The sequence below is a fragment of the Triturus cristatus genome, chromosome 7, assembly GCF_964204655.1.
Source record: "Triturus cristatus chromosome 7, aTriCri1.1, whole genome shotgun sequence".
Taxonomy (NCBI): domain Eukaryota; kingdom Metazoa; phylum Chordata; class Amphibia; order Caudata; family Salamandridae; genus Triturus; species Triturus cristatus.
In genome coordinates this window covers 1,867,052,927-1,867,197,105 of record NC_140590.1, presented here as the reverse complement: position 1 = coordinate 1,867,197,105, position 144,179 = coordinate 1,867,052,927, and the positions used below count along the sequence as shown (strand labels likewise).

The window sequence follows — 144,179 nt, the reverse complement described above, 5'->3', positions numbered from 1 at the left end:
TCTTCGACCATGGACTCGCTGCACAAGAAGATTCCTCTGTCACCAGAAGTCAGATGCAGACTTTGGTGGTTAGATACCAAAAATCTATCCCAAGGATATAAATAAAGATGCAACTAGAATACAAAAAATTCTTGCTAACAAGTCAAGAAGTTTCAGTTCTATTTAGGACAGTGATTATACTTCCCTTTCTTTACTGTGAAATTCTCAGCAGCCAGTCAAAATACTTGAAACTTTAAACTGCATATCCCATGAGCCCCAGCAGCACAATGTCCCATCCAATTACAGGGATCATGCCCCCTATATCTGTTGGTATCAATATAGTCCTTCCTCTTTGCGAACATCAACAGAAAGTCTGAAAACGTCCAAGACGAAACTTTGATCGAAGCAACATCTCCAATTCACAGGAGTAGCCGAACATGGCCAGCAAAGATGAACGTCTGTCGCAGCAGAACAGCTAGCCGACCCTCAGCCACACGATATCCAGCTTCAAGCCGTAGAACATCTGCTCCTGAGACGAAAACACCGCAGGTCATAGCCAATGCCGTAGAGACAGTTCAACCAATCACGGGTGGGCAATAAGACAAGAGCACCAGGAAGAAGCAATGCATAACAGAAAGCATAATAACATGCAGAAATAACTTGTACAATGAACAACCATAAAAAGGTGATGTAAAGTCCCAGGGTGGGATAATCCTTGCCTCTGTGTCCTTAATAGATATGAAAACTCTTGATGACATTTCTTTATTCGAAGGTAGGAATGGAGTCTTCGGATTAGGCTAGTTTAAAGTTCAGCTACCACCACTGATGCAACATCCACAATAGACTTATGATAAAAGACCTTCAATGTGGAATCAGAACACAGGCCTGCCGCAGCCATAACGTCCTCCAAACCAGAACCAGTAGAATAAGCTTTAGAAGCCACGGCTCCTCTCACAGAATGAGGTCAATACCAGCTTCAGCTAACAACCATTTATCCCATCTGGCCAAGGTTTCCCAAAGAGACTTTTAAAGAAAGTTTAAGGGTACATTACTCATATGCTTTGAGGCATTTAACCACACACAAACTCTAATGATGAGTAAAAGCAGGATAAGTTATACAGATCGATGCAGATTTCGTACATCTCAAAATAATAAAAGACACCCCGAAGGGAGTAAATTACCTGTTAAATCCAGAGCCCTCACATTCAAAACACATCTACAGGAAACTAGACACAAGAGAAGCATCAGCTTAGCAGACAACTGTTTACAAGAAAGATCCTCATTAGCGGGCTAAGATCTGAGAAATCGCAGAACTACATCAACATCCCACAACAAAGAGTACTTCAGTTGAGGGTGGTGGACCATCCAAATACACCTAAGTAACTTGCACACCAACGGATGTCCACCTACTGGTTTATCATCCAAATAGGGATGTCAAGCAATAATAGCAGAACAGAAATTGTTAATTGTTCTATAGGTGAGACCTTGACCGGCCAATTGAGATAGGAATTTCAAAATCATATGGCCTCATATCGCTTGTGTGTACTGGGAGCCCAAGACTGCGACAAGAAGAGCATAGCATCTTAGGAAACTCCTGGCACTTGCCAGCATCTCCTTAAAGTCTCCACGCCATGAGTGACAAGAGCCCTTCAGATGGATGCAGAAGACCCATCGGGTCAGAGAAGGAGATCTGGAAAGGGAAGAAACCACACCGGCGGTATGCAAGACAGCAACATCGCTACAGGAAACCAAGATTGGGCCTTCCAACAAGGTGTCACTCAGATCAATTCCGCCATCAGCCGGCTGACCTGCGATAGTACCCACTGGATAATCAGGAAGGGAGGAACCGCGTAGAGGAGACCTGTCATCCAGGACTGAAGAAAGGCATCAGAGGGTCCGGCCTCCAACTGCAGAAGATTAGATGTGTATTCAGGCGGCATGCAAATAGATTCATTGTGCATGGACCCCATTGCCAATTCAGCAAGTGAAACATCTGTGAATGGTGTTTCCAATCACTGAAATCACATAGAAAATGAGAATTCCAGTCCGCAATCACATTTGACTGGCCCAGAAAATATTCCGCCATCTGATGTTGGAGAGAATAATGCTAGAAATCCTTGGCAATCTCCACCAAAAGACGAGATCTCATCCCGCTCAGATGTAACGTACCGCCAACAAGTTGTCCACTCTGAGGGGAATGCAACAACTTGTTTTACGCGGGGACAGAGTGCGAACTACTAAGGATCCTGCCTACAGTTCGAGACAGTAGATATGGAGGTGACATTCGTCTGGGAACCACCTGTACCCGTCTCCGCCGGACCACATCGAGCCCTCAACCCCAAGGTCTGCCTACGGATTCTTTGATCACCTCAGGAACTGATGCGAAGATCGCCATATTCATCCTGGCTTCCTCCAATAACACTATTTGCTTTGAATAGGACAACTCATAGCGAAGGTGTACATTTTTCAATCTCTGAAGGGCCCGATAATGCAGGGGACTGTGAAAGATCGCTACGAAGGAAGACGCCAAGAGGCCCCCTAGGTGAGCCAAGATCCTCAATGGTATAGTAAGAGAGGCAAGCGTTCTTCTTAACTCTTTCTTGATAGCCATCCTTTTCTTCAACGGTAACTGGAGTTGGGCCATGACAGAATCCACTTGAAAACCCAGGCATTTTAGAGTCTGGGAATGAATCATAACCGATTTCTCAGATTTACTGACAAATCCCAGATCCTCAAGGAGCTGGACTGCCTAAGAGAATTGAAGAAGAACCTTGCCCCCGCTCTGCGCCATGACAAGAAGGTCGTCTAGATAAATAATAAACCTGACTCCCTGATCCCGGAGATACTGGAGAACTGGTCGAAGTAACTTGGTGAAACACCAAGGAGCCGAGGATAGGGCATGGTGGTGAAATCATACCAATGATGGCACCAACGCAATTGGAGAACACACCGATGGGGGAGGTCTAAACGAACCATCTAATCTCACTCTTGTAAAAGATCGCGGAGCAGGTGTATGCCCTCCATTGAAGTGGCGATACACTATGCAAGAGTTGAACTGCTTGAGGTTCAGGACCAGTCGAAAGCCACGGTCCTTTTTCTGAACCAAGAAGATTGTAATGACAAAGCCCTTTGGGTGAGGAACAGTCCACACTATAGCCCTTTTTGAATTAGCGCACAAATTTCTTTGTCTATGAAATTGCTGTCTGTTTAGCGGAAAAAATAAGAGGAGTGGGATGCCTCCTTATTGGGGGGTGGAGTAAAGCTCCAATCTGAACCCCTGAACTGTATGCAACACCGACGGATCCTGAGTGATAGCCTCCCAATTGTGCAGGTACAACTGTATCCTTCCACCCTTCAAGGCCGGAATAACTTTTGCCTGAGTGAGTGGCATCGGCGGCGTTGTTACCACCCCGATATCCACCTCGCTGAGCAGCAACGGCTTCCTTTAGTACAGGTGGGGTAGAAGTTGGAGGTTCCGGAGGGAGCACCTCATCCTCTCTGATAATAACCTCTGGAACCAAGGCAGAGCTTGTGGCGATGTATTCCCTTGGTCTTTGACAAATTTGTCTCCAAGGGGCATATGTATGAACAAGCATTTGCAATGCAATAGGTCTCGCATTTATACGAGTTTGAGCTATTGGCATTGTAAATGACAATGCTTTTTATTTAAGTTTGGTTTTTTGAAAACATAAATAAAAGGCACTGTCATTTACAATGCCAATAGCTCAAACTCGTATAACTGCGAGACCTATTGCATTGCAAATGCTTGTTTTCCTATGTGTTTACTTTTGTAAAAGCCCCTTTAAACATGTTAAAAGCTAATGCGCTGGTCCTGCGATTGCTGCAAACGTAAAGAAATAGACAAAAAAAATTATATTTCTTTACTTTTGAAGCAATCACACTACGTTTTAGCTTAACTGCCTTAACATGTTTAAAGGTAAAGCGCGAAGCCCCGAATAATGTTTTGCTATTTAATTACTGATCCGAGTTCTAACTAAAATGAAATCTAAGTGCAAAAACGTTTTTTTTAATGAAAACTGGTTTGTAAAGCACCCGCTTTAGCTTACAATGTTTACGCGTAAAGCGCTGGTGCCGCCAATGTAAAAAAAAAGTTAATAGATAGGAAAAAAAAAGGCATGCGTCCGAGTTCAGCAATCGCATGGAATAAAAGAAAAGCGCGGCCACCATTATTAGTGCTCAGGCGTGCCGTGCTGGTTAAATAAAAAAAAAAGTAAGAGTTGGCATGCTTGGAACTTTTGGCTGAAAGTTGCGAGGCGAGTTGTGGACTGCTACTTGAGTAGTGTCGTTAGTGACAAATGTTTACCCCCATGTAGCAGGCTCCTCCTTGTCTGTGTGCTTTGGGTTGCACGCTTCGCTGCAATGCTCCTTCAAAGGCCTAGACTGCACTTCACACAGCTGTGTGCGTCTCAGTACAAACATCAGAAGTTTCACACCTCCGTGTTTGTCTCCCCACAACATGTGTTCCTCGCCTGTCCCTTTCTTTCTGGAAAACTCTATCACCTTAACAACACTGTACATTAACCCACTTGGAGATAAGAGACCTAGAAACTTGACCCAAGATCCCTCTAGGAAATATTGTCCCGATAGACATGAAATCAGCGCCTTGTCAAAAGCAAAGGGATGATTATTATTAGAAAAGATCTCGAACATATTTCCCAGTGTGCATTTTAAGATACATTAGCATGCTGGGTAACCGGAGTCTTGTCGATTTAACACAGCACACTTCACCTAAATATTGTACAGATACAAATAAAAACAAGCATTTGCAATGCAATAGGTCTCGCATTTATACGAGTTTGAGCTATTGGCATTGTAAATGACAGTGCCTTTTATTTAAGTTTGTTTTTTTAAAAACAGAAATAAAAGGCACTGTCATTTACAATGCCAATAGCTCAAACTCATATAAATGCGAGACCTATTGCATTGCAAATGCTTGTTTCTTCTGCTGCCACAAAGGCAGCCGCAGTGAGGAGGGAGGCAGGGAGCCTGGTTTCCTCCACCTCAGTTCTCGAACCTCCAACTCTTCCAACTGCTCCCCTACAATATTACAACAGCATACAGCAACACAACTGGTCACTCGCCATCCCTCACAGCCCCTCATAGAAGTCACAAGTGGGCCAATCTAGTCTCTGTTGCTCCCCACAAGCCCCTAAAGTCTTCAGCCCTAGCATTACCTCCCCAGCCATATGAAGAAAAGGCTTTTCACCCATCTGCCACCAACCAATCTCGGAAAAAACCCATTGCTGCTCCAGACTCCGAGCAGCCATCTGCAGATAGCAGTCTCTTCTGTTTAACGCTTTATCAAGTAAGCATTTAATCAAGCAAGTACGCAGTCGCAGTTACAGCTGTCTAGGACTAATTAAGGATATACCAAGTTCCAACTATACAAGACCACCACAGCACACCATGAGATCAGGCCGCAGGAGGAGGTCCAACTCTCAAAAGCAATTTAAACTAGCGCAAAACAAAGCCTCAGACATCAGAAGGCTCTGTGGACGAACCACAGCCCAAAATCAGGCGAGACCTACAGTGATACTGCTCTTTAATTAAAATAGACTCTGACAATACCTACTCAAGTGGCGCCTCTACAAGAATGGAAAAAGCGAAAATCCTAAAACGTTGTCCAACCCTCCTTCAGCCAAAGATCCACATGAAATTTCACTTTTTAAAAAATGCGGGCAATACTCTCCTCTCAAGCACCACAGCAGCCCAGGGCCTCCAGACACCCCTCTAGCCACTTCAACTATCCCGTTCACAGGGTAGTAGCAACAATAGGGAAATCCCAGACATTGGGGCTGACAAATCCACGTTCGCCGTCTCAGGACAGACTCCATAGTGCCAAACTAAACTCGGGCCACAGAACCCCCAAATTCTGGTCAAGCCGTTGGTGGCTGATGTAACGGCAATCCGAGAGTACGCACCTAAGGGCAATTCTCCCCTGGAGGGCCTGGAGATCATGTATCAGAGATACCCACCACTGGAACCACGTTTCAAAGTAAAAACAAAGGAGGCAACTGCACTACAACTGAGGTACTAACTATATGTGAGCTGGAAAGCCTGCTGTAGGACAGCACACCACATAAACCCACTAAAGACATGAAACCCAAACCTGCACCATCAAGATAAGATTCGGAGATAGAACATAAAGCATCACCATCATTACTAACCAAATTAGAGAGGTCACAAAGAATTGAGTCAGAGGATCCTGAACAACTCTCATACCTTGGAAAGGAAGACTGGGAGGGTCTCCTGGCAACCTATACTCAGGGCTCCCCAGCTAAGTATGAGAACGACTCTCCTGCAAAATCAACAGCTGAGGGGCACCAGAAAATTGGGGCGATCCAAGCAGCGGGCAATCCAATCACAGACACAGGAACAGGAGGACCACCAGGAAAGGGGCCCAAACCAGACCCTGGAAGTGCCTGAACAAGCTTGTTAAAAATAGTGCAACTCCCATCTCCTGGTGGAGGCCCTCCAATACCAATCTGATAAAATGTACATACAGCTAACCTTACTGAACACCCTGGCAGTTTCGTGGTTGCCATTGATGGGAAGCTAGGTGTGTTAAACACATTTCTACAAAACATACAGGACCACACACAAGCTAACAATTTAAGCTGTGGATGTGGCCCGGTTGTTAGTAAACTAGCTTCACTTCCATCCATGCTGAGTAACTTGTGCACACAACTCAAAAGGGCATCCCAACGCTCGAATACACTGCCTCCAGACAACAAATCCACTACTGCAATGGGAGGGATGCGAGGGGGGTCGTTTTGGGAAGTTAGATTAGAGTTAAATTTCGACGATTACAGGAGCGAATGTCGTGAGAATGCCGTACAATGTGGGACTAATTTCCATAGTTTTTGTTTATTCTTGAACTGGAGAATGGGAAGAAGAGACGCTTCCATGCATAGAATGCTTAAAAAACTTGCATATTACATGTTGGTTCCTTGCTCTCTCTGATTGTATGTATCATTCTGTGGAAATGTGCACGATGTGTGTTTGAACAGACAATAAAGTTTGTTTAAAAAAAGAATAAATCCACTACTGCGCTTCAAGAATCCACAGCAACACACCAGACCACAACCCTGATAGAAGACGTTCCTTCCATCGAGACAATATCAAAACATAACATAATAATATACGAGGGCTGCAAAACTGAACCAACATCAAGCCAACTGGCCGGCTCTTTCCCAAAAGACCAGCTGGACAATAAAACGAATGCAATGCAAAGACGCGCACAAAGACTGAAAGGCCGAAACCAAAAACCGGGCTCAAATCAGGAAGGCATCCTGCGCTTCTGCAGGTCAACATCAGCTCAAAACGAGACAAATAAAAAAATGGTTCGGGGCACACTCGCACACAAACCGTGCAGAACAAAAGGAAAGGCGCAGCCCGCCATATGCAAAGCTACTGCTCGGCATGCTGTGCTCCCTCAAGTTGCCATTGTGCAAATCAAAGAAAAACCAGCACAGAATCTTGCCAAATTGCATAACGGGAGCTTGTTAAAGTGCGGCCGCGAAAGTGAAAGTGATCAAACATCAAAGCGGCCGAGCGGCCGCGAAAGTGAAAGACAACGAGTGCTTTCAGGCTGCCAAATGGTGCGCGCGCCCGGAGCACATGCACTGTAGTTGGCGGCCTGAAAGCACTCGTTTGCACTTCCAAAAGTGCTTACTATAAGTCTCGCCAGAGCAGCGCTAAAGCGCTGTCTCAGGCGAGACCTAAATAGGCTCTTTTTCATGCACAAATGTATGGTTTTTAGTAACAAGCTAGCTAATGTTTATTTGTGGGATATTTGGTCCAGCAGAGTCAGATTTCTGGCCAGGGTGTATTTGAGCCTACACTACTGTTTATCGCTGTGACAGTATTGCTTCGTCCCCAGGCACTCTTTTATGTAAACTTTCAGTAAGTGGAATCAGGCTGAAGTTGCCAGACTTTGTTGAATCCTAACACATGCATTCAGTATTCTTTGGAGAGGACAATGAGGGTAAACTCCCTGGCCAGAGCAAACAATGGTGATCATAACACATCAAAGGCCAGATAATCTGATTACCCCCAACAAATCCGCTGAAACATGAAATTGTGGATACAACTGGCCTGTAGCAACCCTGATGCAGGTCATGGCTCTGGTAAAGGTGGGTATTGTATATTCCCAGAAATCTCGGAGATTGTGGCACCATCCTCTCCAGGTCCCAGACTATACTCTGATTGTTTTGTGTTGATGTGCTTATACTACGGAACGATCCCTAAACAAACACCTAGCACTTTTTTGATCTTTAAAATCTTCAGCAAGAGCCCATGTTGTTTAAGTTTGCATCTACTATTTCAACCTATCAGTAAATTGTTAGGCCTGACAATAAATTCTATATGGTGCAAAGATGGACTCTGGTTACGGCTAACCTTTTATTTAAACTCAAGATGATTGCAATATGTTATGGCTGCTTCTTTCCACGTGCATAACGTGTCATTTAGTCATTATGTCCATATTTATGTCATTTGTATCACTAACGATGGAAAAGTCTGAAACGATGAAGGCAATAGTCCGAGATACCGATTTTGAATGGAAATTCGTAAATTAATAATCCAACCACAATTCTTATCCCCATAAGACATAACACAAGATCTTGTCGCCAGAACATCACTTGACTGTTCTCTGCAGCACTTATTAATGTTTTAAATAGCATTAAAGGGACAGTGTGGCAAAAATATCACTATGCAGCTGTTTGGAGATCTGGCATTGGAAAATTGGAAGAAGGCAGATTAAAATCCAGTCTAAGTGTCCGGTAATGCCAATCGCACACCACACACACACCTGGGTTGATCACGTTCTTCAATACAACTGTAGACAATGGTCCCAACCCTAGACTTACATTTTCCAAACCATTACAATCTGGTACTTTTGTTAATTATTTTCAATTATCGTGAACCAAGGCAGACCTGCTGTGGAAGGAAGGCACTGCAGGAGTGCTGATATTACTATGTTGAGTACTTGTGTTGCATAGGAGTAGTCTCAGCGTTTGTAAAGACGCTGCTGTCCCACTGGCGGCAGGAAACCCATGCTCTGATCGGCCAGTGGCCACTGTTATTGAAAATAAAATAGGCATAGTTCAAACCTAGACCTGCCCTGCTCGCTCACCATGTGGCTAATGACGGGGTCCTAGTGGAATTTCACCAGTCTCTCAACAACTCTGCAGCCTCTGGATATGTGAATCGGCTCTGGATCCGAGTGACGCTGAATCGAGACAGAGAGTAAATAAGACATAGCCACTTCTCTGAAGTGCTCATTATGCTACTAGGTGTGACCTAGAAATATATACGTGGGGCGAGGGTATTTTGCAACTCATGTAGCGCTTCCAATTAAGGGAAAGAAAGTAATCACTTGGATTCTACATAAAATAATGCTAAAGGTCTCAAACTTCCAGAGCAGGATTACAGAGTGTGCACATTTATCTGCAGGGATCAATGCTGTCAATCGCTTTCAATGTTTCAGCATGTAAAATGACTGCGCATTTATAAACTCCATTCCTAGGAAGGGTAAAATAACTCTCGCCGAGCAACATTGACTCATTACGCAGGGTCATTGAACAGCTAGTCCTCAACAAGGTTCCTTGAATTAGACGAATCCCTAGCTGAAAAGCCGCATCTTTATATATGCTGGAGCTGTCCGGGAGGTGCCTTAAGAGATGCGCAGCGCGTGCCTTTTCGGTGGCGCGTGCTGCTCTGAGGAAGGTTTTTCATGGATTCATGGCAGCTGCGCCGGCATCGAGCTTCCTCTCGCCGAGGCAATAAGGCTGGCTTTGCATTGATATTCCGCAGACTCCGAGGTTACTAACAAATGCGTGTCGGTGCGGGGGGTGATCTTGTGGAGTTCCGGCTTCTCCCGACCACAGCTAATAAAGCGCGCTGGCCGTAAAATAAGGGACTGCAGGAGTTTTCAAGTCCCCGGACGTGGACATCACTTGCTTGGGGGTGGAGAGGATTGAGGGTGGCTTTAAGGCAGTTTGGCATACTTCATTCTGCAGCAGGGGCTCTGAGGTAAATAAATAAGGGGCGAAGCGAAAGCTTCAGTGAGATTTAAGCCTTCCAAGAACAAGCGGCTGTGCGGCCGCGAAAGTGAAAGTGATCGCGATCAAACATCAAAGCGGCCGGAAAGTGAAAGCAAATGGCGTGCAGGCCTCCAAATGGTGCGCGCCCGGCCGGCGCACATGCACTGTATTTGGAGGCCTGAAAGCACTCGTTTGCACTTCCAGATCCCCTATTTACAAAAGCTCTCGCGAGAGCAGCGCTAAAGCGCTGTCTCAGGCGAGACCTAAAAAGCTGTTTTGCGAGTCCTTAATAGCGAATTTTTGCAACTCGCTATTAAGGACTTTCAATGTAGGAATTGCAATAATAATTAGATTCCTACATATTCCTTAATTGCGAATCGCAAATTGTGATTCTCAATTAAGGAATACCTTCCCATTCATTCCTATGGGCCTAGAGGCCCATAGGAATGAATGGGAAGATATTCGCAATTTGCGAGTACCCATTAGGTACTCGCAAATTGCAAATGCAATTTCAAGGGTGCAAGAGTGTCAAAAGGACACCCTGTAGCACCCCTGAAATATGTATGTGTACCACATGGCACTTTGAAAAATGCAAAAAGTGCATTTTTCAAAGAAATCGCAAATTACCAAAAACCTGAAGTTGGTGGTAATTTGTGATTTCTTAAGCCAAAATCACATAACTTGGGTGCTTCCTACATTGCATTTAAGGAATCACAATTTGCAATTCCTTAAATGCATCCGCAAAATAGGGAAGCGCAAATTTTGCGATTCCCTTTTTTGCAAGGGCCTTTTGGGATGATACATCCCAAACGGCTTTTTCCCGTTCGCAAACGGGCCGATTGTGAGAATTGTCCCGTTTGTGATCGGGAAAAGGGCTTGATACATATGTCCCCAAATTACAAGCCATTCGCTATTGTGCCTGCCCCTATAGATGCCAACTTCACTAGCTTCAGGTCAATCCTCATTAGGAACAATTTCCGGCCTTCAGTGGACATAGCACACTTAGCGTTTCCAAGGAGGCACAGTGCACTTTGGGCCCATTCAAGGGTGTCTTCCGGATCCAATTAGGAATTTGCCTTCTTCGCCTGAATGGCCAATTCCACAAGTTTAGTGAGTGGACTGGAAAGGTCTAACAACTTATCCTGACATCCGTTGCATGCCCTGTCTAGGCCTTTTTTAGGGTCCTTAGTGAACTTTTTGAAGACGGTCACCACTTTGGGATCCAATTCCAACATTTTTGCCACTTTGCTGAGAATTGATAGTCTAAGGCATTCCGACCTCAGGGTGTTGTGGAACTCGCGCTCAAAGCCTTTGCGAAGTCTGTCCTGCACATAATGTGCTGCCTCCATACAGGGGGACAATACTTTTGGATCAGACAACAAGTTTTTGTGACCTATCGGCGGTAAATCTCCAGTGGCATGGAGTGTTGGCATTTCAATGATTGCTGTAGGTTGTCCTGAAGGACGTCTGAGTCCAAAGGCTAGGGAAAAGGACATAGAAGAAAAGTGGATCAGGTGTGGTTTTGAACCCACAGAGATGCCCGAAGGGCCTTGGGGTAGTACACTCCAATATTCATGGTCCCCCAGGAAAGAGGCATGAATTTGAGAGAGAACTTCGGCAGGAGAAGAAGAAGAACCCCCACCTGAAACTCTCTGGGTGAATTCCTGCATCATTGGTTGCAACACTGCAGGAGAAGGAATCCCAGGGGGTCTCCCCAATTCTTCCTATCCAGAACGGACCAGTGGTTGAATAAAAGGCCTCAAAGCTTTAATCAGGGCTTTATTAACAGAATCCTGCACATGTGTATCAAGTGCTTCCACCAACCGCTCTTCTACCTGGAGCTCATAAGGCACTCTGTGTATTCCAGATACTCTCCACCCTTTCAGTGTAGTTGTCAAGGCTGGTCGAGTTGGGAACCAATCCTGCCCACAGGTTTAAGTTGGCAGGGTATGCTCAGACGTGAGTCCCTTGCTCACTTTGCCACTGGATTCAAGCAAGCCTGGCTGAAGACGGCTGAAATGCCAGAAACCGGTCCGAGGAAGCTTGTTTCCGGTCCAGGGAAGACATGGCTTGGCAGTTCGGGCTGGACTGTTCCCATGAGGCACAGGGTCAGACTGATTTGCATATGGCCATGTCTGAACTGGGGTGGCAGAAGCCAGCCAGCCACTAAACCTCCACTCTATGCCCATCCCGGAATCCCTACCAGCATCACTATCTTCCCTGGGCAGTGATTGCATAAGCACCTGGGCAGTAGATGGGGTTGACTGATGGCTTGGGAATCTTCAGCTGAGGTAAATAAATAGTCGATTCATGATTGGACGTTGTGGACCTGTGAGTGGTGAGTGTATTCAAGGATGCCAGGGTTGTGGAGGCACCAGACATCCAGGAGGGCCAAAGATTCAGTCCACCCTGCCAAAGGGGAGACCCTTGAGCAGTGAGGGCTAGTTCTGTTAAGGGCAGGATAGATGACTGAATTGAAGTCGCCTCCCACCACTGTCCTGCCTGCCAGGAAGGATCTGGAGCCACAGGTTAGCCAAATCACTAAGGGTACTTGCAACCGCGGGCAGGTGGGGTATGTGCTTACTATGTTCCACATTTGACCAGATATCGCCAACCACCGCCCCAACCAGTCATGAAGCGCCTCCTTCACCTAAAGTGGGAAGGATCTGTGGAGGAGAATAGCACCCCGTGGCGCTACGGATGATGCCAGCGTTGTCACCCTCAGAATAGCCACACCTGCCCAAGCACATACACTGAGTCCCCAGCTTGTGCATCTCCTGTCGCAGGAGCACGACGGGCAACTCCTTCCAGGCCCGCTGCAAACGCACTCCCCTCTTAAACTCATTAAGGCCATTGGTATCCCAGGTAAGGAATTTAAAGCTCAGTGTGCCTGACTCAAACAGATAATGCTCCTCCGAAAGGGATTAAGTGACTCCCTGTGACCCGAGTATGGGGGATAAACAAAGAAAACCATGTAGGAAAACCTCAAACACGCCCTCCCTACACTTCACCACATGAAGCATCGGTTGCCCCTAGAAACAGAAGGAGTGAACAAACATGCGGGGTATCCAATTCCCCTCCCCCAAACAAACGCAGCAGTAGTAAACATTGCAGCCGCCCCACAGTTGGGCATCTCCACAAAGACCGAGGCCCAGATTTATCAAACTTTCACACAGCGCAGCAAGGCACCTTGCTGCGCTGCGCTCCGCTGCGTGAAAGGAAGAGGGCAGGAATGCACCATATTTAACATATGGCACATTCCTGTCCTCTCCCTGCGCTAGCACACAATGTGCTGCCTTGCACCAACGCAGGCCTCATTGTCCCATGGCGCTGTAAGCAGGATTGGTTTTGTACAGAAATGGAGATCCTCCGTTACAAAAACAATCCTCTTCGGTGTTTTCCCCCAGAATGCAGCACACGTAGAACGGGGGAAATTGAGGAGAAATAAACCTATTTCTTCGTTTTACACCTCTCATGGGAAGGCGTAGCATTTTGCAGGCACAAATGATCATGTCTGGAGCGGCCGTCAAATCTCAACCTGCAGCTCCAGAACCGCCGACACCTCCCAGAGTTGCCTCACTTCCTTGGCCAACGATGAACGTAATCCTCCACACTGGAGAACTAAGTCTTGGCTTCTGCATGTCTTGACGCAAGAGGGAGAGCTCCATGCCCACTGCCCCAGTCTGCATCTCTCGTGCCTCTCTTGGCTCCCTGATGGTCTGCAGAATAGCTGCTGAGGAGATCTCATCCTTCAGCCGGACCGCACCAGACACCTCAGAAGCCGCACGGGCATCTGCATCCCTGGTGATTTGATCTTTTTTCCCCCCAAAGTCGACGAGTCCACCTAAAAGGGCGGCCCTTTAGTGCCATTTGGGCACAAACGCCACCCCTCCTGGTCTAGTGGTTGGACTCGGGGAAGGAGTCCTTCGCCTTGGAGTGCTAGGCGCGTCACTTCCAGCGCACAGAGGTTGGGGGAGGGTACTTATACCTCCCTCCGCCTCTCTGGCGTCCTCTTTGCGCCAGACACACCGTCTACAAGAGGTTTTAGGAGGAACATCTGCTGGCGCCATATAGAAACAGTTACCAAGTACACTTAGGAGGCGTTTCTAGCTCTGAAAGAAAGTTGAGACAACCCAGTAGAGTTTCAGTGCAAGGCCTCATTTGGTTGGGCAATTTCATTTGTAAAGCATTAACCAGTCAGCCCTGGGAATTAGGCAGGCATACGATTAGCTAAGATGTTTGTTCAAACCGGATAGAGCATATCAACCATAATTAATAGTGGAACAAGGAACAGCTGTAGAATGCTGGGTTGACAAGCTTCAAGGATAAGGCCCTGACCATTCAACCCCCGAGGGACCATCACTAATTTCGGGCAAGTAGGCGAGGAGCATACTAATCCCCCAGCGAGTGTATCACAAGAGGAACGGGTACACGGGAATGTGTGACCTCATGATACCCTGTCTGAGCAATCCAGGTCACACCACAGAGGGCAAAGGCAAAGCCTCGGCCCCTGATGGACTATGTTTAATTTTATTTGTGTGGGAGTGGGGCTCGCAAAATTGTCGCGTCTTGCTATGTAGGGTCGATGCAGCAAAAATCTGCCCTCTGCAAGCAGGGGCAGGTTACAGGTCACCTCAGTTAAGACATATTCACCCGCACTTTAGCCAGGGCAGCAGGCGCGTTGTGGTAGGTGGACTGCGATGCAAAATGTTTGGTAAACCCGGCATTAGCGCACAAATGACGACAAGGTATTATAGACCATTTGGCATTCCCAATATCCACACAACGGCAGGTACTTGCACATATTGTTCCACTCTGGTCCCCACAGACTTGTCTGCCACCTGGGTTATCCCTCCATGGGCTAGAACTGGAAGGGGCATCTTCTGTGACCTGTGTCTCAAATACGTCGATAGTCAACGCTGGGGTAGATATACAATGAAGGGCATGGTTACTAAGGATAATATGCACTGGTTATTCAGCGACATCATTCCCCGGAAGCACACGCGCTTCACAAAACCACAGAGCTTCAACCAGAAGGGTGCCAAGTGGCAAAAACCAGTAAATAGGTTTAATATGTGTGTCTCTGGCCTTACAGCTGTGTGGAGCCAGTCTCATTTAGAGGTACGCCCAGGTGAAGATTGGGTGCTTCTTAAGGTTCTCATGACCAATGCGGTTTGTGGTATCTCCCAGCGGATCCTCTGAAGGTGTACTGTAGCTAACATGAAACTGAGAATTCGACACTTTTGCGGGTTTAAGCATCCAGGGGCAGAGATGGTTTGCAGGTACTGTGCATCTGTGATGCGACAGCAGTTAAGCAAGCGGGGTGCACTGCGTAAGTTGTCACTACACGGAAGGGTGAGGTGTCGCCAACAGTGGGCACAATACACATATTGTTTCAAACCAGATTTGTCACCAATAAGGTGTTCACCAGGGTTTAGCAATCAAAGGGGTCTGTGCAATTGTCTGGTCAACGGGGCGAAGTAAGTGCACCCCAGAACCAAGGGTAGATAACATGTTGCTGCAGTTAAGCTCTAATGCCCCGCCCGGTTAGCTATATTAGCCACGCTGGGTGGGGACGCTGTCAGCCAACATAGTGTGCTGCTGTCCCAATAAATGGGATAACAGGGTGTCAAGCACAAAAGGCTACTAGGTAAAAAAAACATTTGGCACGTCCAGGATTTCACAAAAATTAAAATTTAACGAGGCAGGACAATTTTCCACTGCTTGGGCTGCACAGGGTGGGCAGTGTGAACCCCACCCCCATTTGGGAATATTCTAGGATGGGGTAAAGTAGGACTTAGTCAATCCTTAATGTTAGTCACCATATGACAAACAGCGCGCACTGTATTAAAGCAGACGATTCTCTAAGCTGGTATGCCTAGGGGGTTTCATCACAGAGGCAGCTGGGTGGGCGAAATTCCCATAAGGAATAAGGGATGCATGGCAAGGGCAGGAGGGCACCCTTGCTCATTGTCACACACTTCTAGTTCCTGGGTATCATGATTTAGAAAGCAAAGGGACTGCAAAGGTTAAGGGTAATCCTCCTCGCCTGATTAGCCAAGTAGGCAGGCGGGGGTGGGAGCGGTTACCTAACAAGTGGGCTGCTGTCCCATAGATGGGGGGACACAGGGGTTCAGGCACACATGATGCTAGAAGGGCAGCAGCTAGGTGGGATCAGCAAATAGATGGGGCAATGTGAGCCATGGTGTCTGAAACAGTCCCGCCCGAGGTTGGCACCGGGCTGAGTCTTGTGAGGCAGTGAAACTTTCCCGCCGAGGGTGAATAGTTCTTGGCACAGGTTTCACAGGCCAGAAGGGTCTTTGGTTTCATCGGACACCAGCTGATCCAGGCTAACGTCAAGGGCTATTGTGATATAGATGGGGTTCATCCATCACCAGTAGGGAGGTATCTCTTCCCTTAGATCTGCAGGAGGCCTGGAAATGAGAGGTTGCAGGTGAGAAATGAGCTGCTTTGGTGGGGGGGCTCTGGCGGCGACGGGGGTCGCCTCCAGAGCTGTGGCAGAGTTACATGGCAATCTGGAAGCAGAAGGGTACCTCTGCGGCAAACGGGTACAGTAAGTGTACCTCTGCACGGCACAATAGGGGTGCCAGAGCCAAAGACCAGGAGCCTTAAGGAAAACTGCGACGGTGCCCCGTTAGTCCTTTGGGCGGTTGGGGGCCTAACCAACCGGGGGTTTGCCCTGCTACGCTCCGCTCTGAAAGGGGCGTGAGTAATAAGGGACCAATGTGTCACGTGATCCGGAGGAGGATCACCCAAAGGTGTAGTACTGATTGGGTTTCCCACAGTGCTGGCTCATCAGGCGGGCGGGGCAGCATAGGTTGGTAAAGCTGCCTGCCCTTGCATCGCCCATAAGTTAACCCACCATATTGCATACTTTTGTATGGAATAAACCTGCAGCAATATTTTTCCATAACAAAAGTTGTCTTGTGTATTTATTTATTCATGTATGCTCAGACTGTGGGTGGGTATGTTGCCAATAGTGGCACTATGCAGCTGCCAGCGGCCCCCGCAGGGGGCCACCTAAAAGGGTGGCCCTTTAGTGCCATTTGGGCACAAACGCCACCCCTCCTGGTCTAGTGGTTGAACTCGGGGAAGGAGTCCTTCGCCTTGGCGCGCTAGGCGCGTCACTTCCGGCGCACAGAGGTTGGGGGAGGGTACTTATACCTCCCTCCGCCTCTCTGGCATCATCTTTGCACCAGACACGCCGTCTCCCATCCTACTGTTTACCCAGCGTGGGGTTGGCAGACAAAGTACATAGAACGTTGCAATGTTTTCTTTTTTAGTTGCAGGCCAAGTTACAGGGCGATCTGGAAGCAGATGGGTACAGTAAGGGTACCTCTGCGGCAGACGGTTACAGTAAGGGTACCTCTGCACGGCACAATAGGGGTGCCAGAGCCAAAGACCAGGAGCCTCAGGGCAGGTTCCTGGAAAACTGCGACGGTGCCTGAATAGTCCTTCGGACGGTTGGGGGCCGGACGAACCAGGGCTTTGCCCTGCTACGTTCCGTCCTGAAAGGGGCGTGAGTAATAAGGGACCAATGTGTCACGTGATCCGGAGGAGGATTACCCAAAAGGTGTAGCACTGATTGGGTTTCCCACAGTACTGGCTCATCAGGCGGGCGGGGCAGCATAGGTTGGTACAGCTGCCTGTCCTTGGATCGCCCGCAAGATAACCCACCATATTGCATATTTATATGGAATAAACCTGCAGCAATATTTTCCCATAACAAAAGTTATCTTGTGTATTTATTTATTCATGCATGCTCAGACTGTGGGTGGGGATGTTGCCAATAATGGCACTATTGTCCTTGCCCATTATGGCAGGGGGAGAGCAAGGGGAGATGAAGAGGGAGGAGTACCCAAACACAGCTGAGCATTGCTGCAACCTTGAGGCTCCTGTGTTCGCGATCTCTGCTTGTGAGGGGGGGGGGCTCCCTCTGTGGTCTTCAAGGCACAGCACGGGGCCCTTTGGTTGCCCTGCCACCAGGAGTGAAACCCGCTCATCAGGCCAGGCTGTCCACCAGATCACCGGCTCCTGCAGCCGCACTGATTGGGTGTCCTGGCACTTGTCCCTCGTAGTGGGCTGAGGAGGGAGCCCAGCTAGGCTGCGCTCAGCTCCTCCAGCTATGGCTCCAGTGGTGAGCCGGGGGCCTCTGTGCGTCCTCTCCGGTGATCCACACTCACTTCACCGACTGCCCAGCAGTTATTCAGGCAGTCTAGCACCTCAGTAAGCACAGGGCACATGGCAGGGCACATGGCGGGCCACTGCCAGTCCACTCAGCCCTGCTCCAGTCCCCCAGGGGCCTCGTCCACTGTACCCAGGGTTGGGCATTGGAAGATGGTGTTTTTCTTGCTGCCCGTCCTTAAACCTCAGCCGAGGCCTGGGTCACAGCAGGTTCCTTGATGTGTGCACTGCACCAAGCCTCCGATGGTAGGCCATGACCGCACCGGTTAGCTTATCCTCAGCACCGTCAAATTACCGCCACTCTTGTCCCCAGCACCAGGAGAGGAATGGAGGGGCCATACGACCAGTCTTCATGTCCAGGATTCAAAAGGATTTATCGGGGGATCAGCGGAGCTCTAGATCTGTGAGGCAGCGATCTTAGGCGTCCGGCGATTTTCGAAGGAATGTGGCACAATCAGCATATAGTGTAGAAGAATCAACCTCAGGCCATTTAGAGAGAGGCACCTCAACACATTTGGTTCCAATATAGTGCGGAATTAACATGCAAAGATCCAACTCCAAGGGGTGTCAGGACAGGTGACAGTGGGGTCAGGTGCCAGGGGTGAAGCAAACAAGACTGCCTGGGAAGTGGTTGCAAGACACATGCAGTGAGTCTCACTTGGATTGATGGACAAAGCTCAGGCGAAGTGTGGCCTAGAAGACGTGTGGGGCATGTTGGGCTGTCTCAGAGTCGGTGAGGGCCCATCCTGGACATGGGAACCAGCAAGAAAAGCGATGGAGAAATGGCACATGAGCCGCGGGCAGGTGTGTTAGGGTGGCAGAAGATCTAACATAGAGAGTCCACCAGGGCGACAACAGCAGAAGGGAACAAAGTGATCCCGTACTTGTCGCCACAATGTGTTTGTGGTAACAACTGAAGCCAAAGTGGAGAGCGCTTCAACTTATTGTACTGCATGTGACAGCTCCACACAGTGACCTGATGTTTACCCCAACTGACCACCATTCCACCAACATTGCAAAGACAGTGTGCAAGGTATCTGAGTGCACAGGCACAAGAGGAAGGGAGCGGGGTACAAGAAAAGACGACAAGCAATAGACTACAAGATATGCTTGAACAAGTACAAAGCCCACAATAATGTAATACAATATAAGCATTACAATATTACAACATTCTTAGAGCCCTGCTCTCAGGTTCTTTAGGGTCACAGGTGGAAGAGTCTCCCTTTGGTGGCCCCTTCTCATCCCTCCTTATAATTTCTGTAGGGCATCCTTTCCTTAGCAGTCCTGAAGAGAACATATGTTCATCAGAACGACCACCCTAAATAGGCAGCACATTCTGATGTGCAATGACCAATGGTCCTTTGGTGGATGTGCCATTGATCAAAGGTCTCCTACTGGAGGAACTTCACCCTACACTCATCGAAAAACACTAAAAAAATAATCAATCTTTCACACTTTGATGTACGCAGCTATAAAGATACCATTGTCTGTTCTGTCCATTCAACCTAGGATGTTTCAAATATTACATTCAACTCATGTAACTGGCTCACCTATAGATCTGGAAACCTTAGCTGATTGGGCCCAGCGAGCTATATGCCAATTGGGCACACCGACTGTGCTATTTTGACCAAATGCAGATGGTATTCTGATGAGAATTGATCCAAGGATCACTGAACTCGCTATTGCAGAACCCGGACCAGTGGCGGAGGGTCTTTTGTGGGGAGACTCCGTTGTCAAGGCCTTGGCAAGTCTGTTAAAACATACACAGCCTTGGCAAAGGTGCAGCTTTCCTTCAAGAAGGTGTTTGTAACTAAACTTTTTCTGCGGGCTGTACAATCCTGGGGTCGATCAACATGCCGTTCAGCCTTCCAGAGCCCCCAGAGAGGATACCAGTATCAACAAAGTGGTGCATGGTCAGACAGTTCAAGGGAAGGAAACCATCTTCCCTTCCAGATACAGAGAGGGTCAAAATGGATACCCCAGAAAGGGATGTCGAAATACGCAGACAGGTGGAACAGGATCCGTATTTACAGGTACACATTTTACCATTACCATTCGTGAGATTGGGGAGCAGAATACATTTGTTCCTACTCAGTTGGTAAACACTTGCACAAGAATCTTGTGTACTCGAGGCCGGGTTTCACTCTGGAGATCAATAGTAATCCCCAACAAGAAGTCTCACCCCGTTAGCTACATTTGTCCCACCCAGTGTAGAATTTCATAGATGTGGAACCTGAGACTGTCATGAGAAAACAAGGCCTATGCCTAACAGACCCTCAGTCAAGACGATTCTGCAGCAATAGCTTCTTGGTTCAAAAGAAAGGAGAAGAGTTCACTTTAGACTTGACCTTGCGAGGTTTTAATCATTGCATTGTTTACAGGCAGTTCAAGATTAAGGGAATCAATCTTTTGCAAGATCTCTTTCAGCCTCAACATTGGATAGCCATCAAAAATGCTTATTTTACCATTCCAAACTTTGCACCCCAAAGGAGTTTCTACGGTTTCACTGGAAAGGCCACTCGTAGTAGTTCAAGGTGCTTCCATTCGGGCTATCTTCAGCTCTATGGTGCTTCACCAAACTAATAAAACCTGTGGTGGAAGCCTTGAGGTCCAAAGGGGTGCGACTGATTGTGTATTTAGACAATCTAATCATTATGGTTCATGAAAAGGGTGGTAAACATGCATCTCACCTGGTTGAGTCCATTACTCCAGTAATTGGGGTTTGTGATCAATGTTGACAAATCTGTGCTGATTCCACCCTAAACCATATAATTAGTAGGCTTCCAGGTGGATTAAATTTGTGTCCAGCTATGTCTTCCTTCTCACAAAATAAAGACTATCAAGAGGGAATTACGGTCAGCTTAGCTCAGACAGACTGGGTCCTTTAGACTGTTGGCCAGGAGTGTGGGCCTACTGGCATCAATCCAAGCAATACCTCCAAGACCCGCAGTATTGTGCACTGTAATACCTGAAGATACAACACCTTCGCATGGGACTGCCGTGTTCCGAGTTGTCTTGGTGGCTTGAACACATGGATGCCTGGAATGGGTAATTTTTGGGTGCCGGCACACACTTGATTCTGGTGCCAGCAGGTATGGCTGTGAAACCCACTACGGATCCGTTTGCAGAGGAGGCAGATGGTCAACAGAGGAATTAAATCTCCAAAACAACTGTCTCAAACTCTTACCGGGTTTGTTGGGTCCATGAGGAATTTGTTGTAACATCTCAGAGGTCCAATATACCAACAGGTTTGGTGTCCCGAGATTGCAAATGCCAGTGGAGATCGGCAAGGACTTTTGGTATTGCTGTCTTCAGCATCGCATCTCTGTGATAGTGAAAATCCTCTTGGACAACAGAATGCTGACAAATTGCAGATATTTCACTGGAAGTTGTAAGTTTCCATATTTCAATCTCTCAATGTGCTGTGGGGCCCTGGCTGTTTGGATCCGTTTCCCTCCATACTGACCAATCAACTGGATGCCTTCTTCAGTTGGAGGCCGGCACCAGCCGCCTGGCAATGGATGTGCTACTGTAGGACTACAGCATGAACCTCTATTACCCTTTCCCTCTTTTCATGATAATCCAGTGAGTAGTGGCTAAGGTAAGGAGACAGAATGCGGAGATGATTCTGGTGACACTAATCTGGACAACTCAGTCATGATTCCCTTCTACAGCTCTCATGCTACGCCCCAGTGCTGCTTCTAGGTTTTCCGAAGTTATTGTTGGACCCAATAGGGCAAGCACATCTTCTAATCGTGACCGATCTTCTCAAGCTCTTTCCGTGAAGACATCTGGGAGTCGCTTTGAAGTGTCGGGACTTTTGCAACAAACAATATTCTTCGGCTTGGGGTAGATGGTTAGGTTGGTGTAACGAATGGAGCCTGAATCCCCTGGCACCAGAAATGTCAATTCTTGTTAATTTTTTGTCTGAACTGTTGACCATTGGTTTGGCATATCGATAGATTAATAATTTTAGGTCCGTTATTTCAACAGGACATCATCAGGTGGATGACAAACGGAGTGGTGAGCATCCTCTGGTGCGTAAACTCATGAGTTATTATGTTCTCGAATCCTCCATCCACCACAATATACCTCCTTAGGAGATGTGAACACTGTTCGGAGATTCTTAGACCACTGGCGGGATAATTCTGATCTTCCAAGAAAACAACTTTCAGAGAAGCTATATTATTGTGTTTGATTTCTTGTCAGAGAATATCAGACATGTTTGCTCTGGATTTGACAGATCGTTTTTTTATCCTGAGGGAGTTATCGTTCATATTTCGAAACAAATACTAAATGCATTGTATACCCAGCCTTGCCCAATAATGATAAGTAGTATTTGGTTCAATGTTTGAAGAAATAGGAGGGCCCCAGTAGGGAATTCTGACAGAATTCCACAGGTCAATCACTTATTGTTCTTCAAACCAGTGTGTCAAGAATTCCTGTCATGCGAGGGGAAGAAAACGGTAACCAGCGAAAACGGACTACATCTCCCAGGATGCTTAGCGGTTGAGCGGTTATGTAAACAGGAGAGCTGTTACATAACTCAAGGAAAACACGCCCTTAGGTAAACAGGAGAGCTGTTACATAACTCAAGGAAAACACGCCCTTATGTAAACAGGAGAGCTGTTACATAACTCAAGGAAAACACGCCCTTATGTAAACAGGAGAGCTGTTACATAACTCAAGGAAAACACGCCCTATAAAGGGAGGAACCGGGAGGTACAACGCTGTCGGATATTGTGTTTACACCGACGTACCTGCTTAGTGAAGAGCAGTGTTCCGGAGTGGTGCTCCAGTAAGGCAAGAACGGAGGTAGGTCGAGTCGTTACTCCCTGGGCCGTGTCTTGCCCCATCGTCACCTGTGAAGGACCCGGAAGCTCTACCGGATAACCATTGAGCTTCGCTTTTTGACACGGCTGAGTCAAAGCGCAGTGGCGCTTTTGCTGGTTGGAGTCGTAACTCCCAGCCCGACCAGAGATACAGGGACTGCCAGCTGTAACGCACACCAGGAGGTGTTTGCCGCGTTACAGACTCGGAAGTCCACGGGATCGATCGAGCGGCTGCTCTCGGTTCAGTCTTCTTTGCTTGTGATTGGGGTATCGGTGACGCATCACCAGGAGGTGACTCCGCGTCCCGGTGCAGTCTGAGGAAGAGGTTGAGCGGCTGCTCCCTTCAGGTAGAGACCCCGGCTGGGTGTTTCCCTGACTCCTCGATTCTCCCCAACACTCTTCGTGCCCCTCACAGCCTACCGATTGGCATTGTCGGCCATTTCATTTCTGCCCTCTGTTGGCATACGCCGGGATCGGCGTATATGCAGAGGACGGTTAGGACCATCCGTGCTGTGGGCTGGTAACGTACTTAGCCTGGAGGATTCCAGTGACTATAACCTTTGTTTATTCCTTGTATTATTTTTGCCTTCATTAAAATAACTAAACCTTCACAAGTGGTTGCGTTCTCATTATCGTGTCTGTTAAACGATCCTGAGACGTTCAGGGCGTTACACAGTGTCAGCGGCCAGGTCATTCCTTTGGCTTTTATCTGAAGATGGAATTTATGTTTCTGCTTTTGGGGTGCATTCACTATGGGGTGCTACAGCATCTAAAGTCTCTGCCCTGGCATAAGTCTGGAAGATTTCTGAAGACTGCAGATTGGTCTTCAGAGTCAACTTTTAAAACGTTCTATTAGAATCTTATTATGGATGTGGACTCTATTGTGGTGGGTCAGCTTTAAACAAGCATAATCGGAGCCTCCGGTCCGGACACAGAATAAAACTTTTCATGCCGGTTGTGTAAAGAATTTTCAATTCTTTTAAGGAGACGGAGGAGAGGATTAACACACCCATTACTTCATGCATGGTAACATGTTTATGCTGTAATATGTGACATATGTAGGTTATCTTTTGTGTTTTTATTCCCTCCCTTTGTATTGTTATGCTTAAATCTGTTTTATTGTTGTTGAAAAATGAAAGCAAAGAGTAAATATGCTTTGTGAGAGAACATCTCTCTAGAATAACACATAATGATGCAACTTTCAATTTGAGGAAATTTTCCCCCAAAACATAGGCAATATGTATAGAAACTCCCTCCCACCCAAAATCACCCCCTCCCTCTCCCTCCCTCCCACCCAACCAAGTACTTTAGACATATAGAACGACCGAACTGGGAATACAGTTGTGTTGTGTGTGATTAAGCAATAGCCAGGCGAATTAGCAGGAGATAGCGGGGGGCATATTAGTTGCCTAAATTCCTTAGTCAGCAGCTCAATGGGGAGGCTGCCATATTGCTCTAAAGGTATCGTCCCTCGACGTTAGAGAAAGGGTTAGTTTTTCCATTTCCAGCACATCCCAGAGACTTTTGAGGCACATGTCATGAGTTGGGATAACAGCAGAACCCCATAGTGCCAAGATAGTCTGGTGAGCTGCCCCCAGTGCAATGCTGATCGGACGACCCCTGAGGGAGGATAGCGGAAATGTCAGAGGATCTGGTAGCCCTAATAGAACGTATGAAGGGAATCTAGGCAACTGCGTGGAGAAGCGGGCATCAATGTCATCCACAACTGAAGTTGTGAGTTTTGGACAGTCCCAAAGGATATAACACAGTGTACCCCTGGCCCCACACTGTCTCCAGCATTCATAGCTACAAGACGGATTACCTATATGTAGGCGCACGATAGTTCGGTACCAGTAGGAAGTTATTTTGACTGCGGTTTTGGTGCTCGCCATATTGTATGTGGTGTGCCTAGCTCGGCGAAAAATATCCAGCCATTCCTTCTCTGTAAGCGAGCGGCCTATCTCAGACTCCCAGCGCTTTTGTGATGGAGATTTTGCTTTCATCTGAGGAGGTTGGAGGAGAATGTAGAGCTCTGAAATTGTGCGCCTATCCGTCTCTTTTCCCAACAACCACCTCTGGTATGAGGTCAGTGGTCTCTGCCCCTGGTCTAACCGCCTGGTGGGTCACCCAATGCCGGATCTGTAGGTATCAGAACCGTTCGGCCTCAGGGATGGAGTAATCCCTCTTAAGGTCTTCAAAGGGAACAAGTCCCTCCGCATCGAAGAGATGGCTAATTGCCCTGCAGGGTGATTCCTGCCAACTCTTGGAAGGGTGTCCCCAACCCTGGAGTAAAATCTGGGTTGTCAGCTATTGGTGTTAGGGGCGAAGGTAGGGTCATGAGTCTGCCTTTATGGAGATTTTCATCCCAGACTTTTAAGAGTGAGCTAGTAACGGAGTAGATGTAAAGGCTAGGAGCCCTGTACGTTCGGGACAGGAATGGCACCTTTGCCAATGTAGTGCCTGCCAGGGCTCTGTCCATAAACAACCACCTCTTTTCGGATTCGGGCCTGGACCACTCCACTAGATACCTAAGCTGGGCAGCCTGATAATACCTAAGAAGACAGGGGATCCACAATCCACCCTCCGCCGGTGGTAGCCAACTCCATTCCCTACTCATTCTGGGCCGTTTACCAGCCCATACAAAGTGACTCTGCGCAGCCTGGAGTGATTTGATTGTGCCTGCTGGGGGTGAAATCGGTAGTGTTTGAAAGAAAAAGAGTATTCTGGGCAAAGTAGTCATTTTTGCGTCTGCGATACGGCCCAGGAAAGAAAGCGCATAATGCCGCCACTTGTCTAGTTCAGTTCGTACTCGAGACACCAGAGACCCGAAGTTTAGGGTGTACGATTTGTCTACTGGGCTGCACAGCTGCACGCCCAGATATTAGATGGAGGTCGTAGCCCAGCTGAGAGGATGTGCTATTTTCAAGGTTCTAACTCCTGGGGAGGAATAGTGAGGTTAAGCGCCTGAGACTTTTGTAGTTTCATGCGAAACCCAGACACCCTACCAAACATCTCTATCTCAGCCAGGCATGGAGGGAGGCTCACAGCAGAGTTGTCCAGCATAACCATAACATCATCCGCATACAAACTAATGCGATGCTCCTCCCACGACATGGGGATCCCCCTAATGTGTCCATAATCTCTAATTTGCTGGACGAATGGCTCCATATTGAAAGCACACAATAGGGGTGATACGGGACAACCCTGCCTTGTGTCTCTACCAATTAAAAACCTTTCCGATCTCACCCCATTGACTCTGACTGATGCCTACAGAGACTTGTAGGTGCTAAAAACCCAGGACCGAAAACGTTCCCCAAAACCAAACTGTTTCTTCTTGGCGCTGAGGAAGGGCCAATGGACCCGATTGAAGGCCTTCTCGGGTCCACTGAAAGCAACATGCTGGGTCCTTGTTTACTGTGCGCTTTGTCTATAATGTGTAAGAGTCTTTTGGTGTTGTCTGCGTAGAGTCTTTGTGGCACAAACCCGGCCTGGTCAGCGTGTAAGAGGCCCTGCATAAAGGGATTAAGGCGAGTTGTTAATATCCCTGTGAAGAGTTCAGAATCCGTATTGAGAAGTGATATTGGGCGATAGCTTGTGCATAGTTTGGTGTCTATTCCAGGTTTCGGGAGGGCAGCCTGAATCAGCTATAGAGTTAAAAAGTCTGGTCAAGATTGGGGCGAGCTCAGGACAAAAGGTCTTGTAGAACCCGGCGGGAAACCCATCTGGGCCAGGGGATTTTAAGAGTTTCTGCCTTGAGATGGGCGAGATGACTTTCTCCGCTCAAATAGGAGAGTCGAGAAAGGACGCCAGGTCATCAGTTAGCTTGGTAACAGGAGACTTAAGCAAGTAATCTTTAATGTCTTCAGGCAGAAGTGGATTGTGCCTTTAATAAGGATGAATAGAAATTTCTATATTGTTCAGCAATGTAAGAGTCCTCTGTAAGGTCTACTCCATTCTCCGTCCGAAGTGTTCGTACAATATTGGCTAATCACTGGGCATGCAGTTTAGTGGCCAAAAGCCTACCACTTTTGTTAACATTAAGGTAGTACAAATGCTTAAGGCGAAGCAGACTGAATTCTGCCCTGTCTAGGTCTAATTGTTTTCGGGTGGATTCCAACTGGCGCCATACCCTAGGGGCCCCTGTACGTTGATAAATTCCCTCTAACTCTTTAACTTTAGCCTGGAGTTCAGCCCTTTTGAGTTTTCTTTCTTTGTTTTCGGCAGCTGCTAAGGAGATGAGTTCTCCCCAAACCACTGCTTTTAGAGCATCCCAGACAACGGCCAGAGGAACTTCCGAGTTGTCGTTGGTCTCTAGATAGTCAGTAATAACTTTCTTAATTTTCCCCTGTGTCTCTGGTATACGTAGTACAGTCTCCTTTAATCGCCACTGTCTCTGACCGAGCCTGTTAATGTAGGGGGGACCTACATTTTAAAACAAGGGCAGAATGGTCGTAAAGGGTGCGTGGCTCAATTTCTACAGAAGTGGTTAACCGAGAAGTCCTGGGAGCCCATGAAAAAATCTATTCTTGCATAGGTCTTGTGTGCATAAGAAAAGAATGTAAAATCCCTAGTTTTTGGGTGACGGGCCCTCCATAAATCTACAAGACCTGCTATTTTTAACCAAGAAATGCCCTAGCTCGAAAAGGACCCTGAACCCTCCCTCCATGTGAGCCGAACGGTCCATGAGTTTGTCCATGACTAAATTGAAATCGCCCCCTATCAGTATTAGGCAGTCATGAGAGAGAATTGAATCTGCCAGGGCTTCCCGAATTAAATGCTTCTGCCCCTTGTTTGGTGCGTATATGGTGCCCAGTGTCAAGTTTTGCGAAGCCTAGCTGAATCTGATATACCAAAAGGAGGCCCTTCAGCTCCGCCAATTTGGACCCAATGAAACCCCTGAATGTATGTGAAAATAGGTTAGCCACTCCTCCCGTCTTGTGTCCTGATGAGAAGAATAATTGTTGTGGATTTTATTTTAGATTTAAGTCGTTGGGTGTCCCCCGACAGGAGGGGAGTCTCCTGCACAAGACAAATGTCCGCCCATGAATTTACCAAATAGGAGAGGATAGCTTTCCACTTGACCGGGTTGTTTAGACACTTTACGTTAAGAGATAGAACCTTCAGCAAGCCATTTGACGCCATATCAAGTAAATGAGAATTGGCTGTGCTAAGGGGCCTTGACCCTCAAACCACCCTCCCAGTAGGGTTTCCATATAGGTGTCATGAGACCCGGAAAGCGTGATCTGATACTCTCGTAAGTATGTCAAGCATAGATACTTGTTGTGTAGGTACAAGGTGTGTGAACAAACAAAATAAAGAAGACACCCACAAACATAAGTAAACAGTATGAAGAATAAAGTCCCTGGTGGAAGGGCTTGGGAAGGGATCCCCCCTGCCCACTAGGAAAGGTCTTGATGGCCAAAGTCTGTCTAAGGGCCATTCAGCCCACAGGCCCAGACAGCAACCCATAGGCCCTCCAGGCTCCAGGGACGTGCCACGTGGAATCATTCAGTCTCTCCCGCCGAAGCTGCCCCGGTAATGTTCTCCAGTACTGCCTTTTATTTCTTGTACCATGTCCTCGTGGCTCGGCTTGGATAGTTTCTTACCCCTCCATCTTCTCCGCTGTTTCCCCCATTGACCCCCTCCTGCCCCAGCCTCATTCGTGGTCCCAGCTTGGGACTCCAGCTGTTCAATCTTGAGTAGATCACATGCTGCATTGAGAGATCGGATCTAATGAGTCTTCCCCTCCTATTCGAAGATTAAGCGAAATGGGTGACCCCACGCATGGGAAATGTCATGATTGCGGGGATATGATGTCACAGGGCGGAACTCGCGCTGCTTCTGGATGGTGATAGCGGAGAGATGCTGGAACAGTTGTATGGAATGGCCTCTAAAGATGGTATAATATGACCCCCACACTGTTCTTAGGATACGTTCCTTCATGGGCAAACTGTGGACACGGGCTAATATGTCTGGTGGTGGCCTGTTGGAGGCTCGAGGGGGCCCAACTCGATGCACTGGTCGATGCGGATCTCTGACATGGGTACGCCTCCTAAGATTTGGGCAAAGAGAGCCTGGACAAACTCCTTCACATTTCTTGCCTCCACTGATGTTGGCACGTTCCGTATTCTGATATTACGTCTGGACCTATTCTCTAGGTCTTCCGCATGTGCTTGGAGGTCAATTTGCCTTTCAGAGAGACAGATTATTTTTTGATTTTGTAGCTTTATCTCCTCACCTCTTACTGTTTCATTTGACTCCAGTGTATCCACTCTGTCCCCAATGTCTGAGACGTCTTGTGTGACTCGCTGCAGATCCTTAACCAGGTCGCCTTTGATCTGCTGGAGGTCGTCCTTTAACGACGAGAATAACAACTCCATGTAGGAGTGTGTGATGGGGGTGTCACCATCGGAACCTCCCTTGCGGGTTGATGAGTCCACTAAGGTGTCGGAGCAGTCCTGGGTTGGAAGTTTAACAAATATGTTTTTTAATGTTCGATCTTTTCTAGTCCTGGATGTTGCCATTTTGAGAAAGTCCGAGGCGAGCCCCGAAGAGTGCAAGAACGCTGGGGAGGCAGCCAATTCGGGGGGAGAGCGCAGCGTCCTGTTCAGTGAGGTATTGTGTGGTTTCCTCGGCACGCGTCCTTCAAGTTGCTGACCAGTAGCGGCCCTCAAGTGTGTCATACCCCGGGAAGGAGTCACAGAAGAAGTATCTCCTGTAGTACAGCGAGCGAGGGATAAGCGTTATGGCCTGGGCTGCTTAGGAAGAGCTGCCTCCCTGTGGTCAATTGCAATTGCAAGGGAGAGGGGTATGGCCCCGATCTTGCTGCTGTCCCTAGGCCCCCCAGGAGCAGCCGGTGCATCGATGCGAGTTTATACCTCCCCGAAGGTGGGGGCCAGTCCCGGGGCTGAATTGTGCCCTTCTGCTGCGGAGTGTGGATAGTGTCTCTGAAGGTGTGCCGGGGGAGAGCTATAACACCGGCCCCAGATGTGCTAAAGAATCACTCAGTCGGTCTGCACTTTGGTGGAGGGGGGGGGTCAGAGGCATCCCGTGCTCTTGTCGCTTTACCTGTGATGTCCAGCGAGGTTGGGCCAGGCGCTGTATGCCTCTCTTCTTTATCCAGGCCCCTGCAGGTGAAGGCCGGACCCGATGCTGCGACGGTCCTCCGCTCCACTGAGGACGCCGCTCCGACAGGCAGGCTCCGATTACTTTACAGGGGCCTGCAGGCAGTTGCCAGTCATATGGGAGCCCCACTCACTGCAGACTGGGCCTCTTCTGTTCGGTGACGCGCCAGTCGCGGCCCACCGGACCTCAATTTAGAGCATTGATAAAGCAAGACTTCATCAAGATTAAGATTTGCTTTATTTTTGTGCTTCAGAAAGACTGCATTTAAATGGCACAGATTTTGGTGCAAGTGGAAAACACAGGGCACATGAGATTATGAAATGAGGCCTAGTCAAATGCTTTTTTAAAAGGTGCACTTTGGTGCATTCAAAATGAAAGACATGAAATGAGGCCTGGTCAATGCTTTCAGTCTGAAATGCTTGTGCTGAATTAACGTGTTTTTGCAGTATAGAGAAAACTCGTGATTTTAGTCGCCTCTTTAGCTGTGAAAATAATTATTGAATGTGTTCTCTCTTCCCAGCTCACTTTCCTTGTAATCTACACTCCCTATTCTGGTCTTAAGACTTTGGCTTTGTTGCATATTTTAACAATGCATATTCAGTTCATATCACATCTTATAATGTGTGTTAATTAACCATGCACCAAACAATACACGTGGGGCTACAGCTTTTTGCATGAAAAGCTATCTAACACATAAGAGCATGTTGCTATGAGTATGTACTAACTGTGTGCGCTTCGAAAATGTACACTAGTGCATGTTTTATGCTATGTTGCACATTTTTGGATGTTGTGCACAAATAATAGAAAAGCTGCTTTAAACTAATAGCTTTTGCTGGGAAAAATAATACAAGGTATTAGTATGGGGGTGGTAAACAGAATGGGTTCTATTTAGAAAATTAATACTGTTTTTGTGTTTGTTTAATTTTTGGGCCTAAGATAAAATGGGTGCCTGTGAATCCAGCGAGGCTGAGAATGGTGCTGAATTTGAGAGCATGCGCAGATTCTACCAGCTTGCCTCGAGTGAAGACCTAGTTCAAGGCCACTGTGAACTGTAAAGTCTTACTATTCTGCCAAAGTACCAGTGTTTGTAGAATGTGCTTACCCTGCGTGCGATGTCACAGGATGCAGGAAGCTGGACTGAAACATTTTTCCTAGTAAATGTTGCTGAAATATATGATTATATTTATCATTAACGCTTCTTTTGTTGAAAACGGATTTGCAATGAGAACAGGATGGCGAGACCCTCATGTCATCTATGGTAACCAATCAAAGTGCGAATTTCTCTGAATTTGAAACAATTATTAGTATAGTCTGCCAAGAATTAGAGTATAAATAATGACCTCTTTGGGGGCGTGTGCCTTTGGCTGCTTTGCTGCTTTTAAGAGGAGGAGAGAGGAAAGGCAGCAGATGAGGCCAGACATCATATGGGTTAGGTACGTGATTGTCGCGGGTGCAGCCGGGGTGGAGATTGCGTCCGAGGAGGGACAGAGAGAGGTGGGGAGCCTTTTGCTCATATTTTTTTCAGAGAATCCTTGCACGTCATATTTTTGGCAAGGCAGATCACATTCCTCTGACGGTCTGTGAAGGAGGGGCTGTCTTACTCCTTGTGTAGCACAGAGACACAGCGGATCAGACCAGGGCAGAGAGTGCAGCTGGATAGAACAGGTTCATGCTTTGACTAATTAATTAGTTTTTTAAAAAGATTTGTCTTATGCATTTAATTCTCTTTATGGGAGATTTTTGCCATTTATTAATTACTGATCAGCCTTGCAAGACTCACTCTTTCCTTAGAAACTCTTTAATAGTTTTGACTGACATTTTGCGCCACACTTTCTTTTCTACATGTGATGCTATTATGCAGACTGTAACATGTTGTGTATTAATGCTATTTTTCCTAATTTCCAAATTCTGTAACCGGATTGATATTTGACTAATGAATAAAAGGGTCAGAAAAACGTCACTTTTAACTAAGAAAACAAAACCCTTTAAAAATACTCACAACTCTCTTTATTGGCTTAAATATTAAATGCATTTTTGATTTTTCATGTTTATGTAAAGTCTACTGAAGAGAATATACAGTGGGAAGGGTCCCGTACCTATACAGCGGTAAATTAGAGGTAATGAGGTTTTGCATTCAGAAATTACCTCGAAATTACCGCTGCATCACCCAGCCCCGCGTTCGCGGGCCCGGGCGTGCCTAACCTCCTACACCGGTATTCCACTTGAACCCATGCGACGGGCTTCAGGAGATTCTGTCGCGTCTCTCAGCTCAGCGGGTGGTGTCTAGTGCCTCAACTGCAGCCTGAGGCCCCCCCCAAGACCCTGGGGTGCAGCGAAAGAGATGCGAATATTGAGGCACAGAGCGGAGCGGCTGTGAGACACATCCGCTCACTCCGCCATCTTGGCCACGCCACCCCCTTTGTACTGTTATGAGGAATTTATGTGGAGGTGTGACTTATGAGTTCTTTTCTTTCCCCTTAGGTGGAGAGCAAAACAGTGAGTTGCTGTTCTTTGGATCTGCCCTCAAAGTGCGCTAGGTACAGATTCATGTGTAAGCCCAGAGATGGTGGTCCCGCTGGACACAAGATCTGGTTGCTATTGGTCTGGTAGTCAAGGAGTGATCGGCTGAGGACTTAATCATTCCGGTATTGCAGAAATTGAACTCTTGTGTATAAAAGATTGTGCTGTTTGACAAAGAAAGAGGCAGTTAAGATGGTACTGACTGTATTTGAAGGGTTATGTATATGGTGATTTGTGGGACAATAAGGTGTAACATGGTTCATGGGAAGTATAGTTTTTCGTTAGTATGTTTTCATTATCTCCTGTAAAATCAGTAAACTTAGAGAAGCACAATTCTCTCCTCTCTGTCCTTAATAGAATTGAAAATTTTCGACACAAATGCTAGAACATTTTTTACTCATCCGCATCTTTTTTTTTTTACAGTATTTCACAGCATGTTCCTGTCATATGATTTGGACCTTGTTTTTAAAGAGTGTTGCACTTGCACTGCTGTTGACTTGTACTTTATATAAAGAAGCCATCTGCAGGCACATTAGAAATTCTGCAAGGAAGGTGGGAGGGGGAGCTGAACACTGTGCCAAGAAATCACTTTGTAGTTCGTATTTCAACTGTCAGCTGTCAGTTGACTTTCCTTTCTGGATGGCGCTTGAAGGGGAGATGGGAGTGTGGATGGGGATTAAAGGGGGTCGGGTCTTTCAGGTGGGGTGCTTGCAGTTTTTTACTGGCTCTCAAGTAAGCTTTGAAGGGGGGGGTGCTGTAGTGTTTTCATTGTGTGCAGAGAAAAATATGAGCTTATTGTACATTTTGCGATTCTGAAAAAGCTGCATCTGGCATTTGAAAAGGAGTTGGGTAAAACCATCTGTATTCTTTTTAAACTCTGCAGTGCTTCTTCAGAGTGCTTTAAAATTACTTTGTGGATGTTTTGGACATCTCTAAAATAGGTTCAGTTATTTCTCCTTGTATTTGCTTCTGAAAGTTTAGTTTTCAAAATAGCAAAATACCACCTTTTGTTGATGTTTCATGACGGTAACCCTAGGCACTGCCGCGGCTTTCAGTAGGGGACGGACTATGACTTTTTAAGAGGGACTCGAATGGAATTTCAAGACAACATATTAAATTAGATTAAGACTGAATGGAAACGTTTAAAAGGTTTACATGCTATTAAACAATACAAGGTGGAGGGGGCTTTCCAAATAGGATGGGGCTTTCTAAATAGGATGGGCCTTTCCAGAGGTTAGGGCTGATTGAGGTTTCAGGATGGGGACCTGGATATTACATTTTAGAGGAGGAAGCGATTATGACTTGAAAGGTACTGTGGTTTTTAAGGTTTTACAGAACTTACATCAAGCTTTGAAGAGGATGTCTAGACTTGGCTTTCCAGTAGGAGTAAGGAAAAGTCTTTGTAGAGAATGTTTGGACCAGACATAGATAGTGTGTGGATAGAGATTTGTAGGGGTGTGACGATATGCCTTTTAGGCCGACTTTGCATAGGGGTCTTCATAGACGTTTGAAAGAGGGGGGGGTCAGTTGTGACTTTGAAGAAGGAACCTCCGGCGTGGCAAACAAAGATGGCAGCCAAGTGAGACGTTCATCTCCATCTCTCCGGCCCAGACGCCCATATCCATTGCCATCATTTAGCGTTTCTGCCCATGAGCGGCTGAGGAGGCTGTGCTGGGAGGCCGGCGAGTCGAGAGCAGCCTGTGAGGAAGAGTGCCAGCCTGGGCGGACCGGTCTGCGGGGGCTACCCCGCCCCATGCCTGCGGGTGGCTGCGGACTGAAAAGGGAGGGCAGCAGACCTGGCAGGTGGATCTGCCTGGGCACGAGGGAAAGGTCTGAGTGGGTGCCTTGGGCCCAGTGTGTGCCCGGCCCGTGGATGGAAGGCATTATGGGTGGAGAGAGCGCTGCGTCTGCTGGAGGTCATCTGAGTACCTCTGGCCTAGGGCCAGCCAAGACCTTTTGATGCATCTTGGGAAGAGCGTGCTGAATTAAGCTACCGCCATCCCGCTGCAGTTGAGGAGCGGGCAAGGGCCTATGGGCCTCAGACAGAACTCGAGGCACCAGGAGTGCATGGACTTGATAAGACGGCCCTGTGGTGGCGGCAGATTCGGGGTGCGAGGGCCACGGCCACTGTCTGAGCCAGGGGCCTGATCCCCCTGGGCTGACTGGTATGGGATCCCGGACCCTCGCCCTGAGTGGTACATTGCCTCATGGACAGCACTGACCTGACGGAGGTGAGGGGGTGCCCTTCCTGTTGATACACGCCGGCTGTGAACCAAGACCCTCCACCTACAGCATCCTCTGTGGTGAAGTACGGAACGAATCCCTGCGGGGAGACCCCTGGTGACATCGGGTCGACCACCTCTGTGACTCAGTGTTAGCTGCTCGCATTGCACGGCCCGCTAGGGAGCACCCCGGGTGAAGACACACGTTTGGACCTAGCATATTTACAGCCCCTAGAGGGCGGACACTTAAGGCAGGGACGAGAAGGGACATCGGTCTGAGGGACTGCCACTGCCTGGTGAATCCACTGCGGTAGCAACTGACGAGTACATACAGAACACCTTGTGACTACTGCTGGTCTGACCGGCGAGGACTACGGCCAGAACTAAGAAAGACCGCAGTGTGAAGGAGATGCTATCTAGGCCAGCGGGGGTAACTTCGGGGAATCACCCCCCTGCAGCTACCACCCCCGTGTCACATGAGGAGAATCCAGAGGAACCTGTGACACGTGCCCTCGTCGAAACCCTGTTCACATCCCGCCAGGAGGACCTTCAGGATGTCAAGAAGGTCCTCTCCAGTGATATCAGAGAACTCAGGAGGGATATAGACTACCTGAGAGATCATAGCCGCTTTGGAGGACAACGACAACAACCATGTGGAAGATGTTGCGCCGCTGCAAATGGAGATCCTTCACCTCCGTGATCAACAGGGGGACCTACAGGCACACACGGAGGATATCGAGAACAGATCTCGCCGGAATAACATCTGGATCAGGGGCCTTTACCCCAACACAGAAGGCAGAGACCGAGCTTGCTATGTCGTAGATCTCTTCTGTGCGGTCCTCAACACGCCCCGACCACAGAAATAAAGATGGACCAGGCTCACAGAGTCGACCCTACACTTGCGAAGACAGCCCCCCTAGTGGACATTCTGGTCTGCGTACACAACTTCCAACTGAAGGAGGGCATCCTGCACAAGGCCCGGGAGAAGTATCCCATCACCTTCAGAGTTAAAAAACCCACCCATTTTCAGAACCTGGTGGCATCCACCTTGCAAAAGTAACGCGCTTTCTGACCAGCGACCTCCCACCTCCAGAACATCAAGTGCCTTACTCATGGGGGCATCCTTTCCACCTCATTTTTCACTTGGAAGGGAAGCTTTTTCAGTGGCGGTCTCTGGAAGAGACATGCAAGGTGCTGGGTATCGATCTGTCAGCCGAAAGCACAGCATTCAAGATATCTCCAACCCAAGCGGCTGGCGGTCCCCCTCAGTGGCGTTCCGTGGGTCTGGCCATGATTGCCACGGGCCAACAAGTGGCACTGGACTCAATTCCTAGGGCACTAGCTAAAGCGGACTCCCCATGACACGTTGGGCAAGTATGATCACAGACTGCACTGCGGTGGTTGGGCGGTGGGTTTGGGGGGCCTGGCGTGAGGCCATAATTTGACCCCTCTGATTGCCACTTGGAAATTTGGAGTTGCTCCTCGCTTAACGAAACTTCCATGTGTATGTACGTTTGTTTACTGATTAAAGGGGGTTCTTGCCTGTTTGGGAGGTTCGCTCATGTTTACTGCTGCTACGATGCAAGGCACACATTTCAATGGCCAATTCACTGAGGCACAGCACTGGCCCCCATAAAACACAACAAACACCAATGGGGACAGCTGTACGCTCCTCCCTGTCATGCTATGTGGGACACTACTCTTAGGGTTCATTCCCTTAATGTGAAGGGACTTAACAGGTCAATTAAGTGTAGGGTGATCCTGTCCTACCTGAAAAACTCGAAGGCCGACTTATGCCTACTCCAAGAGAGACACCCCTCCCACTGGACTACCACAGACTCCATTCACCAGCTCTATGGAGAAGTGTAGCTCACTGGTCAGAGGAGGCATACCCTGAAGCAGAGGTCAGACCTGGGACCAGGGTTCGATTCCCGACGCGGCAGGGTCCGGAGCCCAATTGTCCACGGACTCGATAATTCTCGCTTCGGTGCCCACTCTAAGCACGAGTTCACACTATGCAGCTCTGGGCAACAAGCTTGCTTAATCTCCACAACGGCCCCCCTGCGGCGGGATGCCTGGCTTTCACCTTGGGGATGCCCAGTACGGGTTATCTCACAGGGAAAAACCAGGACGGGTTCCCAATGCAAGCGCCGAGATGCCCAAGGGTAAGTCGAGCGCTATATAAGAATACACATACATACATATTCCGCACATATTCTTCTCCCCGGTACACACTAAAACAGCAGGGGTGGCTCGTACTTTCAGGGGGGATATTGATCCGAAGGTGGCAGAAGCGAGGGGTCACCTTCTGGCTTACCGTCTCACTCTTAATGGCTGGTGCTTTGTGGTAGCATCCATCTATGCCCCAAATGAGGACCAGGAGACTTTCCTACGCAAGACCTTGTCAGACGTTTTTTACACTCCCAGAGAATCTTGAAATTGGCTAGAATCTGTGAATCTCAAATTTCACAGAATTTTTAAAACCTGGCTTTTTAACCTATAATCTTTGTTAAATCTTGTGGTTATTTGTTGCATGCGATTGAATGTTTGGCCTTTGTTGTTTCATTTGTATGGTAGCACCAAGAGGCACTTTGTGGAGTTCATTTTTGTGCTCCATGTATAACAATGTAACAATTATAAATATTTATCAATCCTAATTAAAGACGCTTGAAAGGCTCTTTAGCTCCACAAATGTTCTCTCGTCTCAACATCAGATCTAACCATAATCATCTCATCTTCAAAATATACTTCAGAAGTCCTATTTTCTGCCTTTTCCTAAACTAAATGACTTCTAAAATATGAATCCAATATCAACTCTAAATACAAAATTGGTTGTAAATGAAACCCACTTTGCCATCAACAGTGAGAGGCCATCTCACCCTGTATATGCTGGCGAACGTATGAAATATACATTACAATATATCATGTCATGCTTGAAATTCACGTATAGTCATCAGGTGTTCACAAGAAACACATCTTTCAGTGTGCCAGATCTGCAAGTTGTGCAGCCATAGATTATTGTTCTAAATGTTGCTATGTGGGCTTTCTATATGTTGCCTATTTTTATTAAAGAGGAGTGTCCTTTCTTCGGGACGCCATGACATCATGCTAATACACCGCCATACAAATAGGAGCTTACTAAGGTATCCACCTAATTGTTCAATAATACTTTGACTGATATACCTCTTTACAGTCTCTGACTAGGAACTATATATAGCTTCCTCCTTTCAGACAGACGCACCACGTATAGTAGAGTATATCCTATTGCACATATTCTATTGCACGGCTGGGTTACCATATCAATTCTCAAGGACAGATACAGCCTCGAGAAGACATTATCTTTTAGCTATATAAATCCATTGCATAACTGAGGAACGACTACCGAAAAATTCAGGTATCTTTATCTAGTCGGACTTCCCAGCCTGGGGACTTTCGTCAAGGGTCTCAACTATAATTTTGAAAGACACAGTTTGATGAAGGTTGACACACTGCTTCAAGTATCAGATATACCACTGTCATTTGCATCAACTCATACAGACAGGGATCTTCTACCAACCTCTAACTTCTGATGGTTTCATTATACACGTCACCTTACCAGGGGTTGACTTACATTGGAGTCTTTGTGTCTACAAAGCAAAACCGAAGGGGATGATGGACGGAGTGTTGAACAATGCAAGCACTCACCCCCAGTAACTGATCTGGGTTTAATCCATCATCATTATTTAGCCCACTCCACCACCCCAGTTCAGACATGGCCACATGCAAATCAGTCTGACCCTGTGCCTCATGGGAACAGTACAGCCGAACTGCCAGGCCAGGTCTTCCCTGGACTGAAAAAAAGCATCCTGGGACCGGTTTGTGACGAAACACGAATCAATTTTTTCCCAGTATTGAATACTAAAGATTGAGTGTCTCAATATGAACGTACTGAAGATTAAAGAATCCTTTTCTGTTCAATAAATCTTACGATCCAATCAGCAATACGAATCCTTACTGTATGGAATTTTTGATTTTCACAAATCTTCGACTGAGTGCTATGGTATCTCTTGCTGGTTAAAGATCCGATTTGTATTCACTCCTGATGCTTGGCACATCTGCTAAACCTTCCTTTATTTTCAATTCAATGTCCGAGACGATGAACCAAAACAGGTAGTTCATCTAGAGATGCTAGGAGTTAAGCTTTATGTTGTATTTTATTGTCTCTTTTAGGGGTCTGGTATCTCCCACACTCATGGACCCCACTCTTTATGTGATGTTTTATTGTCCCTTTCAGGGGTCTTGTCTCTCACACACTCATAGCCCCCACTCATCCTACATTTCCATACACCTAGACAACCAGACCCAGTCTTATAAAGCCGCAGTGTGGCAGCTGTGGAGGGAGTGGGTAGTTTGCTGTCCCTGGGTGTCTGGGTGCTGGAGGCTGGATCCCCACCCTCTGCCTCAAAACGCTTCAGAGGGCTGCTGTTGCTGAGGAAAGGTGTGGTGACTCCCTTCTGAAGCCTCGAAAGGAGCAAAACTGAGGTGGGATCTGCACATAGATGGTGCCAGTCCCAGGGAGCACATTGATGCCTGTCTTTAAAGTACTCCATGTCTGATTCTGAGCCCACCTGGTCTCTGAAGAGATGTGTTCCATCAAATGGCATTTCCATCAGGAATTTTTGCAAGTCATTAAAGAACACTGTGGAACATAACCAAGCATGATGCTGGTGTACCATGCTTGTCCACACTGCCATACCGAAACAGTCAGTAGTATCGGGGCCTGAGCAAATTACCTATTTTGCTCCGTCCTGTCCATCGTGGATAGCTTTCTGGTTCTGTGGTCCTGTGGCATGGCTGGCAAGATCTCCAAAACCATGTTCCAGAACGCAAGTGAAGAGTGACCCAGGAGGCAGTAGGAGTTGACAGTATGTACAGCAAGGCTGGCAGATGAAAACAAGAGGTTCGCAAATGTTTCCCTGCACTCTTGACTTTGTCTGGTGGGGTGCTCAGAAAGACATTTGGGTTGAGCCTGCTGGTAGTGGATTGGTGAGGGGTGTTGCAGGAGAAAAGCAGTGTCACCCAGAGAAGGTCTATGTCTCCTCACTATCTGCCTGATCACTGGTGGGAAAGATCCTGGTTTCACCCAGATGCCCAGTAGTGTACCTGTGAGGGCCCGAAGGGTAAAAGAGGTTCCTGTGAGATCTGCCCTGGCTCCAGAACGTCGTGAGGATATTTGTTTTGACTTCCTTGGTGGGTAGCTAGAGGTCAAGGACCTCTGCTGCCCTCCTTATGACCGTGGCACTGAAGGCAGACTTATCCGTGGCTGTGCCAGGAGGGGGTGAGTTTTGGTGAAGGTCCCAGGGATTCGCTTTTGAGTCTGAACGGACTATCGGCTCCTTCTCTGGCACCAGTGGTGCCAGTGCCAACGGGTATGTGCGGGGCTCTGGCATCAGCTGCGGTGCTATGTGGAGCCTAAGAGTAGGAGTTGGGCCTGAAGTTGGGGTTGATCTAACAGGCGGCGGGCACAAATGGTATCTTGGCTGAATCCACCAGTGGTAGCTCAAATGGAGGCCTTCTTGGATCCTTAGGGCCCAAATGCGCTCCAGAGGGATCCGGTAGGGTGTCAAAGATCTGCAGCATGGCCTTTTTAAATGTCTGGACCTGCTGCAGCATTGCTAATGGAGCCGGGAACTCAGGTTGGATCGGGACTGAAGCTGGGATCGGTTCAGAGGTTTGAGAAAGAGAGTGCGACTTAGAGGTACCTTGGTCGCCACATGACTCCTCATGATGCACATGGCAGGATGAGGAGGAGCCGTGTTTTTATGCTTCTTTTTCTTCAACTTACCCTATGACTTCAAATGATGTGAACGACGATCATGAGATCAGCTTCGAGCGGGACTGTGCCTTTCGGTGATGCTCTGTGACATATAGCTTGGCTAGGTTATCTCATTGAAGTTTAGGAGAGTCTATGAATTCAGACTTTTTTTAGAGGATGATAACCTGCACATATGTCTGAGCAGGGAAGTTGGTCTAATTAAGTCATTAGGTACACGGATCAGGAGTGGTGGCAACAATGCTGCATTTGTAATGCTCGCTATTAACTTGCATTCAGTGCCATGAGAATTGTGGCAAGGCAGGTCAACTTTATGCAGCTGAGTAAACTATGCACACTTTGGCCCCGATTCTGATGTCTGTCGGAGGCATTCTGACCGACATCTTCATTTTCAATTCCGTATTAAGACGACGATGGTCAGATTTGAAACCAGCCGGTCATTCCAACTGGTTTCCGATGGGCTCAAGGAGCCAGTCGGCCCACAAACTGGCACTTAATCCCTTAAGGATGGCGTTTCCGCAGCCGGGATTATGATGTCTGTTTCTCACAGGCTTTCCGACATGAAAAGCCTGCTGGAAAGCGGCTTTGGGGGCCCCTTGCAACAGCAGCCTCCGTATCAGGCCCTGTTTATTTGTTTTAGTCTGGGATTTGGAATGGACATTTGTGATCAGATGGGGTCACAGATGTTCCATACAAGGCAAGAGCAATATTTGTACTTTCTTTAGAAAACATAGTATTATGTACTGGCCGGATGTACAACAGTTTTTAGCGTTTTAAGCGGTCGCAAGTGGGTAATTAGCCCATTTGTGACTGCTAAAAAGGGATGTACCGTGTACCAAACCTATTTTTTGGGTCAGTAACCTACTACTGACTCGCAAAATATGTTTGCGAGTCGCTATTAAGAAGCGGGCGTGCCAAAGGCGTCCCTTCTTAATAGCGAGCAGCAGGGGGACCGCAAATGTGGTAGCAAAACAATCACATTTACCACCAATTTCAAATTGGTGGTAAACCATTAGCAAATGGGATAGAATCCGCAGGGGGCCCCTTCCCCTTTGTGATTGGCAGCTATAATGTTTTTTCAGAGTAGGCAATGGTCCCACGTACCACTGCCTGCTCTTAAAAAATGAAACGTTTTGTTTCTATTTTTGAAATGCATCCAGTTTTCTTTTGAAGAAAATGGGCTGCATTTTTTTTTTTAAACTGCTTTATTGAAAGAGCAGTCACATGCATGGTGGTCTGCTGACCCCAGCAGGCGTCCAACCCTGTGAGTGCCAGCCATTCCCAAGGGGTCGCAAAATGCGCTCTGCATCATGAATATTGATGAGGCGGTTCTTTTGCGACCCATTGGGAATTGCGAACAGCGTCTCAGACACTGTTGTAGATCAGTGTTTGCAAATTGCACTGAGGGTCCTGCATCTGGCCCAATGTGTGTAGACATTACAAAATAGCAAGGTATCATCGCCACATTAAGGGCCTTATTACGGTGTGGCGCGGACTCACGTCCACCCAACACCGATGCGGAATTGGGAACGACCGACTTCCGATCGGCGGTCCCGACCGCAGTATTAGGATGCGACCGCACATGGTGTGGTCGTACACTCCCATTTCTTTATGGCAGCTTGTGCTGCAGTCAGAAACCGGCCACGGCACATGCCACTATAGAGAAATGGGAGTATTCGTTAATCGCTGCAACATGGTGCCTGCAACTCTGTGCAGGGAATGATAGGGGGGCAGCTTGTGTGAAACATACATTACTTCATCTAGATACAGTCCTTTCTTTTAATACATGGCGCACCTCTTGTATTCCGTTTTCCCAGGAGATGTTTAAAACTGGTCTTCATTTGTGTTTTTACTCTGGGCTTCCATTATTTATGGCAACATCCCTGCACAGCAATACATGTACATTAGTAGTATATTGTAGATGAAACACTGGAGGCGCTCTGAGATTCAAGACTTCAAACATCAAAGACTGAATTCAAATGTGTGAGTGACCTCTGACGTAACTGCAACTTTGCACCACAATTGGCACCATTTATTTAACAATTGTTTTTTTAAAAACTTTTTATTAAGGACAATGTTATACAAAATAGACATCGTACAGACACATGTGTCCAAATGTGCTGTGCTGGCACAAAGTTAACTACAAACCTGAGTCCATAGCCTACTGCACTCAGTTTACCTTGGATCAAATTATGGCAGGTCTACCCAGGTTCACTACTCCGTCTAGGCTGCAAAGGATCACAAATTCCTCCCCTATACTCATTCCATTTGTCCCAAATGTGTGTCCATTTAATGGGACATCCTCTGGATTCGTACACAGTCCTCTCTGTCACCATGCACCAGTCCACGTCTTTTCCCCGCACACCCAGTGTTGGTGGTTCCTGTGCCCACCACAATCTGGCAATATTCCTTTTAGCAATTATCATTCCAACTGTCACACATATTCTCTCTTTAGTGTTCAAATCTGTGGGGCCCCAAATGTTCAGGAGACACTGCTTGATGACACAATCAACCTTTGTTGCCCATTACTTGCTCCATACACTCCGCCAATTCAGACCAGCACCTCTGAATAACCGTACATTCCCAGAGTACGTGCACAAAAGTGCCCTCCTGCCCGCATCCCCTCATGCATCCGGCCTCAGTGCTATAACCCATCTTTACCAACATTGGTCGCACAAGGTATATTCTGTGGAGTATCTTCAGCTGTACGAGTCTAATCCTAGAGGAGATGGCAGTCTCTCCGGGAGAAGCTTAGGCCTCAAGCCATTCCTCGTCCTCCAGGCCCGCAACATCCTATTCCCGTTTAGCTCTAAGTCGGAGAAGGGGGTCCGACCTGTTATTGATTCGTTTTCTGTATATCAACTATATGGATTTCTCCGGGGGATTTTCAACTAAGACCCTGTCTTCTAGCGGGGAGGATTCTAGTGGCATCTCTCCCTTTGTTATCGCTGCTTGCAGCGTATGTCGGATCTGTAGGTACCTACACTGTTCTGTATTAGCAAGATCATATTCCACCTGCAATTGGGCGAAGGAGACTACTCCTCCCGCCTTTCATAGATCTCCAACTTTGGAAATTCCTAGTAAATCCCAAAGGTCATAAACGTGGGTGTGTCTTATGTTGGCAAGTAGTTCAGTGTACCAGAGTGGAGAGCCCAGGCTCCTCGTGGCAGTCAGCCACACTTGGACCGCATGCCCAGTGGGTCCGACAGTTTCATTTTAGCGAGGTTATTGTATAGCGCCCTTGTAAAGCTTCCTCCTGGGAGCAGCCATCTATCCATGTGAAATCTGGGATCTCCCTGTGGCCTATATGTGCACTGATTTATCGTGGCGAGTTGAGCCACACAATAATATCTCTTGATGTCCGGGAGACCAATTCACCCATCATACACCCTCGTGTAAGCTTCTGAATAGATATTTGGGAAGATTTTCCTTCCCACAAAAGCTCTCTTAGGGCGCCTTCTATAGACTTGAAGTATTCTACTCCTACTGGACACGGCCTATTTTGGAAGACATATAAAAACCGTGGAAGGGACATCATTTTGAATAGGGCTGGGCACCCCAGTAGGGCTAGTGGGAGTGACTTCCAATGTAGGACATCACTTCAAGCCTCTGCAACAGGCGCAGGAGGTTGCATTCGTAAAATAAGCTGGCTCCTTAGAGACATGGATTCCCAAGTATTTGAAACCCGTCTCTGCTTCAGTGATAGTGAAACCCCTGGGCAAGGAAGGCAATTTACCACTGAGAACATAGATGACTGACTTGGTCCAGTTAATCCTATACCCTGCAAATCTTCCAAACACTCAGAAAATCTGCATCACTCTATTCAGGGAGGCTGCCGGGGATGCCATGTACAACAAAATATCGTTGCCATACAGTTAAATACGGTCTTCCCAGTCTTCGGCCCACCTGAGCCCTCTAAAAATGGGATCTTTCCATATCCACATTGCCAATGGCTCGAGCACAAGGGCGGAGAGCAATAGGGAGAGGGGGCAGCCCTGTCTGGTACCCCTTCCGAGTGCGAACATGGGAGACTTTCGATTAATGACTACTATTTGGGCAAGTGGTTCTTTATATAGGAGGTGGACCCATCTCAAAAAGCCCGGGCCAAATCCCAACTTCTTTAATACTGAAAACATATAGGACCATTCAATCGTGTCGAACGCCATGGCCGCATCAAGAGACACCACCACTGCGTACTCGCTGATTGTGTTAGCTCGGTCCAGCACTCCCTGTAGTCTCCGCAAATTAAGAGCGGTATTTCTGGCTGATCCGGGTGCACTCATTTTGTTATAACACGTAGTATACAAGGAGCCATTATTTTCGCCAATATCTTGGCTTCTGCATTAAACAGTGATATTGGCCTATACGAGGAACATAAATTCTTAGGTTTCCCATTATAGTTGCCAACCTCTGATCAATTGAGAGCAAGCCTGCTTCGCAACTCTCATTAAACATTCTAGTCAGATATGGTGCTATTTTACTCAGGGCGAGTTTGTATAGTTCAGTGGGCAAGCAATTTGGGCCCGTCGCCTTGCCCACTTGTAATTCTTGTATGGCCTCCTCTACCTCTGTGCTGTTCAATTCTATCTCAAGGTCCAACCGTTCTTCGTCTGTGAGCATGGGTAAAGAAATGTCTCTCAGTAGAGAGTGCACGTCTGCTTCTGTGTATGGCGTCTGGGATGTATAGATACTACGATTGTAGTCACTACTTAACAATTGATGATCTGTTTTAACAGGAAACAACGTTTTTTTTGTTAAAACCCACAAATTATGCAGGGGTATAAGGGAAAATACGCTGGCTCAGAAGTGAAGGGACCCTGCCACCTCTGCCACTAATCCCCTGGTCTGTTCTCTCTAAAAATTAAGTTGCTCCTTACCAGAGCATCAGCGGTGTGCCTTTACCAGGACTCCTTACCAGAGCATCAGCACTGCACCTTTACCAGGACTCCTTACCAGAGCATCAGCGGTGTGCCTTTACCAGGACTCCTTACCAGAGCATCAGCGGTGTGCCTTTACCAGGACTCCTTACCAGAGCATCAGCACTGCGCCTTTACCAGGACTCCTTACCAGAGCATCAGCGGTGTGCCTTTAACAGGACTCCTTACCAGACCATCAGCGGTGTGCCTTTACCAGGACTCCTTACCAGAGCATCAGCGGTTTGCCTTTAATAGGACTCCTTACAAGAGCATCAGCACTGCGCCTTTACCAGTACTAACAGGCTTCATTCGGAGGAAGCAGATTGGCTGCCCCACTCTCAACGAGCAAAACTATGTTCTAGTCAGAGTTTCTTCACAATTCTGTCCTTGGGTAAAAATCCTGATATAAAATGTGGAAATGTTGATATCTTCACACGGGAATTTGTGAAATGCTACATACTACAAGAGATGCAATTTCAGGACTTGAAATTCCAAGTCTTTTTCCAGCTTCAGAGTTTCAACTGAAGTATTGTATTATTATATATGTACAAATGAGGCACAATTTGTGACCGCTTTTGTTAAATATCAATAACATCCTCCTGTCTGTCCTCTTGGGTTTCAGCTATACTTTGCCATTCTATACATATTCTTGACATTTTCTCGTATTATCATTTACGGATGTTTTCGACCGATCTATGATGGCCGCCGTCCATGCGCCATACAATGACTGTGATCCTCAAGACTACAACTCCACGAATGATTAGTCCGTTTTCAATTGATATAATTTCTGGGTTGCCGGAAACATCACGCTTATAAATTCGGCAGTCACAGCATGCATTTTGTGGCTGAAAATACAAAGCAGAGACTTCGGAAGCGTGCCGTTACTCTAACTACAGGTCTGTTTCTCGTTTCCTACACGTCTATGAAGACGCTAAGTCGAATGGTCAGTCTGCTCGTCAAGGGGCATGACTAGAAAATATGGGGCATGGATAGGAGTTCAGACGGCTCAATATTGCTAACAAGATACTGTTTACTTATCTTTACAGGGACTTACCATGGTCCGAATTGGACGATATACTTTCTTTAGTGGTAACTATATTTTTAAAACCACAACTTCTCTTGAGATATCATGACCTAAGTTTACTACTCATGCGGACATGACATTATTGGGCCCCCTCCAAGGAGACCACTAGCTTGCTTAATTAAACCCTCCTTTAGTGCAACATACTGTTAATTGACTGCACGCCGGCCTAACACTGTCTCTCCTTTTCTCTAGCACAACAATGAAGCCATAACTTGCTCGAATTACTACTCCCGACTGATATCGTCCAAATTACGTCAAAGCAAAATTGACATCTTTTTGCCGACTTTAAAATGTAGGTGCGTATTATTACAAAGAAGCATTTAATGGTTTGTGCTCCCAACAGGACAAAAAATGTTTTCTTTTTCTTATCACAGAATACTTACTTTCAATTTCTTTTTTTTTTTAGGTTCAGGACCAGTAGGTCTTCGGTGGCAAGTGTCTGGTAAACTGATGGTCAGTGCCGGTGGGAGTCAGTATGTACAGCCCAAAACCTGATGTAAGAACCACCAGATAATACAATGCAACACATCCATGAACACGTAAACCTGGTTTGAGCACATTATTACGGCGAGGGAACCAGAGAACCCATGTGTTAGAACCTTGAGTTGAAAGACTACGAAGACAAAGAAAAAGACAGTGGTCTAACTCAGAGAGATATGTAGATGATAACCAGAGTGTGACAGTATATAACAAACTCAGATGGATGGCATCAGAAAGACCTGACAGAACCAACAAACAGCACAGTGCTGAATCCAAGACGTCTCCTAAGACAGGACTTGAAATATCTGAAAACCATGCCTACAAAATTAAACATCCATTTGAGGTTTCCAAAGTAGCAGTTTGGTTGAGCATAATTTGGTAAATTAAGTAAAATAAATGATGTTCAAACTTTTAAATTTAGAGCTCCGCCATGTCTGAAAGAATTTCATTGTAGAACTCCAAAATTCTAAACATATATTCTCACTATTATGTATAAAAATGTTAAATGCTACAAGCAAGCTAAAACATTTTAGTGGGGATTAAGGGCCCATCCTTTAAGAAATATTCAAAAAACGAATGTGCCGCAGTGCGTTTCAATTCAACACAATAAATGAAAGCAGAATGAAATATTAGCAACCCAAATCAAACATTTCAAGGGGGAGCGCGCAGTACAGGGGCATTCTAAAGGACAATAAGGCGACATTTTATCGTATTTTTTTTATAACAGAAAATCCAATATGAGAAACTGAAAATGTCACAAGCAAAAGGATCTTGTTTAAGGTAGTTTAGAGGACATAATATAAATTGCCAAAGAATGATGTTCATTCTTGCTTTATTTTAACATTTTACCATACCTAGCCGAAAACTGGCCGGTACAGGTCATGTGCGACACCTCCACCCAGTCCTGGCTTTTTAGCCGAAAGCGATTTCCATGTTGGAATTCACAAGCGGATTTTTTCAATGTTAAAATGGAAATCCCAAGTCCCGAAACACAGGGCACTGCTGGCTAACATGCCATGGGTGGCTGAAGGTGTTTCACAAGCAATGGGGCCCCTCGCCAGCTCTGAAAATATTCACCAATTGGAAGAATGCAGTGAATGGACCTCTTTTAACGGTGACCTCATATACATCATGCCAGCATGCCGCTGGCAGCGCGGTCACCCTGAACGTGTCTGCAGTCAGACCCTTCATTAGAAGTGAGGGCGTGAGATGCTGAGGGCTGTGATGAACCCTCTTGACGCTCACAGCTTCCCAGGACATGAACGGCAATAGATGGAATTGGTGGCACAATGCAGAGTGGCTCACTGCCACGTGGGCACGCAGGTTTACTTTAAATGCTCCTCTTGGCCAGAGCCAGGCGCCCTGCTCCGCCACGTCACGCCTTCCTCTCATTCCCCACAAGGGCCACACCACAGTTTGAAGATCTCTGCTCTGAGGATACACACAATTCTTCTTATTTGTTGATCAACTGGAAGAAAATAGATACTGTCTTTACATCCTATCAAGATAGGTCTACGCAGCAGCAGCGGCGGTGGGACACCGTGGGAACGGGCACCTGGCCACTGTACTTCCCTTCTCTTGGCCTCCGTTACTTATCAAGATATGTGTCATTTGTGGCTGTGCTACACCAGGTTTCATTTCTACATGTAACAATTTCCTAATGGCGCAGACTATCATAGGGCCCACTAAGCAGTAGTAAGTGCTTTAAAAGGATGGGATTTCATCAAGTGAAGTCATGGTGAGCACAGTGGTATCTTTGGTTATGTTGCCTGACCGGTAACGCCGCCCATCTTGTGTGCTCTTACTCTCTGTCATTTTATCTGCAGGGGCCTGTAATGTGCGTATCTTCGTTAACTGATACACTAATGCCTCTTGTGATATATTTGATTTATTTCAGTTTGATGCTTTTACCCCTGCAAGGGGTATCATTCCAAAGGCCTGGTTTGCTGTTTCAGATCCCTTATCCTAAGGCAGAGCGTCTCGCTCTAAGTACGTTCATAGGCTCTGTCTCTTGCTTCGACGAGTATGAATTCTGATATGTCGATTCAGATTATCTGTCCGACTAAATCTTTTGTGACAGAAAGTGCATTTATGTGGTCTTTCTCCAGTGTGCGTTCTATAATGCTTCTTTAGATTGGACTTGTTAAAGAACCTCTTTTCACACTCTGTGCACTCATAGGGCCCAACTCCAGAATACGCCATCATGTGTCTAGCGAGCTCCCTCTTCTGAAGATAGCTTCTATCGAGATCAGTAATCCTATACGCCACATGATCATACTGTGTGTTTGGAAGGTCAGTGCCAAGCAGTGGATTTCTCAAACAGTTCTCCAGGTCTTCTTTAGATCGGGGACTTCCTGGGAGAAAAGGCTTATGCTCTGAGATACTGAAAGCACTTTCCCGCTGAGAGGCTTTGCCTCTCCTTGGTTCCAGTAAAGTTTCTGACTGCTGTCTGCTTCTAGGGTTTGGTCCATGGTAAAAGTGTTGGAACGCCTTGGAGTTTCTCCCCCACATTGAACTTTCATTGGTTGCTGTTCCTGGGGCACTTTGTTTGGACTCTGCAGCCTCTATTGGTTGGTTCACGCTCACATCGCCTGTAGGATTGAAATAAGATTTAGTGATTGGATTTCAACTTGTAAGATTTTTTGTTACAGAAATGCACTATTTATACAAACAGGGCCACTGCAGAAAGAATCCGATCTGCACACACTTTGATCTTCTACTGACAAGGTGTGAGTTAAAGATCACATCAAAAATGGCCAGTCTGACTTTTTGTCTCGATTCACTTCATTGAAACAAATTGAAGGAGAAAAGGGGTGGCCTAGGTTTTTATGTGTGTATGGTAGTGCAGGGGTAGCTATCTGGAGCTCAGAGGGGTCCCGCGTTTAAAGGGCCTTCTCACCAGGCAGCTGGAGCAGGGTTGGGTTTTTAAGTACTCTGTCCTGGAAACAGTGCACCTCACTTGTGCAATACAGTGTGGGTGTTAAACAGGATACTTACATTCACCTGACAACAGGCTGAAAGGAGCATCGATGGGTTACGCAATGGAAGAGTGTTATCCCATCAAGCAGACTCTCTCCGGGGGAGTTTTATGTTTTCCCTCTTTTCCTTTTCATTATCTCTAAGGTGAGGGTAACTGGTGCTGGATTCCAATCTAGAAAGAGGCATACCCATTAAGGTAGGGATAATAGTCGGGGCACATTCACCCTGGTTGTTTGTTCGTAAGGAGACGAGACTCATAGGTACCAAAGAAGGCAATACAGGCTAAGAAACGTGGGAAAGCCATACCATAACCAGAATGCCAATTAAAGTCTGGCTATTTAATGTAAAAGTATACAACAAAGTGATGGACAGAAGGCTTCAATTCACCTTAATAATAAGAAGTTGTCCCTTTTTGTGTCCCTCACTCTAGCTATTAACAATACAAGTTAATTTTGTTAGATCTTATAAGCTCTTGATATATCCTTGCATGCAGTCACTCCTCTATGTCAACAGTGAACACAGTTATATGTAAAGATGTCTCATTTATTAAAAAATCTTTTCTGGTACCAAATGTTATTAGTGTAATTCTTATCATAAAGCATATACATGAAACTCCACATATAAAAACATCATGAATAAAGTTCATCCTTCAATATAATCATATACATCATACGTTATGTTAAAACCGATATCATAGGATTCTCTCATCTGTGGAACATCACAAAATGTCGACACTAGGTATATTTCTGCATTTTTACCTTTGTGAAGCATGTAAGGCTTCCAACTCTTGTCCCGGAACTCCCACAGACGTTCATACCCTTAGTGGCACTCTTCCCCAACTACAAACTCAGACTGAGTCATGGAATTGTTTTACATAGGATATATTACACCCCTAAGTCACTGCATGGACTGGGCTTCAGAGACAACGCGTGCTGCAGGAGATGCAGGGCCCAGAGGGCTGGGTTCCTTCACCTGGCCTGGCTCTCCCGACAGTTGCCTGCTTCTGGGCCGAGATACTACAGACCTGCCCTGAAATAACAGGGTTTACAGGCCCACCTTCTCCACTTGGACTCTACGGGGATACATGAAAGACAGAACCCATGAGTGAGGAATACACAGCCTTGGCTTTACGGGTCACTTAGCAGAGAGTGCAATACACTGGGGTCAAGGCTCACCTCCGAAAATAAGAGACTCCCAGGAGGACAGCCCGTACTGCAATGAACAATGAGATGCTTCCTGGGAATTGATGCCTGACCAACCCAGACCAGAGGATATGGGACACTGCAAACTCACCTCCTACAACATGCTGAGAGACAATCTGCGTCCACAGCGGACCAAACAACGACTGCACTTTTGTAAAATGGTTCATCGATCCCCAATACTGTTTGGTCGACTCTACTGTGCCGGTTTTTATCTGTGGTGCACAGGCCACTGTGTCATATGCTAACTGGCGACATTTCATGACATCATGTATTGACTATATCGCGATGAATGCTGTGGAAATGAAAAAGGGCTGCGGCGTTTGTTCAATGCGCACAGACGATTGCAAGGAAGGAGCTGGCTTCATGACGATCTGTTTGGGGTGGTTTATGGTGTTGTTCCTTTGCAAACGCTTTTTAAACTTTAATTATATATTTAAGCAGAAAACCCGTGGAGCAGGCAGCCTTCAGAGAAACGAGAAATAGGAGCAGAGCAATAATGACAGAAGTCATCAGTTTATAATGCGAATCATTTAGCCAAAATACCGCTGTCCCGATGGCTCACCTCGCACTATCAGCGTGTCAAGCCTTACAGACCACACTGCTGAATCTTCCAACCGCCTATTCTGTCCTAACTGCCTTTATCCGGATTTCCTCTGCAATAGCCCACTCACAAGTAATTTCTCTCCCAGGATCCCAAGCCAAACCTCAAAGCCTCATCCATCGAATAGCAACACAGCGTTTTGCCGGCACTAACCCCAGTAAAGCAATTTTATATTTGATCTTCAGCTCCTGTGGCCTGGGTATGCGACTAAGCACAGTCTCACTATGAGCGCTCTAGGAACGTATACAATGCCCACTGATTTTGACACTACTGCTCGCGAGAATGTTTGCAGGTGTGCACAGCTCAGTGTCATAGTGTTATGTAAATCAGCCCTTTCCACTTCGCATTTTGGATATGTTCTATTGGGGTAAGTCCCATGCATTCGCACAAGGGTCAGATAAGTGCGCTGTAGGTAATTAAAATGCGTCAGTTGAAACCTGGTGTTGCTGGAAATCAGCCTCACATGTTCCTGAGCAGAGCTCCATTCTGTATCTGTTAATGGTGACTCCAGATCAACATCCCATATCTGTCGGATTGAAGGAAAATGCTACTTACCAGTATGCATCTGTTCTTGGCATGTAGAGCTGTAGAGTCACATGCAGTGCATAGCCCGCCATCTAGTGTTGGGTCTGGATGTTTGCACTTTGTTTTTGCTGGAAGAAGTTTTTTCCAGTCACGAGGTAGGCGACTCCTCCTTTCTGTAATAGTGCACCTGGGCATCGACTCCATTGTTAGATTGTTTGCCGCAGAGGGTGATAATGGAGTTAGTAAGAGTAGTAAGAGATGTCCATGTATGTATGTATCTAAGTAAGATGTAACTGCAACAGGTATAGGTACCCGGGGAGGCGGGTGGGCGCATGCGACTTTACAGCTCTACATGCCAAGAACAGATGCATACTGGGGAAGTAGCATTTTCCGTTCAATGCATGCGAGCTGTAGATCACATGCTGTGTATAGACTAAAAAGCAGTTATCTCCCAAAGCGGTGGCTATCCTGTAGCTGTTGCAGTGGTTCGAAATAGTGTACATAAAAGTGCTTGGCCCACACTAGCTTGCTGTCTTGCTAACACATCTACACAATAGTGTTTTGTGTGTGGTGTAGACCATGTTGCAGCTCTGCAGATATCATATATGGGTATGTTTCCTAGAAAAGCCATAGAAGCCCCTAGTTTGCGGGTGGAGTGCGCTCGGAGAGGGGGGGGGGGGATGGGGGGGGAGGGGGGTAATTGTTAAAGTTCTTTTTGCTTTTGCGTAGCATGTCTGAATGCATTCGACTATCCACCTTGCAATGCCTGGCTTTGATATTGGATCGCCTTTATGTGGTGGAGCAAAAGCGACAAATAGTTGTTTTGTTTTTCAGAAAGGTTTTGTCCTTTCTATATAGTAAAGAATTGCTCTTTTCACATCTAAAGTGTGTAAAGCACGTTCTGCCACAGAATCTGGTTGAGGGAAGAACACAGGCAACTCAACAGATTGGTTGATATGAAAGGCAGGAATTACTTTTGGTAGAAATTTAGGGTTGATCCGCAGAACCACTTAGTTTTGGTATATTTGTAAGAATGGTTCTTCTACGGTTAGTGCCTGAACCTCACCCACTCGCCTCAGAGATGTGATAGCAATGAGAAAAGCTACCTTCCAGGTAAGAAATTGTATTTCACATTTATGCAATGGTCAAAGGGTGGACCCATTAGCCTGGTGAGGACAATGTTGAGATTCCCCACTGGAGCAGGTGGAAGTTTTGGAGGAATGATTTTTTTAAGTCCCTCCATAAATGCTTTGATGACAGGCACTCTAAAAAGAGACAGTTGTTGTCTGTTCTGCAGGTATGCAGCTATTGCAGCAAGATGTAAGCGTATGGACGAGTACGCTAAATTGGAACGCTGCAGATGTAGTAAATAGCAATTGATGTTTTGAACTGAAGAGTCCAGTGAATCTATTTGATTGTTATTGCAGCATATCACACATCGCTTCCACTTTCCTGCATAGCATGCTCTTGTGGTAGGGCGTCTAGCCTCTTTGAGAATATTAATATAGTCTGGCGGAAGATTAAAGTAGCCAGACTATAAGATTTCAGGTGCCAGATCGCAAGGTTGAGATGGCTGAGATCTGGATGTCTCATTTCTCCATGGCTCTGAGTGAGAAGATTGGGAGTGAGGTGTAGTTTTGGTGAGGAACTACTGAGAGCTCAACAGGGTTGTGCACCATGGTTGACGGGCCCATGTGGGAGCAACTAAGAGTAATGTCAGGGACGCCTGTTTGATTCCGAACCACTAATGGATGAGTGGGAGAAGCAGAAAAGCGTGGGCAAATATCCCTGACCGATTCATCCATAGTGCATTGCCTTTGGACAATGGGTGAGGATGTCTGGATGCCAAGTTTGGGCATTTTGCGTTTTAGTTTGTGGCAAACCGATCTATGTCTGGAAAGCCCTATATTTGAAAGAATGGGAGGAGAAATTAGGGTGGAGTTCCCATTTGTAGAGCTGTTGTCTTTGACGACTGAGCAGATCTGCAATCGGATTGGTTACTCCTGGAAGGTGTTCTGCCAGGAGAAACATTCTGTGATGTATGGCCCATCTCCAGATGGTCTGTGCTAGTTGTGACAGCTGGAGAGTGTGCCCCCCCCTTGTTTTTGTATGTAGTACATTGCTGTCATGTTGTCTGTACAGATCAGGACAGCTTTGCCTACTAGATGAACTTGAAACGCTTTGAGTACTAGAAAACCTTTTGGAACTCGCCGTCTATAGTTCAATGTGGATTTCCTCGACTTCTGAGGAGGCCTAAAAACACTTTTCTACAACAAGAAAGGCTATAAAATTTCCAGTGACTGCCTAGAACTTCAGCCCCAGGATAAGTCATTTTTCCCACTGACTGAGAATCCCCATCTGCCAGTAAGATGCCCACAGCTAGTAGGTGCACATAATAGCAAGTGCCGAGATAGAATAGATTAACCACATAAAACATTTCCATTGCCACATAATTTAAAAAGAGGATAGATCAAAACAGTATAAGTGAACATGAGCTGCCAGAAGACAATTCGAGGGATCAAGAGACAACACAAGGTGGCAGCGGCCAACACAAGGGAGCATAAGCTAACATGAGGGAATGGATGCCAAAACAAGGATGTGGCTACCAAGAAGCGGGAGTGGGGGCCAAGAACAAACAGCATGGGGTACCATGAGCCAACTTGAGGAAGTGCGAGCACATATGAAGGAGTAGGAGGTAAAACTATGCAACTGTATCCAACAAGAGCCAACAGAAGCACCTACAGAACATAAATTCAGTGCCCTTCTGGACCACATATGGACACCACTGTGCTATGCTCTTGGCAATGGTCTCTACCATAAAAATATTTGAGGGATCAGAGAAGTGGTATATTATTAGGGCCTCATTTAGAGTATAGTGGTCGGGTACTCTGTCACAAATGTGACGGATAGCCCATTCGCCTTATATTACAAGTGCATTATATCCTAATTCACTTGCAATAATAAGGATGGAATATCCATCTCTTATGCTACGGAGAACCCTTCCGCCAAACTCTAACTCAGGCCTTAGATCTTTACAAAAACACACAATGAAATCAAATGAATTGGCTGCTCACGGCATGTCCTGCATTCATTTGACCAGGCGATGACGTTCTATGGTGCCCGTACACACAGCGTCAGGAGTCCACAACTCTGATCTACGCGACTAACATAGCCTGTGCTATACTTTATGCTGGAAGTCTGAAGTAAAACACTTCTGTCATTAAATCATGGGACAGATATTTGGATATACAACCCTGCGGAGAAGAGTATACAGTGGAAAGAGGGCTTATGCAAAATAAACTGTGCACATCTTATGCATCAAGTGTGGAGGCCTTCAACTAGTGAATGCTATCCGTTATAACTGGCACGCCAGCGTTATTCACCTGTCAGCTCATCGCTGCTTTCGATTATCTCACAGTCCTCTTCATCCATGGAATAGACGTCATCGTCTTCGTTTACTGTTACTACTAAAACTTCAGGGACAACCACAGAGTCTGCTTACAAAAAGAAAAGGCAAAATTAAATATTATAACATACAGATGTAAAGAAGTGGCTTTGTAAGACTTTTATAAGACCAAACGACAAGCAATCACAATGTACTTTCTTTCTCGTGACAACAGAAAGATATCAGTGGCTCAGATAGATGCGAGAAACATACAAAAATAGAGGGCTGAAGTGTCTACACATACTGAAATAAATACATGCGTCTCCGGTAATTATCAGCGCTTTAGTACTCTGTTGCTGCTATTCTAAATAATCTGATTTTATTTAGGGAGGGGGGGGGGGGAAGTAGGGTAACAGCAACTGATTCAGTCTTAACCTGCATTGAATGCTTGAACAGCGTGAATTTCCCAATCCCTTGTACACAGCCGACCTTTAGAGGAAGAGCATATCCAGAGAGCCCGAGAATCTACTTACTGGCCCCTGAATGGTGCACGCCAGAGGCACGCTGACATCTAGTGGCGTAGCAAGGGGGGGCAGGGGCGGTCCGGCCCGGGCGTCATGAGTTTTTGGGGCAGCGGCTCCCCCCTGCTCGCTCTTACATGAGTTGGCCACGGGGGCGGCAAACGTAGGAAATAATGGCAGCGCCCCCCACCAGGCTCTTCAGTGCAGCAGCGGGGGCGGACACAGCAGGGACCGCCACGGACGGCCAAGTGCCTAGCTATGCCACTGCTGACATCCAACATCTCACACACTACCAAATCCCATCTAGACCTGGATATCCAGCCCGAACTGAAGTAAGCCCCACCAAGATAAAAACTAATGTTATTTACCAAGAACAAGAAATACTTGAAACCTGGCTCAATTACATGATCTTCACAGCTGCAAAACACCAATGATCACCGAATGCCAAGTCACTTGGATTCACCCTGGACACCAACCTCACCCTCACACTGCCAAGAAAACAAAGATGGCCTGGTACCAGCTCTATCTACTAAAGAAAGGAAAGCCATTTCTTCACGCCCTCAGACTCTATCATCTGGATGGTGGAAACGCCCTGCTCAATATTATCTCAGAATCCAGCCCTTAAGGGCGTCCCACACGCTGCAGGGCCTGAAGTAATGTGGTCACATCGCACCCTCCATAATGGGACTCTGACTCGCCTTCCTGGCCCACACTATCTTCCAAACCAGCTGCATCCTACACAAAACCATAATGACCAGCACCTTGCTTGTCTGCCTGATAAGCTCCCACCTCTGGTGACTCAACGCAACTTTAGCCAGACACCCCCAGACTGCAGCCTAAGGAGTGTAAAAAAGAAAAAGACAGGCCTTTTCCATTTACACCCCCAGGATCTGGAACGACATCCCGTATCGATCAGCGCTGCCACAACACAGGATAGAGTAGAAGAAGCGCCTCTTCAAACAACAGGACATCACGATGATGGAACAGGACTCTGTGGCTCCCTGAAACCAGCGAACCGTCCAATCACTCGCTGGCTGTTGTCTTGCCTCCGACACCGTAGAGTGCTCTGCTGTCGTTTGGCTACGTTAGTGCTATACAATTAACACATGCACACATTCAGAGGGGTTCAGGGTCGGCTAGGCTGTGGCGAGTGAGCTGGAAGGGTTGAGGGACGACTCGGCTAAGACAGTCTTGATCAGACTTGAATGCCAGAGCAGCAACAACAGTGCCCGCCGAGCGACGTTCGATTCCAGTGTGCCAAGTACGGAGGCCTCTGGATCACCCTTCGAAATCAAACCTAGCGAAGACTCAAATGAGAGACTTGAATATTCAGCAGAGGCGATAAATCACTTTGTCTACTACAATGCGAGCCTCAAGCAACACAAGACCCACCGGGTTAAATTCACTGCAATGGCCACATTACTCGAACATGAGAAACCACAGGGAATGAAAAACAGGCAGAGCTCCCGAAAGCCCAAATCATTTAGAAACTACTGTTTGCCTCTGGCCACTTTTTGGCCATAGAAGAAAAATATGGAATTTTGACAGGACTACCCATCAAGTTTCTTTCAGAATGAGTAACTCAAATTGATCTAATGTTTAATTTAAACTGTAATGAGCTCTCCATCAGACATAAGAAAATATTGAATGTGGCCAGATCTAGAGGGAGGTGGTATTTTGAAAGGAATGGTGCACCAGGATTGTATATCACTTTCCAATGAAATCCAAGACAATGTATCCAAACAGATTCAATCCTTTATTTTCTCCTCCGATACCAACATATAAAAATGAAAAGCGTCCAGCCAACGCGTTTCATTCTGGAAAAATAATTTTTCGAACATCCTCAGGTCTTATCAGTATCTTTGATATCAATATCTGATCTCCTGCTTCGGTAAATTTCCAAATATGTGTAATCCACGGGGAACGTGCTCCCATCAAATCAGCCCGCAAGGATATCCTGGCCCTCAGCCCGCAAGGATATCCTGGCCCTCAGCCCGCAAGGAAATCCTGGCCCTCAGCCCCCAATGATATCCTGGCCCTCAGCCCCCAATGATATCCTGGCCCTCAGCCCCCAATGATATCCTGGCCCTCAGCCCGCAAGGAAATCCTGGCCCTCAGCCCCCAATGATATCCTGGCCCTCAGCCCCCAATGATATCCTGGCCCTCAGCCCCCAATGATATCCTGGCCCTCAGCCCCCAATGATATCCTGGCCCTCAGCCCCCAATGATATCCTGGCCCTCAGCCCCCAATGATATCCTGGCCCTCAGCCCCCAATGATATCCTGGCCCTCAGCCCCCAATGATATCCTGGCCCTCAGCCCGCAAGGATATCCTGGCCCTCAGCCCGCAAGGATATCCTGGCCCTCAGCCCCCAAGGATATCCTGGCCCTCAGCCCGCAAGGATATCCTGGCCCTCAGCCCGCAAGGATATCCTGGCCCTCAGCCCGCAAGGATATCCTGGCCCTCAGCCCGCAAGGATATCCTGGCCCTCAGCCCGCAAGGATATCCTGGCCCTCAGCCCCCAATGATATCCTGGCCCTCAGCCCGCAATGATATCCTGGCCCTCAGCCCGCAATGATATCCTGGCCCTCAGCCCGCAATGATATCCTGGCCCTCAGCCCGCAATGATATCCTGGCCCTCAGCCCGCAATGATATCCTGGCCCTCAGCCCGCAATGATATCCTGGCCCTCAGCCCGCAATGATATCCTGGCCCTCAGCCCGCAATGATATCCTGGCCCTCAGCCCGCAATGATATCCTGGCCCCCAGCCCGCAATGATATCCTGGCCTTGAGCCCGCAATGATATCCTGGCCCTCAGCCCCCAATGATATCCTGGCCCTCAGCCCCCAATGATATCCTGGCCCTCAGCCCCCAATGATATCCTGGCCCTCAGCCCCCAATGATATCCTGGCCCTCAGCCCCCAATGATATCCTGGCCCTCAGCCCCCAATGATATCCTGGCCCTCAGCCCCCAATGATATCCTGGCCCTCAGCCCGCAATGATATCCTGGCCCTCAGCCCGCAATGATATCCTGGCCCTCAGCCCGCAATGATATCCTGGCCCTCAGCCCGCAATGATATCCTGGCCCTCAGCCCGCAATGATATCCTGGCCCTCAGCCCGCAATGATATCCTGGCCCTCAGCCCGCAATGATATCCTGGCCCTCAGCCCGCAATGATATCCTGGCCCTCAGCCCGCAATGATATTGTGGCCCTCAGCCCCCAATGATATCCTGGCCCTCAGCCCCCAATGATATTGTGGCCCTCAGCCCCCAATGATATCCTGGCCCTCAGCCCCCAATGATATCCTGGCCCTCAGCCCCCAATGATATCCTGGCCCTCAGCCCCCAATGATATCCTGGCCCTCAGCCCCCAATGATATCCTGGCCCTCAGCCCCCAATGATATCCTGGCCCTCAGCCCCCAATGATATCCTGGCCCTCAGCCCCCAATGATATCCTGGCCCTCAGCCCCCAATGATATCCTGGCCCTCAGCCCCCAATGATATCCTGGCCCTCAGCCCGCAATGATATCCTGGCCCTCAGCCCGCAATGATATCCTGGCCCTCAGCCCGCAATGATATCCTGGCCCTCAGCCCGCAATGATATCCTGGCCCTCAGCCCGCAATGATATCCTGGCCCTCAGCCCGCAATGATATCCTGGCCCTCAGCCCGCAATGATATCCTGGCCCTCAGCCCGCAATGATATCCTGGCCCTCAGCCCGCAATGATATCCTGGCCCTCAGCCCGCAATGATATCCTGGCCCTCAGCCCCCAATGATATCCTGGCCCTCAGCCCCCAATGATATCCTGGCCCTCAGCCCCCAATGATATCCTGGCCCTCAGCCCCCAATGATATCCTGGCCCTCAGCCCGCAAGGATATCCTGGCCCTCAGCCCGCAAGGATATCCTGGCCCTCAGCCCCCAAGGATATCCTGGCCCTCAGCCCGCAAGGATATCCTGGCCCTCAGCCCGCAAGGATATCCTGGCCCTCAGCCCGCAAGGATATCCTGGCCCTCAGCCCGCAAGGATATCCTGGCCCTCAGCCCGCAAGGATATCCTGGCCCTCAGCCCGCAAGGATATCCTGGCCCTCAGCCCGCAATGATATCCTGGCCCTCAGCCCGCAATGATATCCTGGCCCTCAGCCCGCAATGATATCCTGGCCCTCAGCCCGCAATGATATCCTGGCCCTCAGCCCGCAATGATATCCTGGCCCTCAGCCCGCAATGATATCCTGGCCCTCAGCCCGCAATGATATCCTGGCCCTCAGCCCGCAATGATATCCTGGCCCTCAGCCCGCAATGATATCCTGGCCCCCAGCCCGCAATGATATCCTGGCCTTGAGCCCGCAATGATATCCTGGCCCTCAGCCCCCAATGATATCCTGGCCCTCAGCCCCCAATGATATCCTGGCCCTCAGCCCCCAATGATATCCTGGCCCTCAGCCCCCAATGATATCCTGGCCCTCAGCCCCCAATGATATCCTGGCCCTCAGCCCCCAATGATATCCTGGCCCTCAGCCCCCAATGATATCCTGGCCCTCAGCCCGCAATGATATCCTGGCCCTCAGCCCGCAATGATATCCTGGCCCTCAGCCCGCAATGATATCCTGGCCCTCAGCCCGCAATGATATCCTGGCCCTCAGCCCGCAATGATATCCTGGCCCTCAGCCCGCAATGATATCCTGGCCCTCAGCCCGCAATGATATCCTGGCCCTCAGCCCGCAATGATATCCTGGCCCTCAGCCCGCAATGATATTGTGGCCCTCAGCCCCCAATGATATCCTGGCCCTCAGCCCCCAATGATATCCTGGCCCTCAGCCCGCAATGATATCCTGGCCCTCAGCCCCCAATGATATCCTGGCCCTCAGCCCGCAATGATATCCTGGCCCTCAGCCCGCAATGATATCCTGGCCCTCAGCCCGCAATGATATCCTGGCCCTCAGCCCGCAATGATATCCTGGCCCTCAGCCCCCAATGATATCCTGGCCCTCAGCCCCCAATGATATCCTGGCCCTCAGCCCCCAATGATATCCTGGCCCTCAGCCCGCAATGATATCCTGGCCCTCAGCCCGCAATGATATCCTGGCCCTCAGCCCGCAATGATATCCTGGCCCTCAGCCCGCAATGATATCCTGGCCCTCAGCCCGCAATGATATCCTGGCCCTCAGCCCGCAATGATATCCTGGCCCTCAGCCCGCAATGATATCCTGGCCCTCAGCCCGCAATGATATCCTGGCCCTCAGCCCACAATGATATTGTGGCCCTCAGCCCCCAATGATATCCTGGCCCTCAGCCCCCAATGATATTGTGGCCTTCCACGGCGAAATCCGTTACACATTTATAAGGAAAGACATGAAACTGTTTCATACTGCTTCGAAACGCAAAATATTGTAGTTGTTTTTATTGCACCGCTCCTGAATTCATCGTTGTTGCAAGAGAAAGCATGAGTGACTTATTGGAGAAATGTTCACTGGTGCCAAGAGTGAAGAGGGCTGTGAAGGGCTTACTAATTCACAGATGGATAGGGTACAATTCCTTATAAAGGCACCCCTGCACCGCAACACCCGCAACTCAGGAGCGATTGTATTCGTCCACACCATCAACCCCGATGAAATAATGATGTGTAAGCAAATTCATTTGCAAGTGTGAATTCACATTTGATGAAAGCATGACTTGACACACTTACATTGAGGCACTTGCACACCTAAGTTCGAATCAGGTGCACAAACACTTGTGTGCCCTGCACGGCACACTTTTCACAAAGATCAGGCAGCAGATCTGAGTGAGAAGGTTCCACTGCAGGTGTCAGGAGTATCTTTGGGTATTAGAAGTATTTTGATTCTGAAGACCAGGTGAGCCCTGCTACCTCCACCCGGCCAATCACAGGCGTAACCCTCTGAAAGAGCCTGTTCCGGCCACCAAGAGCAATCAACAAACATCGCCTACGAATTTAAATAAATCTAATTTGTCCAGTTGATGAAGCTCGGACTTGAGGCTGATGCTGTGCTACCAAAACTCCTCCCAAATGTGCTCTTGTAACAACCATAACGTAACGTGTATTTGTAAAGCGCACGTTCACCCAAGGGTATCTTGGCACTGGATAACAGATGTTTATTGTTACCCAACTCAATGCTATTCATTTTATCGACTTCAGAAGGATGAAAGGCCTGATCCTCTGACCATGAGGTCGAACACAGGCCTTACAGTGGTTCCATGAGTCCACTAAGCCACCAGACCCGGCTAAACATGAAAGATAAGACGGGGTTGCTAATGTCAAACCCTAGAGCTGTAAATCGCTGAGAAGGGACCAGTCTCAGGGAAGGGGGGCATCGACACACATACAAAACATGGAGTCACGACTCATCCGCCAGCCCCAGTACTGGTAACTTACCTCTGCTGGGCTCAGGGCCGACCTCTCGCCCAGGACGGTCCCTCGCACACACGATGCGTTGGCCTTCTCTTCTCCAGCTAAGGGCAGTACGGCCAGAAGGAAAAGCTGTTGATAGACAGAAAGTCAAGCTTAGGTTTTAATGTGTATGTTGCTGAAAATATGCTATTTGTTTTTGTTGTACATATGCAGTAAGTTCTTACTGATTGAAAGCTCTTGCTGATTGTGCTGTGAGGGGAAGAACCTGAAGTAAGAACGGAAAATGCAAATAGGGACAAACGACACACTGGTCTACAGAGGGATATGATGCACTCGGGGTGGTCAAAATATAAGTGGGACTTGAGGGGTTTTCTGCTTTCTATTCTACTGGGGCCTGAACAGAAATCCTTCACAGCCCAATGGTGTCTGTGGAAGGTATCGGCAGGGACTGTGGTGCCAGCCGACCCCAGAGATCTGGGGGGATTGTAGGGTGGAACCGTCCCTGGTGGTGCTCAGGCAGTCACGCAATCACAGACCACATACAAGCTTCAGCCAACGCTCCCTGCAGGGCTCAGAAGCAGGACTGGAGGTCACCCCAGAAGATTCTCTAAGCCCCAAAAGAGGATGGTGACCTTTTTGGGAAAAAGCTTATTAGAACAAATCATATGCAAAAGAGCATCCAGGACCTTTATCAGCTCAGCGAAGACGATTATTAGATTATATGTAAAATGCATTCCAGTCATATTGCTCCACACAACTCTGAACCATTGTACTACAATCCATACCTACGTCACCAGCAACTGAATAAAGCTACCGTAGGTTCCTAATACAAGCCAAGGCCCACACCGCCTTCCCACATACCTTCATGCCATCAGGACCTCAGTCAGAAAACAGCTTCATAACATCCTTCATGCAACTGGGCTCTCAACCTCAGCAAATGTTGCTGCCTTTTAAACCTTTCTTGTAACAAACTGGTCTATGAGGCGAGGGGGGCCGTTCACTCTGATCTTACATGGATCAGTGAAAACAATGCCTATGTTCTCATTTCAGGAAATCAAGAAGGTATCCGGGGTTAGACCCCTCTGGTTTTATATCCGAGGCACTGCTGACCAGATCAAGGCCGCCCTTTGCTGAAACACTTTACTCGGCTATTGTGCAACACGAAACCTGCCCAGAATGGAAAATCCCTTCTCTGGCTTGTTAATAGGAGTACAAGAAAAATATGTAAAAATAGAGCCCATTTATTTGTGTAATTCTGAACTACAACAAGTTCACATTAATCCAAGTCCCAAAATGGCATGTCTCATCCATTCAAAGGCAGAGAACAGGCATGCGGACATACAGCTAGGCGTGCACCTGATGTAACACTGCAACACATATAGAAAAGTGATTTATTACCCATACATCAACTTTCTTACATTGGGAATCTTTAGATTGCAGGTACGTTTTCAGTATTTTACTTTGTAGGTAAGTTGATTTAAGAAACCTAACCAAAACTATGTACACATGTACATATGGTTATGGTCAGACAACTTAACACTGTATTAGTAATTCAAATTGTAATAGTAATTTAAAATGAATTACAACTAAACAAATTAAATGGTCACAGTAAATATTATTTAAAGTAATTTGATTTAAATGAATTAAATAAGTAATTCAGTTTGAAATCATTAACATTACAATATGTATTGATTAATGTAGACACCAAAATATATGCCAACTACTGGCCTCTCGCCTATAACCGCTCTCACCTCTAGTGGTTCGACCAGACCAATCTGGCTCCATCCCGGGCAGATCGACCTCTCATCACCTGCGGACACTCTTTGCAGTATTACACTACGTGCATCCACAAGTATCCGCCATCACTGCCCTGTTGGATGCCACCAAGGCATTTCACACACCGAAGTAGTCATACCTGTTCGCTCTCTTGGCCCGTATTAGCCTTAGCACACTAGTTATACGACAAATACGACTATTATATACGGGACACACGGCACGGATCAGATTTAATAATACAGTCACCGATCCATTTGAAATTTCACGAGGCACGCAGCAGGGATGTCCGCTGTCGCTCCTGCTGTTTGCCATAGCCATGGAGCCATCGACTGATATTCGGCGGCAACATCATGCACAGAGAGGCCTGGGATTTACAACCAGAGGGCAGGTGGCATCCCTACATGCTGACGATATTACACTGTATATAGTCAACCCATCAGAAAACTTAAACCCCATGATACGGGAACTTTTGAAATTTGGCCAGTTCTCTGTGATCCTGCTAAATTTGGTCCAAGTCCAGATTACTAGCGCTTGCTGACCATACGCAGCCATTCACACTAGACTTTCCATTACACTGGGCGGGGGACCGGTCAAATACCTAGGTATGCTGATAAGCAGAGATATGAAAGAAATGTGGGAGGCAAATTATGGATGTGTTAGGTCACGGATAGAGAAGAGAATATCCCCCTGGACGAAACTGCCCATCTCACTGGCGGGACGCATAGCCACTGCGAAAATGGTAATCTTGCACAAATTACTGTCCCTATTCGTGGATCTGCCTATACCTGTAACATCAGCCTTTATTTCGATCGTGCAGATCATGAAAGACACACATAATATTTACAACGTCACAATAAAACTGTAGATAGAAATGTAGTTATATACAAGGGCTATGATACAGCAACTGCGCTGGACACTGGACAGCATGACTCGTGATAGTTACAGGTCACAAAAACTATTGTAACACATCAGTCAAGTTGCTGTAACTAACAACCATTCGAGTACGATAACCTCCATTTCATCATAATACTAAAAACATTCTAAAAGAGAAAACGTATTCACAATAACTAGAAGGACGAAATCCCGATAAAACAAAGAGCATTAAAGTGCAAGGCTGAGATCATGATTCGACATATGCATTGTTAACATCCGTTGTCGCTTGCTTCTTCAAGATGTTGGTTCGAATACTCCACATCCAGCCTAGAAATTTGGCCATGGCTAACACTATGGGCTCATGTGTGTTGGTCTTCAACATTCGAAGGGCAGTAGCACTTGACCAGGTGCCCATATTGTGCAGATTGGCTAAACCTTTTGTCCCGGAAAGACGTATACGCGGGGCAAACAAATAGAATGTGGGGAACTGTCTCATCCTGCTCAAGGCAGGATACACATTTACTATCCGAAGAGTTAGGTCACTTTTTTGTAACGGATTTAACATGGTGTGCCTGATCTGAATTGGTGGAATAATTTCCTATCACTGGGTTTAGATATGAAATCCCAATAATCTTCGTACAGAATCAGGCTTATGCTCCAAAAAATACCGGTCAAAGAGGTGTTCTTGATAGATCGTGAGCAGTTTGCTTTGACCAGAGACCAGTATGCTTCCTTAAAATCTTTTTTTGGAGGGAAATAGACTGCCAGCTGGGTCCTCCCACAAGTGGCTTAAAAAACCCATGTTCAACAATGTACACTTTATCTTTTGTAACCAGGAAATCTTGCATGATGTATCGGCATCTCTAACACCTTTTAACGTGTTCGCATAATGTGACAACTCCGGGGTTGTCCATAATCTTCTCCAGAATGCTAGAGGTCTGTATCTTGCTGCCTTCTCCAGGGTGCAACATCCCAGATCTAAGTATAGGGGCTTGAGTGGGGTAGATTGCGGGAGACCAATAACGGCTCTCACAAATTTATTCTGCGCTATAACTAAAGATGACAAATTGTCGAAGCCCCAGAGCTCGGCTCCATATAAGATGGAAGATCTAACCTTGGTGTTGTAAATCTTTAATACGGGGCCTATCAGCTTCGTTTGGGAGAGCTTCTGTTCTTTTATTAATGCTCTTGACAGTGCTTAAGGGCCATTAAGTCAATCTGGGGTTTCCAGTTTAGCTTCCCCAGGTACGTAAACATTTTGGTTTGTTCTAATTGCACCTTGTTCGTTACGACCCTCCCTTTGATTACTTTGTCTTTTGTGGAGGACCATGAATTTAGTTTTCTGCACATTAACCACCAATTCATGGTCACCACAAAAATCCTCAAAATATTTCAGTGCACTCTGCAATCCTGCTTGAGTTTTTGAAATAATTAGAGTGTCATCTGCAAACATAAGTATTGGTACCTTCGTACCTGCAAGAGAGGGGGCGTCAGCGGGGTGTGTAGAAAAGTAATTGATGACCCCGTTTATAAATAGAGAAAATAAGGTTTGGGCCAAGACACACCCTTAGCGGACCCCTTTGGATACTGGAAACCTGGTGGTAACGTTGCCCTGTGAACCCCATCGTACCTGTGCAAAATTTGACTCATGCAGTTTCACTACCAGCGTTAGTAATTCTAGAGGCATCCCTAGATCTTTTAGGACAACTCATAGCTTGTTGCGGGGAAACATATCAAATGCGGATTTGAGATCGATGAATGCCGCATAGATGGTTCCTCCTGCAATTATTACGACTCGCCAGTAGATTAATATAAACCTAAAAACCTGGTCTATATCGCTTACATGTGTATGGAAACCTGCCTGCAGGGGTAATATGTCGCCGTCTGTAATCCAGGTCTGAATTCTGCTCAGCACTAGCCTAGCCATGATCTTTTGGATTGAGTCGATTAGACTGATTGGCCTGTAGTTACTGGGGCAGGAGCAATCCCCCTTTTTAGGTCTCGCCTACGCATGCGTAGGAGGGGACCTCTTGGAATCGATCAGCTTTTTTGCCCAAAAATGTGCACGCGTTGCATTGCTTTCAATTGCAACGCGTGCACGTTTGGCGTTTCCCCTGCGGGAGCGAGCTTTGGCGACATCTGTGTGCGATTATCTTGCAAACAGATGGTGCCCCTGCTCGCTCCCGCAAGGGAAACGGTGTGTGTGTCTGGCAGGCCGTGTCAGTTTACTTTCAATTTGAGACCACTCCGTACGCTCCCCGGAAGCAGTATTTGAGACCATTCCGTACGCACCCCGGAAGCAGTAATACCTTTTTTCTCAGCAAGAATGGAATGCCTTAGCATTCAAAGAGTAGCCAGGGGCTACTATACCTGCCTCGCCACCTCCCCCACCGACACCAACCAGCCGCTGGCCAGGGGCACTCAGCCCCCGCTCGGCATCAGTGTGCAGTTTCTGCGTTCGGTTACAGTGGGCTACAGTACACAGGCTGTTAACCCGGCCTCTGTCAATATTTACAAGGATGCCATTCAGACACGACTGGCTGCCCTGGGCCCGTCAAGGCACGAAGCATGAATCTGATGCCTGGGCATGCGTGGCACAGAGGTACCTTTATATTGCTGGCCCTGTGGCGTTTTTACGCCGTTCTCGTCCTTTCCCGTGTATTCCTTTTATTCGCATAATACTTGCCTTGCTTCGGTTTGTACTGAATTCGACACGTTCGATGTAAACTTTAACTTTCCTACTGGAATTAAAATATATACATTGAGCCGCTACAGTTTGGTTTCATTTCCAGACTACATCGTTTGCACCGGTGACGGTGGTCATTTGACCTGAGGGGCATGTCGGTACAAGTGTCTTTTTTAACTTGAATGGTGGTGCAAAGCTCGGTGTGACGCTGTTCGGGTGTCATTGCTTACTATGTAACCAGGAAATGTTGGTGCAAATTCACAGCAGTGTAATCTTTACAATGTCTCAGCGGTGCTTCTTAAAAATGTCAAGCATTCTTTATGCATATATGTACAGGATTGCAAGAGAACCGCAGGTGACATCATTCGCTTTGACAAAGATCACACTGAGCTTGGTGAGCGCTGTACCCTCCCGACTTAAGGTCCAGTAATAACTGCGTCAAGTGATCTAGGGAGACAATCAATACCGACCCCACCGAACACCCAGAAAACACCCACGCGTCGCACTGTTCCGTCGCACACAAAAAAGTCACACAAGGCACCCACATGCTACACGCAATACACAAATACATACACACGCTTCAAGTAAGCACACAACCGCAAATATCCGTACACACACCTCACACACATCCCAACACAAGAAAGTATAGTAGGCAATATGCATAAACACAACAACCAAACACGCAGATTTGTAATTAACACACATATACGTTTACTGATGTAAATTATTTACAAATACAAATACATGCACTTGAACACATGTAGACCGAGAACTATAATCACACACTAAACAGTATGTGTGCGCGCACACGTATGCAAAGACAGTTAGGCTGAAGCACATACCGTTTTTTTAACTTTCATTATGATTGTAAGTGGTCGTTGTATGACTTTTACTTATATGTATTGCTTTGATGCGCCTTGAAGCTGGTGTTTTCCGGCACGGTTTTCTCTATAGAAATAGTCATGTATACAAGTATAGATGCCAAAGGGATGCAAAAGTCACCTACCAGCACATAGGGCGGTGTATCAAGCCTTGCTTCTCTCTACATCAAGGCTGTGCATTCATCTTCCCTACGTCTTACGGAAGATCCCGAAAGTGCCTCACCCGCCCCTACCCGGAGGTACCCGACCAATGATTCTCAGCCGACCCTACCAAGAGCTCCCCGATCAGTGAGTCTCAGCCGACCCTACTCGGAGCCACCCGACCATTGACCTCAGAGTGAGCGCAGTACCGATAGTTCGTCAGAATGAACTCGCAGACATCCCCCATCTCTCGACCCAGACATACAACACAATCAAAACTTCCAGATGTGCCACCGAGATACACAATTCATGGCAAATGCTATGAGGCTTCTAGGAGCTGAGCGCAGCGCCTTAAAGACACCAGGAATCAGTTATGAATACTTATGCAAATAGTATCAAGTACGTGCTCGCACAGAGCTGTACTGTAAAAACCTACGTACGTAGATCCAGACATACATTTGTGCACATTAAAGTAAACCATACATTTAAATGGACACGTAGGTGCGCGCGCTGTTTCACAGGTAAACTGCGCCACATTTGTTGTGTGAAGTGTTGGACCCGGCCTCGTAGAATGGCCCTCCGTGCCCCCGCACCACCGAAACCTGGTACCTGCAGCCCCAGCACACGGCACAGCCGACCCTTCCCACCCGGACACCCGCACCAACCCCGGACATCCCCGTCCATGGCCTCTCTCCTTTCGGCCACCCCGGGCCCGCGTGCCCACTCCATGCAACAAGATGGCCGCCCGGCCCCAGCGCGACCCGGGCCTCGAGGCGCCACTCCGGCTGGAGGACATCACGCTTCCAGGGGATGAGAGAGGGAGGAGCAGTTTCTATCGCACCTCTAACTCCCCTGGGACGATGGGTTTCGATCGGCCCTCCGGCCTCCCTGCGGGCTGGCTCCGTGCCTGCTGGGTGTCTGGGACTCCTCCCGACCCGGCCCTGAAAGGATCAAAAGACAATAGCAGGAAACCCCGACAAGCGGCCCCCAGGTGACAAGACCCCTGCCTGCACAGACTCCGGACATCAAAGAGGGGTCGACCTATAGCAAGGGGTGCTCTGAGACTGTCCGGTAGATTCAACGCTGGAACAACGAGAGCCTGCCGACGCGGTCGCGGCTCCTGGAACTTGAACCTACCTGAGCCCTGCTGAGTGACTCGCGGCTCCCTGAAGATCGTAAGACCTCCGAACTTGTACCTGAGCCCTGCTGAGTGACTCGCGGCTCCCTGAAGATCGTAAGACCTCCGAACTTGTACCTGAGCCCTGCTGAGTGACTCACGGCTCCCTGAAGATCGTAAGACCTCCGAACTTGTACCTGAGCCCTGCTGAGTGACTCGCGGCTCCCCCAGACTCTCACGGTCCCGCCGGACCCCGACTCCGACCACGCATCCCCCAGCTCGAGGATTGTGAGCTGTGCGCCGGATACGTCCCTGCTTTGAACCATTACCAGAGACAGTCCCGCTACCCCCTACCTTTCCGAGACTCTTGAGCCCGTGCTCACCTTGTACATATTTGCAGTGATACCTATTTGATAAAGCTTGTTTTCTGAGAATACCCAGTGTGGTCTCTCTGTGTCGTGTGGTGCCAGAAGTACGATCCTAGTTGCGAGTTTCCTCCCCCTGGGGAATCTCCCGCCAGTGCCCGGCTACGATACTACACGGGTGGGACTCAGGGTAGTCAGGACCCCCCTTCCGGGCTCCTCTGAGGTCACCGTCTAACATGAAGGATGAAATTGCAGCTCAATTCTAACATCCAGCAACACATTTAAAAGAGATGAGTCGCACTTCAACTCCCATTGGCTGCTTCTCTGAAGTACGCAAAGAGCTGGTAAAACCGATGTCGATGAAGGTGTGGCGGAAAATTGCCTGTCCACTTCCATCCTCTAAGCTATCGAGCTCCTGAACTCCATGGAGGGCAGCCTTCTGCGCTTCATGGGGCACCGACGCCAGGGGTTGTACCTCTCGGGCTGGGTATCTCTTTAAAGAGGACCTCAAACGCAACAAGTGATAGGGGAATGCTTGCAATTTGTCTTACCACTGGCAGTCACCCGGGTAGCACCCCAACCCGTCCTTCTTTTGTCACCAGGCCACTTCAGTTTGGACCCAGCTAAATGCAAATGAGCCTTGACGTGGGCAGTTCCGGCTGGACTGTTCCCGGGAGCAGCGGGTGCCAGTGGCTAGACAAACTGCAAGCTTTGCGCCCATCACCTTTTGTGTGTTCTGTCTACAGAGGTCTGAAACCATGTACGTGAATTTGGGGACCAAGTCCCTTTGGGGTTCTATATTAAGTAAGTACCCCCACCCCCAATGTATTCATCAAACTGTGCTGCACTCGGTTGTGTTTGACTGTGACAGGCTTGTACAGGGTGAGGCCATGACCCTTGACCTCCGACTTGGAGGAGGTCCCAGCGTCTACATGCCCACAATTCACTGCCAGTCATCCCATCTCCTCCCCGCCCTGTGGGTGAACGAGGGAATATGTTTTTTGTGTGCAGCAAGATGAAGTAGTATATAACCCCCAGATCCTGAACACCCCCCCAACACCCCGCTCCTCCCCCAAAAAAAACAAGCATTGGCATAGCCAATAGGTCTCGCCTTTGGGACCTTATAAGTGTTTAGCCATGCAACACTTGATGCTGTTGCACCAAGGATATTTTGCTGGATAACTGAACAGTTATACGGTCCCAAAGGCGAGACCTATTGGCTATGCCAATGCTTGTTGTATATTGGTAGTATTTCGGCACCACGCCAGGATTCGGGAATAGGAGTTCCACTGGCTATCGCATTTGCTAACATCTGGATATACTTTGGCCAATTTTCTTTGTCATGTAAGAATAAGTCTGCCGGGATGCAGTCCGGGCCGGGGGCCCTTCCTCTTGGTATCGCATGCGGGGCAGATTCTACCTCTCCTCTGTCAAACAACACGGCTGGGTAGTTGTAACTGGTTTTCACTGCCACTTTTAACAGCGAATTGTGCCTTGAAAAAGGAAACGTACTGGTCAGGCGCTACGCGATTGTGGGGGTTTGCCTGATTTCACCACTAGCCCGTTTCCCTAACTGCCAGAATTTTTGCATGCTTTTTCCGTTACTAGCCTGGAAAAGATCTTGCCATCCTTGTTCGTCCTATTCCTTCTTAGCTTTAAGTTGGGTGAATTTATACATTTTTCATGTGTTTTTATTGTTACCCATATCTTTTGATGTAATAGCTAGGGACAACTGCTTATAGACTTCTCTACATGCCTTATTATACCAGTTTTCGGGCTTTCGGGTGACCCTTCTCTTTGGTTTGTGGGCTTTGGCGAAAAAGGATTTGAGTTTGTCAAACTTATCCTCATGGGCTTGTGTGATGATAGCATTTGTTTCGTCCTGCGTAGTTGTATTTTGTAGGGCTGCTAGTGTGCTCTCCACCGCTGCCTTCATTTGCACTTACGAGCTGCCGTTATCAATGATCCGCGCCCATTTAACCCTCCTCATGTCATTCCATAAGATGGCATCAGCGGGCACCCTCTCGGTTATCTGTGGCTGAATTGGTAGAAGACCTGGTACCTGCATCTTTACCAGCAGTGGGTTATGATCACTTTCACTTCTATCATAGACCTCCATATCAATAAGGGAAGACCATTGCTCCAGGTTAATAAAAATGTAGTCAATACGGCTACTTCTTGGGCCATTCCAATATGTGTGGGATCGCAGTCTGTCTGAGGGGGTCCTCCCGTTGACCGCCCTGATGCCGCTTTCCAAACACAAAGCTTTCGATTGAAGCGCGGCCTCTGTCCTTCATCTTATCGGTGGTAGTTCTAGAGAAGGGATGCTCCATTCAGCATCCTCTTCAGCACAAGGGTACCATCCTCTTGGTCAAGAGGCTCAAAGGTGCAATTGAAATCACCTGCAAATCACCAAATTGCTTGTGCCTCCATTATTGTCTAGGAAGCTATCGAGTACGGAGATTGTGCTGGGTAATCTCCCTCCCGCCAACCCTCCTGCATACACATTAATCACTAATACGTCAAGAGGGTGTCTAAGATGTAGAAGAACGGCCATGATTTCAGGGCTATCAATCTCAACTTCCTCAACCCTATAGCCGGAGTGCTGTCTGACCCAAATGGTAAGCCCTCCTGAGGGTCCACCTTCTTGTCCACCAATTGCCGGTTTAAAGAAATGTAGGTATGCTGGGCAGTAAATTGGATTGAGTGACCATGTTTCTTAAAAGGTCCATATATCCTGCTCCTCTATGAATACTGTCCAATCTGCTGCTGATGATGTTTTGGAGTCCTGTCCCGCTATATTCCAAGAGGCGTAAGCGGACCGTGTCAGGGCATGTGCATTGGAAGAGATGCAGGTTTCTACCTGGATACAATTTTCCAAGGCACAGGCCTGCTGAGCTGGATTTTGGTTGACAGGAAGGGTGTTTGTGCTGGCCTTGGAGTTCTCTGTAAGCCTGACCAACCCATCCACTAAACCCAGCCCCCAGAGTCACCATTAGAAGAAGCCCTAGTTCGGCTATTGACAACACCCCATTTATGTACTACTTCCTTTCAACAGGGTGCAGAGGGGATGTTACTCAAGCATCAATCTACATTTTCTAAAGAGGAATCCTCGTTACAAACTTGGGCAGGTTTAATACAATTGTGGCTGTTTTAAGACTTGGGGGTGGTATTTTATCCTGATGTTGGTTTTCATCAGGTGGGATGTCCTTAGGTCGAACGCCACATACGTTGTCTGCTAGATCTACGGACACCAATGTAAGGCACACAAGATCTGTACTAGAGCCGATAGATGTGAGCCTTTTAGCGGAGAGCATGTCTTCCCTAATTACTGATCTACACTTCCGCACGCGTCTTAGCCATTGGATACTTTTATTAATCAAAGATTGTTCGTCTTCATTGATTAGACTAGGGGTCAGCTTAGGGATATTGGTCAGAAAAATTTGGCGCTTTGAGGAGCAAATCAGTGGCTTCTCGCTGCTGCTGTTTCCCTCTTTTAAAAATGAGCCAGAGTTCAGATTGGGATTGGAAAATGAACTAACTTCGCTTCCAGATCCCTTGCTCTGCGGTCAGGGGCCACGCTGCCTGTCTTGCGTATTATAAGCTGGGGGATACATTTTAGCCTGGCTTATATAGGATCGTTTATTGCTAACTACGTGAGGGTCTGCTGAAGCAGTATCTAAATCTCTATTTATTCTTTCAATACACGCTGTATTTTGTGCTCTATTTTTGGATTGCTTTGGCGTGGTCGGTCTGTCATTATCTAGAGGTATGTTTTTGGTAGACAATTTCATTGTGTCCGATAACATATCAAACATACCCTTCAGTGAACGAACTACCTCTGTAAGTTTGCTTGTGTGAGCCTTTTAGTCCGCTATCTGGCTAGTAAGCTGACACGGACACTTACACAGACAAAGGGAAGCTGCGGCTTGCGTTAGAACTACTGACGCTGTCCCTTCTATTTGCGGGGAAAGCAACATTTCCTCATTGAGATTCATCAAAGGGGCGAATCTATTAGAACACTCTCTTACAGACTCGAAATGAATGACATTGTCTGGATTGGAACATAGCGCTGGGGGGGGGGGGGGGGGGGGGTCTGTGGGGTGACAATGGCAGCTCTTTCAGTGATGATCTCAAACATGTCAGGGATGGATACAACAACCCTTGGGGACAAGGGGCAGTTAGTGTGGGGTACATAGGGCGTGCCGCGGTCAGAGCCCAAGGGGGCTGCTAAGATCTCCTCACAATCGCTAATTACGTTGTCTATGCAGCTCATGACACAATTACTGCCTTTATGCGTTGGATGTTTAGTCGACCTTTTTGTCTTCTTACCCTTCCCCGCTGTTCCACCCCCCCTCCCCTCCAAGGCATCCACAGCCTTTCTTTTGCCCACACTACTCTGATAAGGCTATGCAGGAACACAAGAGTGAAGAGAAATACAAACAATAAATGCAAGGGTTAGAAGTCGACAGTCCAAACAGACAAGGGTACAGGACTGGGCCAAGCACCAAATGGCCAATAAACAATCAGGAGGCTACTTAAATCGCACTGTTTCCAAGTAGGTAAGTCCTTTAGATAAAGTTGTTACACGTATGGGTATTTTGGTACTGAGAACAAGTGGCTGGGGCGAGGTTGACAGTACCTTATTGATGCCGCTGCTGAATCCTAGGACCAAATGTCAAGGGAGTGGCCCTGCCCTGCCTCTTCCTGGCAATGACGGGCAAGGATGGGCCCGCCCTTGGCCCGGGCTTTGCCCACACGCGTCCCGCGGGTGTCGAGGCAGCGCTTTGTAGCGCAATGGTCACACCTTTCCCTCAAGAGCTGCAGGTGATTATCGGCATTGCACCCTGGGACATAGAGTCCCACCAGGAAGTCGCTGGATGTTGCTGCCGTCGTTAAGTCCCCCCACCACAGGGAAGAGGCGAGAGGAACGGAATAGCCCATCGGTGTTCCCCAGGCAGTGATCCCGGCAATGGTCAGAGACTTAAATCCAACATGATCACCTTGGCCTAAGCTGGCAAACAACCCAGAATTGCCTGGGAAGTTTTGACACTGCCATTGAGCCAAGGGGGTATGGGAGCAACAGACTTCATCCTATATGCATACTGCCCACAAGCCCAATTTCTGCACTATTGTATTTGTATGTATTTGTATTTGGTTGTTGATAGAGCGCACTCTGACCGGAATGGTATCCTGGCATAGATAGCCGGGAGACTCCTCAGTAGGGACATGGGTAATGAAAAGAAGGTATTGCAATCGGAGAACCAGAGTTTCATCCCAGCAGGTCATGCGGGAAGAGTCACGTTTCAAGGACCTTCCTGAAGCTAAACAGATCTAATTGGGCTCTTGCTGAGACTGGTAGCTTGCTCCATAGCTGCGCCGCTTTCACCGTGAAGGCGCGTCCTTCCTGCTTTACTTTATTGAATTTCTTGTTCAAGGACATAATAAAGTGGAAGAACGAAGAGACCTCCTGGGGGCAGATTTCCTTAAAGTGGGCTGCAGTGACTTTGGTCCTTTGTTATGCAACGCGTTAAAAACTATACAGAGTGATTTCAAAACAACTTTCTGTTCGATGGGCGGCCAGTGGCATCTCCAGGAGCACCAGAGGCAGTGGAATCCTGGCATCTATTTAGTTTGGCTGTGACTGTATGAACGCGCTCCAATTTCTTTAGTAGATAATTAGGGGCTCACAAAAGGAGGGCATTGCAATAATCCCGTCTACTTAGTATTACGCCTCTGGAAATCAGGGACCTTGCTTGGGCAGCTAACACTGGGTACAATTTCCTGAGGCCCGAATCATGGCGAAGCAGCTCCCGCTGCTCCGTTCACATGCTCTTCAAGTGAGAGATCCTCAACCAGCACCACTCCCAGATTCCGGACCATCGCGGCGTTGCCAAGCGGGGTCTCTGTACGTAGAGGCCAGAGATTGGCAGGTACAGGTGTTGGGATTTTACTTGATTTACCTAACCCCGCACCAGCCTCATGCTGCAATAGAGAAGAACAATGCTACCCACTTCCACTCCCCACGGCCCTTTATAAGACATATACATACTCCAATGGATGGAATGGATTAAGGAAAACAGCAGGCTTAACAGTGCTATATAGCCCCCTCCATGATACGAAATCCGCACTCCCCCATGCTACACGACAGGGGTGCGAAAAGGCGCGCGGGCAGCCTCCACATCACTACTCTCGAAGATCTTTACCCAGATGAAGAATTCATGTCTCCCCCACAACTAGTGGACTGAGATCCCCCAAATTTATCAGACACCTTGCTATACTACCAACTAAGAGCCACCTGTAGGACACTACATAACACATTTCCGGCCCCACACCCCACTCTGGCACGCCGGGAGCATCTGTAGACGAACTCGTCACCACGCAAACCGATTACCCGATAGTACACCTCTGTACAGTGAGCACGTCCAACAATCCACTCGAGCGCTGGATATCTGGAACACTGATGTGGATAACCCGCTCGCAGTGGAGCAATGGCTTTATTGCTGCAGCTAGCTGCAACTACTATCCCCCAACTACGGATTAAGATGAATCCACTTCAAGCTTCTACACTGATTATATGGAACTCCTTTGCAACTTCTGAAAATGGGTTTACGGTCAGACAGCAACTGCTGGAAATGCTAGACACCAGACGCCACATTCCGACGTCTGGCATGGTATTGTCCATCAATAGCGAATTACTGGCTCAAAGATTTCAATATAGTACAAGACATCACAGGCGTGGTCATGGACTGCACACCACAGGGGGGCCTGATGGGATTTGTCAAAGAGGTTCCCACGGCTAACTGCAATGCTGCTGCTGACGCCAAACAAGAAATTGCAAAACACTGGGGGCGACACAAGGGTCCGTCCAGGGCCTCCAGGATAAAGGCGGCTGCGTTCTCTCAAGAGCAACTATCTAATTATTGGGAACTGATGTCTCCGGCCTCCAGACCAAAGGACATATGGACTCCATTACTAGACTGGCTCAGGTGAGAAGAGACAACCAACGCCAGCCCCCAGCATCCCCCGGTGGGATTGCTGCACAACGTACCCCTACGTGGCCTACATTGACACACTGCCTACTGTATAGGAGTCATTCCTAGATGCCCCCGCGAGGAGAGATAAAGGTGCTGCCAAAACAATAGAAGATGTTTAAACTGGCGACACATGCTACGTATAGTGTACACCTATAAACTGGGCAATATTGTATACCTGTAGCTGTGTGGACGTGGAGATGGTTGGAACTGATATATTGGGACACACACCTCTCGCACCCAACTGTTATGTTGAGTTAGTTTTATTTGTTTTAATTGACATATTATGCAATGGCGATACAAACATGGAAATGTCAAGGTTGACCTCTGTATGTCAACAAATTTGAAATACTAATACATTTTTTTTTTAAATAGGAAAAAACATTACAATATGTTTTCATGCTTTTAATTTTTTAAGTATATACTGAAGTAGTAACGGGTTATTAGGGTTCTGAGATGGGGAGTGTATAGAGGTAGTAAGTAGTTTTCAGGATTAAGGGGTGGATAGTTAACAGGTGCAGTAAGGGGTCTTTAGGCCTCAGAGATAGGTAGTGTATAGGCAGTGCTTAATTTGTGAAAGAATGAGTGCCGGTTCTGAGGTTTGTTCAGAAGCCCCCGGCTGGTGCTATCGAAGGTCCGCGTGCCAAAGGCAAGGACTGGGTAGTCTCCGACCCACCTCGTGTTTCTTGAATCCACCGCCGGACACTCCCTCTCTCTCTATCCCACTCTTGCAGGATCTTTTTATTCCTTTCTCACAGTGCTTCCCTTTTTCCCTTCCTCCTTTCTGGCTGTTGATCTGAGTCAGAGTATGAGGAGGGAAAAGAAGTGTTGGTCCCCAAAAATGAGTGCCGATGACTCCTACCTGCACCCACTGTTGATAGGGGTACTAATGTGTTTTAGGGCTAAGGGATGGGCAGTCAATAGGGGTACTAAAGAGGTTTTAGGGCTCATTGGTGGATGGTGAATGGGGTAGTATGCTGTTTTAGGGCTCAGGGTTGGTTAGTGAATAGGGGTAGTATGGTGTTTTAGGGCTCAGGAATTGGTAGTGAATAGGAGTAGAAAGGAGTTTTAGGGCTCAGGAATGGGTAGTGAATAGGAGTAGAAAGGAGTTTTAGGGCTCAGGAATGGGTAGTGAATAGGAGTAGTATGGGATTTTTAGGGGTGTGGCCAAGATTGATCTGTATGCGGTTGGGCTGTGTTTTCCTAACAACGTGGGACGAACTGTCCCTTTTGGGGTGTGGCCAAGATTGATCTGTATACGGTTGGCCTCTGTCTGTACTGCAATGACCAACTCAACACAAGACAAACATTAGTTCAGGCATTCCATGCATCATTTTTATGCAGCCTGTGCAGGAACGGCATGCCTAGAAATTGGTTCAGGTTTGCTGTCTACGCGGGACTCTGGTGGCACCTCACTGATAAGGGCTACAAGCCGGAACACGTTGTTGGTGCAAGTCTGTAGTGGCCAGGCAAGTTAAAAAACAATAGTTTGTAACACCAGAGGCTCAGAGTGATACGAGCATCTCTATGCGGCGCACTTTATGCTGTGTAGATGGTGATGCATTTACAGAACAAAAGTCGGTCACATCCCACTCTTTAATAAACCAAACGTAATATTAAAATCACAAACACATTCCCAAAGGCGACAGGGCGGAGGAGACGGTCAAAAACCTTAGCCTAGAGGTCCCACTCGGAGCTGTAAGATCTCAGTGGCATCTCTGCATCAGGACAAACACATTAAAGCAACTCTACGGCAGCACACAGAAGGACACCAGACTCGACTTCCACTGAACATTCTTCTTTCTTTCACTAGAAATCGACTTCAAAGAGTTTCAGTCATTGCCCGTTTGGAGAAGCTCCTCTGCTTCAGGCCACACCGCACCTGGGCTGGGAAGAGAGCTCTCAATCCTCCTCTTAGAATGAAACAATACAACAGTTTTAATCCACAGTGTGCTCACATCCATCAACCGGACACCACACTGCTAGGGGGACCCCTTGAAGGAAACTTCTGAAATAAAACAACCAATCACCGGTGCCAGTCTACCCACGGATGGAGTTTCTCCCCCTACATGCATGTGTGTTAAGTCAGTGTTGCAGGCGGAGGCTTTGTCCTCTGATGCAGAGTTGACATGAGTTGAGGTCATTAATGTGAAAAAAACAAAATGTGATGGAGGTAAATGCTGGAGTCAATTTGAGCACTGGTTACTACTTTGTGTACCATTCCATTCCATTGTTTTCTGCTGATCAGTAGCATTTGAAGACAACCACCTACACATAACTGCAATTGGATTCATTTGTTGGTGTGGCATGTTTTCCTATGCTGGGGGTTTGAGGCGTAACATTCAGACAGAATGCACTTGCCTAGGATTGCTCATCTTCCATAATGACCCTGATGGACAAAAAGCAATAGAATGGAATGCTATCCAGAGACGCTGCCAGAGATCAAGCTAGTCAAGCATCACCTCAATGACTTTTCTTTGATAGTGTGATCTACATGGACCATATGTCTTATCTGAAAGAAGAGGGGCGTGGATAATGCTCTAAGTGGGCTGTGCATAACCTTGTTGTAGTCATCTTGTAGTGTCTATGCCCTGGGAATATACACTATCTGGTTATGGGAGGTGTGCGTGGTGGATGCATCATGGAAGCCCTCCATTCAGATGTGTGCAGTGAGAGCTGGAAGAATCATTTGATCACAGATGCTTCAGGCTACCAGAAAAGGAAGAGGTCAGATTCTTGACCGGCTTCACTTGATGCAGTTTTACTCCTGCGTGGACCGGATTGGTTAAAGAGAATACATGGACCAGTGGCAGCCAGAGAAAGGAGCCGCTGTGGGAGTTCCCATCCCAGTTATCTCAGCCTCACCTCGCACTGTGGCCCATTCTTTTGTGTGGACCGATCCATGGATTTTCCAAGAGATGAAGAGAACACAAAGTCTTGGATTTCCCCACCACCAGCTTAGTCATCCAACTTTAAATCTGAAGTTTCAGATGAAAGTGCTCAGCATACAAGGGGTCTCATACTAGAAAGTAGAGTAATGGAGGATGCCTGCAGAACTGGCCATTCCAAGAATTTACAGTGGAAGAAAAGGACCCAATCATCACACAATACAAGTGCTTCCTGAAGAAATAGATCACCCATTCACGGGCTATGCCCCTTCCAACCCGTTTTTCAGCACCCCCTCATGATGTCCATGGCTAGGTGTGCCTGGTCTCCATGAAAGATCCCCCAATGCTCTCTTGATCGTCCTCAGGTCCCATGCATTCCCGTCCTTCTCACTTACCTGATGGACGAAGGGTACTCTCTCGTCGCTCAGAGTCATGACGGTTCACGAGATATGAGTCTAGCTCTTCGTCCGATTCCAAGAAAGCAGCAGAAACAATGGGAGAACCTGTCCAGATACACATGATTTTAGTTAGAAGAAGTAGGTATGTGCCTGTAGGTGAAGCTCTGGGACAAGGCGGCCGACCCGTTTCACAGCACTTGATGTTAAGGTAATGCTCGGCTATCCACTACAATTGCTTCTCACATAAAAACTACGGGTAGTGATGAGGATCCTACCTGTATGGGTGTCCCCTTACAGTGAGGGCCTCAATGAAAGGATGGCTAGCAGATGTAGCCGAGTACGCAAGAGCAGAGGAAATCAGATAACAAATGGGTTCGAGTGATACATTAGTCAACAATTTACAGATGGGAATCATGCATTAAGGATCTTTTGTACTCCTCGGATTCAATGCAACTTGAATCAACAGCAACTCCATTTGAATCTAAAACTATGTAGTGGATGCAGTTCAGATATGAACTACATGCAAGACGGCGGATGTCCCTGCAATAGGACTGCCCGTGGGTACAAAAACACTACATGCAAGACGGCGGGTGTCCCTGCAACAGGACTGCCCGCCGGTACAAAAACACTACATGCAAGACAGCGGGTGTCCCTGCAATAGGACTGCCTGCGGGTACAAAAACACTACATGCAAGACGGCGGGTGTCCCTGCAATAGGACTGCCCGCCGGTACAAAAACACTACATGCAAGACAGCGGGTGTCCCTGCAATAGGACTGCCCGCGGGTACAAAAACACTACATGCAAGACGACGGGTGTCCCTGCAACAGGACTGCCCGCGGGTACAAAAACACTACATGCAAGACGGCGGGTGTCCCTGCAATAGGACTGCCCGCCGGTACAAAAACACTACATGCAAGACAGCGGGTGTCCCTGCAATAGGACTGCCCGCGGGTACAAAAAAACTACATGCAAGACGACGGGTGTCCCTGCAACAGGACTGCCCGCCGGTACAAAAACACTACATGCAAGACAGCGGGTGTCCCTGCAATAGGATTGCCCGCGGATACAAAAACACTACATGCAAGACAGCAGATGTCCCTGCAATAGGACTGTCCGCCGGTACAAAAACACTACATGCAAGACGGCGGGTGTCCCTGCAATAGGACTGCCCGCCGGTACAAAAACACTACATGCAAGACAGCGGGTGTCCCTGCAATAGGACTGCCCGCGGGTACAAAAACAATTGTTAGCCCCCAGATTACCCACGCATTGAAAGCTGCAATACCTAAGGGAACGGTGCTACCCGCAGCTTCTCCACTGGAAGACAACTTAGACAAACAAGTATTTGCAATGCAATAGGTCTCGCATTTGCGAAAATTTGAACTACTGGTATTGTAAATGACAATGCCTTTTATTTATGTGTTTTGCAAACCTACAAGAGGTGCGTAAACACACACTTTGTATATATAGTCGTTGCTTAGGAGAAGCTAGGCTGGCAGTAACTACACCTCTTTTACTGCCAGCCTTGCTTCTCATAAGCAAGGACTACAAGTTTAAACAGTATTTAAAAACGTCTGCTTCTAGGAAACGTCGCACTACAAGCAACCTCAAAGTACTCAAAGTCTAACAGATGAAAGGCTGAGGTCAGCCCTGTGCAGATTCAAAACACTCTCAGCCATACTCAGAATCTGGCATCTGTGTTGGCCTGCGCTGTTTCAAACCACTCCCAGACATACTCCGCATCTGACAGATGAAATGCTGGCTCGGCTTGTGCAGTTTCAAACCACTCAGCATCCGACAGATGAAATGCAGGCTCTGCCTGTGCGGCTTCAAACCACTCTCAAACATACTCCGCATCTGACAGATGAAATGATAGCTCGGCTTGTGCTGTTTCAAACCTGTCAACAGCAGATACGGCAGAAATCTATACTATGCCGCAGGTGCATAAGCCCGCAGAACTATAGTACAGAGCAACTTGGTTTATCAGTAACCACGTGTATATCATTGAAACACTATTTACAATGCTGCTAGGGGAAGGCACAGGCGATCTTCCTCACGACACTCCGGGTCACGTGCAGGAGGGGTTCAAAACAAATTTCCACACAGGGCACGTCGCGATTCTCAGAAGCATGTGCACAGGACTGTAATAAGAGCATTAAACACAAAAATGCAGGCACAAGGGTGACATCCTCTGGACTGTGTATGTATACCAGAGATCAGTCATGCATGCGTGGGACATACAGATATGTTTGGTGGGGCCAGCACAGAGCAGTGTCTTCTAAACATGTATGTATTTTGTTACACAGCTGCCCTTGCACCAGAGGGCAGACTTCAGTGGGCGAAGCGCGAACAGAAAAAAACTCCCTTCTGCCTCTAGAGATAATGTGTGTTTTCTGTTACCTTGCAAATTCAACGGGGAGGGAAGCTTCACTGGGAACCGTCGATATCATAACTTTAAAAATGCTGACACGAGGGGCTTCACTGGTTTAAACTAGAAATAGGCCAGGGAAAAAGAGGTATAGCAAGAGAACGAATACAGTAATAAAGAATGAAAAATATATGAACAAAGTAACAGAAATACAATTAAAATAAAGGCTGTAGGGATGTCAAAAGTAAAGAAACAGTGAGTGGGGAAGTGAAACAAAGAAATATAGATCACCGGAAATAATTAAAAAATTAAATCTTAGAACTGTCCGGTGCCTTAAAGCACCATGTCTGGCCTTGAAAAGCTGAAACCAAAGGACGGCATCTACGCGCCACCATATTCCGGAGAAGCAGGTTCCCTCTACACTGCTGCCAAACACGGGCAATGTCATCATTTCAGCCCCCCCCCCCCCAGCTCCCTCGAGTGCCTGAACACAGAAGCCTCTGTGTTCAGGGACACGGCTCGCACTGCGCTGCTGCCGCACTGGCGTCCCCAACACTCCTGGGGAAAACCCAAGCCCTGTTGCACAAACCACAGGCGCGGACTTAAAAAATGAACATTATTCATCAAGAAAATGCAACATTTACACGGCGCGCACACCACAACCCCAACTATGCCTCAGCTGTTCAGCGACCAGTGTGCTGCCCCACTCAACATTACTTTTTTGATCAACCCTGGTACCGAGAATGTCGTGGTCAGCCCTGTCACGATGTGAGTCGGCACTCAGCAGAGCGCATACAGCCCCGCGTGGCAGGTGCAGTAGTCCACCATGCCGCCTTCAATATACTGCGGGGTCTCAAGTGGAAGTTGACCACAATCGCGGACACGAGGACAACATGTCACTTGGCGAGAACCACCTGCTATTTGCGAGGCCCCAAACACAACACAGCCACGTGACTCGAGGAGCTATTCTGCCAGACTACCCTGTCCGGACCCCGGTCTATGATCAGCTTACACACACCTCTGCAATGCATCAGCCCTGCTCAGCTCTCGGAGCGGAGAAATCATTTAAAACCAACAAAGTGCCGAGCAATATTGATGCGTGTTAGACCTGGCACCATTGGTGTGAGTCTCCCTTCCACTTTTCGCTGTGTCTCCTCTGTTTTTGCTGGTAATAGATGCTCTGGGCACTGTGCCACTGCCATTCAGTGCCACAGCGCGAATGCTCCCTGTGTAAAGATGACATGTGAATTGGTATATCCATGATTGGCTTATTTGGTTTACCTGTTAGTCCCTAGTAGCGTGGCCTATGTGTGCCCAGGGCTGGTAAACCAAATGCTGCTGGTGGGCCTGCAGCGCTGGTTTGCGCCACCCACAGAAGCAGCTTGTAAAGTGTGTCTCAGACCTGCCACTGCAGTGTCTGTGTGCAGTCCAGAACTGCCATCTTGGCTGTGAAGTACACCCACTTCCCAGCCCCTGAACCTTCCTTTGGCATCATGTAAGCCACCCCTCTGGTAGGGTGCATTGTATGTGTAAGATAGGACATGCTCTGATGTGTGTAGCATGTCCTGTTAGTGAATTACACCCAATTTCGTTTTTCACTACTGTAGGGCTACCTGGTCTCCATAGGCCAGAATGGGAGGTTTGGCTATTGCATTCTATAGTCCTAACTGACCCACAGAACATGGTAGAAAAACGAATTTAGTATGCCTGAGCTCAGAATATTAAAATACATCTTTTAGTGAAGTTTATTTTTATATTCTGTGTTTGAAAATACCACTTTTAGAAAGTAGGTATTTTCTTGCCTAAGCCTTCCAGTGTGCTCTGCTGTTATGTGTATTGGCTGTCTGGTTTTGGAGGGACAGGGCACGCGGAGTCAGACCTGGGTTGAATAGAGAGATCTACATTGGAGTATGGGGAGGGGTATCTCCTGGACCTGAATAGGGCTGTGCCTGGCAAGGTGAATGCTGGCTCCACCTCCCACTGTGCGTCTGATGGCAGACCCCCTCTTTCTGAAAGGAAGGATGCAGCCTGGTAAACAAAGTGCTCCAGGGCTGGGCAGAACTGGTTCTGGCTGGGTTCAGTGACTTGTAGCTTCTGAGAACAAAGACTTTTGGGGTATAAATATCTGTGCCCAAACCCCTACAATTTGTATTGCTCTTGGACAACAAGAAGAACCTCTGTCCGTGTAACTGAAGGAATCTGCAGGAGAAGGACTGTCCTTGTGCTTGTGTGCTGTTTCTTGGACTGGCCTGCAGTGGTTACTACTGGACTTGGAAGAAGAGGAAAAGGACTGTGAAGGAACTTTAATTTTTGCTACAGCAATCACCCAAGGGCTAGAAGAGAGCTAGCCTCCTGCAGGAGTCTCAGGCACATCAGACTCCACCACCAGCCTCCTCTTTCCTCCCAGCGAGGATTTCTATCTGCAGGTGAGGCTCCTGTGAGTTCCAGGGCCTCTAGTTCTACTGTGGAGAAGAGAGTGCTGAAAATCGTCGCTAACGCCCCTTAGCGAGCCGCTGCAGCTGAAGAGCGTGAGGAAAATCGTCGCTCTGCTGCCGCCAAGTGCTCGCTACCGGAGATCATCGCATCACCTGTCTGCGGGCTGCCAAACGCTCGCTAACCCGAAGGTTATCGCATTGCATGTTTGCGGGCCTCAAAACGCTCGATAACCAAAGATCATCGCATCGAGTTCATCGCTTCACGACATCGCAGAGCGGACGCCGAGCGTTCGCCATTTTCATTGCATCGCATCAGGATCGTTGCTCCCTCGCGGAGCACCATTTTCTTTCATCGCAACAAGATCGCACACGCAACAGGCTCGGCGCATCGTCCTCCCTTCGCGGCAAGGATTTTATCACATCGCCGGCTTAGCGTGCAGAAGTTTGTCGCTTTGTCCTGCCCACAAACCAGTGCATCATCCTCCCTTGCGGCAAGGATTCAATGCATCGCTGGTTAGCGCAAGGAAAAACATCGCTACAACTCCTTAGCGACATTTTTGTTGCTTTGCTACAGAATCCAGGTATCTTGTGAGTAAAAGGGTCGCAGAGACCACTGCCTTGAAGTGAACTCCTCTTTGGACACCTTGAACTATTCTTGCAGCATTTTAAGAGTAACCCTATTTTTCTAGTATTGTGGATTTTTACTGTTATTGGTCTTGTGTTAAGCCTATATATAAAGATACTTATTTTTTATAACTACTTGTGTGGTGTCCCTTTGTAGTGTTCTTCACTGTGTTACTGTGTATGGTCATAAATGCTTCACACACTGCCTCTGAGATAAGCCTAGCTGCTCGTGCTACGCTACCACAGGGTTGAGCAGAGGTTATCAAAGGGTGTAGTCTGCTTACTTTGACTTAGGAAGAAGGGTCCCTACTTGGACATTGGCCAGCCATTGCCAACTAGAGACCCCCATTTCTAACAATGCCCTGCTGCCGTCACTCAAGGAGCAGCGGCGGGGGCACGGGAGTACACGCTGCTTGGATTTGTTTTTATAAAAACGCAAAGGTCGTCATTCTTGTTTTTAATTTCAACTGTCGCATCACAGCGCGGGGCAGAGGCTGCCGGCAAGGCCCGCAAACTGCTTGAGGGGTTAGAAAGGCACATTCCGAGGAGCCGTGTGCGTGTGTAAGGGAGCGCGGGCGGGCGTACGTATAAGATGATCCCTTAGACTGGAGCACTAGGGGACCGGGTGGGAGAGCCAACAAATTAACAGGGGGAGCCGGGCCAAATGTCTAGCTGGGTTCTAAGAGCCCGTGCACCAGCCGAGTCATAACAAGGCGGAAGAGATGCGGCGAGACGACCTGCGCATGCACAATCAGCTGTCCCGGCAGGCACGGCAAAGAGGAATCCGGATGGGCGGGGCCAAAAGGAGACAGGAAGGGAATACTAAAGCATTACTTTCAATAGAAAGCGAGGCTGGGGGAGCTTCCACCCCACTTCCAAAGTAACCCGACAGAAAACCAACGACTATAGATCTTGCAAGTGAGCAGCGCATGCGCTGCAACACAGACGAGACCTAAAAAGTGATCTCCTTAGTGTACTGCAAAATTATAAACAACACCCCAGACCCCCTCTTAGCTCTCAGGACCCAGTGGGAGGGAGATCTGGGCACCCTCGAAGATGAGGAATGGCTGTAAGCAACGACCTCTCCCAGCGAGGTGGCCATACGCCTACGTTTTAGGTTAATGCAGCTTAAGAATCTGCATAGGACCTACTGTGCAGGTACCCACCCCCCTGATTAAAATGGGGATAATGGACCTGCTCTGCCCTAGGGGATGTAGATGGGATGGTGGGATTGCCCACCACTTTAGTAGTACTGGGCAGCAATACTGACGAACATAAGAGCAGTATATTAGGTGGAGGAGATCAAGTCACCAAGATGGTGTCTGCTGAATATATGGTGGTACTCGGACCCCACCAACAGCGAGCGTTAATGGGTGGCATTGGGATTCATGGTTGCAAAGTGTAACATTGCGCAAAGGTGGAGGGCAGTGGCGGCCTGACCAAGTGAATGGAAGGCAGATATGGGCTGGAGTATGCTTGCAGAAAGAGCGGTCTACGAGAGTAGAGGCTGCCCACAAAAATGGACTAAGATTTAGTGGAACTGGAACGAATATCGAGGGATGCTGTGCAGACCGGTTGATAGACTTAGACAAGACCAAGAAGCAATATAACTGGATGATTGGAAGGGAGAGTGGGGGGGGTAGAGAACTGAGAGAAATCAACTACTGTATGACAAATGTGCACCATTCCGCATCATACTGATGTCTCATCGAAATATTGTGATGTTAAATCTTTCATCATAAGTGGCAAGTTGTTGTTTCAATAAAAAGAATAACATTTTTTTTACCACACTTGGAAAGCTGTGTCAAACATTTTCATGCAAACAGTAGAGCCTAGAGCATCCGCGAAGAGCTATATACTAAAGAACAGCATATGCACAACGCCCTACCTTAAAAGTACTTAACACCACTTTGGGTTTGTTGTAGAAAGTTATGCTCGGTTTCTATATTTTTGTTAGGCCTTATATTAATAATGCACCTCTGGTCGTAATATAGTAAAAATGTAAACAGTAAAGGCATAATTTAAAAAGTACAGTGTGGGCATCAAACTCACATGAACTGGAAGTGTTTCTGATTTCAACATCTTCTGGGAGCTGTGTGTCGCTCCTGCAGGACTTTTCCTCCTGTGTGATTCTAAATAATATGTCAGGACTGACCGCTGGGTGAGAAGCTGTAAAGAGAAACAGAGAGCGCTGCTCACAGTGGCCCAAGCTTTAGAATACAAATGCATGCAATCCCATACATACCAACTCACTCGTGCATGCACACGCGTCTGTACATGGGCGCACATGCATGCACGACTGAAGGTAATCAGGACACATACACAGCCTAAAATCTGACAGCAGGCCCCTCTTATTTTCACATCCAGCAGAAGATGTCTTGGTTTCCTCAAACTGCCTTGTGGATTTGTGTGGAAAATTAAGGAAATGAGCAATATTTTGTCATTAGCACAAAATGCCTGAATTGTAAAGTCCTTGTGCTGGACGGAGGGGCGCACAGAGGTGCAGGCAGAGGGGTGCGCAGAGGTGCATGTATAGATCCCTGTTCCCATGTGCATAATACACAAGGTCAGAACCTTCAGAAAAGGGCAGGTAAGCAGGCCCAAGTAGGACACTTGCTCACTGTGACAAATTGCCTGACTCTTTACAATTCATTTCAAAGTGAAAAGAAGATTTGCTTCTGCAGCACCAGAATATTGTAATTAAATCAAAGTCTGACAGAATTATCAAAATATCGCCACACTGAAGATAATAAAAGAAAATCTGCAGGCAATTGAATGATATTTTTGTAAACAGTATTTATAACATATTTCTATCTGGAGATATTTCTGCTTATTACATTCTGGCAATATTGTGATGTGTGGGTATTCACTATCCAGACACAAGCCACAGGACAGTCCAACTTACATCCAATCCCCTCGTTTAGGTTTGTACTCCTGGCTTCGAAGGGTTCCTGTACACACACATCGTTCCCTTTGTAGATCCGGAGTAAAGAGTCAGGGTTGAGAATTTGATAGCCTGTTGTCAGGGACAGAGAAAAGTCACATTTTAGAATCTGGGGTGACAGAGTTCCAGGTGAAAGGGGAGAGATTTCATAAACAAGTGAGATGTCAAGGCCAAAAGAAAGATAACTCCTTCGTATATATCAAGTGTAAATATAAATCTCACGGTAATGACAATATTGCTACCAGAAAGTTAGTGGATATGCTAGTGGAGTGCCGGAAACACCTGGGGATTTTAGTACAACCTACGGGCGAATGCGGTGGTTCCGTTAGACCAGTGATACTCAAAGTACGGCCTTGTGGCCCTCTGGGCAGCAGCAGCGTGGGCTGTTTACTCAACTCTGCACTGACATGGAAAGAAATTGTAACTATACAACAAGCACTTATTTAAAGATTAATTGCAGTTAGGGAAAGGAAGTAACTAAGCCTTAACTTTAAAAGAGCACCAGCCACTAGATATACATGCTTTGCTTCCCCATCACCCCCTTTACACCCCCGCTGGCATCAGTGGGGTCCTTGGTCACACCATAGACCAAACTTTGCGGCCCCTGGGAATATGTGAGTAGCCATGCGTTAGACCATCCTAGGGTACAATACCATATGCCAGCCTCGGGAAATAGTCTATACCAGTCAGCTGGAACCACGCTGTGCCTTTACAATGTGGACACTACAGCGAACACATCGTTACCACGCTTTCCTTTACCAGGCAAGTCATTACAATGACTTGTTTTAGTGGACGACTTGTTGGACCGGCATAGGATATAAAGTCCAACACCTTCCCTACTATTGCACAGACTGGACTTAGAATAGTAAATTATATTGTTCCAAAGTCCAGCGCTCCCCCTAAGGCAGGTCAGTGTAACAACTTGCTGTGCAACAACAGCATGTGTTAACAACACATTTGTTGTATTGCCCACAGTGTAAATACATGCGTGGTACACGTATGCTTGGTCACAGCATACAAGCACCGGTCTCCCAAGCGTTTATGTACCTCCACTTTCGACGTGTCTGATGTGGATAATATGGAGACCTGACCCCTGGAGTACAGACTGCTGGAGGGCCCGATGCTCACTAAGGCGGTTAACCCCACATATCAGACACTATGAGAAACACGCAAGGTGATCTAAAGGTCAAATGTCATAGAGATGCGGGAGAGGCACAGGATGTGGACTGGGGGATACATTGCAATTCCCCAGAATAGTACCAATCAAGGCCGCTACCGCCTGATGCAGCTTAAGATAGTACATCCTGTGTACTACACTAGAGTCCTTCTGCATAAAAAGGGGAAAACTCCTGATGAGAGGTGCCCATGAGGCTGTGGTCAAAGGAGCACATTTATCCATACATTGTGGCACTGTCCGCATCTCCTCACATATTGGAAAGGGGTGGCACAATGGTTAGAGGGCGCCACAGGAATATACATAGAACTTCGGGTACGGCTAGTGCTGTTGGGGATTTGGAGTAAGACAGACGCTTCCTCCTACAAGAGACTCCTTATCAACCTAAGCTTTCTTCGAGCTAAGAGGGAACTAGCCTGTAAATGAGGTTCCACACAGATACCGAAGGTGCGAGGTTGGGAATGTGAAATTAATATTTGTTAGACAAAAGAAAAAATTATCATTAAGGGGAGACGTTTCCCCAAAAAATCTGGTAAAATATAGAATGGGTGGACGGGAGAGGACTAACGCTGTGCGTCAAGCCACAGGAGACCTGGCGGGGAAGGGCCTGGGCCATTCTTAGGCTTTACATAGAGCACACAGAAAACAGCTGTTTACAGGATGATTGGGGTGCCCACTTCTGCCATTAGGGAGATGGGTACGAAGGAAAAAGGATAGTGACCCTAGGAGGAGAGGGAAATTGTTGATTATTGTAAGAGACGGTCATGATGTTTTGAAAATCAATAAAATAAGTTTTATAAATATACATATAACCAATGGAAAGCAAACTCTTGTTCACTTGTGGGAGAAGACAGATTCCATACTATGGGCACAAGTCACAACCATTTATGCGTGTAGGTTTACCTAACGCACAGAATGTCTTCATTTACAGTGCAGGAAATCACAACATGTCTATTTGTAAATCTGATTCCCAATGTGGGGTGTCAGAAGTTGTGCCACCCTGCACATGTACCTTGTATGAGTTTCCTTCCATGAGCTTAAAAATCCTGTGTGCCCACGGAGGAGCTCCCACTGTACAGAGAGAAGACATCAGAGACTGCATTCGAGCCGTCATTTCAGGGGTTAGAATCAAAGGAGTACTTCGTTTTTGAACTTCAGGAAGTAACTGATGCTATATTAGTTAGTCAAGGGGGTAAGGCACCAGGGCCGGACGGTATTCCAGCAGATCTTTTTAAATATAACATTGAGTTGTGGGGACCGCTTTTAACATTATTTTTTAACGCATGTAGTTTGTATGGTTTCCCACCAACTTGGTTAATTTCTATTTTAGTCCCCATTTTTAAAAAAGGAGATAGAGCTAACCCGGCCTGTTACCGCCCTATTTCCCTGTTAGACTCTTCTGTGAAAATTGTTGGAAGAGTCATACTTAATAGGCTACAAGAATTGGCAGAGGATTTGGGAATAATTTGTGATACACAATATGGATTTCGCAAGGGTATGGGGACAGTGGATCGGGGTCTTAATTTAAATATTTTAATCAACAAGTACACGGAGGCAAAAAGGGGTAATTTATATTTAAGTTTTGTTGATTTATCATCAGCGTTCGATTGTGTTGTCCACACTAAGTTGTGGAAAATTTTAGAAGATTTAGGTGTGGACACTTTAATAGTTTCTTTCCTTAAACAGCTTTATGCAGGGGCCAAGGCAAGGGTACACTATGGGGTAGGGGGCCAATGTACTGCTGATTTTAAGATAGGAAAAGGAGTGAGACAGGGCTGTGTTCTCGCTCCTTTCCTTTTTACCTTATACATTAATGGCCTGGAAAAACATTTAGTACAAAATTGTAGAGACCTACCTCAGATAGAAACCAGATCTATTCCGGCATTGTTATATGCCGATGACGCCGTGTTAATGGCTCGCACGCCTCTGGCTTTACAAAGGCTAATGTCTTCTTTTGCGAATTTTATGTCAAACCTAGGTCTGTCTATAAATGTTTCCAAAACTTTTGCTATGATCAGTGGTAATAGTAAGAACAAGAGGCCAAAGAATATGTTCGTATACAATAAGTCCATTGAATACACTAAAACGTTCTCTTATCTGGGCATACTATTTGACCACAATTCTAGTTGGCATCAAGCAGTGAAAGCTAGGAGGATCCTGTTTGCTAGAACTGCGATTGCCCTTTCTAATTTTAGCAAGAAACTGGGTAGGAGGCCCCCGTTTGAGTTGCTAAAAATTTACAATGCCAAATGTGTGTCTGTTGCCACTTATGGAGCTGGTGTCTGGGGGATTGTTGATGTTACTTCTTTACAGGTCGTGGAAAACAAGTTTCTAAGTTTTTTATTGGCCGTACCAGACTCCACGGCAACATATATATGCCTCGCAGAATTGGGTATCGTTTACTTGGAGGACACTATAAAAATACAACCGATGCTAGAATGGCATAGGATCTGGACTTCGGAAAATTTGTCTCTGAATCGTTCTATTACTTTAGACCTCATGAAGCTAGAAGGGGTGTTGAGGATCAGATGTCTAGTGTATACATTAAATCCTTTTTTCAGAACCTAGACCATCAGGAGTTTTTTAATGATCCTACCACTTTACGTTTAATTGCAAGAAGGGACATGAAAAAATTGTGCATGGGCCATTTAAATGACCGTAGATTGGTAACAGAATTGAAGAAGACCTCTGTACAGGCACACCAGCTGATACTCACCCACTTAACGATTCAACCCTACATTACAATTGTTTTAGGCGATTTTGATAGATTTTTGTTAGTTCGTTTCCGCTTGGTAATTATTCATAGGCTACTAAGTTTCCCTGAGCAGAACGATTGGTCCAAATTCTTAAGTAATTGCCCATGTGATGAAGTATCGACCCAATCTACATTACATGTTATGTTCTTGTGTAAATTTTATTCTATCCCTAGGAAAAGGTGGATCCTCCCGGTTTTGAAATCTTTTGGCTTGAGGCACTGTCGACCAGCGTCAGTCTACATCATGGCCTCTGTTAGTGCATTTTTAAAGTCTATTTACAAACTTAGGAATCAATTTTAATGTAATTTGTGTATTGTTTTATGTATTGTGTACTCTTGCTTTTATGATTAATTACTTTTAATCGAATAACGCTGATTTGATTTGACATCAGAGCTACTGCCAGATGTGGAGAGGACACCTCAAGTGCACTCCTCTAGACTCCCCTTCTCCCCGACCAACAGAGTCCAACGGTGATGGCTGAAGTCTGTTATTGAGGAGAACAGCCCTGTGTGCCTGCACAATCTCAAAGCCTATCACCCCTGTGTAAAGTCTGTGCAGTTTGGCCTAACAGAGCCCCTTTGCCTCCATCATGTGTGGGACATGTATAGAGTGTCTTATATCTATGTGTTTGGATATGTCTGTGAGTTCATCATGTGCCTGGCCTACTGAATGGTCCATTAGACTCCATGTCTGCTTTCGGTGAAGCTCTCCAGGGTCTACCGTGAGCCTGCACACACACACGCTCTGCGGTCCTCCTTCCAGAAACCATCTGTGAGTCTCATGAAGAAGCACACCAGCCCTTTAAAGATGGCTGCAGCTCCATCCAGCGTGAACCCCAGACTGTCTCCAACCAAAGTCTGCATTCCAATACCCATTTTACCTAGGCCAGTTCCAACTGGTCTCAGGACGGGCTCCCTCAGGGCATGAGGGCATGAGATGATCACGCCAAAGCTGTACCACCAGGACTGGAGGACCCTCTCAGCAACTGAACATCCCAGACAACATGATTAGCGAGACCTGGACAAAAGCACGTGATCAGCACTGCTCAACACATTCTATGTTCTTGAAGGGTCACAAACCTGTTTTGTGGCTTCTTCTCCATGACTACTACAGCGCGTCATATTTTTCCTAGATATACTGTGCACAATTAAATTACAGTATATTTTAAGAAACTTGTTACTACATTACGAGTTATATATATATTGTAAAATTCCTCTTGGGACAGTGAGAAATTACCAAGTACGATCAAAGCCTGGTGAATCTCTTTCATGACATTCTTGTAAAAATCCTTCTGCCATTCCTGCAAATTCTTCCAATCCTCTTCAGAGAAACAGGCAGCAACATCGCGGAATTTAACCTGCTCCTAGAACAACAAGGTTTACATCACAAGTTAAGCAACTTCATACATTGAGAATTATGCTTTATATACTATCCCTTCCCCCTCCCCCCCGTTACGTTCTCCAGAGCTAGGATTGCTTGTGACTTATCAAAAGGCCTGCATCGCTGCAAATGGGTCTTGTTCTTAGAGAAGAAACTGAAAAGGAAATGAGGGGGCAGATAATATCATGCAGGCGGCCTGTAAACAAAGGACTCAGGCAGTGAGTGTCTTTGAAAGAGTCAGAGTGCCTGCAATATTCAGTGGAACTCATATTCAGTCTTACGAATCTACACTTCAAAGGTCCTCATTCAAGAACCGGCTGCGTCCAAACAACACAGAACGAGGAGGGCTGGGAGAACCTCCTCTTGAAGAGGTCACCAGGGCCATCTGTCTGGTAACTGTGTCCAGGATATTCAAACCCTTTTGTGGCGTGGCCAAAACGGATTTGTGTATGGGTTGTTGCCTGTCAGCAATGGTACATGCGAGCTAACAAATGCTGGCTGAGATTAATTCAAGCATTCCATTCCTTACTTTTTTGTGCTGTCTCTGTAAAGGTTATGCCAAACACTACCAGAGCAAACCCTCTTATCCGAAGGGCCATGATCTTAACTGACACAAAACAAAAAATATTTCCCCTTGTTTTCTTTTTTTTAATTTTTATTGAGAAGTACATGTCAGTATATAAACAACACATCTAAAAAGGAGAATAAGCAAATCAAATTATGGCCACACAATGAATTACTATGAAATGTTAACTTCTCAGATTTCTAAATACAAAAAAGATGACACAGATATCAAGAGATGCAATAGCTGAGATACTCCTAAAACCTGGAAAAGAAGAAAAAGGAAAGGTGGACGAGGGAGGAACCATATATTATAGAGAGTTGGAAGATAGTAGCGATAATATCATACAAATATAATATTTCAAGTGGAAATATTCCCACTAACTTAACAATTTCCAATAGGTGATCAGTAAGTCCTAATTCAAATAACAGTGTTGCTGGCTACAGCATCAACAGTCCTAATGATAACCTCAACAGCATGAATATAAATAATTATGGTAATGAATAAGGAGATGAAAAAGGAAGTGATTCGCTTATTGTAGTTCCTAATTAGAAGAAAAATCTGAAATATTACCAGAAATAGAATATTTATTAGCTAGAAAGGGGTTCCAAATTTGGATGAAAGTTCCAACATTGTCCTGCAATCTATAAATGAGTTTTTCATATGATGCTATCTTATACATTTCAATAAGCCATTCATCATATGTAGGGCATTGTGGTGTTCTCCAATGTCTTAATACACAAATTCTTCCTACAGTGAGTGCAATAGCTATCAATCGTCTTGTATGGTTTGTGAGATTCGGGAGATCAGTAACATCATGTAATAGAACTAATTTTTCCGTTAAAGGAATGGACACTTGTATAGCTTTGTGTAGAGAGACAGTTATAGAAGACCAATATTCCTTTAAAATTGGACATTGGAATAAAATGTGCAGTGTATCGCAGTCCTCCTGTGGGCACCTCCAACAGGTAGATTGGTGCAGTAAACCTGCTGTCTTGACTTTTTGTGGTGACCAGTACCAGTTATGAAGAATTTTGAAGAGAGTACATTTCATTCTGGCTTCTCCGATTCCCTTATCCATGTTCATAATAACATCCTCCCATTCCTCATCGGAATAAGCTGCAGTAATTAACTCTTGCCATTTGACGTGAAGTTGTGCTAGTAATAGGCATGAGTGTAGTTTATGCACTATGAGGTTATAAAATCCAGAAACTGCGCCTTTGAATTTCCCCCAAATGTTCAAGTATTGTACCACTGGGGAATACTCAACTATCCAAGGATATTGTCCTAGTCTATGAAATAGGGCTTGTTTTAGTTGCAAGTATTTCCCCTCTTGGGAGGCAGGGAGTTGAAATTCTATCTGAAGGATTTCAAAGGTTTCAAACTCACCTTCTAAAGTGAGTAAGTGATCCAACGTTAGAATACCTGCTCTCTCCCATATATCCCAGGATATAGTCTGTTTACCTATTCTAACATCAGCGTTATGCCATATGGGGGCCTCTCCATGTAGTCTCGGGTTACTCTCGAGGAGTTTGTGGGCATGTACCCAATCTTAAGCATAGATTGCATAATAGGGTTAGAAGTTTGTAAAGCAGGTGATTTATGAGTGTACAACATGTGCAAAGCTGAAGTTGCCTGTACCGTTTATGGGGATCATCCTGTCTGGGCCAAAGATAAACCAATTGAGATAAATGGAGGGCTGTCTAGTAATGCTCAATACACGGTAAACTAACCATATCACCTGTGAGCAATGAATTTTGATATTTTAAGTCTAGGTCTCAGGGATCCCCAAATAAAGGTTTTCATACCTTTGTCGATATCTCGCAATATTGACATTTTAACTGTCAAAGGCAACATACCTAAAACATAAGTGAAACGGGGCACTACAATCATTTTCACTGTCTGTACTCTACCCCAAAAAGACAAGTTAAGATGGGACCATTTTTCATACGCTGACTTCGTTTTGGCAATAAGTGGGTCTAAGTTATCTTGAATCATACGTTCTAAACGTCTGCTGATATAAATACTTAAATACTTCAGGCGGTCCGCTTTCCATTGAAAATTATAGCCCAAAATAGGTGCTTTCGTTGTACCCCTGGACAATGAGAGAGCCTCACTCTTATTCCAATGGACTTGGTAGCCAGAAATGATCGAGAAGCGAGAAATGGTAAACAAAAGTAATTTCCCCTTGTTTTCAAATAACACAAAGCAGTATCAACACAGTGCAAAGACTATCACAACAAGATTAAGCAAATATACATTTCACTTACTTAAAAATGTAAACCTATAAAATACATATATAGCCAGTACCAACCGACTCGCCCTTCCAGCCGGACGGTGATAAATGTAGGACTATAAATCGGATAATATTGATGTATTTACTTCACTTAGAAACAGCAGGAATGTGCTAACTAAAAAAACAAGTTATTGTTATTGAAAGATACACATAGTGTACAAATGTCTCCGATACGGGAAAAAAGAATTGAAGACAAACTGAAGACAGAAAAATTCTGGAGGGTGGGGGGAGAGAGATGGAGGAACATACAGAAGAGGGATAAAGAGATGTTGAGAGACATGAGGCGTCTGTGGGATTTCTTGATCTAGACACCCTGGATCTCATTCGAGGATCTGTGCTGTTACCGGGAGGTAATCCCACATGGGGAAATACTGCAGCAGCAAGGTTTGTTTTTAGTGCCCCTGAGTTGACACAAACACCTTTTAGCACCAGAGTTCGGATTACCACTGCCCTCGAAGGTATCAATGTGAAAACGTTTACAAAATGACACACATTTGCTAAAAATTAAGAGAGGACACTGGAACTGGAAATGCATGTCCTTGGATTTAGCTTCACAGACCATCCTTGTGCTCTGAATGAGTCGAGTCCAGCCTATGCTAGGAGGGGCTTTACTGAGAAGACAAACACACCGTGCTCTTACAGAGCACAGAATTGTCTGCTAGATTCCAGGCCAAAGTGCAACTCAAGAACACAGAGTAGCAAAGTGAAGAAATGCAGGAGGAAACAAAGTTGACAGCATTTCTCACACTACTCACTCCACCTCATATTCCCTTTAATGACATCTCCTCTCGGTCCTTCTTTGATGCCAGTTGTTCAGATCTCAGGTTCTAGTGTTGGGGGGGATCCTTGAATCCTAGATTTAGGAGAGTTTGGGCTGTGGGAGTTAGTAGCCAATGGGCAGCTAGTCCCTGCAGCTGATTTGCCCCCGAAGTGACCACATCCAGGGGTGTAGGCCACCTTTTCTACCCAGAACCTACTATTTCTGCCCTCCTAAAGATGGCAGAATTCTAATTTAGGTGTACAGATCAGGCTACTCACCCTGGAGGAGTAGCCAGCCTTTCTGGAAGTGTACACCTCCTGTATACCCAATGCAGGCCTCGCAAAATCCTAAAAATGTTACTAGACCCACAGGTCTAGTGGCTTAAATAATCTATTCGACCTAATTTTAATACTCTTGACCCATAAACTGGTTTCAAATGGTGTGACCCTGGGCAAGTATTTTAATTCACTGAGACTCCATTTTCTTCTTGATCACTTATGAAAGCTCCTTCAAATAAGTGAGTTCAGCATGTCTGCTGTACAGAAAACTCTGGTGTTTGATTTAATAGACTAAACGTTTGCTCCATGTATAATACAAATCTAGCCACGTAAAGGATACACGTGACCGCAGACTTGTCTCAGTTCGTTAACCGCATTGCCATTAGCGCAGGGGCAGGAATGTTTCTCAAATCTTTTTTTAAACGGTCACTTTTAATAAACACATACCTAAAGCATAAAGTAGCAGCACGCTATCATTTGCAATCAGCAGATTTAACAATGAAATGGCCACAGAATTTCCCGCTGACATGTAGTTTTAAAAATATATAGTGTACAATGTCTGGAAATAGAGTTGCTGCAAATATTTGTCATTTGCACATCACCAAGTAAAGTGTTCTGATTTGTTTTGCTCCTATGTAAATCTTTGTTTGCATCACACTTCTGAATTACAAAAAAAAGTTTTCATAATTTCTGATACATTTTGAAATACTTGTTCTATTCATTTACAAGTTGTTTAAATGTTGTGTTAGAAAAAAACTGATATTTTACAGCCTTTTCTTTCACAATTATTGTCAGATAACTCACTTGAGAAAAAGCAATAACTAGAATAAGAGAAAGAAAAAAAACTCCACTTTCCAAGCAACCATTAGTAAAGACAAACTGACATTTGACCTCTGTCCTTGACATTTGACCTCTGTCCTTGAAAATACAGCAAATGTGTCAAGACAAAAACAAGACTGAGCAGAATACATTTTCCTTTCAGCATAAGTTAAGTAGCCAGTAGGACGAGTAAATGCTAAAAATAGCTTGACCTGATAAAATCTCACTTGCTATTGCGATTGGATTTTTCGAGGCCTGTCATTTTCTGCCTTGCCCAGTTACAAAAGTGCCTAGGGCAAAGGGAGGGATGTGTCGACGTCAGGGTTTTTTTTTCTTTTGTTTTATAAAGCGCAAACTAGACGACCCGAGACATCGGGTATCACAGCACTTTACATAACACCAGTTTCGCTACAGAAGGACATATTCAATCAATCAGGGGTTTATAAAGCACGCTACTCACGGGTTTTAAGGGTGTGGGGGGGGGGGGGCGAGTGCAGCTCTGGTTGAGGCGAAGAGCCAGGTCTTGAGGTTCTTCCTAAAGGTGTGCAGGGTGGGGGAGTGCAGCTCTGGTGGAGGCGAAGAGCCGGGTCTTGAGGTTCTTCCTAAAGGTGTGCAGGGCGGGCGAGTGTCTGATTTTGACCGGTAGCTTTGGCTGCGACGTAGGGGAATGCTCTTCCTCCTGCTCTGGTTCTGCGGATGGTCTCTGCGAGGGCGGCGGAGCAGAGGCTCCTCTTGGGTATGTGGAAAGAGACTCTCTTGTTGAGGTACTTGGGTCCGATGTTGTGGAGGGATTTGTAGGCGTGGGTAAGAAGTTTGTAGGTCACTCTCTTCTCGACGGGGAGCCAGTGGAGGTCTCGTAGGTGTTGGGTCAAGTGTTCGTGTCATGGGGTTCCGAGGACGAGTCTGGCTGCTGTGTTCTGGATGGTTCGGAGCTTGTGTAGGAGAGTTTTATTAATTCCAGCGTAGAGGGCATTGCCGTAGTACAGTCTGCTGGTTCTGAGTGCGTGGGTGACGGTTTTTCTGCACTGGGGGGGGTATCCAATTGAAGGTCTTGCGGAGGGTCCGAAGGCAGTTGAAACTGGTGGAGGCGATGGAGTTGATCTGGCGGGTCATGGTGAGGGAAGAGTCTAGGATGATGCTGAGGTTCCGTGCGTGGTCTGCAGGATCGCCTGGTTTCTTGGAGTTCGGTGGTGAACCAGGTGGCTTTCAGGGGGCGTTGTTTGCTGGGGAGGGGTGCGAGCTTGTTGGCACATCTGGAGATCCACCGGTGAAATTCCTTGGCTGCGGAGTTGGCGTCAGTCTTGGAGCAGGGAGGGTCTAGGCAGAGGGTGGGGTTTAGGTGCTCCTCTGTGATCTATTCCAGTTTCTTTGTGGCGGTCACAGGGTGGGTTTGGGTCCTGTGGTGGCGTTGAAGGTGAAAGTGTACGCAGTGGTGGTCCATCCAGAGGGGCTGTGAAGTGTGGCTGAAGTGGATGTTTGACCCTCCAGCGAAGATGGGGTCGAGGTGTGTCCAGCTCTGTGGGTGGGGGTGGTGACGATCTGCTTCAGTCCGAAGTTGGAGAGGTTGTCGAGGAGGGTGATGGAGTCTGGGTCGCAGCGGTTGTCAAGGTGGAAATTGAGGTCTCCGAGAAGGATGTAGTCTGTAGAGGTGATGGCGTGGGGTGCGACGAGGCCGGCAATGGTGGTTGCGGACTGGGTGCGAGGTCCTGGGGGTCTGTAGGCAAGGGTCCCGCGTAGTGTCATCCTGGGGTTGGTCTGGATCTGGAAGTGGAGGTGTTCTGTGTTGGAGGTGGAGAGTCGAAGGGAGGTCTTGTGTGCGATAGCGAGTCCTCCACCGGGGCAATGGGGGTGGTCCCTTCTCTGGATCTTGTATCTGTCGGGGATGGCGGTGGTGATGTCAGGGCCGGAGGTGGCGTTTGTCCAGGTTTCGGTGATGAAAGCGACATCGGGCGAGAGGGTGTCGAGCAGGTCTCAGATCTCTATGGCGTGCCTGTGTAGGGAATGTACGTTGAGGAGGATGCATGCCAGGGCTTCGGTAGTGTGGCCGTCCAAGGAGTCTCCGGCGGTCATGGGTGCGCTGTTGATGGTGAAGGATCGTCGGCAATGTCTGCAAGAGAACTGTCCTTGGGTGGTGTAGGGTGCGGCCCTTTGGCAGGCATCGTGTCTTACGGGGTTGAGTGCGTGGAGGGTGGAGGCATTGTATAGGTGGGGCTCCGAAGATCCAGGGTTTCTGGCGCTGGCCGCAGTCGGGCAGACGGGCTTGCCTTAGGCACGCCTTCGGCATGCCAGTGGCGCGCGCGCGAGCGCGCAGCGGTTGCCATTAAGTAAGGGGGGGGGCGGGACCAGAGCTAGGGAGGCGAGAGCAGGGCTGTGTCGGGGGAGGGGCCGCAGGGGCAGCAGCGGGAAAGTGCAGTAACCAATACACAGAGGTGAGAAAAATACCACAAAGTAATCAGCAAGCACTCAGAATGCGAGAAATATTATGCACAACAATGAGGAGGAATCAGGGCGTAACCTATGAATGCACTGTGAGATGAACCTGAGCCTGGGATGTCCTCTTCCAGCTTCCGCTCCTTGTCTTTCATTATACCAGCACTGCAGAAAACAGGTTCAAGGGGTAGGATGGAGATGTATTTTAGGAAAGGAACGATATCTTGTTCTGAAAACAAACACTGGCCTACAAATGGAAATTATAGAAGACTACCTCAGCGTTAGGGTGACTGAAAGAGCCGACAGCTGTAAAAACACTACAGTCTCAGCAGTGCACGCCACAGACATTCATTTTTGTTAGGCACAGGAAGATTAAGTGATTTGCCTAGAATCGCAGGATGTTGAGCGCCGTTGCCGAGACTCTAACCCGGTTCTCCAGCTTCGAGGTCGACCGCTCTAGCCGTAAGGCTACATGCGACAGCAGAGATGCATATCAGAGGCGGTGCAGCCTCTGAAGCTCACTGCTTTTATGTGTCTCTTCACTAGCCCGCTGGGGAGAAGGCAGGTGTCACTTCCTTCCTGCCCATCCTTTGTTCCGGACTCCTGGGAGTGATCACACTGCCTGGAGGTCACAATCCTGGTTTGGTAGTAGCAGGCGCTGGAAACACGGCCTTGCCAGCCAGAGCACAGGGAAGCTGGTGTAACCAGAAGGGTAACCTCTAAGGTAGCCATATGGGTGCATGCCAGCCTTCCCTTGACACCAGATACATGTCAAGGGAGAAAAGGCCCTATGTTTGACACCAATCTCTACATATTTAGGTGTTACCATAATGGAGCTAGCAAGCCGGGTCTTCCCGGGTGTAGGTCCCATGTTACCCTATGGACTACCTATCACTGATAATGTACTTTAATGGCAAAGATACTATAGTAAAACACACAAATAACCTCTTGGGTCTGAGCGACCTTAAAACATGAGCAAGGCAAAAAGAGAAGAGAATACTGTAAATAATCTGTGTCTAGAATGACAGTGCCCTAAACAAGGAAAGGAATCCCTTTACAGGTTGAATGCCCTCACTCACTCACCAAAAGGTGACATGCTTCATCATTTGGTCTTTCTCCTCTCAGTGGGAAAACCTAGTCCCACTGAGGGCTACGACCACCGCACTAAGAGGTGGGAGCTCAGGGATGTTTTCAATAATGTGGAGAACTAGGATGCTAAAATCCCACAGAAGAGCACTTATGTGATGTGAGGGTGCAGCGCAAAAATATAGAAGAAAGGTGAATGTGATCTAAAACTGGCTAGTGCTAGTGAAAAATGATTTTTATTGGCTCATTAGCCCTGCCAGAGATAAAAAAACAGTGCAAGGCAGTAACTATTGAAAACTGCTTGGTGACAAAGATACTATAGTGAAATATAAGCTTGCACTTACATGTCTACACTCTTAGTATACTGCACCCTGCCTCCTCGGCACAGGAGGCCTCTCTTGGGGTGAATGACATATCCTAAAGCAGTGCAGTGACTTTGTTACACACGGGGAGGACAAAGTCCAAACGGAGCAGCGTTCCTTCAGTATGCAATGGCAGGCCTGCGGACATTGGCTTACCTAGGTCACTCAGGGTGGCATAAACAATGCTGCAAGCCCTGGGTACCCTTTTACCAACCCTGCACTGAGTGCCATAGGTACCACTTACCAGGGACTAATTAGTTAGGTATGGTTTCTGTCAACTGGGGATTCCATTTACACGTCAATTTTAGGGAAAGAGCACTGGTACTGGGGCCTGGTTAGCGGGCTTTAGAGCACTGTCAGAGTTAACAAGCATTTGCAATACAATAGGTCTCGCATTTGCGGGAGTTTAAGCTATTGGCACGGTAAATAGCAATGCATTTCATTTATATTTTAATAACCAACCCATAAATAAAAGGCATTGTCATTTACAATGCCAATAGCTCAAAGTCTCATAAATGCGAGACTTATTGCATTGCAAATGCTTGTTTTATTTTGCATACACATGCCACATGGTGGGGAAAAAAGGAAGATGTCATTCTGAGACCTATAAATGGTAGCTATATACTTCCAGTATAAATGTTTAATTACAATAAAAAGAAATCACCATTGCAAATAATTGTAATAATGCTCGAGGTGCTGCACGGGTCAGACATGGACATATGCAGTGGGTGGATGTGATGTGGTGCGGGCAAAAAAACTGTGGGGTGCCTATGTTTGGCAGCATAATGTCACGAGGTGAGGATATAGCGCGACTCGGATAGAGAGTGCGAGCGTAAAGGAATACAAAACGCAGGTTGTGGGGAACAGAAACCAAGACCACAATATTACCACCATGGACATTTCTTGCCACAAATTATGTTGAACACACACAAGATGTTGCATCATCTGAAAGTGGGCAAATATAGTTTGGCAATATATGCCACACCAAGAGAAAGACAGAAAAAATACATACATTCTGCTCATACGTAATTGACAAGTAAATATCATGCTCAGCTACCGTTTTCTGCAGGTTCTGATATTTATTGAATATTTCTGTCAGTATTTCCACATTGCATGTGCCAGGTAGACAAGCCTTAGTTTCTCCGTGGTTTTATGGATGTGGATTACTTTAGCTTTATGAAATGCAGAGGAAGGAGGCAGCTATATCGATGAAGTGGATTCTGTGCAGGGCGTCTTTGTTTTCCAGATTGAATGCAATGAGGAGTGTAAAGCGCCCCTCCTCAGTGATAGGTTTGATAACAACGGAGCTCCAGCAAGCTCTTTAAACAAGGGGGGGGGGGGGTTGGGGGGTGAGAGCGGAGAGCAGGTGGGTTGAGGAGCATGGAAAGAGACAACAATGAAACCATTACCAGCGTAGCGCTCGTGAAAGGGTGCCATGCTGATAATGTATGTATGCGTGTCACACACTTGTAAGTTAAATAAACGTTGGATAAATCTCACAAGCTGACAACACAGAAAAGCATGCATTAAGAACGCTATGCAGTATGCTTCTGGCTACACAAATGGCCCACAATGTTTCGTTTTGCTGTGCGGCTGATTTTTTAAATCGCCTGGGGCATGAAGCTTGTTCCGGCTGTGTGCGCCTGACAGGCTGGAGAGATGAATACTCTAGAAACTTTAACAAGCTGTCGCCATTGCGCGAATGTAAACCAAGTTGAACAAAGCGAGGAGGGGGGCCACGCCCCCAACCACGACCGGTGCTTACATTTGTTGGCAGGGTCTGACACGTCCATCAGGGAGGGGTAAAAACAAATGGCACACTGCACGCAATTAAGCACGAGCGAGGCGGAGGAAAACTTTAGTTAGGCGCCGCTGCTTCAGGACTACACGGAAGTTACCATAGGATCAACAGCCAACAGAAATCAAGAAAACAACAGCAATGCCAGACTTAAATCAGTCGCAAGGGGCAGGAGAAATTACACGGAGTTGAAGCCAATATATAGATTACTTTAAGTCTCGCTGAGACAGCGCATGCGCTGCCAAGGCGAGACCTAAAGACCAGGGTCTAGTATGCCTAATGGGTGCAAAAAAGTGGGGGGCATCTGCAAAAAGCAGTTTCTTTACATTCATGTTCATTTTCTTTGAGGGTCCTGCTGCTGAACATCTTGCTTCTTGATGGACAAAGTCTGACTTCACTGTGGGAGTTGAATGTTCATCTGCCTTCCAAACAACAGCTCAGCAGGCCCTTTCTTGTCATGTGGGGTGTGTCTGCACTCACTTAGGGACTTATCAGATGCATGATCATACAAATTAAAGCAGGCGAATACTACCGAAACTCCCAGATAGAAGTCTACAAGATGGCACTAGATAAGGTCCACAAGGAGATTTCGAGATACAAGGCTTCCCCCACACAGAGCTAAATTTCCAAACAACATAAAGATGTAAAGAAATGTGCTCATAATAAAGGGATATCCAAACACAACAGATGAGTACATAAAACAACAGAATGAGTGATTGCAGTCAAAGACAGGGAATTCCAGTGATGATAGGTCAACCCTCTCAGAGGGCGGGAGTAGTCACAACTCCAGTAGCAAGAATAAGACAAGGCAAGGACAGGGAAGATGGTTTAATAGTGGATATCCTCTCCCTGCCCTGCACTCGCCACCACCCCCACCTTAACACTCGTACTACTGGCCAACACCTTATGGTCCCACAGCCTAAAGGACACAACCCCCTTCCAACAAAATACCTGTCCTTTTTAAGGATGTGTCAGCTGGAGGGGAAGAAAAACAGATTGAATGGTCAGGTGGGAAGAACAGAAGAAATGGTAACTAGGGGCAACACCTGGGAACAACAACCTCAATCAGGGACAAGAAGATTGCAGATCATGTAGGTAGGTAATCTGACACCTTATACTTTTTCAGCTGAAGAAGAGTGTCCTAAATAAGGAACTTGTATTTGTCATCACCAAAAAGCAGACTAGCTCAAATTAAAATGCGAACTAGCAGTTTTCAGAAAAATTTGGATCAAGGCTTTCCTCACAGATAAGTTAGACACCAAGGAGGCCACATCACATACCACTATGAAAAACAAGTCCTTCTTCACTCCAACAAATGCTATACCCTCCGAAGGTATAGCCTCTAAGCAAGCAGTAATAAAAGACATGGAAGCTATAAATGTGGATGAAGTCAGGTTTCATAACATCGCCACCTTTGAAGAAAAAGCCTTAAATAATTTACAATCTAGAGATGATACAGTGATCAAACCAGTAGACAAGGGAGGATCAGTTATAGCCAAAACTACTGAAGACTACAGGGCAACATGTAGAGGACTCTGGTCGAATGAAAGGACCAACTAAACTCTAGAAAAAGAAAATTAAAGGATAGTAGAGAATGTTAAGGAACATGATTGGATAACTAATGATGGTTAGGGGTGGGGTTTTTAGTAGTGTCATGAAGAATGGCGCTCAGGCTCTTGCGTGAACTATCTATGGACCTGTATCAGGACGGTGCTGCTCGGTCGGGGGAATAACCCGCTAACCCCCGGGAATGTGTGAATCACAGCATTCACACTGTAAAAGTAGGCACAGTCCTGGGCACACATGATGAGGATATCATAATGTTAACATCAGTTTCAAACCGTTATATAAAAGCCGTGATTGACACCAGTATGAGTTCGAAAAGTTTCTTTATATATTGCAGCAACGACTGTGTTGATCAAAACAAAACCAGCCGACACGTGTTTCGTCACTAGGAGAGGTCCCGTGACTCATCAGGGCTTTATTGTGGGTGAATAAGAAGTTGTAAAAGTCCCAAGGAACCGGTGATAATTACAACCCGGTCTGGGGTGTTTGGAAGACTCAAAGTACCGTGAATATTGGTACTGGAAAGCGCGCTACATTGTGGATGCGGTACGGGAGGAGGATTAAAGGCCGCAGGCTGGGATATAGCCGAGCGGTACGAGCAAAATTGGCAAGCCGGGGCGGGTACACCGAGGCGGCGGAATGGACGATCGTGCCTAGGGTTCCAATGTGTAAACATTCAGTGTCTAGCTTTGAGGCGAGGTTCGAGACGCCGGGTTGGCGGTGGGCTATGCGCGGTTAGGAGCCCAGAAACGGGAAAAGTTAAGCGTACAAGCAGAGTGCGCGTGCCGAGTAGCCGAAGCACCTGTAATCTGTGGTGGTCGGAGCCGGAAGACACTGGAGCCGTGTAGGTGGACAGGCTTATTGGATAACTAACAAGGAAGCAGCCTTTCTGGCCGATTGGAGACCCAGAACCCCTTTGTTAGAAGGCGACCTCAGAGGAGCCCGGAGGGGGCCCTGACTATCCTGAGACCCACCCTCAAAGTATCGTAGCCGGGCACTGGTGGGAGATTCCGCAGGGGAGGAATCTCGTATCTAGGATCGTACACTTGGCACCACACGACAAAGAGACACCACACCGAGGGTTCTTAGGATTCAAGCTTTATCAAATCGAAGTGGTAGGATCTTTATGATCAGCAAGGCAGATATTTACAAGCAGAGCGTGGGCTCACAGAGTCTTGGCGGGGGTAGGAGGTAGCGGGACAGTCTTTGGGGGGGATATGGATCAAATGCAGGAGCGTACCCGGCGCACAGCTCTCAATCCTCGAGCTGGGGGATACGCTTGTCGTCGTGGGGTCCGGCGGGACCAAAGAGAGTCTGGGGGAGCCGCGAGTCACTCAGCAGGCTCAAGCACAAGTTCGGAGGTCTTACGATCTTCAGAGAGCCGCGAGTCACTCAGCAGGGCTCAAGCACAAGTTCGGAGGTCTTACGATCTTCAGGGAGCCGCGAGTCACTCAGCAGGGCTCAAGCACAAGTTCGGAGGTCTTACGATCTTCAGGGAGCCGCGAGTCACTCAGCAGGGCTCAAGCACAAGTTCGGAGGTCTTACGTTCTTCAGGGAGCCGCGAGTCACTCAGCATGCTCAGGTACCAGTTCGGAGGTCTTACGATCTTCTGGGAGCCGCGAGTCACTCAGCAGGGCTCAGATGTTCCAAGGCGAATCTGCCGGACAGTCCCAGAGCACCCCTTGTTATAGGTCGACCCCTCTTTGATGTCCGGAGTCTGTGCAGGCAGGGGTCTTGTCACCTGGGGGTCGCTTGTCGAGGTTTCCTGCCATTGTCTTTTGATCCTTTCAGGGCCGGGTCGGGAGGAGTCCCAGACACCCAGCAGGCGTGGAGCCAGCCCTCAGGGAGGCCGGAGGGCCGATCGAAACCCATCGTCCCAGGGGAGTTCAGAGGTGCGATAGAAACTGCTCCTCCCTCTCTCATCCCCTGGAAGCGTGATGTCCTCCAGCCGGAGTGGCGCCTCTAGGCCCGGGTTGTGCTGGGGCCGGGCGGCCATCTTGGTGCACGAAGTGGGCACGCGTGCCCGGGGTGGCCGAAAGGAGAGAGGCCATGGACGGGGAGGCCCGGGTCGCGTGTGTGTGTTCTGGTGGGAAGGATCGGCTGGGCCGTGTGCTTGGGGTCCCTGGTACCAGGTTAGGTAGTGCGAGGACAGGAAGAGCCATGCTACGAGGCCGGGTCTAACACGCGTCCCCCCCAGCTGAAAGCCGGAGAGAACTACCCATCATCTTGGGGGGTTCTCTTCGCTGAGGCGGAAGAACCGGGAGAGGCCGTCAGCGTTGGCGTGGTCCGTACCAGGGCGATGTTCTACGGTGAAATCCATCCCCTGGAGGGAGATTGACCACCGCAGTAGCTTGGGGTTTTCTCCTCGCATCTGCATGAGCCATCGCAAGGGCCGATGGTCGGTTTGTACTTTGAAATGGGTGCCAAACAGGTAAGGGCGCAGCTTCTTGAGGGCCCAGACTACGGCAAATGCTTTGCGCTCAATGGTGCTCCACCTCTGTTCTCTGGGCAACAGCCGCCGGCTGAGTAAGGCGATGGGCTGGTCTAGGCCTTGGTCATTCACCTGGGACAGGACGGCTCCAATGCCATGCTCGGAGGCATCGGTCTGGACTACAAACTCCTTGGAGTAGTCGGGAGCCTGGAGGACGGGGGCCGTGCACATGGCCTTCTTTAGGGCATCGAACGCTTCCTGGCAGGCAGTCGTCCACTGCACCCTCTTGGGCTGTTTTCTTGATGTGAGTTCGGTGAGGGGGCCAACCAGGCTGCCATACCCCCGGATGAATCTTCGGTAGTAGCCAGTGAGGCCCAGGAAGGCTCGGACCTCCGTTTGGGTGGTGGGTGTTTCCCAGGCTAGGATGGCGTCGATCTTTGGCTGTAGAGGGGCGACCTGACCGCTCCCGACCTGGTGCCCCAGGTAGACTACTGATCCTTGCCCAATCTGGCACTTGCTGGCTTTTACTGTGAGGCCTGCCTGGCGCAGGGCGGTTAGCACTCTCCGGAGGTGCTGGAGGTGCTCACTCCATCCGGAACTGAAAACGGCGATGTCGTCTAGATAGGCCGCACTGAACTGTTCCATCCCGGCCAGGACCCTATTCACCAGTCGCTGGAAGGTGGCCGGGGCATTTTTCATTCCGAAGGGCATTACGCGGAAGCGATAATGCCCATCTGGGGTGGAGAAGGCGGACCGCTCCTTGGCTTCCTCTGTGAGCGCAATCTGCCAGTATCCGCAGGTGAGGTCGAATGTGCTGAGGAACTGGGCCGCCCCGAGTCGGTCAATGAGCTCGTCGGCTCGGGGGATGGGGTGGGCATCGGCCCGGGTTACGTCATTGAGCCCCCGGTAGTCCACGCAGAATCGGAGCTCGGGGGCGACACCGGGGGCCGCTGCCTTCGGGACTAGGACCACGGGGCTGGCCCAGGGACTATCGGATGGCTCGATCACCCCCAGGGTCAACATCTTCGAGACTTCAGCTTGAATGCAGGACCGGACTCGGTCAGGGACTCGGTAGGCTCGGTGTCTTACTGGCGGGCTGTCCCCGGTGTCCACGTCATGGACACACCAGTCGGTGACTCGGGGGATCAGGGAGAAGAGGTCGGAGAATTTTCCTAGGAGCTGGCGACAGTCCGCTTGTTGCTGGTCAGTGAGGGATGGGGAGAGGTTCACTCCTGCCACGGAGCCATCCTTCTCCTTGACACACAGGAGGTCCGGGAGGGGATCGGACTCATCTTCGGCCCCGTCATCGGTGGCCAGCAGGAGGCTCAGTTCTGTCCGTACGAAGTGAGGCTTGAGGCGGTTCACGTGTAGGACCCGCAGGGGATCCCGGGGCGACTGGACGTCCACCAAGTACGTGACTGGACTCTTCCGCTCAATCACCTTGAAGGGCCCGGTCCACTTGTCCTGGAGGGCGCCAGGCTTCACGGGGGCCATGACCCATACCTGCTGGCCCGGCTGGAACTCGACCAGAGTGGCATTCTGGTCGTACCAGCGCTTCATCTCTTCTTGGCTTGCCTCCAAGTTGGCCTCGGCCAGCTCTCGGAACTTCCTGGTCTGGTTCCGGAGGGCCAGAACGTATTGGAACACATCTCGTGGGGTGGTCTGGGGTGCTGCCTCCCACCCTTCCTTAACCAAGCTGAGGGGACCTCGGACGGGGTGCCCATATAGTAATTCAAACGGGCTGAACCCCAAGGACTTCTGTGGGACTTCCCGGTAAGCGAACAGGAGGCAGGGGAGCAGGACGTCCCACTTACGCCGGAGGGGTTCTTCTAGGCCGTTGATCATCCCTTTCAGAGTCCGGTTAAACCTTTCTACTAGGCCGTTCCCTTGGGGATGGTACGGGGTGGTGAACTTATAGGACACCCCACATTGTTGCCACAGGGACGTCATGTATTTTGAGATAAAATTAGTTCCGCGATCGCTCACGACCTCGCGGGGAAAACCCACCCGGGAAAAGATCCCCATCAGGGCTCGGCCCACCACGGGAGCCGTGACGGTGCGTAGGGGGATCGCCTCAGGGTATCGGGTGGCGTGATCCACTAGGACCAGAATGAAACGGTGACCTTGGGAGGTGGGGGGGATCCAGGGGCCCCACGATGTCGATTCCGACTCTTTCGAATGGGGTACTGACGACCGGGAAGGGTTGGAGGGGAGCCTTGCGCTTCCCCCCACTCTTCCCACTAGCCTGGCACGTGGGACAGGACTTGCAGTAGGCTTCTACAGCTACTCTCATCCTAGGCCAGTAAAAGTGAGTCACGAGACGGCTGTAGGTTTCGTCTTGCCCCAGGTGGCCGGCGAGGGGGACGTCGTGGGCCAAGCCCAGGAGGAAGTCTCGGAAGCGTAGGGGTACCACCAGCACCCGGCCGGATCCTAGCTCCACCGACTTCTGCTCACTGTACAAGAGGTTATTCTCCCAATAAACTCGGTGCGTTCCGGTTTGGTCGCCTGCGGCTTGGCCCTCGGCCTGGTGCCGCAGTCCGACCAGGGAAGGACAGGTGGCTTGCTCCCGGCAGAACTCCTCCCGGGTGGGCCCGCCCTCGTGGCGCCACGGGGCCAATTCGGCCAGATCGCCTAGCTCGGGGACCGGGGTGGTGTCGGACGGTGAGGGTTCGTCGCTGGCGACTGACCCTCCCGATGGGGGGACGGGAGGACCCTCGGCAGGGACTGCTCTGACTCCCTCGATCGGGGGGTCCTCGACTTCCCCCAGGGGGGTGAGTCAGGCGGACATAGATCGGGTGGTGGCGCACACCCACTCGGGGAGTCCCATCATCCCTAGGTGGGCCTTGCGCTCGACGTACTTCCAGGGAGAGCTCTCCAGGTCGTTCCCTAAGAGGCAGTCGACCGGCTGGGAGGTTCTTACGGCAACCCTCAGTTTACCTACCACCCCTCCCCACTCAAAGGGCACCAGGGCTACCTGACACATACTCTCTCTATTATCTGCGGAAATTACGGGGCAAAAGACGTTGGGTAGGATCTGCTCCTCGGGGACTAAGTGCCTGAGGACACCGGTGATGCTGGCCCCGGTGTCTCGCAGGGCTTCTATTTGGTGGCCATTGATCTTGACGAGCTGCCCGTACTTCTTCGTGTTGGAGGGCAGGAGGCTACCAGGGACCATCTCTCTATCTCCCAGGGATACTAGGGCCATAGCGGCGGGTTCCCACTCCCCGGTGTCCTCAACCTCCTCCCCCAGGGCTACGTTGGCTATCTGTCTAGCAGGGTTTGCAGCAGGGGGGACCTGGGGGGCCATGGGGCACTCCGGGTCATTGGCGTAGTGCCCGGGCCTCTGACAACGGAAACAAGTGATGGTTACCCAGTGCCCCCGTCTCCCGGGGGGTCCGGAGACTGGTGGGGGGGGGCGTCGGGAAAGGTGGAGGTTGGGCCTTCGGGGGACTCGACTGGGACTCTCTCTGCCCTCCCTGGTTCCCTCCCCCTCTCTGGCGGGGTGGTCCCTGACTGGCTCGGGGGTATTCTCCTACACTGCTCCGGGGGACCCGGGTGTTGGTCCAGCGGTCTGCTTCCACAGCCAGCTTCCGGGGATCGGTGAGTTTGCTGTCGAGCAGATGCTGGCGTAGTTCCACAAAGCAGTTCGCCGCCAGGTGTTCCCACAACATGAGGTCGGTGAGTTCCTAGAGGGTGGTGACCTTGCTGCCCTTGATCCACCCATCGAAGGCCCGACTGAAAAAGTTTACATACTCCACCCAGGTGGTGCCCGGGATCTTCCTGCAGTCCCGGAATCGCTGACGGTACATCTCTGGGGTGAGGCCGTACCTAGTGAGGAAAGCCTCTTTCATGTGGCTGTAGGAGGTCTGCAGGGAGAGGGGTAGGTCGAGCAGGGTGTCCCTTCCTTCGCTCAGAAACCGTCCCCACAGCCCTGCCCCCCAGTCCTTCTGCGGGACCCGATGAGAGGTCATGGCGACCTCGTAGGCCCTGAACCATTGTTGAATGTCATCATTTTTATAATATTCTTTGACCACGTCCTTGGGGATGTGGACCTTTTGTTCCGCCGGGGAGGCCGCCTCTCGGTTCCCCGGGGGCCTCCCTTCCTCCTTTCTGGCTTTGAGCTCGATCTCCTTCAAGCTGCGTTCGTGCTCTAGTTGGAGCTTCCTTCCTTCATGCTCCCGTTGGAGCTTCTTCTCTTCCAATTCGCCTTGTACGCGCATTTGTTCTACTGCTAGCTTTTTTTCCGCTAATTTCAATTCGCCTTCGATTTTGAGTTTGGCTAACTCGAGTTCGTGATTGCGACTTCTCTCTCTGTCTGCGAGCTCTTCCGGGGAAAGGCCCCCGTCTGGCACGAAGCCTCGCACCTGATTGCTGCTGCTTTCGCCTTGGGTGGGTTCTGCTTCGTCGTGTCGCTCCCCCATGCCTGCTGGGCGGGAGGCCCCGGCATCCACCCAAGCTTTCAGTGCTTTCTGCAAATCTTCTTTGGTGTTGAGACCGGTGGTAGCGATTTTAAGTTCTTTGCAGAATTGCTTCAGTTCTTTGTGCGTGTATTCTTCTAGTTGTTCCACCTGGAACACCCTGTTGGTGTTGGTTTCTGCGGGGCTCATGGCGCTTCCTTCTGCCATCTTTGTCGGTAGTGTGTCAGTCGTTCACGGTACGATCTCTAGGTTATGGGCCCGAATCCCGTCGCTTGCCACCAATGTTAGAAGGCGACCTCAGAGGAGCCCTGAGGGGGCCCTGACTATCCTGAGACCCACCCTCAAAGTATCGTAGCCGGGCACTGGCGGGAGATTCCGCAGGGGAGGAATCTCGTATCTAGGATCGTACACTTGGCACCACACGACAAAGAGACACCACACCGAGGGTTCTTAGGATTCAAGCTTTATCAAATCGAAGTGGTAGGATCTTTATGATCAGCAAGGCAGATATTTACAAGCAGAGCGTGGGCTCACAGAGTCTTGGCGGGGGTAGGAGGTAGCGGGACAGTCTTTGGGGGGATATGGATCAAATGCAGGAGCGTACCCGGCGCACAGCTCACAATCCTCGAGCTGGGGGATACGCTTGTCGTCGTGGGGTCCGGCGGGACCAAAGAGAGTCTGGGGGAGCCTCGAGTCACTCAGCAGGCTCAAGCACAAGTTCGGAGGTCTTACGATCTTCAGAGAGCCGCGAGTCACTCAGCAGGGCTCAAGCACAAGTTCGGAGGTCTTACGATCTTCAGGGAGCCGCGAGTCACTCAGCAGGGCTCAAGCACAAGTTCGGAGGTCTTACGATCTTCAGGGAGCCGCGAGTCACTCAGCAGGGCTCAAGCACAAGTTCGGAGGTCTTACGATCTTCAGGGAGCCGCGAGTCACTCAGCAGGGCTCAAGCACAAGTTCGGAGGTCTTACGTTCTTCAGGGAGCCGCGAGTCACTCAGCAGCCTCAGGTACCAGTTCGGAGGTCTTTCGATCTTCGGGGAGCCGCGAGTCACTCAGCAGGGCTCAGATGTTCCAAGGCGAATCTGCCGGACAGTCCCAGAGCACCCCTTGTTATAGGTCGACCCCTCTTTGATGTCCGGAGTCTGTGCAGGAGGGGTCTTGTCACCTGGGGGTCGCTTGTCTAGGTTTCCTGCCATTGTCTTTTGATCCTTTCAGGGCCGGGTCGGGAGGAGTCCCAGACACCCAGCAGGCGTGGAGCCAGCCCTCAGGGAGGCCGGAGGGCCGATCGAAACCCATCGTCCCAGGGGAGTTCAGAGGTGCGATAGAAACTGCTCCTCCCTCTCTCATCCCCTGGAAGCGTGATGTCCTCCAGCCGGAGTGGCGCCTCTAGGCCCGGGTTGTGCTGGGGCCGGGCGGCCATCTTGGTGCACGAAGTGGGCACGCGTGCCCGGGGTGGCCGAAAGGAGAGAGGCCATGGACGGGGAGGCCCGGGTCACGTGTGTGTGTTCTGGTGGGAAGGATCGGCTGGGCCGTGTGCTTGGGGTCCCTGGTACCAGGTTAGGTAGTGCGAGGACAGGAAGAGCCATGCTACGAGGCCGGGTCTAACACCCTTATTTCAATACCATACCAAACAGTAAAAAAATAGGGTCCCACACCCCCCGGAACCTCTATTGTGTCAGGAATAGGGTAAATCTTAGAACCTCTCTCAACCTTTGTAAACTGCTTCTTGAGGCCTTTGGTATGTGAAATGCCTTTGTACATCAAAGATATTAAACACTGGTTAAATGTCCTCAATGACATACAATTTAACCCAGAAGAAGAGTTGATTATAGGGCTGAATGTAGAAGCTCTCTACACCAGCATATCTCAGGATGAAGATTTGGGAGCAATAGCAAATATATTAAGACAAACAATATACTAGGCAGCACTCATTTAATTTATTATGACATTGCCGAAACTAGCACTGAAAAAATAATTGTTCGGAATTTGAAGGTACCATTTTCGAGCATCTGCACGGAACATCGACGGGAGCACTTTGCTTTGAGGACAGTGTTTCAGTATATCCACACGTTCGAGATGGATAATATCTGGGGAATAATCCTCATGAAGACGAAATAAAATTATAGTGACGATATACTGATGAGGTCCAGGTAACCTGGCATTGGACAGCAGAGATCAAGCAGGAACTCCCATTCTTAGACCTGGTGATAACAGCATCAGATGGGGCTCTAACCAAAATAAATTCCACAAAACCAACAGACAGGAGCAGCCTACTCCATTCTAGTAGCGCACACCCATAGAGAAGATCCACCAGAGGGCCAATTCCTACAAATAAAACGCAACTGCTCGGACCGGAAAAAGTTTCCAACCGAGGGAAAAATATAAACAGCTAAATTAAAATAGAAGCATTAACCTATACACCTGATAAAACAAACACATGACAGAGAAAAGAACGAGATACAGCAACAGGGAGCTGCTCTTCATGGATAAAGAAAAACAGGACAAGCCACAGATAATATGCGTGAGCACATTCACCACCATTCAAACCAAATGAAGTAAACAATTAACAAACATTAGTGTTCACTCGACAGCAACACTTATTCTGGAAAAACCTATGTTCTCCGTTAAAAAGAACACAAGTATAAAGAATGTTCTAGTCCATACAGAGCAGGGACACTCTTGCTCTGTATGGACCAGCAAGTCCATGCAGAGCATAGGACCTCCTCCAGTTAAAGGTCATGTACACAACTTACACAAAGCCCATCGCGCTCTGACTAGAATACCTATGGGAGCACAGGAGTCAAACTAATTGTAACTCAAACAATGTTATATATATGGGGTCACATGTCCCTGTGGCCTGAGACATATAGGACTGACAAGCAGGAAAGTAGGAACGAGAGTTATCGAACATGGTAGCATGATCAAGCGACGCCACAACACAAGAATCATGAATAACTTTTTACCGATTGGTCATTAAATCATTGCAGGAATAGGCTACTAAGGTGGAGGGGTAGTAATTTCCCCTGTACATGCCCGAAGAATACGTTTTTAATCATACAACAGGCACCCAATATTAAAGGAAACTGAAGTGTCCTTTAGATATTTTTAACTTCTAAAATCCCTGTCAAAACAAAGTGGTGCCTGGAACATGGTTGAGGGTTTCCTGATTTACAGGGACCAAGGAGTGACCCGATGATGAAGCATGACACCAGTATGGTGTGTAAGGAACCATAAAAACCTCAAATAGTTCTCCCTATGAAAAAGGGGGAAGCTGCCTCTGAGGCTCACCATAAAGAATGGTAGGATAACTTAATGTTTAATCACTTAGGGGATGATGGAGATCTTAGATATGGGTTTGTAGTGAGTTTGTTAATCTCTTCTGAGTGGGTCCCCTGGAGAGAGTTAAGTGCATGTCTGCACTTGGTAAGGCCCACTGGAGGTCTGGCTTCCCCACCCCCTCCGTACACGTCCACCTCACGTTGGGCACAGCAAGTGTGGCAGAAGCCCTTCTTTGAGGTAACTCACTCACACTTGTAGTGTTGCACTTAAAAACAACAATTGGCACATTTTGCCAAGTGGCCTGTTTGATATGAAACAATTCAGCTGATCATCTGAATTCAGGAGCTTCTAGATTTCAGTTCCTGAATTATACGCAAGTTTTTTACTGTTGCAGCAGGCACAGGGGGTGGGGGTGCAAAAAGCCAGACCTGGGTGAAGACGTGACACATGGCATGGGGTCACCTGGCAGGCACAGGGGCTGGGGGTGAAAGGGACAGGGCTGGGTGAAGAGGTCACACATAGCATGGGGTCAAATGGCTGGCCCTGGGACTGAGGGTGAAGAGGTCACACATGACAAGGGGGCAGCCTCCAGGCGCTGGGAGTGAGAAGGCCAGAGATGGGTGAAGAGGTCACACATGGCATGGGGTCACCTGGCAGGTGCTTGAGGTGAAGAGGTCACACATGGGATCACCTGGCAGGTGCTGGGGGTGAAGAGGCCACACATAGGGTCACCTGGCAGGCCCAGGTGCTGAAGAGGTCACACGTGGCATGGGGTCACCTGGCTGGGGGTGAAGAGGTCACGCATGGGGTCACCTGTCAGGCACAGGAGCTGGGGGTGAAGAGGTCACCCATGGCATGGGGTCACCTGGTAGGGAGTGAAGAGGTCACACATGGGGTCACCTGGCAGGCACAGGAGCTGGGGGTGAAGAGGCCACACGTGGCATGAGGTCACCTGGCAGGTGCTGGGGTGAAGAGGCCACACATGGCATGGGTTCACCTGGCTGGCACAGGAGCTGGGGGTGAACAGGCCACACGTGACATGGGGTCACCTGGCAGGTGCTGGGGCGAAGAGGCCACATGTGGCATGGGGTCACCTGGCAGGTGCTGGGGGTGAAGAGGAAACACATTGCATGGGTTCACCTGGCTGGCACAGGAGCTGGGGGTGAAGAGGTTACACATGGCATGGGTTCACCTGGCTGGCACAGGAGCTGGGGGTGAAGAGGTCACACATGGCATGGGGTCACCTGGCTGGCACAGAAGCTGGGGGTGAACAGCCAAAACGTGGCATGGGTTCACCTGGCTGGCACAGGAATTGGGGGTGAAGAGGCCACACATGGCATGGGGTCACCTGGCTGGCACAGGAGCTGGGGGTGAAGAGGTCACACATGGCATGGGGTCACCGGGCTGGCACAGAAGCTGGGGGTGAAGAGCCAAAACGTGGCATGGGTTCACCTGGCTGGCACAGGAACTGGGGGTGAAGAGGCCACACATGGCATGGGGTCACCTGGCTGGCACAGTAGCTGGGGGCGAAGAGACCACACGTGTCATGGGGTCACCTGGCTGGCACAGGAGATGGGGGTGAAGAGGCTACACGTGGCATGGGTTCACCTGGCTGGCACAGGAGCTGGGGGTGAAGAGCCAAAACGTGGCATGGGTTCACCTGGCTGGCACAGAAGCTGGGGGTGAATAGGCCACACATGGCATGGGGTCACGTGGCTGGCACAGGTGCTGGGGGTGAAGAGGTCACACATGGCATGGGTTCACCTGGCAGGTGCTTGGGTTGAAGAGGTCACACATGGCATGGGTTCACCTGGCTGGCACAGGAGCTGGGGGTGAAGAGGCCACACATGGCATGTTGTCACCTGGCAGGTGCTGGGGGTGAAGAGGCCACACGTGGCATGGGGTCACCTGGCAGGCGCAGGCGCTGGGGGTGAAGAGGCCACACGTGGCATGGGGTCACCTGGCTGGCACAGGAGCTGGGGGTGAAGAGGCCACACGTGGCATGGGGTCACCTGGCAGGTGCTGGGGGTGAAGAGGCCACACATGGCATGGGGTCACCTGGCAGGAGCTGGGGGTGAAGAGGCCACACGTGGCATGGGGTCACCTGGCAGGTGCTGGGGGTGAAGAGGCCACACGTGGCATGGGGTCACCTGGCTGGCACAGGAGCTGGGGGTGAAGAGGCCACACGTGGCATGGGGTCACCTGGCAGGTGCTGGGGGTGAAGAGGCCACACATGGCATGGGGTCACCTGGCAGGAGCTGGGGTGAAGAGGCCACACGTGGCATGGGGTCACCTGGCAGGTGCTGGGGGTGAAGAGGCCACACTTGGCATGGGGTCACCTGGCAGGAGCTGGGGTGAAGAGGCCACACGTGGCATGGGGTCACCTGGCAGGTGCTGGGGGTGAAGAGGCCACACATGGCATGCGGTCACCTGGCTAGCACAGTCTTGTAACCTCAGTAAGGGAGGGGCAGAGGTGCTTCATGGGAGCAGATCCCACCCCCCAGTCCCTGTGTACGGGGGGCCCCATCAGTGAACCCTACCTCGTCTGGCCCCCCCTCAGACATGCTCCTCGGGCTCCTTAGTCTGAGCGGGCCCTGGAGAGGGTGACGAACCAGGGCTCCTGCCCAGCTCCTGGCGGGTGGCAGGGAGAGAGCAGAGCGCCCCCCGGAGGGCTCAGGCGGGTCTCACCCCTCGCCGACCAACGCCCGGGTCACTGCAGTGCTGGCGCCCCCGCCCGGCTCTGGGAATAAAGGGATGCAGAGGGGAAGGCGCACACTGCGCACGCGTGGGCCTCGAAAGGGTCTGATGAGCTTCTAGTATCCTCTCTCTGCGCAGGCGCAGTCCCAGGTACTCGTTGAGCTGCTGGTGTGCTCTGTAAGCGCATGCTCAGTCCCCAGTACTTGATGTAAAACTTCGATTGTACTGTCTGCGCATGTTTTAGAGATTAGTATCTTTTAACTACTACGTAAGAGCCGTAGTAAACGCATGCGCGTTATTGTGATCCATCGTCGTATCCGCGCACGCTCGATGTTGCTGGTGTACAGTCCTCTCTGCGCATGCTCGTTTTTGTGCAAGGACAGGGCTCTTCTGCATCTCTAAGGCCGGGGTGTTTTCAGATTGTTATGCGTGACATCCTGTGGTTTCACTCTGCCGATGAGTGACTCCACTGTCACTTGAGTGACACTTCAAGTGACTTTTCCTGTCGAGTTAATCGAAGCAAGGACCGGTGTTTGAGTCCTCTCTGCGAGTCTTCACTTACTGTGTCCAGACTGGTCACAGCAGTGCACAGACTCTTAAAACAGACAAATCCGATCAAACCAATGAGTGACAGCATGGATTTTGTTAATATAATTAGAACGGAAAATGTTTCAATTCTGGAAATATTAGTCTATGAATGGAACATTTCTGGGTCTCTGGTACGTGTAGTGCAGTGCTTAATTTGTAAAATAATAAGTGCCGGGGCTCAAAGTTTTGCTAAGAAGAGAATGGTCGGTGCTACTGAATGTCAGCGTGCAGAATGCCAAGGCTCGGACAGGCCTATAGGGCAATCAGGTAGTGATGGGCTGCTCTGACAGGTCAGAGTATGGGCCATTTCTTTGGGCTGTGTGTGGGCATGTTTTATGGTCTACTGGCCCGGTATTTACTGTTGATTTCCCTGGTATTGAACCAAACATTATCTACAGCAAGCTCAAATTCACAAGGACTTCCATATCTTAAAAGTACTTATACAGCATTCTTTACAAGTTCAAAGATGCCTCAATTTGCAAACATTGGTTTATTTTCTAGCTGACTAATTCACTAATGAGGGCAACTTTTACTTTGGTGCCTGCGCATATTTTCTGTCGCAGTCTGACCATAAATTCTGCATATTCTTGATTTCACTTTATGCCTTTTTCAGTACTGAGTTGTATGACGGGAGGTGTAATAACCTGGCTGATTCTTTACCAGCTCTTCGTGTTTTTCGAAGGTGCTAGCTGTAGGGAAGCCGTCATATTTCCCCAGGGGCCTCTGGATGACAGAGGGGACAGCAGACAGAGATGACGGAGCGCTGAGTACATTAGGAGCAAAAGGAGTACACAACTCTTCGAATTAACCTCAAGAGAGGGGGCGAGCAGCAAGAAGGCACTGGTGTTCGAAAACCCCATGTACAATTAGCCGCTCTGTGCTCCTCAGTGGGCAATTCTTTATCGATCCCAGTCAGACAGTGATGTTTCACGTTTTGTGAAACGCTTCACAGTGTGGGCTTCACTGAATACGGGAGACGGGATTGTGCGCGTTCCTAAACCCAGAGAAGTAGAGAGGTCCATCTCCACCCCAAACCCCAACCCCGCCCAGCTCCCTTTCCGAAAATGCTTTTATTTTCAAAATACCCAAAAATTAGCTCTACAGTTAGGGTCTTTTACGAAAATGAAATCATTACTTACTGAAATTTGGATTAAAAACAGAGGCCTGCTGCTGCGCAACACTCTGCTTACTTGTTCAGTCGACTAAGCGCTGCAGCTGCGCAATACGGTGGGGGAGTGAAATGAGGGGACACAGCTCTGCATTGGTCCAACTCGGGAGGCAACACTTGATTCAACGCCGTCAAGGAGGAACGGGGCGGGCTTAAAAACCCATTTTCAAGCAGTCATTCGTAGCACACTAGAGCTACTTTGATAGCTGTTATGCTGAGTCAGAGACTTTACCACGCAGTTTCTGTCAGTGTGTGGGTGCAGTCTGTGTGTCTCTTGCTAAGGCGGGCGTCGTCCAAATGTAATTATTTTACGCATCAATCCCAATCAGGCAGCACTGAACCCAGGCAGGAATGGATGGATTTACATGCGATATCAGCTCTTCGCTGGGGCACAGTGTGACCTTAGTGAGCTGATATCACATGTAGACACGGCCCTGAAAAATAAGTGATGGTGCTAAGCACCGGCAAGCACCAGCACAAATTAAGCACTGGTGTAGTGGTCTTCAGGGTGTTTCAGTCCCTCCCGTTCTGCTCTCAGTCTGTTATTCACGCTCTTTTCACTGTTCCTGAGATCCTCTGTTTGCAGAATCTCACACATCATGTTCCTCATCGCTCTTCTAACAGTCACTGCACCTTCACACTCTCTCTCGCTCTCTCTCTCTCTCTTCCGCTCTCTCTCTGTCTTTCTCCACCTGTAAAGACAGCATTTTCTTTTCATAAGCTTGATACTGTCAGTATTTTCACAACTGTGTACCTCCTTCACAATCCTTCGCTTAAAATGGTAATTTCAATCCGCATATGTGTGACAGTTGGTCTGTGCACTCTGCCCAGAGGCCAAGGATTGGGTGAACATGTAAATGAAACTACTTTATTATGCACCAACAGACACTAAAAATAACTTCCACTGCCTTCAGTCACAGCACATTAGCTCTCAATTGTGTCCTAGCATGAACATCTACCCACAACTTGAACTCACCCAGGCGCCTACAGGAGTCTCAGTGAACAGAATGCACTATACAACAGTCAAATGTTGCAAGAAAAAATGCTATATATAGAAACACAGCAAAAGGAACAATTGATGGACGGAATGCTGAACGATGCAAACATTCACCCCCAGTCACAAAGATCTGGGTTTAATCCATCGTTCTTTTACTCACCACACCACCCCAGTTTGGATCCAGCCATATGCAAATCAGTCTTGACCCTGTGCCTCATGGGAACAGTCCAGCCTGAACTCCCAAGCCAGGTCTTCTCTGGATTGGAAACGAGCATCCTGAGACCGGTTTCAGGGTATTTCACCCTTCATCAGCCAGGCTAGCTTGAATCCAGTGGCAAAGTGAGCACGGGAACCACGTCTGGGCATACCCTGCCAGCTTAGGGCAAACAAAGCAAACACAAGGAGATGATGGACGGAGCACTGAAACTTTTCAGACACTGACCCCCAGTCACAGATCTGGGTTTAATCCATCGTTCTTTTGCTCACCACATCTCCCCAGTTCAGACCCAGCCATATGCAAATCAGTCTTGACCCTGTGCCACATGGGAACAGTCCAGCCTGAACCGCCAAGGTCTGCCAGGTCTTCCCTGGACGGGAAACAAGCATCATGGGAATGGTTTCAGGGCATCACCCCTCATCAGCCAGGCTAGCTTGAATCCAGTGGCTCAGTGAGCACGGGAACCACGTCTGGGCATACCCATCCCACTTAAGGCTAAAAGTGCTATGCATTGATGTGGGTGGCCCGGTAAATCCCAACATTGATTTTGCATCTGGGCTGCGCCACAAAAGTAGCACCAACCCAGTGCAAAATCTATGTAAACCTGGGCAAGAATCTGACTGGGCTGAGATAGACATCTGCAGCTCTCGCTACAGGGAGTAGGACAATGGATCCTGAAGTACAGTGAGAGAAGGTCAGATAGACGCCAAAAATACCTGACAGTTGAAGCGCAGAGAAGTCATTTTAACCCTTGGTATTCTCTCTAAAGTTTATTCCGATGCACTCTAGAGGTTTGTGTATTCACTCCCCTTGTTCTAGGCGCACACTGTTCGAATTTGCATAGGTTACATGTAACACTTTTTTGTTTTGTTGTATTTTTTTCATGTACTTCTTTTTGTTTCTGTATCAAAATTTATAAGCATTGGCTAAGAGTGTTTGGTTCTTCTACGCACTTTCTCATATTGGTATTCTTATGGGTAACTTTTACAGTGTGCCTTATTTTCACTAGCTTTATGCTAAACTGTTCTTATAATTCCTGTCTCTCCTGACTTTTTATCCTCATTCAGTTTCGGTTCTATACCATCTTTGTGACGTTTGATTGGGTCTGAATGTTTTGTTCTTTATATTCAATGGCTTTTTAAAGCCCTAGAGCACTTTAATTTGCCCACTGCATTCTTTTCTTCTTCAGTCCTGAATATTTTGCTGTTTTTAACTTTCTATTTTTATTAGATAGTATTTTTCATCTCATAAACTGGCTTTGTTGTTTCAAGACAGTTTATTGTTATTATATTATATCTTAGTTTTCAGTTCAGCATATAAAATACAGCATAAAAAGTACAAATCAATCTTTATTTGGTTAAAATAATTTGTACATAAATAAGCATTAGATTACTTCACAATGAAATGGTTCCATCTTATGGACATAAAGTGCCCATGTCCATCACAAGCTCATCCAAGCCAACCATCTCTTCAGTTAAAATCACAAAGTGCCTTATGCAAATGTAAACAACTAAAATAATAGGGTTGTTCAGAATCACCACAGTGAATCACCGTATAAACACTTATTTCCCCACTAGACTCCTCATTCTCACAGCTCCAGAGATACATTTATAGATCATCATACACATATATTCTGTCTGTAAAAGCTGTAAATAAAACAAGGCAGGCCTACATCTTCTAATATTTAAAGACCTCAACAGTAAAATTAAAAATTATTTCCTAGGTGCAGCATGTAGTTTACAAAAAAAGAAGAAATGCAGTGTAGACTGCACTGAGCACGAGTCATAGGGGATAAGTTCAAGGGCAGAGTCAAGATAGACATTACTGGGGTACAAAACCAACAAGCATTGACATAGCCAATAGGTCTCGCCTTTGGGACCTTATAACTAAATACTTATAAGGTCCCAAAAGCGAGACCTATTGGCTATGCAAAGCGACCATGCGGCCGCGAAAGTGAAAGTAATTGCGGTAAAGCGAGGCGTGCGTGCCCGCGCACATGCACTGTAGCTCTAGGCTGGTCTGGTAGCACTTTTTGGAGCCCTCTCAATAAGTCTCGCCAGACCAGCGCATGCGCTGCGTCAGGCGAGACCTAAAAAGTGAACTATATTCAACCTGAACCTATCAGATAAAATCTTTACCAGTGTTGAAATGGGAACAAGAGATAAGGTTCCATTGAATCTGTGGCTACTAGTGGGAGGTAGCCAGACACCCTTTTCTTTCCCATCACTAAGCTTTCTCTGTGCCTTTTGCATTTGGCTACAAATCTTGTTTCAGATGGTTTCTAGGAACACTGCAAATGTTCTGTGGCTAATAAAAACAATCAGATCTCGCCTAGCATTACGAGTTGCTCTTTAACATATCTCAGGCACGGGGTACTATGTGCATTACCAAGATATAAGCATTCATTAATTATTTCCTGATTAAGGAGAGTTTCGTGTTTATACCAGATTGAGTGCCATAGCATAAGCGGGGCTAGCTTAATAAGTTTGTCCAAGCTCAATAAACCTAGCGCCATGTGACAGAGAAATATGGGAAGGCTGTTAGGTACAGACAGAAGCCTTCTCAGGGACACATTGACATGTCTACTGGAAGTGTCACAATATCCCCAAACCCGGCTGATATAGCACAGTAGAAAAGCAGCGTGCAATGCAAATATTGATCATAACATCCAAAGGTTTAGAGCCCGACTTCCCTGCAAATCTAAAAAGGACCTCAATGGTTTAATCAAAACAAGACTTTCTGACCTTGATTAGGTGCAACCGTGTTCCTTTGTGATACCGAAATAGGAAAGAGTTGGAATATAGAGACGTTTTTTGCCGTTGATGTGGTTTGAGTTCAGGCTAGTCTGTGTGTTCTTTACTACCATGACATGTGATTTGGCAGTGTTTGTATTTCAACCCAATTTACTCACAAATATGACAAACCTATTCAGTAACTTCTGTAAGCCCACCCCAGTCCTTGACATTAACACACAGTTGTCTGCAGAAAGCAGGGCAGGTAGCATCCTAGGACGCACCCTGGGTGTGTCTGCCTCCCCAATGTTTAGGCAACTGTCCAGATCATTGATATATAGACAAAACAGGAATGGTGCCAACAGGCATCCTTGCCTCTCACCATGCTTCATTTTTATGGGAGTAGTGCATTTCCCATTTGCCCCGTACCTTATGCATTCGGTCAGATCTTCATACAGCTGAGCTAGGAAATAAGCCAGTGCTCTGTCAACACCCATTTCTGGTATTCTGTTCCGTATTTTCTCTCTCTTCACTGAGTCAAAGACTGAGGTGAGATCCATAAATGCTAAATGGATTCTGCCCTTCTTTGCCAAAGTGTATTTACTAATAACCAGGTGAAGATTAAAACATTGGTCAGCAGTGCCAAGGCCATGTTGAAATCCATACTGCACATCAGAAAAGCTACCCGTTTCCTCCGCCCAGGTTTCCAACCGATTCAATAAAATCCTGCCCATGACTTTGCTTGTTGATTCAATTAAGGAAATCGGGTAGTAGCAATGAGTGTCTGCTCTGTCACTCGTTTTGAATATAGGAACTATAATGGAGTTTGACCATGAGTTTTGGGACATCAATAACAGCGCTCCACATGCCGACAACTGACCATGACGGCTAAGACGGTGCGAGGTGCCAAAGTTCGTGTTGGGGAGCCTGCTTCTAATCTTAAAATTGTAGCCGCCGAAGTGAGGCTCTCAGGAAGCTACCGGCTGGGAATGGTGCCTTGAGTACAATGGAGATGGAATCAGGGGATTAAAAAAAACTGCAGCTGCAGTCTCACAGTTTAAAAAAAGAACAACAACCTCAGTGGAGCCCAAAATCACCAGAAAGGAATCTTCCCCAAATAATTCCCTGCAACAATATTCACATGGGGCAAAGGGCTCAACTGGAGATGAGACCCTGATTCTGGATTTACCACAGCTTGGTGAGCACAAGACTTTGGGCCAGAGACCTGAAATCAGATCAAATAACCTGTGAGAATTGTGGGTACAGAGGGGAACTCTAAAATGGGTCGGAAATTGAAGGGGATGTTGGGCCAGCGTCGGGTGAGAAACCTGAGAAAGTCATATCTGGGGGAACTATCCTCAACTGCCTGCAACCTAAGGCCTCTAAGAAAGTTATTTAACTCAATGTGAGTAGCGATGGGATCAGCAGATGTCAACCCAGCGGGACGTTGACAATATTGGTGCCCAGAATGATGCTGATATAGGGGAACTCTTCTTCTCCCTCTCTGATCATTCAGATGTAACCAAGGATGACCTGGAATCGCTTGGTGACTGTTCTGGTAGAAGAGACTCACAAGAGTCACACAAGAGCGCACTCAGTAATCAAAGCTCACCTCTAGATAAAGAGGAAGCCTCGGGCCTCATAGGTGCTCAACAGTTAGAACTCCTGACGGTGAAAAAGAGACCACCTCATGATTTGCAGTGGGATTATACAGATACTCCAAGCCTAGTAGGAGGTAATCCAGGGTTTAAGATATGCATATACTCCCACGTTGGATATAATTTACCAGAGCATTATGGCACACCGGGCGGAGACGCGCTTGGAGAGTCGGAAAACCCAGTCAGCGAACAGGAAGATACAGGCAGCTATAAGGTGGAAAAAACCTGTTTGGAATTCACAGAGCGAATGGCGGAAATGGAAACAAGGATAATGACCCTGGAGAGTGAAGCAGATAACACCAAAAAGATGACAGACTCCCTGGAATGTCAGATGATGGACACCCAGTGGAAGCTGGAAGACCTAGATAACAGGCTGAGAAGGAATAATCTCAGTGTACAGGGTGCACCTGAAGGAGCTGAGGGGTGGATTCACGAAAGTACATTATCGATCTGTTTAAAGGAGTCTTTCCGGAATCACTTGCTTGGAACTGCGATAGTGAAATTCAGAGAGCTCACAGGTTCCCCTTTAAGGAACAGCCTCGACACACACAAGAAGGGGGTAAACCAAGGGCCATATTGGTGTTTTTTGGGAACTTCCTTCTTTGTCAAGCGATATTCAGAGTTGCACACCCAGATCAGAAACACACGTTTAATAACTGCTCTTTTTTTATAGGGCCTGATTTTTGTCATATTACGGTGGGACATAGATGGTGGTTGAGGCAGATGATCCAACCTTTTCAGAATAAGGGGGGGCAGGCCTTTCTATTGAGCCCAGCTAAACTGAAGGTGTTTATTCAAGACAGAACCTATTATTTCACGTCAGAAATAAAGGCTAAAGAATTTCTTGAGACCCTTACATGAATGAAGGGAGCAGAAGAGTAAGAATCAGAACTCTGGAATTAATTATGTAAAGTAGGGGGTATGGTTGGTGATTCTTTCCTCTGCACAAAGTATGAATTTGTTAAATAGGTATCTAGTTTTGGGACTCTGGGGATTCTTTTTGTTTAGGGCTTGTTAGGATGGGCATGGCTTGATTATTGGAAAGGTGTCGGGCGGGGCAGACGGAACAGCACCACACCTCTATGGGCCATGTCGGTCCGATGGCCAATTTTGAGTGGTGGAGTTGGGGTTGGGGTTTGGGTGGGGGGAGGCGGGATGAGGATGGGAGGGAGGGCTGTGCTAGGGGTGAAAAAGGGAGCATCAATTCAGAGGCCAGTAGGCAGAGCTATGTATTGTTTAATGGTATAGCTGGTAAGCGCACCCACCCGGTCCAAATACACTAAATCCTGTCTGGGAGGTGGTCACACCTCCCTGTGACAGGATGCCTATTGTTCTGCCTTCCCCTGCTCGAGCAGGAGGGCAGAAATGTGTCTCTGGTCGGCAGCAACCATTTTGTGCTGTCCAGGAATAGAAAGCTGGTACCGGGAACACCAGGGACCCCAAGAAGCTCGCTTCTGAGAGGTGGAATCATACCTCCCAGACTGGTTACCGGTGTGGGGGTATGATTCCAATATATCTGACACCAAAAACGATAGCGTTTGTTTCAGCCATTTTAGAGTTGGTTATCACGCGGTCTCATAATGCCACTCTATATGTCGTATATGGCTGCTTCACTGACAACCTGGGAGAATGGACTCGTAGGCTGCAGGGGTGTTCTGCTCATGCAGTGGCACCCTCTCACTTAGAACCAAACACCCTGCATTCAGGATTGTTAAGGCCTGCTATAGGGGTGACTTATAGGTTTCAAGTGCAGTGACATTTAGATATAGTAAACTTATATCTCAAGTAAGTGGTGCATGCACCAACTTACACAGGCTGCAATGGCAGGCCTGTAGTTCCATTTTGCATGGCCTCTCAGGGGTGGCATAATACATGCATTAGCCCATGGGAGGCCTCTGGGGTACCTAGGCCCTGGGTAAATGGGTATCACATACTAGGGACTGACAATGGTACCCCAGTATCCATTCTGGAGTGTACCTAAGTACATAACATAACAGTTTAGGGAGAAAGCAGATAGACTGGGGTCCTGATTAGCAGGATCCCAGTCAGACTAGTCAAAAACAGTATTACATTTAGCAAAAAGTGGGAGTGACCATAAGAGGCAGATCCTACTTCCCTACAAAGTGTATCAATAGATAATTCTGCTTTAATAGTAAGGAATGTAGGGGCTTATTTACAAGCCCCTTGCTCCACTTTTTGTGACGTACTGGTGACGCATGTTACTCCTCCATATTTACAAGGACATGAAAAGCCTCCCTGCGTGCCTTTTCCTGTCCTTGTAAATACGGCCCCTTTACACGCAGCACTTTGCGTGAAAGGGGCGTTCTATGAGTGTTGCTGTGGGTGTTCCCATGCAGCATCCATGGAACCTGACCCATTTCCAGATTTATGAGAAATCGCAAAACTGGGAATACGTGTGAATGCAGCTCCTCCCCAGGGGAGGCGTATGGAGACGCAAAGAGGAGAAATGTTTTAATTTTTCCTTGTTTTTTTCCTCTTTCTGCAGCACACATAGAACAAGGCAAACACATCTTGTGGTTGTTTAATGTATCTCTTCCTGCACATAAACAATCATTAAAAAAATGATGTTTTTCAACTTTTGTTTGCTGCTTTAAGCAGCACACATAGAAGTTCAAAAACGCTATTTCAAATTGTTTAGGGACACCTTCCTGCACATAAACAATCATTCCCCTCAACACAGGCACCCTTGCACTATGGTGCAAGGGTGCCTGCGTCGGCAAATTGTGCGACAGCGCAGTGGAGAGGAAGGGGATCCGTCATATCATTGTTGATATGACGCATCCCTGTGCTTCGGAATTAACGCACCCCAGTGCACCCAAATATCTTGTGGCACTGCGCTGCAATAATTCCTTGCAAATAAGGCCCTTAATCTTGTTATTCACGGCGCTATCGGTATTGTATATTAATCATACTACACGTCTATCCTTTTTTTGATAAGATTTCCTTCCCCTTCTTCCTTCATTGATTTTTAAGCTTGTAGCGAAGCCCTTGAATTATCAGGTGTTGCATACGCACTTTATCTTTCATCCTCATTGTCCTGCACTCATTTGTGTTTTGTACGGCTAATTTGCAGTCTCCTCTTTCTATGTCAATAATGTCTCACTGAATAATCGATCGGCTGCTGTGTTTCTTTTGTCCTTCATGAGTTAATGAGGAAATTGTCGGGTTGCTGCACCTCAGATAGATGGTCCTTTTATGGTTTTTTAAATGCAAATAAAAATATATATATAAAAGAATACCCTTATTCTTTTTGAGTACTATTGGCGTCAGTGGCGTAACGATAATCGAGGGGGTCCCCCTGCCAGGTACGTGGAGGGGCCCCCTCCGGACTCTATCAGGAGCTCCCCGGCCGAAGGAGCCCCTGGAGCTTGGAGGCCTGTGTTACGCCCCTGATTGGCGTGGTGGCAAATGTGCCCGGCTGCTTCTCATTAGCTGTGTCAATAGAAGTGGCTGGGGGTAGTGGTCACTTGAACAGTTTTGCGATATGACCTTCGGCTTATCTTGCTGAGAGAGCATTAAAATCAATAAAATCAATGAGACCACCCGAGCCTCTACCAGGGTTAGAAACATGTCCTGTTACAGGGCGAGCCCGAGGTCAATAGCAAGAAAAAGAGAATACCTATTCAAAATGGAATTGAAAATCTCCACTCAAACTGTGCTCGAAATGGGAGTAACGCTCAGTGCCACATCCCATCACCCCGCAAACAGAGCTTTTAGAGGTGTCGCGTGGCCTACAATTACAATCACCCCCAAATCACAATACTACAAACTCTTTGCAAGATCTTGGGCTCGAACATCTAGAGCGTGTGGCCGCGGCAGGACTGGGGTTGTTGGTAGTAGATGTCAGAAAGAGCTGGGTTCGGCCTCTCTCTAATCAAGGGCGCGCTCATCTTTCCGGCGGTGCAACAAGGACGTGAAGAAATCCTGTCCACACACACATCCCCAAAGGGGGGCCACCCGTCCACACACACATCCCCAAAGGGGGGCCACCCATCCAAACACACATTCCCAAAGGGGGGCCACCCTTCCACACACACATCCCCAAAGGGGGGCCACCCGTCCAAACACACATCCCCAAAGGGGGGCCACCCTTCACTAGCGCACACAAGGTTCATGCCCCAGTTCGTCCAGCCCGTAGACCGTGGTCCGAGAATGTCCCTGGATTCGACAGTCAATCAACCTGCTCAAGGGGCGTGAAAGGGTTGTAAGTTGGTATTTCATATGGTCTGTAAACAGGGGCCTCATGAGTAGGGAGTTGGAATAACCTTGTGCCAGCCGGTTTATAAAAATAGCCCTCAGGTACCGCCATCATGTATCTGGGGAAGAGAAGGCTGGGGTCCCCCTGTGCAATAAAGACCTAACACTGTGTTCATTCCTGAAATTGATTACTAGTCACTCCCTACTCTTCTCTTGGGTTTGATCCTATCTGATTACCAGTCACTCCCTACTCTTCTCTTGGGTTTGATCCTATCTGATTACCAGTCACTCCCTACTCTTCTCTTGGGTTTGATCCTATCTGATTACTAATCACTCCCTACTCTTCTCTTGGGTTTGATCCTATCTGATTACCAGTCACTCCCTACTCTTCTCTTGGGTTTGATCCTAACTGATTACCAGTCACTCCCTACTCTTCTCTTGGGTTTGATCCTATCTGATTACCAGTCACTCCCTACTCTTCTCTTGGGTTTGATCCTATCTGATTACTAGTCACTCCCTACTCTTCTCTTGGGTTTGATCCTATCTGATTACCAGTCACTCCCTACTCTTCTCTTGGGTTTGATCCTATCTGATTACCAGTCACTCCCTACTCTTCTCTTGGGTTTGATCCTAACTGATTACCAGTCACTCCCTACTCTTCTCTTGGGTTTGATCCTAACTGATTACCAGTCACTCCCTACTCTTCTCTTGGGTTTGATCCTATCTGATTACCAGTCACTCCCTACTCTTCTCTTGGGTTTGATCCTAACTGATTACCAGTCACTCCCTACTCTTCTCTTGGGTTTGATCCTAACTGATTACCAGTCACTCCCTACTCTTCTCTTGGGTTTGATCCTATCTGATTACCAGTCACTCACTCCTCTTCTCTTGGGTTTGATCCTATCTGATTACCAGTCACTCCCTACTCTTCTCTTGGGTTTGATCCTATCTGATTACCAGTCACCCCCTACTCTTCTCTTGGGTTTGATCCTATCTGATTACCAGTCACTCCCTACTCTTCTCATGGGTTTGATCCTATCTGATTACCAGTCACTCCCTACTCTTCTCTTGGGTTTGATCCTATCTGATTACTAGTCACTCCCTACTCTTCTCTTGGGTTTGAGCCTATCTGATTACTAGTCACTCCCTACTCTTCTCTTGGGTTTGATCCTATCTGATTACTAGTCACTCCCTACTCTTCTCTTGGGTTTGATCCTATCTGATTACTAGTCACTCCCTACTCTTCTCTTGGGTTTGATCCTATCTGATTACTAGTCACTCCCTACTCTTCTCTTGGGTTTGATCCTATCTGATTACTAGTCACTCCCTACTCTTCTCTTGGGTTTGATCCTATCTGATTACCAGTCACTCCCTACTCTTCTCTTGGGTTTGATCCTAACTGATTACCAGTCACTCCCTACTCTTCTCATGGGTTTGATCCTATCTGATTACCAGTCACTCCCTACTCTTCTCTTGGGTTTGATCCTATCTGATTACTAGTCACTCCCTACTCTTCTCTTGGGTTTGAGCCTATCTGATTACTAGTCACTCCCTACTCTTCTCTTGGGTTTGATCCTATCTGATTACTAGTCACTCCCTACTCTTCTCTTGGGTTTGATCCTAACTGATTACCAGTCACTCCCTACTCTTCTCTTGGGTTTGATCCTATCTGATTACTAGTCACTCCCTACTCTTCTCTTGGGTTTGATCCTATCTGATTACCAGTCACTCCCTACTCTTCTCTTGGGTTTGATCCTATCTGATTACCAGTCACTCCCTACTCTTCTCTTGGGTTTGATCCTATCTGATTACCAGTCACTCCCTACTCTTCTCATGGGTTTGATCCTATCTGATTACCAGTCACTCCCTACTCTTCTCTTGGGTTTGATCCTATCTGATTACTAGTCACTCCCTACTCTTCTCTTGGGTTTGAGCCTATCTGATTACTAGTCACTCCCTACTCTTCTCTTGGGTTTGATCCTATCTGATTACTAGTCACTCCCTACTCTTCTCTTGGGTTTGATCCTATCTGATTACTAGTCACTCCCTACTCTTCTCTTGGGTTTGATCCTATCTGATTACCAGTCACTCCCTACTCTTCTCATGGGTTTGATCCTATCTGATTACCAGTCACTCCCTACTCTTCTCTTGGGTTTGATCCTATCTGATTACCAGTCACTCCCTACTCTTCTCTTGGGTTTGATCCTAACTGATTACCAGTCACTCCCTACTCTTCTCTTGGGTTTGATCCTAACTGATTACCAGTCACTCCCTACTCTTCTCTTGGGTTTGATCCTATCTGATTACCAGTCACTCCCTACTCTTCTCTTGGGTTTGATCCTATCTGATTGCCAGTCACTCCCTACTCTTCTCTTGGGTTTGATCCTATCTGATTGCCAGTCACTCCCTACTCTTCTCTTGGGTTTGATCCTGCCCAGTAGACCCGGTGCACATGAATTTATATTGCCAAATAGGGTTTCACAGCTGTGTATTTCTGATGGTTTTGCTAAGCAATGTACACCTTTTTTTTTAGCTGCTAACTATCCTCGACCGTGTTGGGGTTTAGAGCGAGAACATTTTTTGAAACATTCACCAGCGTGGCGCTTCAGGCGGTAACCGGAGAACCCCATTAAATGCTCCTGGAACAGATCTGTTTCTGCTGTCTCTATCTGTCCTACGTTGCCTTATATCTACTGAGGAAGGAGCAACTCTCAGTTGGTGTACCACAGAAGTGGTACTCGTAGTGGGAACATCGCTATGCAGTGTGTTAGAGTTGACAGAAATGGGGTGGACCCTGTTGCCCCGGTGATGCCCCCCGATACAGCATTGACCCTAGAACGAAAGGTTCCAAGATGAGGGGGTCTTTGTGTTTCTAAAGGATTGTTGGGGATTACACCTTTGGTGGCCATCTTGGTATTTCCATGAGCAACTTAAGTTTTCAGTGAGGAATCCATATTCTTAAGGACAGAAAACACAGGACCACATTTGTTTGTCAAGGCTGCCTCAAGGGCATGGATGAAGATAGGGTAGAGCGGCTCCTCTCCATGGAAGCCCTTCCCACAGCTATCCAAAGAGGCCATGGTGGCCTCTGAAACAGCTTTGGTGGTGCTTGCAGTCTTTGAAGTACGCGTGACTGTTCATCTAGTATTACTTTTAGCTTTTCTTCATCGGAGGAGGCTCGTGTTTTCATTATGATGCTCTGAGTATCACTCAACTCAATCACAAGATTGACATTTAATACACATGGGTTAGAATCTTCAGGAATAAGTTAATTTTTCATGAGGTGGCATGATATAGGGGAGCCCGCCTTGGTACCAGGGATCTAGTTCATAGGAAAAGCTTTTCTAGTGGCCCTCAACCTCTCCTCTACACATTCGATCTCACTACTGAGCGCTCCCATGGCATTCATAGTAAAGTTTGCAATGGAAGTGTCAAGAATTCCTGTCATACGAGGGGAGGAAAACGGTAACCAGCGAAAACGGACTACATCTCCCAGGATGCTTAGCGGTTGAGAGGTTATGTAAACAGGAGAGCTGTTACATAACTCAAGGGAAACACGCCCTTATGTAAACAGGAGAGCTGTTACATAACTCAAGGGAAACACGCCCTTGTCTGTTAAACGATCCTGAGACGTTCAGGGCGTTACAAAATATCCGACCTTAATAACACTAACTGTCTCCCGGTCGATAACAGACATGGCAACACTTGATGATGTGCTGGCTGCTTTAGCGGCCATGCAAGTTGAAGTGGCTGCCTCTAGGCAAGAAACAGCCGATGTAAAAGCCAGACTGGATGCTATCCAATTGGACCCGCTCACGCCCAGCACCTCCCTCACGAACCAGACCCCTGCGGTAGTAGTGGAAATGCCGGTAGCCATCCCCTTGGCAACACCAGAGAGGTACAGTGGGGATCCTAACACAGTGCAGGTATTCCTCACACAAGTGGCGCTACATTTATCGTGCAAACCAAAGGCGTTCCCCACGAGTCAGGCTCGTGTGGCTTTCCTTATATCCTATTTGGCTGGAAACGCGGTACAATGGGCCGTACCTCTGGTGAGCAGGGACGACCCCCTCTTATGTGATTGGGGTGCTTTTCGCGAGGAATTCCTGAAGGTATTCGACAGAAGGGCTGACTCGTACACGGCGGACCGTGAAATGCTTGAGTTGAGACAGGGATCCAACGACCTGGTGCAGTATCTCAACGCGTTCCGAAGGCTGGTTGCGGAAACCAAGTGGCCTGTTGCTAAACAGACGGCGCTCTTCCATCAAGGGCTGTGCGCTGAGCTCAAGGACGCCGTGGCTCATATTGACCCTCAACCCAAGACATGTGAGGGCCTTATCAACCTGGTATTACGGCTGGAACATAGGCTAAGTGAAAGAAAGGGGGATCATGGGAGAAAAGGAAAATCCCTTCCATCCTATGTGACGGTGGGAAGTCCTGAAACTTCCACCGCATCCAAGGGAGAACCCATGGACATCAGCGCAATACGAGCGAGCCTCACAGCCACGGAGAAAGAGTCACGCCGTAAACAAGGATTGTGCCTATATTGTGGCAAAAAAGGCCACTACGTACGTGAATGCCCTGCCAAACCGAAGACGTCACGTTATCGGGCCAACCGGTCGGTAACAGCCGTGGTGGACATACCGGCGGAAAACTAGAGGACTCCAAGACCAGAGAAGGGGCATCTCGGAGTCACTCATCCATCCCTTCACTTTCCAACTCGGTCACTAAGGGACAACGACACCTGTTTATCACGGTGCACGTGGGAGTGCATGACCAGTGGATACCCGTTGTGGCCATGGTGGATTCAGGGGCCACTGGCATGTTTATGGACCACAACGAGGCATGCAGGCTAGGGCTAGTGCTTCTTCCCAAAGCAGTACCCGAAGACGTCTATGCGGTAGACGGAAGGCGATTGGTGACGGGGCCCATCGGACAGCACACGGGGGTCCTTCCGATGAGATATGGGAGGAACCATTTGGAACAAATCGATTTTAACATCATCCGAGCGCCCCAATATGGCGTCATATTGGGATTGCCGTGGCTACAGAAACACAACCCCTTTGTGGATTGGCCAACACATCGCATCGAAATGACGTCACCGTATTGCATCCTGCATTGTGGAATAAGAACGGAATCCCTTGACGCAGATGAGAGCGGGAGTCAGACGGTGGCTACAGCGGCAGAAAAAGATGTGGCTCTCCCCCAGGCTTATCACAGTTTTGAGGATGTATTTGATGAGGTGAAGGCGGAAGTGCTACCACCACATAGACAGTTTGACTGCCAGATCGACCTGGTGCCAGGGGCCAGCGTTCCCAGCGGCAGGCTGTATGCCCTGACGGAGCCTGAAAACGTGCATCTCCGGGGGTACCTGGATAAACTCCTCAAGCTAGGATTCATCCGCCCGTCCAAGTCTCCGGCCGCCTCGCCACTCTTCTTTATCCCAAAGGCTAATGGGGAGCTGAGAGCCTGTGTGGACTTTAGGGCATTGAATGCGATAACCATAAAAAATCGGTACCCCTTGCCTCTCATCAGTGTACTTCTGGAACAGGTCAAGAAAGCTCGTATCTACACCAAGTTGGATTTGAAAGGGGCATACCATCTGGTGCGCATGAGGGACGGAGACGAGTGGAAGACCGCCTTTAAGACCAGGTTCGGCCTTTTTGAGTACCTCGTCATGCCGTTCGGTCTGTGCAACGCCCCGGCAGCCTTTCAGTACTTTTTGAATGAGGTATTCAGAGAGGAGTTGGATATCTACGTGGTCGTATATATCGACGACATCCTCATCTATTCGTCCAGTGTGGAGGAGCACGTACACCACGTCAAAGCTGTGCTCCAAAAGCTGAGGGACAACATGCTGTTTTGTAAACTCAGCAAGTGTGACTTCCACGTCACATCCGTGGAATTCCTCGGAGTGATGCTGAGTCCAGAGGGACAGGAGATGGCAGAACGAAAGATCAAGGCGGTGAAAGAATGGCCGGTGCCCCAAAGCGTGAAGGACGTCCAAAGTTTCATTGGCTTCGCCAACTTTTACAGGCGGTTTATAGATGGATTTTCAGGAGTGGTGGCCCCAATCACACAGCTACTGAGGAAGTCCAAGGAGTTTGTCTGGTCCCCTGAAGCGAACAAAGCCTTTGAGGCCCTGAAAAGCGCCTTTGGTAAGGCGCCGGTGTTGGCTCACCCCGATCCGGATCTCCCCTACGTGGTGGAAGCGGACGCGTCGGATGTGGCGCTGGGGGCTATCTTGTCCCAACGCAACCACGACACAGGGGTGCTTCATCCCGTTGCGTACATGTCCCGCAAACTCAACGACGCCGAACGCAACTACCATATTGCGGAGAAGGAGCTTCTCGCAATCAAGGACGCCTTCACCGAATGGAGGCATTGGTTGATGGGGGCAAGACATGTGGTATCGGTGTACACGGACCATCGGAACCTACAGTTCATGACGGCCACTAGACACCTTTCTCCCAGGCAGCTGCGGTGGATGATCTTCTTTGCGGGGTTCAACTTCCGCATCACATATCGGCCGGGGACGGAAAACCGGAAGGCGGACGCCCTGTCCCGTCAATCTGCAGTTAAGGAACCATTGCCTGCAACCGAGCGTTCCATCATTTCCCCGAGGATGGTATTGGGGGTTATCCAACCGGATACTTTCCTGAGGGGAATAAAGAGAGGGATCAGGTCATTCGCATGGCGGAGGTGGCTCCTCAGTCACAGAGAATGGCAGCTGAAGGACGGGATACCCCTGAAGGGCAGGTGCCTATTGATACCCACGCCTAGGCTAAGGAAACAAGCATTCATCTGGTGCCATGACTCTCCATGCGCAGGTCATTTGGGCTTTGAAAAAACGGTGGCTAGCATGGGACGGCATTTCTGGTGGCCAACCATGAGAGTGGATGTCAGGAGGTGGGGACAGGAGTGTCCTACGTGTGCTACCATGGCCGAACCCAAGGGCTCTTACATCCACTTCCGACCCCGGATAGACCATGGGATAGCATATCACTGGACTTCGTGGTGGGCCTACCGGTAGACCAGGGGATGACGGCAATACTGGTGGTGGTGGATTACTTGACGAAAATGGGGCACTTCATCCCCTGCAAGAGAGTCCCTACGGCCGGGGAATTGGCGTCACTACTCCTAAAGAATGTGGTACGACTGCATGGATTACCTGGGGTGATCGTGTCGGACCGGGGGTCGCAGTTTACTGCGCAATTCTGGAAGACTTGGTGCACTGCGCTGCATGTTAAGACCGCCCTGTCCACCAGCTACCACCCTCAAACGGACTGCCAAACCGAGCGCCTGAACCAAACGCTCAAACAGTATCTGCGATGTTTTGTGGACCAGGGCAGGGAAGAATGGGTCGACTTGCTATGGGTTGCAGAGATAGCCTATAACAACGCCACTCACAGCTCCACACAGTCATCTCCGTTCTATAGCAACTATGGCCAACATCCCAGGTTCTTGCCATTTCTACATCCGTTCAGGGAGGACAGGATTCCCGCCACAGCGGACAGGGTGGCACACATAAAAGACACGTTGATGCGCTCAAGGGCTGTCCTAATAGAGGCCAAGAGAAGATACAAGGCTGCGGCAGATAGGAAGAGAAGGCCCGGGCCACTGTACCGCACTGGAGACTACGCCTGGATATCCACAAGAAACATGAGGTTTCGAAAGAACAGTGTGTTCCATCCCAAGTACATGGGCCCCTATCGAATTACCAAGTGTATGGGTCCTGTGAACGTGAAGGTGTGCTTGCCCCAGTCATTGCGGATACACCCTGTCTTTCATGTATCATTGCTCAAACCAGCACCCTCCAAGCCGTCTGGGACACCTAGGCCGGTATGCGTGGAGTCGGAGGTGGAGTATGAAGTGTCGGGCATACGGGCGTCCAAATGGCGCAGGGGGAAGCTGTGGTACCTGGTTGCGTGGAAAGGCTATGGCCCGGAGGAGCATTCATGGGAACCGGCTGAAGGGGTTCATGCTCCGCGCTTGGTCTCCTTGTTCCATCGGCGTTTTCCTGCCAGCGCTGGACCCGTGGGGAGCCGCTGAGAGGGAGGATGTACTGTCAAGAATTCCTGTCATACGAGGGGAGGAAAACGCTAACCAGCGAAAACGGACTACATCTCCCAGGATGCTTAGCGGTTGAGAGGTTATGTAAACAGGAGAGCTGTTACATAACTCAAGGGAAACACGCCCTTATGTAAACAGGAGAGCTGTTACATAACTCAAGGGAAACACGCCCTTATGTAAACAGGAGAGCTGTTACATAACTCAAGGGAAACACGCCCTTATGTAAACAGGAGAGCTGTTACATAACTCAAGGAAAACACGCCCTATAAAGGGAGGAACCGGGAGGTACAAGGCTGTCGGATATTGTGTTTACACCGACGTACCTGCTTCGTGAAGAGCAGTGTTCCGGAGTGGTGCTCCAGTAAGGCAAGAACGGAGGTAGGTCGAGTCGTTACTCCCTGGGCCGTGTCTTGCCCCATCGTCACCTGTGAAGGACCCGGAAGCTCTACCGGTCAACCATTGAGCTTCGCTTTTTGACTCGGCTGAGTCCAAGCGCAGTGGCGCTTTTGCTGGTTGGAGTCGTAACTCCCAGCCCGACCAGAGACACAGGGACTGCCAGCTGTAACGCACACCAGGAGGTGTTTGCCGCGTTACAGACTCGGAAGTCCACAGGATCGATCGAGCGGCTGCTCTCGGTTCAGTCTTCTTGCTTGTGATTGGGGTATCGGTGACGCATCACCAGGAGGTGACTCCGCGTCCCGGTGCAGTCTGAGGAAGAGGTTGAGCGGCTGCTCCCTTCAGGTAGAGACCCCGGCTGGGTGTTTCCCTGACTCCTCGATTCTCCCCAACACTCTTCGTGCCCCTCACAGCCTACCGATTGGCATTGTCGGCCATTTCATTTCTGCCCTCTGTTGGCATACGCCGGGATCGGCGTATATGCAGAGGACGGTTAGGACCATCCGTGCTGTGGGCTGGTAACGTACTTAGCCTGGAGGATTCCAGTGACTATAACTTTTGTTTGTTCTTTGTATTTTATTTGCCTTCATTAAAAGAACTAACCCTTCACAAGTGGTTGCGTCCTCATTGTCGTGTCTGTTAAACGATCCTGAGACGTTCAGGGCGTTACAGGAAGCAGTTAATGAGCGCTCCTTGGAGGACAACATTGCAGATTTCCTTTCGCCGGATCAAGCCTTACCTTCAAAGACAGGCCATTTCACCAGCACCAAGGCTTAAGGAAAAGGAATGAGGGAAGGACCCAAAAGAGGAGGCGCAGCCCAGCCTTGGCCGGCTGCGGACGGGCACAGAGGGGTCCGCTCTTGGCCCGGGCATGTGCCCAGGTGCATCGCCGGAACATCTCGCGCCGCAGGAGCGTCCGGTGCTTAAATGCCTGATGCGGCTCCTTCTCGGTCCAGGGAAGCTGAGGGACGTAGTCCCACCCCGGCCACGGGCCGAAAGTCAATACAATCAGTGCAGGCAGGGAAAACCAACAACATTGAGTCCCATTTCATGTACTCCCGTCCACATATCCCTATTTCCATAGTCATCTTTGTGGGTTTTCTCCATTTTTTCCAAAAATATCTTCTCATCTTTTAACATTCTTTCACAAATTAAGAGATATCTTAATACTTATAATTAATATCTTAAACACTTTCCCACGGGATACGTGTTTGCATTAATCTAGGTTCATAGCTACGTTTTACATACATTATCTATTGGTATGAATAAACCTTTATTAGAAGCCAAGGCTGGCCTGCATATTGTTTTGCATTGTAAATTGTGTACTATCTAATGTCTTTAATCGTTCAAAAATCAGCGCACAGTAAAAAGCTTTGTGGTTCCTGTATATGTCAACTTTGATCTCAAGCGTCTTTGCAGGACAAGGAGGTGAAGATGGCTCTGACTGATGAACTAGGAGACTTTCTATTTTTTACAGTGAAGCCGGTGATATAATATTACTTAACACAACCTCCCCGTCAGCTTTGTTTTTTAGGGAATGTCAATTTATTTTTGTATTTTTTATATGTGTTTTGTAGATTTGTGATGGTGGGTGCTTTGTGATGTGATGTTGGCTGTGCAAATATGATGCTGCATGTGTTGTTGAATGATGTTGGTTGTGTGAGTGTATATGGGTGCGTGTTGTGGGGTGTCGGTTGTGTGGTTGTATAATGGTTGTGTGGATGTAGGGAGTTGGTTCTGAAGACGTATGATGTGGCTGTTAGTGAACGATGATGGTTGTGTGAAGTTAATTGTGGGTGAGTCGGTCCATGAAGGTGTGTTGTGTCTGTGTTTGATGAAGGGTACGCTTCTGCTCATCTTGCTGTCCCTCCATGCTATTCGCCTCACATTTGTGTTCCTCCCACCAGCCTGCAACTCCTATATATGCCGTTGTACCCCCTGAAGCCTTTGTGTGCACACTCCTCCTATGTATGTACATCCTTCCCCCTCCTGCCCATATGTGCCACTCTGCCCCATCCCCTCAGTGCCTCTCTGCTCCCTCGTCAGCCCTTCCATGTGTACCTGACCTCCCACAAGATCTCTTCTTTGTGCCCCTGCCCTGCCTCAGCCCTCTGAGACATCATGCCCCGCCTTGGTGGGAGAGAGTGTATCCCAATCTGCCCTCTCTGCAGCCTCTCTTTGTGTTCCCCTATCTCCTCCAGCCCCTCTGTGTGCCACCCTGACTTTCTTCCACCTGACCCCAGAGCCTCCCACTTGTCCCTGCCCCCTTGTGTGTTTCCCTGCCTTTATCCCCTATGTGCCTTCCTTACTTCCCTCCATGTGGACCCAGACCCTCCTACTCTTGCCTACCCCCTTGTGTGTTTCCTTGCCTTTATCGCCTATGTGCCTCCCTTACTTCCCTCCATGTTGCCCCAGGTCCTCCCACCCCTGCCTGCTCCTGCCCCCGTATGTGTTTCCCTGCCTTTATCGCCTATGTGGCTCCCTTACATCCCTCCATGTGGCCCCAGACCCTCCCACTCCTGCCTACTCCCTTGTGTGTTTCCCTGCTTTCATACTCCATGTGCCTCCCTTACTTCCCTCCATGTGCCCCAGGCCCTCCCACTCCTTCCTGCCCTTGCCCACTTGTGTTTCCCTGCTTTCATCTCCTATGTGCCACCCTTACTTCCCTTCACGTGAACCCGAACACTCCCACTCCTGCCTTCCCCTGCCCCCTTGTGTGTTTCCCTGGTCTGTTACAGACCCTTTCAGTGTGTTTCCAATCTGTGCTGCAGCCTCTATATGTGCCAAGCCTCCCTGCTATATGTGGCAAGCCTTGCTAATGCAGCCCATTTCTGTGCCCCTCTGCACCCTGCCTAAAACGTCTCCCTTATCAGGGGAGTGGTTTATACGAATCCCTATCACCTCAGTGACTTTAAAAACAAGCATTTGCAATGGAATAGGTCTAGCATTTATGAGCGTTCGACCTATTGGCAATGCAATAGCTTAAACTCTTGCAAATACGAGACCTATTGCATTTCAAATATTTGTTTGTTTACTGGTGCCCATCCGGCACTTGCATATTCAAGGGGTGTGGAGAACATTAAAGTGAAACCGCGGTATGGGGCGCTTTGAGAAAAAAAAACATTTGTTTGTCAAATTCAGCCTAAAAAGGAGGACAAAATGATGGTGTGCAGGTACATAGCTTTCAAAACTAGCTACCAAAATCTACTCCGTGGATAGAAATGTCCGTTTAAATTATTCGACCAAGTATTGACGGTCGATTAGTAAACTGACTGTGTCACTCATAAAATATACGGAATGTGAGTTTGTGTGGATTTAGGGATTAAGTACGTCTAAATCTTTGCAAGAAGATATCCACGCAAAGGCAAGACTTTGGCACGTGATTCTGGAGTTACCTTGGTACAAAAAGTTCGCTTTGCAGTTTCCACGCGGGGGTCAGTTTTCAACAGACGGCAAAGCGGGAAGCGGAAAGCGGACACTCACCTGGACACAAAATCAACGGGGCGGCCACGCTGTAAGTCTCCCCTGCCGCCGAACGACATCACCTGCCGCAGCTGGGGGAGACTACAGCTCCCAGGATTCCTAGCAGCACCAGGTCACTTCCGCCCACCAGCACGCCCGGAGGCGCTTAAAAAGCAGAGGCTCCCTCGGTGGAGCGGGGTCAGTTTTCAACAGACGGCAAAGCGGGAAGCGGAAAGCGGACACTCACCTGGACACAGAATCAACGGGGCGGCCACGCTGTAAGTCTCCCCTGCCGCCGAACGACATCACCGGCCGCAGCTGGGGGAGACTACAGCTCCCAGGATTCCTAGCGGCACCAGGTCACTTCCGCCCACCAGCACGCCCGGAGGCGCTTAAAAAGCAGAGGCTCCCTCCACGTCGCGGGACGCGCGCGGGCGGCGCCGGGCGTAGCCCGGGCAAAGGGCAGGCCCTCTGTGGCCCTCAGAGGCCAGAGGAGGCTGGGCTGGGCCACGGACTCCGGACCTGTTGGACAAATCGATGTGCTGTAGTGAGTTGCTTCCTTGTTTGTAGAGTAATCTACCTGTGTTTATGCATGCTGGTCACTAGTTATTAGCTGTGCCCTGAGATCCATAGGCAAGTGAAATCATGGCAAAATCTAAAATCGATAAAACTGCATCTGGCCTAGGTTCCATGGATAACTTCCTGGTGAAAAAGGTGAATCAAATCAATAATGAGCGCAGGGCTTCACTAGGTAAAGGCGACTATCCAACCACACATGAGGAGGTGTATTTCCTGCCCAGCCTGCATCTGATACTTTGGGGGCGGGTGCTGGGGGAACTTTCTCAGCAGCTGTACAAGTGCACGCTGTTTTAAATGATGCTGCACCTGATATAAGCCTTGATTCAGTCGTAGAAGAGATACCAACTTCCCCCGGGCCAGTGCGCCTATGTAGAAAGGCACAAACCAAACGCGGGGGAAGATCAGCAAAAAAAGAGCAGATAAAAGTCACCCTGCCCCAAATAGCACTGGGGCTACTACTGTCTGCCAGGATAGTTTAAATATGGCAGGCACAAAGTTTAATCTAATGGAGCAGTTTGCTCTGCTAACTCGCACCATAGAAGCCAAGATAGAGGCTAAATTCTTAGAGCTGATGAAACCCCTTATTTCTAAACTAGATACGGTGGCATCAGAGGTGGAGAGACTGGGTGGCCTTCTAGTAACATACC

General features: G+C 48.1%; 1 protein-coding gene across 4 annotated transcripts; it reads right to left on the bottom strand.

Moving 5' to 3' along the window:
- Positions 1-47,102: 47,102 nt before the first annotated feature.
- Positions 47,103-119,575, bottom strand: LOC146813538 (uncharacterized). 4 transcript variants are annotated; one of them, XM_085620309.1, is made up of 8 exons: positions 119,288-119,575; positions 94,521-94,647; positions 89,316-89,426; positions 88,463-88,579; positions 80,979-81,086; positions 62,847-62,951; positions 55,933-56,043; positions 47,103-49,833 (listed from the first exon to the last, which is right to left on the bottom strand). In XM_085620309.1, the coding sequence occupies exons 1-8, from the start codon at positions 119,309-119,311 to the stop codon at positions 49,238-49,240; spliced, it is 1,299 nt and encodes a 432-aa protein (XP_085476435.1). In that variant the 5' UTR covers positions 119,312-119,575; the 3' UTR covers positions 47,103-49,237. The 4 variants fall into 4 exon arrangements, with proteins under 4 accessions (XP_085476435.1, XP_085476434.1, XP_085476437.1 ...); XM_085620308.1 differs by having other exon boundaries at positions 55,933-56,046; positions 119,288-119,551; XM_085620311.1 differs by lacking the exon at positions 80,979-81,086 and having other exon boundaries at positions 119,288-119,571.
- Positions 119,576-144,179: the final 24,604 nt, after the last annotated feature.

Bases quoted from the DNA above. Each gene is read 5' to 3' on its own strand.
- LOC146813538 (XM_085620308.1), bottom strand. From the start codon at position 119,311: ATGTCTGAGGGGGGGCCAGACGAG. The intron at 89,427-94,520 runs GTAATTTCTCAC...CCCTGACAACAG, and splicing joins CCAGGCTTTGATCGTACTTG to GCTATCAAATTCTCAACCCT. The intron at 81,087-88,462 runs GTGAGTTTGATG...GTATCTGGACAG, and splicing joins CAGAAACACTTCCAGTTCAT to GTTCTCCCATTGTTTCTGCT.